Source organism: Alosa pseudoharengus, unplaced genomic scaffold (genome assembly GCF_046254945.1).
Source record: "Alosa pseudoharengus isolate Yale_2024_CS ecotype anadromous, Long Island Sound unplaced genomic scaffold, YU_APseudo_1.1 YU_APseudo_1.1_scf_7, whole genome shotgun sequence".
NCBI lineage: Eukaryota > Metazoa > Chordata > Actinopteri > Clupeiformes > Clupeidae > Alosa > Alosa pseudoharengus.
The window spans coordinates 38160772-38304950 of NW_027468859.1; the positions used below are offsets into that span (position 1 = coordinate 38160772).

General features: G+C 41.2%; 5 protein-coding genes across 5 annotated transcripts; 2 read left to right on the top strand and 3 right to left on the bottom strand.

Moving 5' to 3' along the window:
- Positions 1-20453: 20453 nt before the first annotated feature.
- Positions 20454-24818, bottom strand: pax1b (paired box 1b). The gene is made up of 5 exons (XM_076272386.1): positions 24583-24818; positions 23582-24205; positions 22651-22784; positions 21623-21827; positions 20454-21051 (listed from the first exon to the last, which is right to left on the bottom strand). Exons 1-5 carry the CDS (start codon positions 24584-24586, stop codon positions 20957-20959), a joined length of 1062 nt encoding a protein of 353 aa, XP_076128501.1. The 5' UTR covers positions 24587-24818; the 3' UTR covers positions 20454-20956.
- An 11313-nt stretch (positions 24819-36131) lies between these two features.
- On the top strand, positions 36132-37240 carry nkx2.2b (NK2 homeobox 2b). Its single transcript, XM_076271980.1, has 2 exons — positions 36132-36375; positions 36690-37240. The coding sequence occupies exons 1-2, from the start codon at positions 36132-36134 to the stop codon at positions 37238-37240; spliced, it is 795 nt and encodes a 264-aa protein (XP_076128095.1).
- Positions 37241-54497: 17257 nt separating this feature from the next.
- On the top strand, positions 54498-55981 carry nkx2.4b (NK2 homeobox 4b). The gene is made up of 3 exons (XM_076272492.1): positions 54498-54949; positions 55235-55665; positions 55729-55981. Exons 1-3 carry the CDS (start codon positions 54580-54582, stop codon positions 55894-55896), a joined length of 969 nt encoding a protein of 322 aa, XP_076128607.1. The 5' UTR covers positions 54498-54579; the 3' UTR covers positions 55897-55981.
- A 975-nt stretch (positions 55982-56956) lies between these two features.
- xrn2 (5'-3' exoribonuclease 2) lies at positions 56957-95543 on the bottom strand. The gene is made up of 31 exons (XM_076271725.1): positions 95346-95543; positions 94575-94702; positions 94377-94488; positions 94167-94278; positions 92618-92676; positions 92419-92508; positions 89772-89844; positions 89606-89656; positions 88569-88726; positions 88385-88459; positions 88138-88271; positions 87957-88014; positions 82448-82555; positions 81747-81791; positions 80928-81077; positions 79697-79741; positions 78133-78224; positions 74464-74599; positions 72239-72346; positions 71757-71846; positions 71539-71611; positions 71024-71107; positions 69974-70071; positions 67872-67951; positions 67690-67746; positions 67346-67414; positions 66616-66744; positions 65879-66045; positions 60360-60420; positions 58246-58423; positions 56957-57741 (listed from the first exon to the last, which is right to left on the bottom strand). The coding sequence occupies exons 1-31, from the start codon at positions 95418-95420 to the stop codon at positions 57679-57681; spliced, it is 2958 nt and encodes a 985-aa protein (XP_076127840.1). The 5' UTR covers positions 95421-95543; the 3' UTR covers positions 56957-57678.
- An 18836-nt stretch (positions 95544-114379) lies between these two features.
- Positions 114380-125439, bottom strand: LOC143109331 (bifunctional protein GlmU-like). Its single transcript, XM_076271985.1, has 3 exons — positions 125372-125439; positions 119943-120128; positions 114380-115610 (listed from the first exon to the last, which is right to left on the bottom strand). The coding sequence occupies exons 1-3, from the start codon at positions 125372-125374 to the stop codon at positions 115356-115358; spliced, it is 444 nt and encodes a 147-aa protein (XP_076128100.1). The 5' UTR covers positions 125375-125439; the 3' UTR covers positions 114380-115355.
- Positions 125440-144179: the final 18740 nt, after the last annotated feature.

Here is a 144179-nt window from a genome sequence, read left to right on the forward strand (position 1 = left end):
CTGATAAGAGTGTGCGTATGTCTGACGGGGAGCTCCGAGGACAGGAGCAGAGTGTGGGAACAAAAAGGGGGCAGCTTTGGGGCAGCCGTGGCCTACTGGTTAGCACTTCGGACTTGTAACCGGAGGGTTGCCGGTTCGAACCCGACCAGTGGGCCACGGCTGAAGTGCCCTTGAGCAAGGCACCTAACCCCTCACTGCTCCCTGAGCGCCGCTGTTGTTGCAGGCAGCTCACTGCGCTGGCATTAGTGTGTGCTTCACCTCACTGTGTGCACTGTGTGCAGTGTGTTTCACTAACTCACAGATAAATGCAGAGACCAAATTTTCCTCACGGGATCAAATGAGTATATATATACTTATACTTTCATAGCTCTCAGATTCAACTAGAGGGTCTTCTGTAAAAATACAGCATTGATCATTTCTATATTTACACAACATATGTGTTTTGATACCTGTTGACAGCACTTCAGAACTTTGCCATGTCAGTTTATTCATTACATTATGCACATTTTGAATTGCTAGTTGTGCTGTTCCCTAGGTAAATTTGACCATGGACACTACATAATTTAGTATGCGTATATGCATTAATGTACGGACCATGGATGAAATTAGCATAGCCTACCTCTGTTCAGCCACATACTATGCACTTGTCAGTTTCATACACCCTTTTATAGAGAGGCACAGAGCTGTGGTCCGACTCATATTTCAGTTGATGCCACCCTTATATGGAGCAGCAAGTCTCTGTCCCAGACTAAGAAAGTAAGCGTTGGTGTGACGCAGCACTGGTGTGTTTGAACAGTGTGACAGACAGGAGTGGCTCATCTGTCACTGAGCAGTAGCCTAGAGACAATGCGCCAGTGACAGCCTTCATCCTCCAGCACCTAATGCCATTGTTAGAGCCTTAAAGCAAACTCTTTTGTTTGAGTGGAGACACAAAGATATATGCACACAGAGGCAGACAGAGAGAGAGAAGGGGGTGAGAGAGAGAGAGAGAGGGAGAGATAGAAAGAGTGAGAGAAAGAGAGAGGGAGCAAGTGAGAGAAAAAAAATGAAGACTGGGTACCTGTGAGGATGATAGTGTTTTCTGGAAGGATTAGCCACACAAAGAATTAGGTGCAAGACAAACAGGTTTCTTTCAGGCCAATTCGGTCTAAAGTTGATAGCTCTATTGTCCACGGCGAAGAATAAAATATTCATCAAGATCCAAGGAATTCCTTTTTATTTTTACAGAGAAAAAATAAACACTCACCTTGACCTCAAACTGCACTGTTACAACAATCCAGTGTGACTAGTACTTAGAATGTAGGCACTCCTATTCTCTATTAGTGTTGACAGATGCAGTGGTAATTCCATAGTATTCTTTAGCTGTAAGTCACTTTGGATAAAGGTGTCTGCCAAATGAATACATGTTAATGAATAAATGTTATAACAAATATTGAAGGCACAGTGTGTTTGGAATGTTTCAGATAGCTGCCATTATGCCATGACAGTTATGTCAAAAAGGTGGCTTGAGTGAAACAAAAAAAACTCTACACGTCTCTCTGGCACTGTGATCTGCAGTTGAACTGTCATATCAATAATTAACCAGCCATGAAACATTAACCAGACATGAAACGTATTTGTCCCTGTATGTATACTAAATATTATGCACGCTGACCACACATCCACATGGGTCATGACGACTTCCGTGGCCGCATTCACAGTGATCATAATTAGCGTGTGAAATGATGAACAAAGTGGACGCTACTCTGCTGCTGAGGACGTGGTCAGTCAGACGTATTCTCCCAAGTGTGTGGGGCAGGAGAGAGTTTCTGCCAAATCCACCCACAGATTCCGATGAAGGAGAGGAGCCACCAAGTGATGTCCTGGAAGAGATCTCAATTTCCGGCCATAAGAGGGAACGCAGTGTCGGACGAAGTAATACTTTTAACCCTGTTGTTGAACTATTGCAGCATGACACATGTGAGTATTAATTAGATCATCTTCACGAGCTGTCAGCACTGGTGCGAATGCATGTATGTTCATATCGTGTTTGATGTCACGAGGAAAGCTACATCAAAGTGCATTGTTGCTGTGGGCTGGTTGGGGTGACCCACAGGGGTAACGTTATCCTTCTAGAAGCATCTTTGAAACACCCTGACATCAGGGTGTATGTGCTCACTCACAAACACCCTTTCCCACTGCTGTACTCGTGATGGAGGGTCCGGCGGGTGACGTGTTCTCTTGAAGGACGTCGTCCAAGGAAAATGAGGAGTGAGCTGTCCCCTCGGTGTGAGGCCAGGCTCTCTGGTCTCTCCCCGGCCGGCTGTGAATCACTGCCACCCCCCCCCTCCCCCACCCACACCCACACCCACATCCCCACCCACACCCCCTGCCCCTCAACCTCAAGCCCAAATCACAGAGCATCAGATCTGCTGACTGGTGCAACTCAAAGGCCGACTTGGCAGCCATGTTGTTATCACAGCTCTCTGGATCCACATTGGCCTCCGTGTAAGCTAGCAAGAAGACTGGCCAATAGGGACTGTAGTTCACCTTTATTCCAAGTGACCTGAGAATGCTCCACATTTCTAAAGGAAAGAGGGATCGCAATGTCAAGTAGTCTACATGGACACAATGGTTTTGACCCCTTCTCTGATTTAAGATATTTACTGTAATTTAATCAAAATAGTAAGAAAGACCAGAGTAATAGGCCTACCATTGTTTTCATAGTCTGCCCCTGTCTGATAACGTTTCTTCCCTCAGCTGTTGTAATTCTTCTCTTTTCTGAGTTTCCAAGAGTAGCCCGGCTTCATACTCTGCCTTGCATATATTAGCAAAATATCTCAAACTATTTGGCAAAGCTCCATCACAGATGACATAGGAATGAACCACAATAAAAAATACTTTGGAGATAAATATACAAAGCAGAAAAGACAAATCTGGCTTTTCTACTTTAGCACTGAGTGACGAGCCTTCATCACACACATGAGAACTGTCCACCCTGGTGTCCACGCATTGTGAACGTGTTCAGCTTCCCGCTCTTCTCATTCAGCGAGCGACCACGCGCTGCTGGTCTCTTGCGCAGACTGTGTGTATACAGCATATTCACCGAGATGACAGAATCATGGGAAAAACCTCGTTAACAACACACTCTACGATGCACTGTCTGATTCCGAAAACCGAATTTATGAATGCTTGCCCCATGCTCTTCGCTGACCGCCCAGTTTTCTGGGCCTGCGCCAGCGGGGGGAACCCTCAGCCCTTCAGCCGCCCCCCCAGTCCCCCCATCTCCCGCTTCTCGGCCTTTCCTCCCCCAAAATCCAGCTCTTTAACAAGCAGGACCCGAGTGACCCAGGGAAACTGCGTAATTGCCCCCTCTGGACCCTGTTCCAACATCACAGGGGTGGGTGGTCTCTCCCTGCTCGCTTTCTCTATACAATACATTTGTTTCCCCTAAAATGTGTGCAATGTGTATCGCAAGTGGGGAAAAGGAACAACATGCTTCACCTCATGTTAGTTGAACCTAAGAGGAATGTGTTCATTCCTGTTTGTTCAAATGCCGTTATTGAATGAGGTAGGAAATGTTATACTCTAGAAAAGGTTCTCATAATTGGTAGTAGTGTAACATAGGTTTTCATTTCACCTTTATATTCAGTAAACATGAAAAAAAAACACTAAGGGAAGCATGAATTATTGACAGTTATTGTTATTATTATTATTATTATTTTAACTAATAATATAAAATAATGAATCATTTAAAATAATAACTTTCGATAAATTGTTGATTCAAACACAACACAACTGAGCTTGGGTTGGCAGTTTGCCCCTGTTCCAATCCCATAGCCACCAAAATATGGGCTGTGACACAGGGCACACACAACCAGTGTCTAATCAATGGCCTGCTGTTTTATAAGCTCAATGGCGCCATTTCTCTGCCCCTCAGTCACCTACATAAAACCACTGACATGCAGCATCAGGTCTACTGTAAGTGTCACTTGTTTCACCTGTGCTTGATCAGTCCCTTCTTTTAATGTCGGGCGACTGCGTGTTTAACGGTCCCTCATCCCGCTGTGAACAGCCGAGGTCTTTTGAGGTGTGTTTTGGCTGTAAACCCCACTGGAAAGCACTGTGAAAATGCATATGGTTTGGCCAGGTCTTTGGTGTGCCACCTGACTCCTGTAAATATTCTTTCCATTACAAGTGTGCACACCTATGACTCAACCTTCGGACAGATGCAGATGTGTCTTTGTTTCAATATGGTTCCATGTTGAATTATATGGTTGTGTGTCTGTACAACAATTTAAGAATCAGCACATCATGGCGAGGAAGTCTTAGGTATTAATTGCAGTCTAATTACAAGTACTTTAAATCCTGTTTTAGAGACGGCCTTTGACTTACTCAACCTTCCCCACTTATTGCCTGGTTAAAGTCACCCATGCAAATTTAAATGGACAAGGAGGGAAATGTCTGTTTAAGCTTGATAGATGGTCAGGGAATGTTCAGTGTTTTTTTTCATTAATCCACTTTTAGTTTTGACTAATGAGTGCCACTGTGCCTTTTTACCGAAGTCCAGGAATTTTTATTACGGCCCTGCACCTTTTGATCAGGGAGAGGATAGACTGAGTGTGGAATAAAAACAGTGGGCATGACAGTGTCCGATTCCCAGTCTGTTTATTTAGATTTGAGACGGCGTTAATTGTGCGCGATGCTGTGGAAGTTACTAGTCTGGAATAAGCAGTAAAATGGCCCTCTAAAAGGTGAATGAAGTGCTGGATGGAAAGTGGATTTCATTTTCTTACCAACCAAAATATTCTCAGTGGCAGGAGATAGAGACTAACAACTACTAAAGCAACATTGTAGATGCTTTAGTAGCTTGTTCTTGTTACTGAGATTAAACCGTAGGCAAATAAAGGCAGCTGCTGGTCTTGCTAATGTTGAGAGTTCTTAGTTCTTAAGTTCTGCAAACGGAAACAACAAACCTAGGTTCTGTGGTAGGCACCTCCGGGTGACTCATAAACATCATCTCTGACAGGGCTTCCCCTTCCTATGATGACCCTTGAGAGGGCACCTCTGGGATTTGGACGTTCCATAGGTCACATGGCATAAATAATGTCACCATAAATAACGCTTAAACAGTGACCAGTAGTTGACCACCAGCAGTTAGAGGGTTCACCAAGGAGGCTAAAAGAACTAATGAACAGGCAGTACCAGCCAGCAGAGGCCTATAGACAACTTCACCCAATCTGTCAGTTGCCTAAATGCCACGCACTGCCTTAAAGGCTTTTCAGCCAGCACAAACATCTCCAATTGACCATCACCTGCATTGTTTTAACATACCTGTTAAGATAGACCTGGTTCGGTGTTGCACCTTGTGAATGAGCATGTTAAAATGCTGAAGGATTGATGCTTGTGTTGAAGTTGAATAAAGAGTTGTACTGTTGGCAGAGAAGATGTTTAGTGTTAGCCTGGGTTTCCCCATGCTGCCTTACGCGCACGATTTTATTCACGCTGCTCGGCAGCCTGGATTACATGGACTCGATTTTCACCTCATCGAAGGAACCAATCACAGAACGGAGGGGGGACAGCAAGACGATGACGACACACCGAAGCGGTTATGAGCTACGTACGTACGCATTTGATAGACATTCATAGCGTCCAATAAACGGCTCTGGGCATTCGTAAACCACATCTCAAATACGAGAAAATTAATGTGTAGTTCCCAGACCCCATCTCAATGAGATTAGATCTGGCGTTAACCAGGCTAGTTTAGTGTTGGAGTGAACACGAAAAGAGCAAAATATAACAGAAGATGCCGTTGCTGATGCTCCACCAGAAATAAATGTGCTGGCTGAAACAGCCTTCCGTGGAATATAGTCCATAGGCTGAAATGCACACAGTTGTTAGAAGACTAGACATTATACCCTCTCAGTCATCCACTGTAAAAGATTTAACACTTCACACAATTCACCACAAGACAGCTACAGTTACAAAGGAGGTTAACACAGCAGTCAAAACAGAGAGGTCTAAGAGGCTCCCATATGTTTGAATCTAAATCAAGCCTATGCACTTGCCAGCACATCACCGTGTTTATTTCATTTTTCTCTCTCATATAAGGTTCAGGGGACACTGTACATGTGGGTTCTCTTCTCTGCGAAACCTCCTCTCCAAACAGTCAGCCATGTTGTTTCAGCCCTTCTAAAAAATAAACATTTTACACTACAGGTTGAAAAGAGCTCTTAGCCCGACCCTGGTATTGTTTAATGGCACGCAGATAAGCATGGCAGTTCAAAGGGACCACCCATAGAGCTGAGGAGATGGCTGATCTTCATGTTGTGCGGTTCGTTTATTTGTTTGGCATGTATTTACATGTAAACCCTTGTCATGGCAACTGCATGGTCATCCAGTCCCTCTGTGCCAGTGAAAAACGCAGATTCGACATGAGATAGCTGACAAAATGGGTCCATTTTCTGATGGGAAAATATTCATAATCAAAACTAATGGCATGACCACCAACAAAAGTAATTTATTTGGGGAAGAACAACACGGTTGTAATTTTCCTCTGACTTTTTCGGCTCCTTTGCCATTCCGGTTACCTTAAACCCTGTGCAAAGATCTTACTGGAGAATGTAAACTGCAGATGTTTTTATTTGACTGTTGAGGAGTTGTTTTCTCATGCTCCTGGGGTCAGTATAACGAGAACTATTATCACTGTGCTGCACTGTGCGGCTCTGCAGTGACATTACAAGGACCCCCCACCCCCAGCTCTAGAACTTTTAATACAGCCCTAAGGTTCTCCCTGAGTTAGAACCGCGGGTCTGAGTATACATGGGCGACTGGTCTGAGTGCATGTCCGTCTGGATCCTCTGGGTCATGTGTGCTTATTGAGGACATCTGCCATGTGTTGTGGGGGGCGGGGGTTGGGGTTGGGGGGCACGGAGAGTACATGTACACATGGAAGTGTCCCCTGCAGTGAAATGGGTGGGGGCAGCTTGGATGCACTGGGGGGCTTGTTGTAGGCGAGTGTGAGTGTATTGTCTGGCTGTGCAGCTGCGTCCACCATGTTCTGGGGCGTGATCTTTCATTCTGAACCCTCTGATCCTTCTCATTGGACACCACCTAACACTCTAGGCCTCTGAGGATGTGTCCACTACAGGGCTTAGGTTTCTCTTTCCGTGATTTTTGGGCTTGTACTCAGATACTGTGATGTGGATACCACTTGATAGCAATTCAAATATACTCCTAAATATAAATTTACTCCTTCAGATTCTTTTTCTCATGGATTAAATATTTGGTTGCTTCCTGTACTGTATTCTAAAACAAATCAGTTTGTCATTATTCATCTGTGATAATTCACATTTATTTTGCATGTGACTGTGAAAGTACAGTGCAGGGTCAAGAGTTCAGTTGTATCTGTATTGTTTGCATAATAGAGCCTGTTTTTTTTCCACTATTGTCTAACGCTGTTCTCTTTTTACAGAGCAGGAGTGCTGCAGTAATGAAAGAAAATGAAATAAAATGAAAAGAAGACCAAGACCTCAGTTGTTCAATGCTGTCATATGTTATATTCCTAAACTTTAGTAGGCTACTTCAAGATTGTGTAACCTACCAGAAAGAGATTAAAAATGCAAAAATAGTAACATTAGGGAAAATCTGGTCTAATATGAAGCTAGGGTCTTTTTTTTTTTATGATAATGAGTGTACATTTTTGTTAAAGACCAAAACAATGTTTATTGATGCAATTTTATGAATTAAGTAAGTCAGACATTATCTTGCTTTTCTTCAGGCTGCTGTCATTTTGTGAGGAGAAAGTCTGTGCAAGTCGATTACTGAACTCGCCTCCTTTTGCGTCCATTGACAATAGCTTGTGCCATATTTGGTGATCGACTTGTACAGACTTTCTTCACAAAAGATGGAGGAGGCGACCGGAACAAGGGCATTGACTGCAGTTGTTACAAAGGTAAAAATTCTTACGTTTTTCTGCAGAGACGCTTAAACTATTAGAATAGGTAATGGCTTAAAAAAGCTAAACTCTTAAAATTAATGTGTTGAAAACAACACAACCTGCATCTTATTAGAAAATCACTGTGTCCAGATAGGGACAACACTGTTTGTGTTGTTTCCAAAACATTGTTTTTTTTTTAATTCGATACACAGTATGTGTTGAAAATAACACAACTTGCGTTGTTTTATACACATCTCTGTATCCATACAGATTTATATAATTTTGGTCCCAAACAAACATTTACACCCAATATCATCCACAAATAAACCCTAGGTTGATGTAAGACTGGAGCAGGGCCGTAGTCACCATAGACATTGAGGGGGACGTGTCCCCCCCAATATTCAAATATGACCAAAATGTCCCCCCCAATATACGTACATAGAAAAAGAAAGAAAGAATAAAGCGCTATACTAGGCCTACAGGAAACCAACATGCATCAGAAATGTAATCAAACGTAACTAACGCACAAATTAGTGACCTATGGTTCCAGAGTACCCTACATCCCTGAGTGGTTTGTCCTGGTGATTTTCCGTTTTTCGTTAGTGGCGTGCGCTATCAAAAGCTTCCATTTACTGCACCCTACTGCGGTGAGGTAGGGCTGTCAACAATATCGCAAAAGCTACCGGTACAATTTTCACAAAACTTATTGGAAAGGTGTAGCACAGGCTAAGGAAATCCCATACATGTTTGGAGCCGATCAGACTGAAAGGGAACATGTTCCATATTGTAGCCTATTCTTGTAATGATAGCGAAAGTGAAACGTTTTATTTTAAATGATGAATTTGTGCAATCCTGTGTCATTTCTTTCACGTCTTTCAACATAAATAATGCATTCATATGCTAGTAGTAATGCCAGAAATTACCGTTTATAGGCCTCTTAGAAAATGATTGTTGCATCTTGCATATTATTGAGATGCGCACTCAATCGCGCATCCATGCAGGCAAAACGTGATCAAATGTGGCGACAGCACACAAGTTGGAAAAAACGTTTACAATGTGATGATAGCCTACAGTTAATGTGAATCGCGGACAATAACCAAAGAAAGGAATTTGGACCTCCATTCACCAATTAAAGGCTGTAGTAGGCCTAGTGTTTCTACATGTTGGCACAAAACGTAATTTATGTCAGAAGCCAGTCTATAATGCATACAGGGGTAACATGAAGTGAGTCAGACAGAAGAGGGGCCTGTCTTAGTAGCCTATTCCTGAATCCTGTCCCTTTCAAACTGTTAAAATTGTGTGATTAGCCGCCAGCATAATAAAATCTAAATTAAAAGACAAAATCTTATTAGGCCAAACCTATGAGTCTTAGCCTTAGTTTAATCTTCAGGTGTAAGTAATAAGTCAAAGAACCACATTCTGTGTAATATAGAGGTTATCATAAGATACTCTAGTTTGTAATTTCTTTTAAAGTATACATTTTGAACACAAATGGAGTCACGGGTCCAGGGATGGATTACTGAATGGGCTTACTGGGCCCAAGAGCTCAGGGGGCCCTGAAGCCCAAGCCTCTGTGTGAAGTTGCTTCTTCTCCACCCTTCTCTTTTCACAAAACTCACCAGAAGTCATCTGGTGGGTCATTTTTTTAAAAATAAAAAAATCTTCCGTGGGAGAATGCCTCAGGACCCCTCTATCTGAAGGGGGGGCGGGGGGCATCTGTGCCCAGGGTTTCATAATCCATCCATCCCATGCCTATGTCCATCAAAAGTTTGGAATACCCTAATTGACTGACCTACCTAACGACTTGTTTGTGATTTTTAATAATATTTTTGCATGGTAGGAAATGTATTGAAATTCTGTTTGGGGGTCCCTCAGACCCCACCACAGATTTGGTCCCCCCCAATGTTGACATCATGACTACGGCCTTGGACTGGAGTGTAAGGTTAGATCACTCAAGAATTAAAAATATCTAAAATATTATTTGTACAAATGTTCTCTGTGGCTCTAGTCCATTTAATTTATTCAATCAGAAAAGTAGCCTAAACAATGCAAAACACGATCACCCAGTCTGTACGTGAGGCTGAAATGCTCCATGGTCAAATTATTTTTCTTTGCATGTATATTACATTTTTAACCTGGCTATGTATCTCAAAAAGAGGGGAATAAATTGGGAATAAAATTTCAGCTCCGATAACATTGCTTCTGTCATTCAACATCAACCAGGGGGGCTAGTTGTGACAGACAAAAAAGAAGAAAAACATTCCGGAGCTTTTGCACATCCTGAATATGCCCTCATTGAGATATATCTACCCACTGCCATTGTGTACATACAGCCTGCACAGAGGAAGAAATCACATCCTCCCCCACTTAGTGTTTGAGTGGCTATCATGGCTGTGAGCTGTTAGCCAGACATAACCAATAGAAGTGGTGCAAAGGGTAAGCTACTTCTAGATTAGCTAGGAGTTATGAAATACAATGACAAAAATATCCTGAAAGAATTTGGATGGCATTTGTGAAATATTGTCATGTGGCAAGAATTGTTATTTACTGTTGTTGAAATAACAATAAAATGGGGGGGACAGATTCCAGTGTTTACTGACTGAATTGTTTTCTATTGTTTGTTTAGGTTTGACCTCCTCGCCTGTCGTTCAGGTGTGACCACCTGCGCATTGCTGTGATGCTGTTGCCGTTGATCTCTTAATCCTTTGGATTAAAGCAGAAGCGCTTTTCAGCATCCAGGTAAATTTCCAAAAATATTTAGTTTAAGGATTAAGATATAAGATCTAGGGAGAGAGGGGATAGAGAGGGGACTGCTGAACCAAGGGAGTGGCTGTCTTCCGGTGGCCCTGGCCTATCGGGTTTCATGGTGATGAAATCCAAAGGGTTTTGTTGGTTGATATATGAGGTAACCTTAGCCCCCAGGTACCTGTCTGGCCATTTAACAGGTGACTGTGGGCAGTATTTCTAAACAACATACCTTTATCAGTGGCTATTCATGAAAATCTATGCAATGATTTCCAACTCCAATGTTTTCCATATTCAATGCCACAGTGAGATATTATTTCATATGGAAATATACTAGCCTACATCACATTATTAATTGTAATCTTACACTCGCAGCAATGATTAAAGATAGAATTGTAAGATACAATCAATTTCTTCATGTAATCTTGCCCTCCCGAATTTCAGTTTTCTTTAGTGTTTATCACTGAAAGTAATTGTGGTGGATAATAACTTAATATTAATCTTAGACTGGCAAACTTCAGGAAAACTCAGGAATCAGGTTTATTCTGTTACAAGCAGAGAGGGTACAAAATGGTCTATGGTCTATGTAGCCTAGGCCATGGCACAAAGGCCATAGCCTCTGGATCAACCTCTCCCTCTCTTCAGTTCTCCATCCTTCTAGTTCTTCTTAGTCTTACAATGCAAGTTAATCACTTTTGTATGGGTTAAACAAAGGAAGAAATTTGGCGCCAAAACAAGCCAATGGTTGGTTCTCCACTTGGCATCAGACACACCTACTCACACCTACTTCCCACCTATCTGAAGAACATGAGGAGAGATATCTTATATATCAGAAATATCACTTATAGAATGTTCCAAACATTCTCACAATCAAATCATTACAATCCTTGTACTGAGACTATTACAATGATTCCAAACATGAATATATTTACATTTCATGACACATGGATACATTATAGCAAAGTAACATCCTTTGTCTTGTGGATCTGATAGCCCTTGGAACCAGTACATTAGCATTTCATTGGGGGAGTGGAGGGTGCCTTTGCCAAGAAGGGGCCACATGACTAAAACTAGTCTTGAAACACAACTAAATTTATTGCCATCATCACTCTCATGCATGTACAACATATGCATTCACATTCACATGTGCATACACACAAACACATACACACATTCACATGTGCATACACACAAACACATACACACATTCACATTCACATGTGCATACACACAAACACATACACACATTCACATTCACATGTGCATACACACAAACATATACACACATTCACATGTGCATACACACAAACACATACTCTTTCAATGACCAATGATGTTCATGTTTTCATCTATGCACTTTTCCTTCTTCCTTCTCTCCCTTTTTTGTGCTGTCTGCCAGTAGAACACAAGCATATGCTGTGTGGCCCTATGGAGGGAGGGCGTGTGGTTGGTGGCTGTTAGCACCTGGCTTTGGGTAGGCCTGTTTTCATGCCCAATCATCAGCACATGCATTCAGATAGCATCAGAGGCACCCGCCTGATAACCGAGTTACCACCAACGAAGACCTCCCTCTGTCTCACTCTCACTCTCTCTCTCTCTCTCTCTCACACACACACACGCACACGCACACGCACGCACGCATGCACGCACACGCACACGCACATGCACGCACGCACGCACGCACGCACACACGCACGCACACGCACACGCACACGCACACACCTTTTTGCTCTGATCCAAATTACTGATGCATATTTCACCTCCCAAATTATGCTGCTTATGTTATAAATAATGCACTAAACTGTAGCATTATACCATCACAATAATCGACAGTGCCAGTCTGGTAATTGTGCATATTTTAGGCTCCTTGTGGGACAGCCAGAGGGAGGCATTGGGAGATATAAAAGGTCTCTGCTGCCTGCGTGTGATGCCGTGGAAGGCATCCAAGTCCGGCTGAGATGGAATTTGCGATTACCACCAAGAGCCTGAACTAGCTCCCTCCTTTTCTGCGTGATGCCTATCGGTCATCAGTCAGCAGTGTGGCGTGGCACTCAGCTATTCATTAAAGATGTTGTCGGCCAGCCAAGGCATCTGAGCGGCCCTTTCAGACGCAGCCTGCAACGAGGAACACCTCGGCTTGTGCGTATTTCCCGTGTTCCTCCCACACAAGTTGGTGGCAGGGCAGCCAAGTCAGCCTGTCCTCCACGACGTGATACGACTGACTGCATCAGTTTCAATGCCACCACACAGGAGAAACAGGTTTGGTACAGACAGCATTTGTTGTGCACAATCACGTACATTTGAAAAATATATGAAAATGTTGCTCCATGTTGGAACTTTAGTTAAACACTTGGTTAGACCAACCTTTTTTTTTTAAAACAAGAAAACCACCCCTTAAATGGTTTCCCTCAGATTTACAGAGACAATTGCTAAATATACTCAGTGTTGGTTTAGAAACCTATCCTGTGATTGTGAATGTAACTTTATATTAATACAGTTTATATTAATAAAATACTGCTTGTAACATGCAGGTACACTGATAACATTTCATGCTGATACATGCATGAGACTGGGGAGAGGAACTGATGGGTTAGTAAATGCATTATGCGTCTATTTGAGACGTATCTAGATAGATAGATAGATAGATAGACAGATAGATAGATAGATACTTTATTAAACCCCAAGGGGAAATTCAAGCATACAGTGCTTACAGGGGCTTCATACAATTCATGGGTTTCATCAGGTCCCTTTCCACAGGTGTATTAATCAAGCACCATGCCGTCTGCATTGATAATTAAGGTGCTTGATTTTATACACCTGTGAAAAGGGACCTGATGAAACCCATGAATACTAGCATTAACGGTGGTGGTCAGTGCCACCTTCATTCCAGTCACTGCCCTGCTCTCATCTGGACTGATCTTGCTAATTGGGAGCGCTCAGCTTTGTGTCTCTCTCAGTGACCACTTATTTTCACCTCAGTCTAATTCATATGCAAAATTGATATGTAGTCTCTGTGGCAGTATAATAGGACAGTAGGCAAAAAGAGAAACGTACCAGTGAGTAAATGTTCAGGGCTGAAACGGCTGCATTAATGGTCAGTGTGATATGAGGCCGTGCAGCAGCAGCAGCTGGGATGTGCAATAGAACCAGCCCAACGACAGGGGAACGGCATCAGAGGGTCCGACAGCACGGGGAAGGAAATTAAGTCATCATAGTCATGAAACCCAAGAGCAGATCAGAGAGGAGAAGTATAAGAGGAGAGAGAGAGAGAGAGAGAGAGAGAGAGAGAGAGAGAGAGAGAGAAAAGATAAAAGGAGAGAGAGAAAGCTAGAGAGAGCGAGAGAGAGAGAGAAAGCAAGATAATAAATTGAGAGGAAAACATGAAGCCGTGTCAGCTACGTTTCCCAATGCCCTTGTTGTGATTTTTCCCCCATACAGTGCATGTGCGACTTTTTTTCTCCAAAAAATTACAACACACCGAGACAAACAGTCATGGCACAACTAATCACCCGCCATTACTACCTGTTTGGGTAGGCAGGGTTAGCCACCAGAGAGCTGCACTTTGATGTGTATGTGTGTGTGCCACAGATACCGAACGCAGCACTCCCCTCTTAAGCCTGCTAATTACACCTGAGGTGAGACGTGAGGTGTGTGAGCTCAAGTCCGACCGGTGGGAGAGACTGGTGTGTGTGTGAAGCCCTGGACCTGCTGAGGCAGCAGAGCGTTCAGCCAGAACATCACAGCGTTTTGTCATGCATGGATCACGCCCTGCCCACATGTGAGCTCTGACACGCAAGCACACACACACACACACACACACACGCACACACACACACACACACCACACACAAGCACACGCACACTCACAAACAGACACACACACACACACACACACCACATACACTCACACTCACACACACACACACACACACACACACACACACACTCACACTCTCTCTCACACACACACACACACACCACACACAGACATACGCAAGCACACGCACACTCATACACACAAACAGACACACACACACACACACACCACACACACTCACACTCACACACACAAGAATCATTGATACTGTATTCTATAAAGATGACAATTTTCTAAGCAAGCCTCCTTTTGTTGATTTGATAAAACTGTCATGTATTTTAAATTGGTTGTCTAGGAAACTGATGAATTGATTTACTGAATCCAGAACATGTATCAAACTGTGACAAAAGAGGCATTTATAAGAGGAAATATAAAGAGCCTAGTCAAAGATCAAAATACTATATATGTTGTGGGGATTTAAAGCTCTCCTAATGGTGGCACTTTTAGCACACTTATTCATGGTTGTGATTTTGTCTCTTCTGAATATTCTTTCCCTCTTCAGTCACTGACATATTTGGTCCACTCCTTGCAGAGTGATACCAGCTCACTAAGACAAACAGAAAGCATTGTCTCTGTTTTTTAAGCGGGAGGCATGTCCGCTGTTTATTTGCTTTTAACTCATCAGGAAAGAAGGAGGGAAAGGAAGAAGGGGAGACAGAAAGAGAGAGAGAGAAAGAAAGAAAGAAAGACAGAGAGACAGAGAGAAAGAAAGAAAGAAAGAAAGAAAGAAAGAAAGAAAAGATGTCTATGCTCACTTTGAGCTGACTGATGAGGTGTCAGGAGTGGAGGAAAATATGGATGAGGAGGGCTTCTCCAATATAGGGTCTCTAACAAACAAACATGGCCGTCTCTCCCAACAGAACCACAACATAATCCCTCATTTGACACCACAATAGGTGGGATCCCCACTGACCCAGATTCACATCAGGGTCTGTGGAAGGAGGGTAATAAACATGTGCCAGTTTTTGTAGTGAACACATATTCCATCTTTCCCTCTTTACACACACACACACATTTCATCACTCACTCTTCATCCTATGAAGCTCAAACTCACAAAGTAAGGACGTCATTAGAATGTCCTGCAAAAATAATGAAAGTGCCTATAAAAATCCAAATATGGTGCATAACAATTCAAAGAAACGTACTGGAAAATCTCTCGTGTTATGAGCACAATGAAAAAAATGCTTAATTTTAGAAATGGCAGTGGCCTGCCTTTCCTTTAGCCTGACGAGCTGCCGCTAGGGGCGCGTCTAGATTTCTAGGCTACCTTTCCTTTTTAATTAGAGCTGAACAGCTATAACCAGGTGAGGTAAGAACTTAGTAGGCTACAACTACTGAAGCAGCTTTTGGGTGTGTAGAAGAATGACCATAATATGGCTGCCTCAGTATGCACTACATGTACTGATATATTCGAAATTTGGTGAGGCTCATACACCGGGTAGCTTATATCACAGCAGGAGATGTGTGCCAGAATGCTAAAATCACAGCCAAAATCAAACCAGGTTTGTTGTCTGGCTAGCATGTCAGTCTTCTTGCTCGAGCAGGTTTGTGATAGGAGCATTGTAGCCATTGTGTAGCTACTGTACTGTGGATGCACCAGCGGAGGAGGAGACGGCAGCCTGCGGTTTCACGCTCCGCTAGCTGTGTATCTTACGGCGCCGGGAGTCTGCACGGCCGAGAGTGAGATGTTCACCCCCGGGTCGGGCGCAGGGAGGAGGTGTGTACGTGGTGTCTAATCATGTTTGACTTGGCACAGCTGAGATACTCAAGACACACAGAGGGGTGTGGAGAACAATTAAAAAACATCACTTGAGTCAAAACAAGTTTAACTTCATCCAATTGTGTTGAAAGGAAACATGGTGTCTTGCAATTAATCTGTCAGACAAAATAGGCTATTTGATGCTATCAGTTTGTTTCATCCATTACAAGGATATTAATCACTATAATTGCACGATGACACAACACTGTGTATAACAATTCATAAAGGGCATTAAAAACACTGATATAGGCTAATAGGAATGTTTGCTTTCTGTCACATCATTATATCTAATAATGATTGTTTATCTTTATTTGAAATACTTCAGTTATGTTTTGATAGTGTCCAGTGATGTAGTCTAGTTTGCTGTAGTGGGTATACTGTGATATTGCTTAGGGTGACGGGTGGGAGAGTGCTACCTTATTGGATAAGAGTGTTTCTCCATATCCAGCGTTCAAATGACTGTCACATCTTGTTTGCGAAAAATATCTCATGTCAAAATTCCATCACATATGTATGATACATATCCTTGGATATTCAAGTGGTTATACGAAAATCTTAATGCTTTGTTAAGTGGGTATACTGAGTTGACCTGCGTATCATGTAGACTACAACACTGATAGTGTCTGAGTGTACTGTACTGTGTGTACATTTCAGTGTTTACATACATACTGTGTCTGTGGGCATTCACCACTGGGATCTACAGGTAGGTGCATGTTTTGTATGATTGTATCTGAACTCAATAGGGGCTGAATGAGTAGTCAGATTCTGTCCATGTCACAATTGACCACACAGTATGTTCCTTTGAGAGGAACTGGGGTCATCTCTGAGTCAACTCTTACCCCGACAGACAGACGTGGGCTGATGACACCGACACTGTAAAGATTGTTTTTGCTGGGAATGCTTTGGGGGGAATTTCTGTCATTGGCCCATCTGACTCACAACCTCAAACTGCAAATATAACCGTCCCCTATCCCATCATCCCACCAGTAACATAGACACTTGTAGACAATGGCAAAGGGCCTCATCTCCCAGTCTTTATTTGCTCTGTCAGGGCCTATCTCATTATGGGGGGCTGAGACTTGTCCTGCTAATGGCATGCCACCATTCAGGTGAAGGTGTTTGCCATTGGATCGCCTTACAGTTCCCATTACCTGGCCCGGGCTACCGGACTTGCCTCAGCAAACAAGAGGAGCTTTTAGAGGAAACTTCACTCATGCCCATGACATAGCTTGGGACAATGGGAGTTTCCATTCCAAAAGGAAGGGGAGACATTAGCAATGGCTTGTTCAGTCAGTTAATGTTGGCTTAAATGGATGATATTGCTTCTTGCCATCAATTTGACTAATTTTGAGAGCTGCCAAATAATGTAAAACCTGGTACTTGAAAAGCTATTTAGGTAATTTAGGAAAGTCATGGATTTTGTTGTTGTTTTATATCCTCTATTAAAAACATTAAATGTAGGTGGCCTAAAGGCTTGGCTGTTCAGATGCAAAACTAAAATGTAATGTCCTTATACTAAATGATTTCAACTTTCAAAATGCTCTCTCACAGCTTTATTTGCAGAATATTTATGAGATAAAAATAAAAAAATTAAATTAGACTGAGGTCACTATCTCTGAAGCACACTTTTCTTCACTTCCTCAGTCTCACGCTATGTGTTTGTCTATCTAGGTGACAACTTCAGGGTCAATTCTACACACTCCATGTTTACTCACCAGCACATGCAGGTATATAGCTTTTAAAAGTGTGTGTGTGTGTACGTGTGAATGTCTGAATGTCATTTGCTTTTATGTGCAAGTGTGCATTCCATTCCGAGACATACTAATGTAAATCTAATTAATTAAGTGTGTGCATGTATGGAAGAGAGAGAGTGTGTGCATGTGTGTGTGTAACACAAGATAGACATCCATAGTTTGAGTCTCCTTCTCCTTCCCTCTGTGTGTGTGTGTGTGTGTGTGTGTGTGCGTGCGCGCGTGTATGCGTGTGAGTGTTTGTTTTAATGTCTGTGTCTGGTTGTGTACATGACCAGTAAGCCACATACATCAGAATGATTGATGAAGTTCAACTTTGCGGGTCCTTTGCCTTTTGTGACAACGTCCGTCAAGGAGTTCCTATAGCAACCACACTGTAAATACCATCCAGGCAGTTTCAGCTCTGAAATACCCTGAACCTTAGCTGTACAAACATCTCCTAATGCTGACTTCGCATTGTCTTCAAAATAATCTTTCTCTTTCCAAGTATTACATGGTTGTAAAGTATACTGCACTCTAAGACAAGACAAGACTTACATTTATGGTTGATCAAACGGTTGGACAACAAACTAAAGCACGTTTGATCAAACACGACGTGGAAAACAAGTGGTGACATTATGTCATGGCTTATTTCTGTGCCATGGCTGTTATAGGCTACATAGTGTTCAGCAGCGCTAAGACCTGACAAACAGACAGTAGGCCTACTCTGTGCACCCTCTAAAGTTGCCTTTCAGTTCTTCAGCTCTTGACTAACATCACACTATAAGCCTATGGCCAAACAGGATTTTAAATGAAGCGCTTCAAGCTGTGAATTCAGTGAGCCAAATTCGTTCGAGCTTCCCTTGCAAACACAAAACATTCAGTTGAAACAACAAAGACAATATAAGTTTAGCATGGCTCATATAAATATCTATCTATCAAAATCATAATAGGCCTATTCATTTCATATTGCTTAAAATGTATTAATTACTGACTCCGTGTATTTGGACTATACATGAACCCATTCATTTCCTAATTATTGTGCCTGAGAAAATATCTCCCTGTGTGCAAAACAGCCTCTCAAACTAACCAATGAACCTAGGCCAGCACCACTTTATTGCTCAAGCATTCCACATTTAACATCACAACGCCTCAGATTGACTTTGGAGAAATGATTTCTAAATGGTCCCTGAGGCCTGATTCCATGCCATGCTTTGCACTGAGCAACTAATAGTGAGAAATTGAGTATTGTTCATAAAGAACATAAACTTGTTTAAGCATCAGGTAGGTTAGTCAACATTCTGATTCTCTAGAGTTACTAAGAATGATACATTATTTACAAGACAAAAGCCTTCTTACCCTTTCAATCCCTTAAAGACCATAGGCCAGATTTTAATTTTAAATTCTAATGCAGCAATTACCCATGTGCTGTATGATGCACAAAAACAAACCTACACAGTTGTAGTCAAAAACTGCTGCATTTGGGGGATAGTTTTACAGTGTAATTTCAAATATGTTGAGTCCACACAATGTGGCTAAAAAAGCATTAGTTAGATTCCATTACCTCAGTATTTAGCCTCCATTATAAACAGTTGTTCACAGAGATAGCCTGCTTTCCACATTTAAATTCAATTATGTAGTTGAAAAACTATGTTAACACCTACAACAAATTCTCTCTTTAAAAAAGAGGCTAAAAACAGCAGTCGCTGCGAAGTCTATAACGCACTCATCAACTGTATAGGAGCCTTATGCACTCCAGAAACAAACCTAAGAGGTAGAGCTGAACAGAACACAACCATAAATCAAAAGTAAATATGAAGAAAAATACTGATGCAAGGCAATGCTACACATCACACAAAAGTGCAGCTGAATTGTTGCAGATATGCAATGTGACTGTTACCTTCCCACTCCACGCCTGTGGACTGCCATCAGCTGAACTCAATCAAGTGCAAGCGTTATTGTTTGCGTCGTTTTCACATAAGCGTTTATTGGCCTGAACAAAATCTATGAAGAGTTCTTGCAAGGTATAAAATGTAATAAAATCGAAAACTGTAATGATTTGCTAATAGCTCCATAGCTTTATAGTTTTATAAAACACAGAAGAGGCAAAAACGAAAGTTCAGGCATTATAGCACACTGCTAAGATAGCATCTCCAGAGGCGCCGTTCAGTGCATAGCATCATTAACTCCAGTTAGCACAAACAAGAGGGGCAGCATGGTAAGATGAAAGTAGAAATAATTAACTTTGTATACAGGCTTTTGGCCAATTGAATTATCATTGCATACAATCAGCGAGGCAGCCTACTTTTGTGTGATGTAATCAACATTGAAGTTTCACATTTGGTTGGTATTTATAAATATTTCGCTGTAGAAAGTAAACAATGGCATATTAAACCAAGTAGCTGGACAATATTAGAGATGTCCTTTCTTTTTACATGCCTTTATTAATCATATTTACAAAGGAATTTATTTAGAAAATATATATAATAAACCTTTCAAAAATAGTTAACATTTACAGACATGCTCACTAACAATACATTCTGGCTCCTCCGCTTGACAATATTTTGTTTTGTTTTAATGTATGCATGCTCACAAACAAATAAGGTAACGTTTTCCACCGAGCCGCTACGAACATTAAGCTTGCCATAAACATTTGTGCCACCATGTGAATTCTTCCAGACAAGTATTAAGATGGGCGAGTCAAAAGACAAAGACCCCTGCAAATATTGCAGAAATGTACTGCATTCAATCTTGCAGTCCTGTCTTTCTTAAAGTTTGGGGGAGACTAATGTCATGTCCGTCTTCAGCAAATTGGCTTACTACAACCTCTTAACTTACTGAAAAGTCTTGAAAGTGCGTGTCCACAACCGTTTCCCTTTTCCTTGGTGTAGTCACTCTGCTCGGAACTACATGCATGTGTTCTGCAGTTAGGAGCCTGAGGTAGTGAGCGCGAGCCCGTGCACGCTACTCAGGGTCTCGTGCTGGTGCTTGCTCAGAGGACTCGGAGGTTTTCTGTTCCCAGCTGAAAACAAACAAGGGAGGTATTTATACAGCAAATCGGTCGTAACTCTCCCCTTCAAATATCATCACCTGAAATATCGTGCCGATTAAACTAAGTAGGCCTAAGGTCAGCCGTCAGGATGTGAGTTTGATGTTGACTTCCATTCGACAAATTGATATTTATCTGTATCAAAGTCCAGATGTGGCAAATAAGTCCTATGTCAATGTTCCAACGTCAACTATCAACACACAATAGGTAATGTAGGCCTAGTGTTGGCTACTGGACATAGATCCTTGAATATGAATTTGTATACATTGTGCAACATGTTACTATAGGCCTTGATAGGCCACGAAGGCCTAATGCACTTCCGATTGAGGTAAAACCTAGCGTGCACCGTGTTATATTAAATATTGTTTGAATAATCCTGTAAACAAGTTATATGGAAATTATGTTTATGTATAATTTGGTTTCAAATCAATGATTCTTCTTTCATCTAGATTCCACCCCTATTTCACATCACTGAATATACATGACACATGCTGCATGGTTCGATCAATCAAACCAGATGAGCCAAGCTAAATAAGCAGCTTACCTTCTCGTGAGTGTTTGAAGGCCATAGGGGAGTGCAGGTTTGACGCATGCATGGCTGTGGCGTTGTTGGGATGAGACAGCGTGGCTCCTTGGGACTGCCATGGATGTCCAGTCACATAACTACCAGCCGGGCCACTATATACCCCATATTGATTGGCTGGAGAGTACGCACAAGCTTGAACATAACTGGAGAGGCTCGACGAGGTCTGTGGCAGAAATGCACAAAGCATGTGCAAGTTATTGTACGAGTCAGCCAATTTGTATTATGTTTATTTTAATTGAAACAATGTTCTACATCAAGGGAAGGACAGGGTCTTCTAAATACTCTGTCATTTGTAAGTAGTATCTTAACCTGTATCTTATTTTTTTTGAGGTACATCACAGGACGTCTGTAGGTAGGGAATAAGCCAACCTTCGTTCTTTTGGTCTATACCACTATTACCATTAACAAAGTTTGTGTGTAACTCAAACGTTTTAGAGCCTTCAAAAATTGCATTAGTGTCTGAACTTATACGCTCACTGTAATATAAGATCAAAATATATGTGTTGCATTTGGCCATTGTGCGTCATGAAAAGCCCAATTAATAATATATATAAAAAAACATCGCAATAAAATAATTCATCAATATAACAATCCCTTGCAATAGTAAAACAAATTAAGTCGTTCTTATTTTTGAACCTTTACTTTGACTTTGACTTGCATTTCTTGTTGATGTGGTTTCTAAAATGATCACCTGCGCTCCAATCTGAATGATGCCCATTAATGACAATAATGGATTATAGGTTCAAGTTCTTACGATATACCTGGGGAGGTGTCTCTTTAGGTCAACTCAATAAAATTGGTTGGGGAAACAACTTTAGGCTACTCTTTAGTTTTATGGAATACTAAGTGACACCATTCCTGGGAAACCCACCCAAAACTAATAGCCAAGCTAAAACTGAATCCGACTCGACAACCCATACTCACGATAAACATTTAATTAGTATGCAATATATTTAAAATGAGATATGTAAAAAGCACTCTGTTACCTGTGGATATTTGATATCCGCTTCTATGGGAGTCTTGTCGATGCCATTGATGGCGTGTGCAGAGGGAAATGTGGCTCGGTTCACGCTAGTCCAATCCTCTAACTTCGGCTGGTAGCCCTCAGCTCCAGCAATAGCTATAACAACCAAATACAATATGCTTTCATTAAAATTAGTATATTAAACAACTATAAATTGCCTATTTATGTAGGCGAAATATACCGAATTAACGACAGAAATGTTTCAGGGACAGGGATTTATGAATAAGTCTGTATATAGTGTGTGTGTGTGTGAAAGAGTAATGTTCAGCCATACATAAGCTATACTGTGAATGTGCATATATTCTGAATTAGGTAAAATATAAGGCAAATATATTTGAATAAATGCCATATAGGCTACTGAACTATAATGATATGTATATGAAATGCATTACTGTACGCTTAGAATAAAATTATTTAAAACTATGGCCTAAAATATAACTGATCCAAGTGGCATTCCAGCAAACAGATATGCCATATGCCCAAAAAGGTATTGAATTAGTTAATGGGCAATTGCTGCAATTGAGAATTCTGTTCAAACGTTAAATATACTGAAGGTGAAATTGAAAATTAATGCGATTGTAGACTACAATACATTTAGCGGATTTGGTTAAGCCCACAAGTTCTATTGGCTATGTAGGTTATAGACAATATTACACGTTGCACGTGTAAATACTTTCATTACTTTCCATCATCTTTTCAGCCTGATTGTATGCCTCCTCGCAATTTGGAATTATGAGTTTTGAGAAGTGGAATAAAACAATGTCATATGGTCAACACTTCTCTGAACATGGTGTAAACTGCAAAGACCGAGATGGTGTGACTATTAAAGCAAAACAAAAAAAAACTAGATCTAGAACTATAGTAAAACAAAATATTGAGAAACGTAAACAAACCTGAAGGATCCATGAAGGCCCGTATACCTAAAAAATTGCCAACAGTGTGCATCGACGACCAGGCCCGCGACAGGCTGACGTGCCCTCCGTGCACCGGCACTCCAGGTGCGTTACCCAGCTTGTTCCCGGTAGGAGACATTGGATTGGAATAGGAGTATGGATACATGTGGTTGTATGGTATCTGTGGATGTTGTGGCTTGCTGTTTTCATACTGATTCGGTTGCGACAGATTTCCAATCTTGTTCCTAAGAATTCGGCTAATGGAGCTCACTGAAGGAACGTTGTACTTGTCGCAAACTCCATCCGCGAGAAGTCGGTCACGGATTTCCCAAGCAAATATCCCAGGGTCTCCTTGCTTGTACTCCCGAATGCTTTTTACTACATTTGGTGTTGTTACTCGTGGTTTACTTCCTCCAATTGCACCGGGTAAAATCGAACCCGTTTCGTTGTACCTTGCCAAGATCTTGCTTACACAACCATGCGAGACGCGCAATTGTCGACTGATGTCACAAGGTCTTATTCCGAGCTGGGCCAACTCTACGATTCTTGCTCGGATAGCATTGGGAAGAGGTCGGCCATTAACAAATACACCCCCGAGCTGGTTGACTTCTCCGTATGTTTGATCTGCAAAATAACAGATATGGTGGTCAGGCCACAGCACAAAATGTAGCCTAGATCTACCAAAACAAGGAATGTCGGCTACCACACTCATAATATGGACATTTCCCCCAGCCACACGTCTATCACACTCAGGTGATCTTTCAACCAAATGCACGCTATGGTAAAATGTTCGAAGACTTTCTATATAACATTTACACAAGCCAGTGTACAGTACATATAATGTTAGTAATAAACTGTAATAATTCAACAAACATTCAAAGCTAAAGCAATGACCCTGTGCACAAAAGTTTTGTTGTTGTGAAAATGAAGTTCGAGTGTTGATCTGCATATCAAATTCAACTGCACATGATTCAATGAATTTAATAAGGGTGAAAACGTACCCATTAGCGCATGCTTTCCTTGATCCACTTTTACAGCTAATCTCCAGTCGCAAAAAAACGCTGGTCCTTGCGCCTGAACATGGGGACTGGTGCTCCCGTCTGTAGTCCTCTCCTATATCCCTTTCAAACGAGTTGACAATCAGTGATTTAGGGTAAAGGATCCCCGTGATCTTTTCCCCAGAATAGGAAAAGTGTCCATCTCATGGACTGAAGTGAGTTCAGATTAATTTGACGCCTTATTCAAGTCAGTCTCTCCAGTTACATTTTTGTTCTTCAATTTCATTGGTCCTCTCCAGCATTCACGCAGTCATTTCCTGTATCTGGCTGCTCCCCTTTGAGTAGCACCATTGCGCTGAGAGGAAGTTTGCGTTATGTCAATCAATGTATGCTGACTACACATCACACATAATTCACACCTTTTACATTTATCAAGCGTTTATATAGGGTTATTTAAGAGAGAATCAATCCTTTAGTTTTTGAGAACTTAATAAAAATGAAATCAAACATCAACCATAACATGATGTCAAATGATGGGCTAAGAAGCAATTCGGTATAGCACCGATCTAAAGAACGCGCAAGGTCGAACCTGTCAAGATGAGAGGATAGATACATCGGTTTACAATTTCCCATTTTCATATAGCCTACTTTAATTCATTCATTTTCACAGGTGGCAGGTAACTGGAGACAGGTCACTGGACTCTTCGTCTGTTGACAACAATAGCCCGGGCATTACGTTAAGTAGGCCTATGCTGAATTAATTTGTTTGATAGAATCACCTTGGCACAGTGGTGACCTTGCATACACGCTATAGCCATTGCCGAGTGCAGGTAGTGACGTCCAACAGCCATGTTTTAATGTCTTTTTATTTTTATTTAATTTCATAATTTCAAACACGGAGCATTTCGATTTTGCAAAGGATACGTTAAACTAAACATACACATAGGCTATAAATTAGGCTACCTATTCTACATTTCTTGAATTTCCCCTATCTATCTATCTATCTGGTCTAGACATCCAGCTTAATTATATTACTATAAAGTGCATGCATTAGGCTCAGTCAAATGATAATGAGCATTGGATAGTTTATTTTACATGGCTTCCATATGGAAGAGTTTGGTCGTTTTATTCGACTAAATTATATGCTCATAAACATGCACAAAGAGCGTAATTTCAATCAGGGCAGGCTTTGAACTCGTATGAACCATGCACAATCTACCAACAACATGATGCACTTTAGTGTAAATTTAATTGTGTCAAACTTGCTCAACAGTTGCTTAAGTCGTGTTGCTCAATAGCATTTTCACTGACACGTCTTTGACAGTGTGTTGAGACAGAAATGTAATTTTAATGCAACACACCCCACCGCACCGCGTCTGAAACGTCTGGACTCGGGATTTGTTTTCTACTAGGCAGCAGCTAATAGCCAACTGGAGCGAATTCGGCTCCGATCCGGTGTTGATCTGTCAGATCAAGGCCTTATCACTACAGGTCTACATGTTTGGTGTGATAATTACGCTCAAGATTTGATTTTACTGGCCCAAAATGCCTTTGTTGATTATCGAAATAGATCTGGAATGACCTGCAGGTTATGCGTTAACTTATAGGCGATAATAAACGTATGTTAGGCTATAAACAAAAAACCTGCCATGCTTGAGTAACCCGCGATTAATCAAGATGATAATTAGGTTATCAGTAATGTTGTTGGACCTTTACTGTTTTATATTTCACAGTGGAATATTCTATGTCCACGAAGATTGCATGCAATGGTCAAGGGTACAATTCATGTCGCACTTCTCATGACAAATATTATTTTTAGATGAAATATTTGACAACAAACCTAAACTTAAAGTAGGCTATTTGATGGCGTAAGTGATGATATGCACAACTTGCACACCACGAACACGGCTGGGGGGACATTTTAGGATTTTTGCCTTAGCCTGTTAGGATTTTTTTTAACCACAATTCAGTAATTAGTGTGCTTCGGAAATAATTTCCCTTTGATTGCAGCTTTAAATTAAAAGGACTATTAGGTATTTTAATTGAGCGTTCATTAACACCTGGCAAAGAGAATGAGCTCTATACCTGTCTCATGGTTCATTGCTCTTACAGTGTTTGTTAAGAACAGATATTAGTTCATCGTTGTAGGATGCAATGGAAACAAATTATTAAATAGTCTACATTAGGCAACCCAGACTAATTTATTTAAAGTGTAATCATGCCTGGCATGCGCGTGCCAATTTCACGTGTGGCTGGGGTGACTCCTGACGGGAATTCTATAAATTTAAACCCTTTTTGAATTTACGGTCTGTATTGAATGTGTCTGCGTCATGTGCATAACTATGCAATTGGCCATGGTTTTACAAGAGCACCAAACGATCGCTAATTTAGGCGTGCAGGAGGAGTTTTTTTTTTTGACGAGGAGGGTAGCCTAGGTTGTGGGAGTTAGGGGAGAATAAATTGGGCTGCCTTCCGAATCTTAACAAAGTGAGGCAATCAATCTGTAGCCTATGCCAGAGATTTGCTTTGAATAGCCTAGGCTACCAGAGACAAGTTACTATCACTCCATAAAGAACGTCTCCGATGCCAAACGGCTAACTTGAACTCCGTGGTGGCCAGGTTGGGGTAGAGACTTAGAGAAAGGGGGCAATAGCACATACACATATTGTAAAAAGTTAAACATAGCCTAAATATATAAGCCCGGTATTCTATACTTAATTGTACACATTAAACAACCTAACTATTTATTGCATGTAAACAGGAATTCAAAATAAGCAACTTGACAGAATTTGCTATGAAGTATAGGCTATCTTTGTAGAACACCTAAACCAGATAACTTGGTACAGTAGGCAAATTATTTTTATACAGGCTAGATGTGAATGTGCAACTTTACCGAACGAGTGAACTGTCTCGGCCCAGTGACAAGAAACATGCATGGCATCGCAATTATAGCCATAAACTTAATACAAAAAAATAAATAAATAAATAAATAATAATAATAATAATAATAATAATAAAACATCTAAATGATAGATCTGTCACCGATTTACTGGAAAGCATAGGTACACAAACATAATGTTGCATGCATTCATGGAATGAAATATAGCCTAAATAAATGTTGGCTTAGTAATTGTACACATTTAATGCTGACAAGCGCAACCATCACATCTTTGTGATTGGGTTGACTGGTTGGGGTGAATGATTTGGGGGGTCCCATACCTCAGCACCCCTATGCCTCTTAGACAAGTTCAGAATTAGTGGATGCATGCTAGGCCTATTTCTACCACCTAACCATACCTTCTAAAATGAAAATCATTGCCCCTAATTTTGATGGTCAGGAAAGGAGAATATTGTACCTTGTGTATTATGATTAAACCATTGTTCCATGTAGATTTTAGTTCTTGTTACACACACTGTTCCAAACGTGGAAAAGCTTTGGTCAGAACATGGGTTGATCCCTCAGACAATCTGCACTGAATATTAACCTTCATTAAAGGAGGTTAAATTCATGAAAGCCAAATAAAATCCATGATTCCCAGGCCTTTCACTTTATTGGCCAGTGTGAGGCAGCTAAGCTGAGCCGTTTCTTGAAACCCTCAGGGTTCATATAAATGTGCTCCACTCCATGACTATAGATTTTGTTGATTCAAACCAGCTGTTACTGTTCTACCCTGTACATCTCCTATTGCTGTTTTCTGCATGTTAGATGAGACATCTCCAACAGCATTGTACTACAGGGTCCAGCTCCATCACAGATAATAGATGAATAGAGTTGGAAGCAAACTCTTTTATAGTCATTGTTAATACCTGATTCTCTAATTACGACGTTTCCCTGGTTTTCGGGACATTAAGGATGCTATATATAGGACAAGGCCCATGTGAGCTCTTTATTAGAATGTTACTGTGTAGCATTTCTGTGGCTTATGACAGTCACTGAACATCGAAGCAGTTGAAGAACAGCTATAATTTGGAGTTTGTGTCGAGGGTGACCAAACATTGCCATATGCTTTAGCAAGTATAGTCCTGGATGGAGCCATTGTGTGTCAACAGAAATTCAGCTAGTGAGGACACGGAGGGCCTAACATGTGCTCTATATGTGCACTAAATAAGAGAAACTTTCTGGACACTAAATAAGAGAAACTTTCTGGACACTAAATAAGAGAAACTTTCTGGACACTAAATAAGAGAAACTTTCTGTGCACTAAATAAGAGAAACTTTCTGGACACTAAATAAGAGAAACTTTTTGGGCAGTCGTTGCGTTGGCTTTAGTATTACTGAATGGTGATCCAATACTCAAAAGCACACAGAACTACACAACACAGAATTATAATTTTTTTTATCCTCAAATAGCTGTTTGTGGCCTACGTTGTCTGGTAAAACTGATAACCCACATTTATTTATGATTCATTTTTCTTTTACTGCAGTATATCTTTGATCACTCCCATTGCACTAACGCTGAAACAGAAGCCATGACCATCTCTCTGTGTAGAAATGGAGTAAGCAGAGAAACTGAATGCAGCCCTCAGACTGACTGTTCTCTGCTGGTCACCAGTGTAGTGTAGCCCACACTACCACATTAAGAGACTCCTGCATTTGAGGAACATTTACTGACTTCCCAAGTTTATTGGCAGTTGCTGAGCACTACAGTGTCGAGATGTGATGAGAATAGCCTACAGTGCACAGGGCCTACACTGGGCTTTGATGAAGACACCATAGACCTCTTTTAACTCTTTGCCAAATCATCTATTGATCATTTGAATGACAGACAGTATGAAACAGAAGACCTAGATATGATTTCATATTCCAGTGAAAATAAAGATTTGTCAATATAATCATTATTTAAAGATGCAAATCCACATAATAGCACAGCAATGAAATAGCTTAACACTAAACTACATATAATTATAATAATTAACAGTATTAGTAGTAATAGAAGAACAAATCAATCAAGAGATAATTATTTTTATCTTATTTTGTATTTAGTCTTGATATAGCCTTGTGTCTAAATCAGAGCACATGTAGGGCTTCATCTTACCTAATACTTTCATCACACTGCACCTAGATCCCTAAACATGCATGGGGGAGTGAAAACTGCTAATACCATAAGATTATGATTGAGATATCTTAATCTCTATTAAACATTATGCATACAGATGCAACAGATATAAATATATTTCAGTAGCTGACTATATTTAGCCTAAAGAGAACACTGTCTTTATTGGTTGCAATCGAGTTTTTACTGTATAGGCCTATTGTCCGTTGAAATGAAAATTATTTTATCTATTGCATTCAAATGAAAGGTAGGCTGTCAGTGCTTGACCAAAAGATAGGTTAGACAGTAAATGTAAAACCATTCTGCAATTATTGTAGTATGCCAAACTATGCCTCCCTAGCCTATAACTCTGCATAAATTGACTTATATTAAACAAAAAATGATAATCGGTTATTCGTAGCTGTTCCCTGAAATGAAAAAGTCACACAAATTTACGTTTTTTTTCAACTGCTCACACACTAAATCTTTGCTTGTCACACAATTGTCTAAACATGTCTTCCAAACATCATAACCCCACACCAAATCTGCAAAACCATACACTAATTCTCAGTGTTTGACTCATTTTTCAATTGACTAAAACACATTTTGCAAAACACCACACACAATTTTCTACCTAACACACAAAAATCTAACAGGAGGTAACTTGATTTCGTTTTTCAAACACAACCCATCAAAATGCCACACTAAATCACCAGTGCTTCAGTTTCTCTTCACATGTGTAAACACTCTTTACTTTACTGAACACCATCCAATCATTGCCTTAGTATAGGTCTATGAATAGATATACTCTCTATATAGGTATGGACCCTTTCAATCTGCTTCTAGAGGGTTGAAATATTCAGAACCAATGCAGATACTTTGAATAGAAAATTACAGTAATCGGACTTTAGCTCACAGTAATGTTCTACAAAAAGTCGACTTTACGTAACATTTGTCTTTTTACTCTATTTTTGTTCCATGTTACAGTACCGTAGCTCAATACATTTTTCTGTGCCTCCAGAAATGCCTTAGGAACGCTTAGGATTGTTTGTTTCTGCAGTTGAACGGGTCTATAGGCCTATGACACACACACACACACACACACACACACACACACACACACACACACACACACACACTTGTCTTTGGAAAAAGCAAAGCAATTTGATAGTATAGTCAGTCATTTCCGTCTTAGGCAAAATCAGTGTTTTCAAAACTCCATGTACATCTGGTGGTCACTGTATTCTGCTTTGCTTTTTTTCTTGTTAGGTGTAAAATACTGTATTTGCAACAGCAAATTATTTGGGAAAAATCATTATTTTTGGTTTATTGCTTGCATTTTTACTGTGTATTTCAACTTCTCTTTGTTGATACCGTAACTTTCACTATTGTATGGAAATACATATAGAAAGCCTAAGACAGAAGAGCTGTTTTGAGCAACAGTGTGTACATGATGTATCCAAAATGTCATATTATGAAAAAATTGTTTGTAATGTGAGGCGAATGTTTGGTTTTGTTGTGTGTCATTTTGCAGGAGATTTGAGGCATTTGGCATTTTGTGTGAGCAATTGTGGGTTTTGTGTGTGGAGTTTTGAAAAATAGACACAGAGTTTTGAAAACGTGTGTAAACAGTTGTAAAAAAACTGTAAGCAGTGTTTCTTCAAACCAGTAAAACTTTAAATTCATGGCAAACCTTATCCAACAGCACCCTCATCTGGCTGAAACAAATTCCGAAGTGATTTTGAATCTGAGCTGCTCCCAAGGCTTCAAGTCTTCAGAACGAGCAAGTAGTGCCACTGCTGGCCTTTTGTGTACCCAAAGCAGAATATACAGTGCACTGTCACTTTAAGAGCATTTTGACAAGACAGGTCTCATAAGATCCAGCTCCATTCAAATATAGCCTATGGCTAGCTAGTCCACAAACTCTAGCATTTTTTGTGACACATTTATAGCACAATATTAATGCATGCATACTATCGCATACTATTAAGTTGGTATAAACTCCATGCTATCCATGTGGGGTTACATGCCCACCAAGTTTCGTGTACCCCGGTCTTACAGTGTCCCGGGAATCCTTGACGGAAATTTGGACATGCGAAAAAGAAAAAAAAAAAAACCTATATCGCTGCGCGGCGCTGACTAAACCTATATCGCTGCGCGGCGGTCATAATAAATAAAGAGCCTGGTAGCCACCTAGCTACCTGAGTGGAATGCGTTTCAATCGGCATATGCTTCATGTAAATGCTTAGTTTAAGGGAACAAATTATTGAAGACTTTAAGACTCACCAATTCCATTGCACAAAGGCAGACCACTCTTCATATTCTTGTCCATTTTCCAAATCCCAGTGAGTGCAGCCTATGTCAAAGTGCCCTCTCACAGTTTATAAATGTTCAGCAGTGGAAACCAGACAACTCCGCAATCTCATATAACCTCGTCTTTGTTGCCTTTGTGATTTCCTTTTAAAAGGCTCTCTTGTTAAAAAGGAGATATCAATTAGGCCTATGTATAAGGGATAATGTATGTCTGGTCATTGTCGGGGAAATAAGCCCCGACAGGACGAGCAGGACCCCGATTCGCCAGCGGAGGGTTCTTGCTTCATCCCGAAGGGTAGGGACGTATTATTTTCCCGATAATGACCGGCATTCTATACATTATCCCGCTTATTACACGGTTACTTTCCAAAACGAAAAAATAATCTCCACGATATGACTCTTTACATTTATTTGTTACCCTTTCATCGTGGCTTTTGCTGAGAAACAAATGGTTCGCAACACACGCTGAACTTGAATCAAACATTCTTTAGAACACAACTGATCAACCACCTGCTTTCACTTTTTAATAAAGTTCAATTGCAAGAAAGGACTACTTGGGGAGTGATATGAAAGACAAATAAGAAGCACAAGCCCATTTACCTTGACCGAGTCTCTGTAGTCTAGGCTCTGAGATCTGTACACAAAAACAATTGCTACCAACAAGTGTTGCCAACCACTCAAAGGCAAAATAAAGTGTTCCACCCAAGAACCGACAAGATACACGTTCAGGAGAGTTTTAATTGTACGGGGAGGGAGTAGGAGCTAGCTTTCTGTTTTGTTTGAACGTCAACAGAAGTGACGTTACCCCACCATCACTGATACAACCTTTAAGTAGCATGCTGTTGGTGCATTTTGACATTGTAAACGTTATCTAAGAAGAGTGAAAAGCAGTTTGCAGTAGGCTAAAGCTACTCCTAATTATTGGCTAAATTTTGGTGCCCCCTCTTTCCCTTGGTGCCCTACACACAAGTGCGTATGCGTTATCCAATAGCACCCTTAGCTGGCTTGAGAAAAGTGTTTTTAAATTTAAGCTGCTCCCAAGGCTTCCGGTAGTCAGAACAAGCAAGCAAACGTCTTGGACACCCTTACTTATAAAGTTTATGAGAAATGCATTGCTATAGTTGGTATGTCCTTACAATGTAGCCTTATTGACGGGTCCTTGTTTTGGACACCCCTACTTCCAAATTGCTTTGCTGATGCGTCTCAGTCCTTCATGAATCCGTTTGAAATGCAATTCTCCCTTAAACTTTAAAGACATAATATGTCCATTAAGATTTACAATCTGTAAATGTATACATGTTTATTAACACCATGGGTTCGATATAGATATAGGCAATACAATCAGATCAGATTACCTAAATGACTATTAACGCATAAACGGTGTGAAGATTATCCACATGATGGCGCACTATCACAACATAACTGCTGCTGGACTGAACCCAGAGTAGCAGTGAAGTTCATCCAAACATGCAGCTGGCACTGGCAGTGCAGGGCACATCCAGTAGAACCTCTTCAATGACGTGGAAAGGGACGTTTGAGTAGGTGTACATTTGCTTGGAATCAGGAATTCCTGACGGGCTGGCTAATTCTGGGACCTGAAAAGGCATAATCTGCATTTTAAGGGGTGTTGTGTGGTTTCCATAAATAAAGATGAGTAGATATAGGCCTATTGTCTGAACATTATCAAGATTTAATAGACTGCAATTAATTGTCACGACTATGGATGTGATCAAACAGATCATTTATTTATATGTTATGGATAATGTAGAAGATGTGTTTGATAAAACGAACCACTTTTCGCAAAATTACTCACTGACTCAATTCAATTTCAGTAAAAAAAAGAAACCTAACCTTCTGCTAGGCCATGCATGGCGATTCGCTTTTGATTGAACTGACCTTTTTAAACAAAAAAATCGAAGTTGTTAGGCCTACATTTTCCACGAATAGTTAAGCCGACTTGATGTCTAAAGAATGTTCAGTTCGCATTTGAGTCAGCAGAGTTCGCCAAAGCATTGCAAGTCAGATTAGCAACTGAGAGGCATCTTGACACCAGGATGCGCGCGTCTACATGTTTACATGTCTATACAACAGAGCATGTTATGTTTTAACTGTCGTTCACAAACTTTGTTAATTGGTAAAAATGGGACTCCTCAAGAAAACAGATATGGGGTAACCTATATGGTTTAGGCGTAAGCTATTTTGGAATCAGATGAGGCAAAAAACGCCTATGTAGGCTACTCGAGTGTATAATTACGCATAATTAGGCTAAATGTAGACCATTAGTAGTCAATTATTATTTTATCAGAAGAGGGATTCAAACCTTCTGCAGTTATGTTGGCTCTGTTTATAGCCTATGTTTGCATTCCTCCATCTCTTTATAAAATATTCTCTTCTCTTCCCCATATCGGATTTTTTCTGTTATTTGTGGTGTGTGTGTGTGTGTGTGTGTGTGTGTGTGTGTGTGTGTGTGTGTGTGTGTGTGCGTGTGTGTAAGAGAAAGAGAGAGAGAGAGAGCGCGCCGAGGGGGAATCTCAAATGAATGAAGAGATAGCCGATTGAAAGCAGCTGAATACCATGACAACTAGGAACAACCTCAGATTTATTCCAATCAGTTAGGGTGCTTTGTGAGGGGGCGTCAATCATCTATTATGTCGTCCCCGAAATAAATGCAAAACTTGATCCTGCACAAAAACTTTCAACAGGAGCCGGACATTTGTCTACACTCCTGCCTTTGTTCGCAGCTTAGCAATCGGTTTGTATTTGTGTTTGCTCGGTCCGACCACCCAGGATGCAAAGGAGACTGGGTGAAAACGGGCTGCATTGTCACCCACGTCACATAGGCCTATAGCATGAGCGGTGAGAGGGAAGAGAAATAAAAAGCTGCGGAGGAAAACGACTGCATAAGTCTCTCTCTCTCACACACACATACACACACTCATGCATGCATGCACAGATAGAGTAAGTGATTGAATGAGAGAGAGAAAGGGAGAGAGAGAATGCACCTATCGTTCATACATTTAGAGAAGAGTGAATGAAGAGTGAAAAAATAGGTCTTTATCAGTTGTCCACCTTGTTCCCTTAGATTTGTCATACAAAAATGTGTTATGCATTAGGCCTATGAATTATTTACGCTCATATGCGCACTACAAGCCATTAAATAGAAGGTAATATGAAAACTAAATATAACTGCAGTAATAACATAAAGATCCTTATGACATCAAGAGACCATACCTCATTAAAAAACCTAACTAAGTCTGTCTAATTAAACATGCAGGCTATCGGCAGACGTGTCTTTAAAATGCCTCTCAATAGCATTAAAGTCTTCCATAGCCTTTTTATTTCGTCCAAGCCACATACAGACACTAGAAATTTCGTTTATATCATTAAGCGGGACCGACTTGTTTTTAATTGCTATGATAACAGCACCCAAAGCGAGAAAGGACAGACGGATTTGAGTGATAAGACACTTATTGTTCCTGTTCTCAAACAAGAGTCGATGGCGCGCTGTTTATACTCCTTGACTTAAGCCTGAATCAAAATATTGACCTAAAAGGGTGCCATGAATTGGCCACTTGTCACATTAAACAACTGAATTTTTAAAATGGTCAATCCATTAGTTAACTACGTATTTGCCTCAATGAAAACATTTTCTCAGTAAAAAACACATCCACTTGAAACTGCAGGCTTTTTCGTATTCGATGAGCACTTAAATTGCATGATGGAATCATTTCGCGCCATCTTTGCAATTAAATGTCACGTAATACCCCTCGTCGCATTCTGGATGCATCAATGATGGTGGCTCAAAACCCCCCAATTTCACATCCATAAACAGTCTTCATCCACTTGACTTTAAAGATCCGCCCACACGCAGCCGCACGTTTTGTTGTGTTTGGTGATGATGCTTCGCCGTAGCAGGTCCAGTACTGTTGACATCGACCTTATATGGACCAATCGGTCTAGGAGTGGCTGGTCTCAACCAAGGCAATGATGGTAGCCGTGCATCCATGAGTTGCGTCTTCATCAACTGCACTGTTACTGGTTCACGTTGGTCCTACGCGGCGCATCTATACGCTTCAGACCCTGCAGTCTGAGACAGCGTTTGGGAATTCCAGAGTGGACACTCGGTCGACTCTCTATGCAACGCTGTGGCGATTTCTATAGATTCAGTATCTCAAACAGCATACTTTCGAGTTCATATTAAGGAAAATGTCATTGCGCAACACAAAGACAGGGTTCTCCGTGAAGGACCTCCTGGACCTCCCCGACACGAATGATGAAGGATCTGGGGCTGAGGAGACTGATGAGGACACCACCGAGGAAACTACCGAGGCTAATGTACGAAGGCTCCCCGAAACTGGCCGGCAATTATCCCTCAGCACCTTGTGTATGACAAGTGGAAGTCAGTGCACAAGATGGCTTACATCTGGAAATGCTTCAGTTCATTACACATGTGAGTATATTTATTTGACTTATTCAAAAGTGATTATTATTTTTGGAAAGTTCACCCTTTGCGTAAAGAATAAAATGCGCGAAACTTGCCACGGAATTAATCGACATTACCATGTTTAGAAATCTGCAAACTTGATGAAGTTGCACAAATTGATCAAACTATGAGTTTACAAAGAAGTTATTATGGTTGTTTTATTATCCAAAATTGCTCTAAAAGGGCAAAGTTTAACTCATGTTAAAATTGCAATAAAAAAGTAAAATGTTTAACATTAGCATACATTACGATGCATTAACAGAAACATCTTCTCTCAACAGTGGATACCCTATCAGAAGACACACAACAGGATTTAAAATCTCCAGAGCTATCTACGGATGAGTCTCAAGACAATGATAAAGAGTCCTCTGGAGACAACAGCGATGCGACCAAAAGGAGAAAGCGAAGAGTTCTGTTCTCCAAGGCGCAAACCTATGAACTTGAGCGGCGCTTCAGGCAGCAGCGGTACCTCTCCGCGCCAGAGAGGGAACACCTCGCCAGTTTGTTGCGCCTCACCCCAACCCAGGTCAAAATCTGGTTCCAGAACCATCGCTATAAAATGAAGAGGGCGCGGGCAGAGAAGGGAGTGGACATGTGCCACCTAGCCTCTCCGCGGAGAGTGGCCATTCCTGTTTTGGTTCGGGATGGGAAGCCGTGCCATGCGCTCAAACACCAGGACCTTGCCACGTCTCTGCAGGCCGGAATATCATTCTCCCCCTTCAGTGCTCAGCCTCTCCACCAAATGCACATCAGCAGTCACCTCAGTCCGGAGGCCATTTCACAACTTTCAACGGTCCATCAGTTGGCACAGATGCAACGCTGGTCTTGGTGAGACACTATGATGGGCAACCAGTTAAAAAGCAAAGCACTGTAATATCTCCGTATTCGTACCTATACAAGGATTTTTCACTTGTGGTCGTTACCATTGCTGTTTTGGATGTAGATTATTTTGTCACATGAATGTAGACAAAAGTGAAATTTGTGTTGTTTGTATGTATATTGATCTTAAATATTTATTACTATAAATAAAACCCCAGTGATTGTATTTACATTGTTCTTTATGTCTGTTATTTAATGATTATCCAGTAATGTGTTCAATGAAATTTGAAACATAACGCTATTTGATGAATCCTGTTATAGCCTATGCTCACTAATATTTTCTTACCATTTTCAATGAACTCCTTTTTAATTTATGAATTTCAAAAACTGGGGTCGAATTGATAGCTGGTTTGAAGTCCGACTATAGGCTCTGTTACAGCCTCCGTCGTCTATTATTTTCCCTTAGGATTTCAAATGTAGGCCTACACATTAACAAACATAACTTTCAAATGAAGAATTCACAGGACACTACGTGGAGCTATACTGAGTTAGGCCGCTGGTGAGACAAAACTAAAATTCAGACTGCTGTCGTTATTATCGCCTTGTTCAGGATAAATTGGTCAATGGGCCTAGTAGAGAAAATTATTTGCTAAAAATATAGGCTAATATATAGCCCATTAAATGATTAAGAAAACTCTTGTTCGTTCGAGTCAACTACCACATTGACAGGCCTATTCCGGATGACTGTGCGAGAATATTACAGTCATTTCCTATGGCTGCAATAGTGCTTTATGATAAGCATTTCAGCGATATTATTCATGTTGTTAAACAGTGTTGTTTTAAAGGTTCCTCATGCGTTTGCCACGAAAGCCTACAAAGGTGTCTTATCATTGTGAGGATTAACAGGGATTTGAAAATGAGACAATTAGTCTCCACTTTAATTCAAACTTTTCTGGTTATGTGAACCTTCCTCTCCACAAAGAAAGTTGTTTTAAACCAAATTTAGCCATCCACCAATTGGCCACTTTCATACATCCGGACTTTCATTTACAAACAGTAGGCCTAGCCTGTACTTTATATCGTGCTTACTAATGTCAGATTAGGCAAATATTATTTTTGATGGATCCCAGTGAAAAGTTCTCACATGTCTTATATAATTTGGTCTAATTACAGAAAATGCAACGGTGCGAGTCTGCCGCCATTGCCAACGCCAATCCATATGATTGAGAAGTATATCCTTGTGTTTCGACTGTCTTGTATAAACGCAGGGTACTCAGTACACTACTGCATTGTCTGAAGAGACAATGTTAATTCCCACAAAACATCTGTGTCATCCTGTGAACTCAATGCCAAGACAAGCACACATCATGAACCAAGCAATTTTATGTGCCTCGCTGAAACGTAGCTCACTCATAAGGAGACAATAACCTGGCTGCATCGCATATATCATAATCAGAACTCAGATTTTTGTTATAAACAACTCCAACTCCCAACTCGATCAGGCCTACCAGAAAACTCCGCCTTTCAACATATCGCTATTCAGCAACTCACCACGTGGTGGTAGTATTAGACAACGATATGCAGAGCCGTATATACATATGACGATATGTTTCCCCAACATTGTTTACACGCTCTCCTCGAGAGATATGTTATTCTTTTCCAAATCTATCCTGTTAAAACGTTTGGATATATATATATATATATATATATATATATATATATATATATTAAATCACATACACATATTGTTCAGTCATTTGATTTTAATCAATTCAATGTTACAGCTGTAATATTGGATAGCCTAGCCCTAGCTTATACATTTCCCAAGTAATATCTCATGACATTAAATAGCCTTAACTGAGATAGACTAGGACTTAATAAAATCCTATGTTATTGAGCAAACCTTAGGAAAAACAAATTCAAAATCTAAAAAAATCTAAAGCTCAGATAGTCTGGCAGAATAAACAGGTAGGCACAGGCAGATCCGGATGCCTAAAGAAATCAGGCTATGGATGTTGACTCAGATTACCAGTGGTCCAGGTTACTGAGAAATTCAAGCCTTCTACCCATATACACTGTACATCCAAACTTCTATTAAATTTAAGACCACAGGAAAACTACATATTTACTGGGAGGAGAGGAGGATTGAGTACTACGAGTTGCTCATGACATAGAATGCTGCAATAGAAAGGAGTGACAGTGACAGCCTATGCAGGCAAACATATTTTAAGCCACATACTGCAACGACCCATACCCTCAGCACACATCCTCCCACATCAGCATGCAGACGGACTCGCTCACTCACTCAATTACTCACACTCACACTATGTACATACGTACAGGAGACCTTGGTGGTTGTAGATAAATTAAACAGCATCCCACTGCATTTATAGACTGTAATATGAAGGATATAGTGTGGATGTGAGTCTGATGTCATATAATGGGTGCAGAAACAGACTAGGAGGGAAAAACTTATGAGTCAATGTTGGGCCAGGTCTAGAGGAAGTTTCTTAAATTACTTGTATCGCTGCATTTTACAAGAAGTATTATGTGGTATTACAGTGATAAAACAGCAAGGTTGTTTTATATCCCAGAATTCTACACAAATAACTGGTAAATAATTGACTAGCAACATTTTATAACTAAGGTGCTTTGACATATCTTTAGAATTAGAATTATTTGAAATAGTGAATTGTTGTCTTAACAACATCACTATCATTCTAAATGACCAGCAGTTTTCAAATATGCAATATTAATTTTGATTTATTTTTCTGTTCTGGCTGAATATATGATATGAGAACCTCAACAAGAATAATCAGATTGTGTTATTCTTTTCTCTTTGATAACTAAATACCATTTCAGAAGGCAAACTGCACACAGTAGACAACCTCTCTGGGTGATGCAAAGCTTTTATCAGTTGACCATCATAGAAACACAAACAGAGCTTTAGACATAAATGCTATGAATGTGTTTCAAATAGCCACACAGATGCTTCAGTCTGAGGCAGCACTTGTCGGGGAAGGCTTTTTATAAGTATTCCATGAAATTGAATGTGTGGCCTTGACTTGGCTAACACCCTGCTGGAGCCCCGGAGCTCAGCTGCCTCTGCTGACGTCCTCTCACTGAGAGTGACCCTGACATGGGGACACACACGAAAGGACGTGTTTAGGATGATCAGAAGGGTGAAACCAGGCTTGTCTTTTCCCTCTGACATTTAAAAAAAAGAATATATCATTTTCTCATGATGTAACTGGGCATGATTGAGGCAAAGAGTCAATATACTACACGTTTATATCACTACGTCTGTTTCTTCAATAGCTTGCTGTCTTGATTTGAGGCTGAGGCGCTTAAATTGTGGACCCAGATTGTTAGTACACACCGTCATGTTGTTGTTTTTAATCTCTATGGTGTCAGACAGACAAGCATGACGTTCCCACATTGGGTACGACTTGATTGGGTTTTGGATAGCACAGCCACAATTTAAATGATGTCTATCAAAATGATATTTCACATTGGCTGGATCAACTCACACCACATTAATGACCGGCTCAGTCGCTCAATCAACCAACACCTTTACCTTCTCGGGGCAGGACTAGATGATGATATCCAATATAAGATAAGAATATAATAAGAGGTATTGTGTGGCAATCTCTGTCCACAGAATAAAAGGGAATGGGGGCCAATACTGAGGACCAATCCATCATCATTGACACAAAAGATGGCAAAAAGAACACAATTAGAAAAGCTATTGTAGACAGATGTGTCACTTTATTTTTCATTTATACCAGGATTAAAATGCAGGATTACAGTTTAACAGTCAAGGTCCAAGACACGTCATCCCTCTTATGTCACTGTAACACTACCATGGAACCTTAGTGGAACAGTATCTATCAATATGTTTTTAAAAAAGAATATAATTAAATAAAATCTATAATCACTTACGGTCATTATCCCTGCATGTTGAGCAGTGAGTCATTAAACTATGCACATTCTTCACCACTAGGGGCAGACATGCCTAAAGCATTACACTAGGACAGTGCTGACTGAGGACGCCATGGTTTGTTTTGTTGTTGCATTCCCACCTACTTCTTTATTTTGCTTAAACATATTTTCTGTTCCTAAAACAGAACACCATAGTTAAGCATTTTAGACCAACGCCCCCTCATTCAAATCCAAAGAAAAATCCAAGCATGGCTAAATTACATGAAGGTCTATCAACCACATTGGCCCCAGTTCGGCGGCGATAGTTAGCAGGAAGTTACGTCAAGTCGGGGACTCTGAAATGTGCAATTGAATAAATGAAAAAAACAATCACATACAACCAGTGTTAAATTCTGATCTATCTCTCTATCTTTTATTAATTAACTGTGGCCTGACTCTTCGCCACTTTGTGCCTCTGATTTCGCTCTGGCCACAATGCGCATGTCCTGTTGGCAAAACACGCTGTCAAACTTGTACCCTTTGTAAAAAAGAGGTGGCATATTTGTAATATGTGAAAATTCCTACACTGTCTAAAAACTGGAATTCACTGTACCATCTCACATGAGATAATGAGTCAGTGCTCTGATAAACCACAGAAAAGTTTAAAATATATCCTTTGAAATAGATTCAACAAAAAGATGCAGGTAAATGCAATTAAAGCTGCAGTTGGCAAGTCTGACAGATTGAGGGGACTTGGCCAACATTTTGAATGTTTACAACTCTCATGCCCCTCCCCCACTACCACCGAGCACCCTCTCATGCGCACCAGACTGCACCAAACTATGATTGACAGTCAGATCTCATACAGCCCTCCTCTGATTGGACCAAAAGAACTCTGTGCTGTGGATTTTTGCAAAACAAATAACAGGCTCTAGGTGGAGGTAGAAGTGCGTTTTCTTTTCTAAAACCGGCTGATTTATGTTGTTCTGTCGGAGCATATTGTCGGTTTCATTGAATATGATCAAAAAAATCTTGCCAACTGCAGTTTTAAGTAAATGAAACATATACGTTTCAGAAAAGTTGCCAATGATCCCATAGGGATGTGAATTGCAATTCATTTCTGTGACTTCTCTGCTTTCTCTGTCTTATTTTTACACCACAAGTGTTTTGATAAAAGAAAAAGGAAATACTACAGGGACAACTACCATAAGGGATGTATTCAGTCACATGGGCCAGAAATGTACAACTTCTCTCTGATCTTGAGAGTGTCCATGTGAGAGCATGACTGGGGCTCAGAATGGCATTGTTTCCTATTGATTTAGCTCTTATGTCTCATCTCGCCTTATAGTGACCCGCGTTCCTTTGAGGGCTCTTCAGGTGACGCCACGGGCCGAGAGAACTCGACAGTCCTTTGCAGTGCTTACCTCAGCATGTCATGCAGAGAGAGGGTCCATCACACTTGTTCTCTGGAGTGGAACTTTTGAGATGTGGACACAGGAAGTGGTCCTTCTGATGAAAGGTCACCTGTGCGGTCCCCAGGCTTGAGGATTCCATGAGGACAGGGGCCTTCAATTCTAAGGGAACCCTAACTTTAACCCTTAAAACATTTACAGGCAAATACATTTTCAAAGGCAAAGCAGGCTATTTGTCAGCTAGCATTACAATTCATTTAATTGCTTAATTAATTAAAAACGGAAGCATGCATAAGCATAACCTGTGCTTTTGAGTTCCAGATTAAGGCAGATGAGAAATTATTCTCAAAGGATGCAGAGGTTCCCCTTATTTGACCATAACCAATCTTAATTAGGCACTATGAATGCCAAACAGGAGATCTCCTTCAACCAGGCTGTGAAATAACAGAAGCGATGACTAAAGAGACAGTGTGATTTAAATGGGTGATTGAAAAGCTCATGTAAGGAAAAAGACTACAAGAAAATATCTGAGTGTTTTGCATCTAATTGAGCACCACTAGATCCTTACAAAGAAGGTGGAAGTTGGGTCACACCACCCAGATGCTTTGTGGTAAAGATTGTCCCATAAAGCATCCAAGGAAGATGTTGAATGAGCCTAGGTGAGGTAGGCTGGCTAAGCCATCATCCCTAAAATGATTGAAAATTCAGTGGCTGGAAAGAGTTCACAATCTTAAGTCTAGTCCATCAAACTCCCCTCTGTAGCAGAAAGAGGCCATTGTAGATGCACATTAAAGCATGGGGATTGCTTACAGTTTTCTCAGTCGCTTTGGTGCATTTCTCAATTCAGCATTAATGTTTGCACAGCAGTTAGTGCATTTCTCAAATCAGCATTAATGTTTGCACAGCAGTTAGTGCATTTCTCCAAACAATTAGTGCAAACTGCACCACATATTGGGTTACCTGCAGAAATGCGTATCTTGGTAAAAATGCTTAGTTTATGTCTCAAAGGCAAGTTTTTATGCTAAGGAAAATATCAGTGCAATCAGAATGACCAGTCCTTAAGCATTTGTTAATGAATAAGGTAGCCAAACTGCTTTGTCAATCTGTCAATATGACAGTTTACTTTGTAAATATTGTCTAATGAAAAATCCACAAGGATGTGCGCGGTATACAGCGGGGAAAATAAGTATTGAACACGTCAACATTTTCTTCAGTAAGTATACTTCCAGTGTGGCTACTCACATGGAATTTTCTCCAGACATTAGTATTAACTTAATCCACACATATTAAAAAAATCCAAACATTAATGTCCATAAGTAGAGTTATGAGTAAAAAAGTGGAACACCACAGGTAAAAAGTATTGAACACGCCTACTGAAATTTCTTAAATACTTTGTGGAAAAGCCATTATTTGTAATGAGAGCTTCAACGCATTTCCTGTATGATTAAACTAATCAGTTGCAGTATTCCGGTGTGATTTTGGCCCATTCTTTTAAACAGATAGTCTTTTAATATTGAAGATTCCAGGGGTCCCACTAGTAAATCCTGATCTTTAGGTAACTTCCAAAATTGTTCAATTGGATTAAAGTCAGGGCCTTGATTTCCTTTCTCTGAAACCAATTGAGAGTTTTTTTTTGCTGAATGCTTTAGATCATTGTCCTGCTGGAAGGTCTAGCCACGTCTCATACTCATCGTCCTGGTGGATGGCAAGATTCTCCCAGGAAAAATCGCTCCTTCAACTCTGTGAAGTCTGCCAGTACTATGACATGAAAAACAGCCCCACACCTTGATGCCTCCACCTCTAAACCTCACTGTTAGTATGGTATTTTTAGGGTGATGCACAGTGCCATTTCTCCTCCAAATATGGTGTGTAGTATGACATCCAAAAAGTTAACATTTTCTTTTTGCCTGACCAGAATACATTCTCTGTATTTAATAGGCTTGTCCAAATGTTGTGTTGCAAACTTTCAACGAGTTTCGACATGTTTTTCTTCAGTAATAGAGTCATGCGGGGTGAGCGTGCATAGAGGCCATGGCGGTGGAGTGCATTACCTATGATTTTCTCTGTAACAATTGAACCTGCTGCCTCCAAGTCTTTCTGGAGCTTTCTCCAAGTGGTCCTTGGCTCTTAGGCTACACTTCTGACTATCCTTCTGACTTCCTGGTCAGAAATCTTGTGAGGAGATCCTGTGCATGGCCGATTGATGATGCAGTGATGTTCCTTCCACTTGCAGATAATGGCTCCAATACTGCTTACTGGATGATTCTTAAGTTTTGAAATGCATCTGTAACCAGTTCCACTGATATGTTTTGCAACAATAATGTTGCAAAGGTCTTGGAAGAGCTCTTTGCTTTTACCCATTATGAAATGTTTCTTGTGTGACACCTTGGTAATGAAAAACCTTTTATAGCTCATTAATATGTACTAATCCATCTTATATTAATTTGCACAGATATGAGGGATAATTACTCTCTAACTGCGTATAGATTCCAGCTTGTTCCTGGCCATTCCTTGCCTTTGTGCACTGCTTTTTCTTAGCGTTCCCTGTGCCATTCCACTTTTTTGCTCATAACTCTACTTATGGACATTAATGTTTGGATTTTTTTATATGTGTGGATTACCTAAGTTAATACTAATGTCTGGTGAAAAGTTCATGCAAATAGCCTCACTGGAAGTATACTTACTGAAAAAAATGTTGACATGTTCAATACTTATTTTCCCCGCTGTAGCTATTTAGGTAAAAAACAGCAAAGTTACACATTATTGTGTGTTATTGATTGCAAGAGACTGGATATGTTTCACCATTTTCTCTATATTGTTTGTATTGCAGACATTGTTGACAGACATTGTTACAGTAAGAAAGTATTTTGCAGGATTGTGCAAAGGAAAATGTAAAAATGTATGGTAAAACATATGAAATACCCCTTATGTCAACTAGTTATGACAACTAGATTAACACTTTTGCATGTGATGAAATAAGGCCTATTATAAAGTGTAGGACTATTCAGCATGGACCAACATGATAGTATCAATTGAAAATGTAAAAAACAGCAGATATTTGTACATAATTAGTTGTATGGATATACTAAAGCATTTGCTGTTGTACAAGATTAGAAGAAATTGCTTTTATGAGATAAGATGATATGGAGTTGGAACGTGTATTAAGAATTTCAATTCTGATCTGAGAAATGCACCAAAGCAAGCATCTAAAGACTGTAGGCTGGTTTTGCAGAAAAGGGGTTCTCTGCCAAGCTAATGTTTACAATACAAAAACAAATTCTTTAGTTTTTTTTAGAAATATACTATAGCATACTATTGCAGGCCTGTACTGTATGTAATTTGCAATTGCACGTCTTATTCCTAAAACAAATGGTCTGTGTCAAAAATGTTGCTTTTAAAACATTAAAGTACATGCGGGTCATATTATTGTCATGGTCAGCATTAATTTGTTGTGTTGTCATTTCAGTGGAGAAGGCCCTTACCACTGAGTCCCTTGGCACTGTAGAGAATGATGATTATTCTCAGGGGTGTCAGAAAAACACACACTCCATAACATCCTGCCCAACAACATGTTCTGTAATACATCTCATTGCTTTAGTAAACCATCAGCTCTTCTACTCTGAAAAGAATGAGTTTATTTACAGTCAATTGGACAAACATATGTTTTTTTTTATTTTTTTAAAACATTTCATAACATTGGCAGCAATGTCTGATGGATCTGAAAACCAGATAATAGTCACCTCCTAACCCTAAGACTTAAAAACAGTCCCCTATCCCTAACAATTGCCTGATATTATTATTATATTATTATTATTAAGGTTTTCTGATACAAACCTCTATACTACATACTTGGCCATCTCTGACAGCCTCGGACCAGGTTTAAATTAAACACCTGGAGATCTTTGTCTCCCTACAATTAAAACTCCCCCACATGTCCATATTCTTATCCCCCTCTCATCCATTACTCTCTTTCGGCAGCAGATAAATAATTCCCAGCATCCCTTTCCTGTGATACAAATATAGTGCCTGTGGAGTCGGCTGACTCTCCGTCAATCCCTCCCCATGCTCCACTCACTGTAAATGGTCACTCATCCACTCGCCTCGCACACCCCACAAATGTGGGCTTCCCTCGGGCTGAGCTGACCTTCCACACAGGCCCTGGCTCTCCACGAGTCCACCTCCGGCAGGCAGAGATGAGCCGCTGGGCTGCCTGGGCATTCATCTAAATGGGGGGGGGGGGGGGGGGGGGGGTTGGGGTCCACTGCCCTTGGAGCCAGGTGGTCTGGACCCCTCCGGTGAGTGGAGGTTGAGTGGCCGCCTCTCTAAGTGCCACGGGACCACAGCTGCATGGCCCAGTGCTCTTCACAAGAACAGGGGATTAGAGGGGAACGCAGGGAGGGAGGAAGGGAGAGAGAGAGAGAAAAAGAGAGAGAGAAACAGAAAGAGAGAGTGGGGGGGGGGGTGTCAAGTCAAGTTTGAGGATGAGGGAAAGAGCATCATATGTGTGCACATCTGTGTGTTTGGGAGAGAGATAGATAGATAGATAGATAGATAGATAGATAGAGAGGAGGTTTAAAATCTAAAGAAGTGACATATTCTATAGAGGGACAGACTGTGTATTTGAAAAGAAGAGGATCTGAAAAGAATAAGGATGATATGTACTCCATCATTGTTGTACAGATTAGGGTATTTGATATGCACAAAAAAGATTAGAGCACTAACCATTTTTTGTCATGTATGTGTGAGTTGCTTCATTACAAATACAAAGAGAGAGAGCGTGAGGGAGAAAGGGAGAGGGAGGATAGCTTACAAACTAATGATTGCAATTCATGAGGACTAATTTTCTCGATGTTTCAAGATTGCACAGTGATGTTGTTATTCCTCTGATGTTTTCTACAATTTGACTTTCAGCCATATGATTTTTCGGCTTCTGTGGACTCATACAATAGCTGTATTGTTTCCAATCATAGCACAATCTTCGAAGTAGACATACTGACCAAAATTGATGTTGTAGTCATAGCAATGGATAGAACAAAGACAATATCATTTCACTCATGCTTGTCATTATTTTTCTGTTTTGAAACCTGATACCCCTGCTTCAGTTCTTTCAGATGCACTGAATGTAATCTTCTCAAGTTGAGCTCCACAGCAAAACGGGTGGTTTATATTAAAAAGGCTATAGACAGAGAGACTAGTGCTGGGTAAATGAATTCTGACTTAAAAGTAGGAGATGGAAAACCTCAATTTGATTGAGATATCCATATCAAAAATGACCACTACATATGTGCAGTATGACTAAAAAAGAAAACAAGTGTATCTTCAGATGGTATCACTTCCTTACACTTTCAAATCAGAATAAACAATAAACGAAGATCATCAAATTGAATTTGTTTTTTTGTTCAGTGGAAGTATACTTGCATCCTCTCTAGTCTTTCATGTATATTTTTGATTTCACAACAGGAGAAGTCTGTGATACCCATAATAAAGTGCAGTGTGCATTTACTAACGATTCAGTCATGCAGCGGTATAGTTCAAAAACGCTCCATCAGAATAACAATAAAAAGGTAATTTTAAGAAGGGGAGGCATGAAATGAATATGAGACAGGCAAAGAATGCTTCTCCTTAACGGGAAGGTAAGATCTTTGTTGATTCTGACAGGCATCTTCCTAAATATTCATGTTGTTCAAAGTGGTGCTTTGATTATCCACGTGTTGTTCATTGTTCCTCTCAGCCAATATGTCGTCCACAGAGGGGTTCCATTCGTCAGGCAATAGATTAACTGCTGGAGGCCTGAACCTTGATAATGAGAGAGCAGAATTTGAATGCCAATAAGGATGACAGATGAGCCATACCACTAAGGCAGATGTTATCTGCCTGTGTGCATTATGTGAATACACTCATATCTCTTGTTTTTGATTCTGGGTGATACACAAGGCTGTGGCATAGAAATGTGACTGATATTTATTATGAAAACAGTCATTTCAGTAGAGTATATGAATATTGTCAACTCTCAAAAATCTTGATCACAGTTAATAAAAAGACATATTTACATGTGCAGGGTAAATAATAGTCTGTAAATACAATAGTACTTCAGTGCAGAGGGATCACCTACCAAGTTTATAAAAAAAATGGCAAAACATTTTTAGTACATCAAATTTTATATAATTTGTCATTCTCAAATCCTTAAACATACCGTAGTTTGTATTTTGCATATTGACAACCACAAAGTAGTGCAGTGCTCTTGATTGAGTTTTCACCAATTAAGCAAGTGATCTGGAGTTCACAGTCTCGGATCTGAGTTTACGACTTACACAATGCTGACTTTTACAGGCAGAATGCATTCAAGTCTTTCACACAAAACAAGCTGTCTCAGGCATAGTAGACTGAACAGGTTAAACTGTGATCAGAGGAATATTTGGCCCATTTTGCAGGGGGATACTGTAATGTTTGTGCATGGTTACAATCTCCTGAATATTTCATTTATAGCTCAATTGGTATGGATAACAAAATGTGTTGCTGCCATTAAACTTTCCTTGAAAATGTGTGATATTGAGTGGTTTAGATATCTTTTCTGAAATAGGGTCTGCTTCCACAAGTTTATGAAACATCCAAGAGTCCACAGTGAAAATTGGAGTGTGTGTGCTGGCGGAGCTAATGTTGAGTGATCCACATTCACCCCTGGGCCCTGTAGCAGGGGCTTGAAGAAGGACTGCAGTTCGCTTGGTGGGCACTGGAGGCAGAGCCCAAACAAAACCCTGAGGGGAAAAAAGCTGTTCAATGATAAGGTATGCATTAAAAAAAGTAAAGAAATAGCGCACATAAAATATGTGGAAAATATTTAAAAGATTTGGATAAGCTGACATATATTCAGTTTTGATCCAAGTTTCTTTTCTATCTTAGACTGTAATGATGTCACACAGGTCACATTTGAATGAGATATAGCCTTATACCAGACTGAAATATTACCAAATGCAAACAAAACAATTTAGAAAGAAAACAAATCAATAATATCCACTTTAACATCAAACATACCACCATATGCCTCTCATAAACAACACAATAGAAAACTAAAGTTGCTGTCAAGGACTGAATGTGAATTTATGATAAACGAAGAGTAAATTAAATTCAGAAAAAATAGAGCAGGACATGCAAATATCTAACGCATGAAAATGTTAATTACAAATGTTGCTGTTAAATGTATTTACTATTCGAGGTCGTTAGCTGCAATAGGCTATAGCATCGCATACTCTTTCTTACATTTTGGTTTTCTGTCGGCATTCAGGTTTAAAACTTTAGAGTATTACTTACGTAATTGGAGGGTGTAAAGTGTAAATTCCAGCATATAATCATGATAAAATGTCGTGGCTGCTTTGTAAATGGCTACATTACAGTGTCCCATGACAACTTTCTCTTTTACATTCAGGATAAATTGAAAATGCAATAGCATATATTTTTAGATGCATTTTTTTTGGTTTGTTGTCTTTTGAAGAGGACATTTGCTGGCATTTCAGGATTGTGAATTCATAGTTAAGCAGGACGTTAGAAGTAAGTAGCCTGTCCAAACACTAACTATACCAAAGATCTATACACTGAAAAATCACATTTAGTTGTAGGTGACAACAGTTTAGAAAGTATTTTCAAATGAGTGTGCCTCTTATTCGAGATTAGTCAGCGCAGGGAATTACTAGGCTACCACTTGTGTTTAGTGACAATACGTAAACCACGCAAAGCTTGATTAACTGGCCCACGCGCTTTATCGAGAACGCAGCCTACCTGTGGAACAAAAGGGAAGAGAGGGTCAACAAAGCAACACGACTACATGAATTATTGTTCTCTTGCGCATGAGTCCATTTCAAAGAAAAACAAAGAAATAAGCAAAGTCCACAGAGTATTTCAGATTAATGGTGAAATGTTTTGCATACAAATAGTTTCATGGTTTTATGTTATTTATGTGATTTTTTTTTAACAAGATTATATAGGGCCTAAACAATATCACTGTATATCTTGAATTCCTATTAGGCGTGTTCCAATAAATGTGCAGCACATCAAACTAAACTTGCAGTATAGGTTACAACATTATGTCATCAAAAGGGATACGGCTATTTTCCATAAATAACATTCTTATTCAGTGTCAATGAACATAGCCTAAAGAATTTGGACTATTATGGCGTGGATTCTTTTTTATTAGCTCCCCTAAAGCATCTTGGGAAATGTAAATATATTTGGCCCTTCCAAGTTAACTGTATGGGCATATCATGTCTAAAATTGTTCAGTTTCCTTGAAGAGCGCAACACAATGTGCAACTGTCTGAACATTTCTAGCACATCTATTTTATAGACTTCACATCAGCGAATATTTTACGATAATGCTATGATCATTCAAGGGTAATCAGAAACAGATAAGCTTGATCCGTGGAGCAAGTGAAACGAACTTAACGCACGCCTGGGCGCGCGGACGAGCCAATGACCAGGAAAACAGGAAAATGAACACAAAACATATGCCAACTATTCTCTGCCGTTTCGGGGCTAAATTAGTCTGGAACTGGAACTGGAACAACATGCATATACAGCGAGTATAAACACGTGTCAAGAGAAAAAACACTCTGGCACCAAGAAAACATTTTCGGCCTGAGCTCACGGGTTTTACACTTAATATATAGATACACAGAAAATATTAGATGGAATCATAATCATTTAAACAAGTTTTGCTTTTAAAGTTTAAAAGTTTAAAATGAATTGATCTAATTTAATCCAAAAACTCCACGAACCCACACTACACTGGTTTCCCGCTATTAGCATCATTTCCATCCTTAAGAAACATTAATTGTGGGAGAATGAGACGGCCACAGAAGAAAGGAGACCTCAAGAGGCCTGTCATTTACGTGCTGCGCTGGGACGAACCTTTCACCTTTCCGCCGGAAGATATAGCGCTCTCAAGTAGCGCCACTGTACCGCAGGAGCCTACACCTGGCCACTGGCATCTCAAGTGCATTTCACATTAAAAAGGAGACGGACAATTTTAAGAACTGATGTGAATAGGCTACATCGAACCTGAAGTACACAATAAGGTAACATTTTGTAAAAAATGAAGAACGACATGGATTTGCTTTACATTGGTACTAATTTCCCCCTAAACAATTCTTCCAGAAAGAAATAATCAGCATCGGTTTAGCGGTTTCCTATGTATGCTATTTTTTTTTCTGCGCAAATTGAAAAAAATCGAATGCCCCGTGCAACTGACAGGGACATTTGTATTGTGGTTTCTTAAGAGCCATGATATCAGAAGGCCTTTATGAAGCTCGCTTGTCTGTAAATTGAAAGCCATGTATGCAGCTATCCGAAGTTCAGTTAATCCGAACTAGAAGTCTCAATGAGATCGATCTGTATTTCTGTGCTTAATTTAATACTCGGATAACCTAGTGAGGTTACCTATCCCACATTAGTTAGATTAGAGGGTAGGACTTTTGTCATAGTCATCGCTGCAGGTGTACCCACAGTCTGGTTTCTTACTACTTCGCACTCCTTTCTCCCGATTAGTATTTAATAACTCCCTGAAGAAAGTTTAGACAAAACATAAACTGATGCAGCTACGCCTGTGCAATGTTCCCGTTTGGATCCCTCGACTCGGAGCCCACTTGGGTTTGGCCTTTATTAACATATTCGAGTTTGAAGGTCAGCCTTTGAAGATGCGCTTTAGAGGTTTTGTAGACGAGCAACGACTGCATGGCACCTCATTTGCTTCACTTACATCCATGGTCCCGTGGAGGGGCTGGATCAGGACCCCGGCCCTCTCTCTCCAAGCGCGCAAATTCTTACTGACCTCTCCAAATCCTCCTCTCAAGTTACTGTGTCCCGATGTCCAGAATGAATCAAGTGGTCCATTGATCCATCGGCACTTTAAAAGCTTATTTTTCTACAGATTTTAATGGTATAGAAGTTCTCCCAAAGTTCCCAGTAAAACTGTTAACATCAAAGTAATTTACGAGAATATGCTAACAATCAAATATTGAATTAAACACACAATTCTGATCTACAGATTTCTTGAAATTTATTACATTTGATGGCACCACTTCATGCCTGACAAAACTGTCACATAGATAAATATCGACTTAAATGAAAGCATACTTACTTTTGCGCATTCAAGAATTATAATACATATTTCAACAAAAGACAATTCAGATCTTTAAAGAAAAAAAAAAAACACTTTGCAACCACACTCCACTATGATACAGTAGGGCTTTCTCTTCACAGACAGAGCGGCCAATCACTATTAATAGATGAAACATTGTCTAATACCTGGAGTATTACACAATGTTTCATCTGTTTACTAGTACATTATGAAAATTGCAATTAGTGGACAATGCAAAACAAATCTCTTTACCTGTTAATGCAAAGCTGCGGTGAACTCAGAGGATCTTGCTGATCTTCAGTTTTTTTTTTTAAATGCTCCAGATTATCTTATAAACATAGAACGTAGTTCCCCTTTGCTGGAACGCAATTTCCACAAAATGCTCATTGAAACCGAGAGATGATGAGGTGCTTTGAAGGCCTTCCATAAGGTCGCATTGGTGGCCCATCGGCAGCGCACTGGCGGAACTGGTGAGCTGGAGTTGCGTTTTGTGGCCCTCTGCCATGCCCTCTGACTCACTGGTCTGCGAGGTTGAGAGGCTTTGTATTTGCATACAGAGCTATGTCCCCTTAAAACCGTCAGTGATTGCCGATAAAGCCAATTTCAGAAAACAGGTCCCTACATTTCTTGACGAAAAGAGAGAAATTAACAAAAGAGGGTGCGCATAGGCTGTGCTATTTCAACTTTTTTCTTCAAATGCATCATAACGCCTATTTTGTGATCAAATATTTATTGTTTGAGGCTATGTAAATAAAAATAATAAATTAATCAGGCCTACCAAATACATCAATACTCGTTGGACAATAATATTCTCTTAAGGGCATAGTTTATGCCACACTTTATTACCTCGAATGCGCTACTGTAAATGTAAAAACCCGTATAAATATATTTTTGATTAATTATGTTATGGAGACGGCCCTTCGAAAATGATTTGCTTACACTGGACAAATCTATACCAGACTCCGACTTTTGATGCATATTCCTCAAAATATATAGTTTCTATAATACCCCATTTTGTCCAACCCAGCAGCAGACTAATAACTGTCAAATTGAAGAACAATTGACTGCTTCCCTTTGCAACTAAATATGACAATCCATGTTGATATGTCAACCTAGGTTAAAACATTAAGTCTGGAAGTAAACAAGCCATCAATCTAGCAACCAGGTTTAAGTGTCTTAAGCAATAATCCCCATAATCAACTCCTGTTGTAGCATACAAACAAACGTGATATGCATTATTGGACATGGTGTAAACAATACAGAGTATGCACGTTCAACTACATGCATCTTGCTTGTTTTGCATTAGTCAACACACTACATACAGTCTTTGCTGTAAGTTTTAAACAATGGTGTTCTTGATTAATGAGCTTGAAACTGGTTGAATCTCGTGCAGCATACATATGCTGAAAACGAGACAAAAAACAAGACTTGTCTACCAGTAGTATTACCCAACATAATAGGCTGAGTCCAAGTAATTTAATATTAAAGTCAAACTGTAACAAGCTAGTATAGTGCGTCAAACATTCGACGACTATCGTTACGCATTCGCGAAATTGCAGTTTTGTCTAACTCTCCCACAAATATTCTGATGGCATCTTTGTTTATCTTTTTTTTTAACCAAAAGTAGCATTTTCTTCAATTACCCCGCTAAAATGTCAATGGCCATTGTTGGCTAGTTTAGGACATTGCTCCGCCCCTTGTGTTTGTCGTAAACCTGGCGCCTGGCTAGAATAAACCCCAAGATAAGAGCGTACACTGCTTGCCTCCTCCAAGGCGATCAATTGGGTCTCAGGCAGAGTAGGAGAACTCACATATTCAGCAGTGGAGAGGCGCATCCTGCACCACACCACAGCTTGTGGCAGTCTCGGAAATTTTACCTGCGGGCTGAATCATGTCCTTGAGCCCTAAGCACTCAACTCCTTTCTCAGTGACAGACATTTTGAGCCCGATCGAGGAGACCTACAAAAAGTTTGGTGGCATGGATGGAACAGGGAACCTCGCGTCTCCGCTTGGCGCGTACCGACAGCCGCAGGTATCTCAGCCGAGCATGCAGCAGCACGCCATGGCGCACAACACCGCTGTTGCTACTACCTACCACATGCCTCACGGGGTGTCCCAGTTCACCCACACGGCCATGGGAGGATACTGTAACGGGAGCATTGGCAATATGGGGGATCTTCCATCTTACCAAGACACCATGAGGAACGGAGCAACGGCAACGGCTTGGTATGGCGCAAATACCGAAACCCGCTACCCAACCAGTAAGTGTCACCTTTTCTTTTGTTGGTTCGATTTTGCATATATGTTTACACGTTGATACGAATTCAAAAAACATTTTGACAGCCCAATACTTGGACCTAGACTTTGCAATAACTACAAAATGTAAAAAAAACAAAAAAGTACAAGGTGATGCTCTTGCAAGATGCTGAACTAGTACAAATGATGAATAATGAAACATTGATTGCGTTGCCTTATTTATCCTAGTTTTATTTTCCTTATTGAAATATTTGTGAAATCCTACTAATTGTGATTTCAATTGTATTCAGTTTCTAGATTTATGGGGAGCTCGACTGGCATGAACATGGCTGGAATGGGGACCCTGACCGGGATGGATGCCACAAAATCTATGGTGACTTTACACTCTGCTCCCCGACGGAAGCGCCGCGTCTTGTTCTCCCAGGCTCAGGTGTACGAGCTGGAAAGGCGCTTTAAACAGCAGAAGTATCTCTCGGCCCCTGAGAGAGAGCACCTGGCCAGTATGATCCACCTCACACCGACGCAGGTTAAGATTTGGTTTCAGAACCACAGGTACAAAATGAAACGCCAAGCCAAGGACAAAGCGACACAACAGCTACAGCAGGAGGGAAATTTGTGCCCACAGACGCAGTCGCCGAGACGGGTGGCAGTTCCCGTTCTCGTGAAGGACGGCAAGCCGTGCCAGAACGGCTCCAACACGCCAACATCAGGACACCAGCAGGTGCAACAACAAAGCGTTTCTAGTGAGGTGATTGCGGCAGGCAATACAATCCTTCAGCATCAGAGCCAGGCAGTAAACCCATTGGGTTCCCCCGAAGACCTGGACGACATGTCACCGAGCCCTCCGATTCTACATGGTCAGATGGGCAACATGTCGCAGACAGATGCTGCTCTGATCGAATACACCAGTAACATGGTCAACTCCAACCTGCTCTATGGCAGAACTTGGTAGACTGCTTGGGCAACTGCAATAATCCTTTGTTTTTGTAATTTTCCCTGCAACAACTGGATGTTTGGGTAATATTAACAAGGAACTCTTTTTTTGGACGCAAGACAGCGACTTGACAAAGTCTACATTTTTTAACATCTGAAAGGACAGTTTGCCAGTGTATACAAGATACCCGTCTCATTTCAATATATTTTGACACGTTGCGCAAAACACACAAGAAAGTGTTAAAATAATTGTTTTCTAATATATGGGACTGGGAAAAAGAACATTTTGTTAATTAAAAACGTACAACAAAGCCAATTTTCAACTAATTATTCTACCTGATAAGACTGAACAGTACTTTTTAGGGGCTTGGGGATGTACATATCTGGCACGACGGTCAGAATTGACGCATTGCCCTTACAAATGTACAGTGTGTTTTACTTCAAATATTTTGTAAGTTAATCATAATGCCATGGCTGCTGAAATACATATATATTGGGAAAACTCATTTAAATATGATAATAAATAATGTGACGAAAAACTCCTTATTCCATTTGTTTAAGTTTTTGATAACAATGACTTTTGTTTCAGGTTCTTTCGCAAACGGATATTGGTGAACGTGTAGCCCATCCTTTTAAAACTGTAGCCTACTCTATATGTATAAAAAACGGCAGACTATCATGTAAGCTACATTTCTGCTTCACAAAAATCTACATAATAGAAAATAACGCTTAAACGTTTTAATTATATTTGAGAATAAGAACATTTTCCTGTTAGACGACGTATTTAGCAAACAGCATTATTCATCTAGTAATTGTGATAAATAAAATGCTCACAAAAAAGCAATGAGATTTCTTGAACGACATCGAAACCGAAAAATAGTAGTACAACTTTACAGAATTCCGCCCTTTTCCTTTCGAACAAAAAACTCAAAATAGGCAATTTGCTCCTGCTGACTGCGGGCTTTATCATTAATATTCCAACCTTAACAATAACTCACTTTCAAATTCATTGGGAGAAAATACCCTCAAACTTATCGGTACATCTCCCGTTATCAATCAATTGTCCCAAAAAGAAAGACTTCCACACTACACACGAGTCAAAATGCTCTGCATTTCCGAACATAATAACGACGTGCATTTAATAGTCTACAAATATTTAATCACCTGTGTACATTGATACAGACCTACATAACTCAGCTAGGTTGGGCATGGATACTTACATAAAACAATGTTAATCAGGCCCCTATCTAATTTTTGATTAAACTAAAGGACAGAAATCACTATAGGAGCTACATCTCCTTAATTAGATTCACACCAATTTCACTGTAGTCTTTCAAATCGCCCATCTACATGTGTAATTGCTGATTAATGGAATTGAATTCATGATCTGAGCCAAATTCTTTAAATGTCACCATTTCGGACATTTCCTTTCTAATAAAATTAATAAGCAGTCAACTACCCAGGATTTCTAATGGCTAATGCAGAGAAAGTCTTATTAGATACATTAACATTTTATAGACCCCAATCTACAGAAATGTTAACATTCAATCTAATAGTCAAAATAAAGATCACTTACAAAAAAACAGTGTCTTTTGACTCACTTGTATTTCATGTTTTACAGGCATTATTCTTAAAAACAGGTAAGAACATTTTGAGTAAAACAATAAGAAATATACATTTTTTTTTACAAATGAATAGACCCCCCAAAGATAAAGTTACTCGAAGGAAAAAATAACACTTGAGAAACGTCAAAATGAAAAAATAAGCCTTTAGCTGGTCAAAAGACAAACACCTAGAAGATTCAACTCCATTGGTATCTTCTCGCAGGTGGTGGCAGGCCATAGTTCCGTCCCTGGTTGTAGCCCTACGAAAAGAGAAGCGTCAAAATATCACCAATCGACACTTGAAATGCAATAAAACATAAGAATAATGGTGAAAGGGACAAGAAGAGGAGTGAGATTTCTTGAAAAATTATGCCGTGTAAAGTTAACCAAGTTGGAATAGTACTCTATTTAAACTAGTCTGAACAAGTTTGAAGGCTCCTGCAGGAATCTAATTTTGTGAGAAAATTTGCCGTCAAGACTTCTCAGTTTGTGAGAAATGCATGCATGATGTGCTGTTTACACTGCTGTGTTGATTATAGTTTATGTATGTATTTCTTCATCATCACTACATACTGTATATTTGGTCCTTGGATGACCCATCATTAGTCAGACATAAATGCACCTGAACAAAGTCTCCATCACTTGCCCTTCCTTATTACAAATGGCTTTTTAAATCTTTACATATGGACACATTTCATTTATTTGAATGTGCACTTATAATATACTAAGCTCTTAGAAGTGGAATGTGAAAAAGAAGCACTGACCTGCTGCTGCCTGCGGTCATCGCGCTGATCATCCTGCCGGTTGTCTCGGCGGTCCTGTTGCTGGTACCCTCCGTGGCCGCCATGGTGGCCTCCGGAGCCTCGCTGTGCGTTGTGCTGGAAGGCGGCGCCCTGCGACTGCATTGCCCGGTCCCAGCCCTGGCCTCCGCTGTACGGTGGCCTGCACACAATGGGAGACGGTCAGTAAGGTTGTGCATCAAGAGCAAGCCTTCATAAAAATAGCAGCATCAAGCAAATTTAAAAATAAATAAATAATTAGAGGGATAAATGACAACAAAAACAAAAATCACCTCAAGTCGCTTCATAGTAACCGTTAGTTGGGTTTTTAGAGCAACGATGAAAAATCTGCACAGCTACAAGAGAACAGGCTAAAACTGGAGGCCTCTTGATGATTCCCCTCCTCCACTCTTTTTCTCATGTGTCAGGTGGTGTGTGTGTGTGTGTGTGTGTGTGTGTAAGGGGGGGGGGGGGGGGTCCTTATTGAGGCATCTTTCAATGGGCAGTGGTGACCTGGCAACATCTCTGCTAATTGGTACAGACCTGTACACTGTATTCAGCAACTCATAAATATTTCTCTTTTTCAAACATCTGCGTAAATCTATCTAGTCCTCAAAACAAAGACAAACTTGGGGAGCCCAAATTAACTCACAAGCACAACACAAAAGCATGCTAAAACTCTATAAATGCTATAAATGAAGATTGAATCTGCTGAAACTGTGTGCTGGACCTACCAAACCAAAAGGCTCATCTTCCCTTATCCACATCTCATCCCTCACCACACACTACTCTTACCCGATTTCTAACGAATGCACGCATTACAGGGCAGACGCACAACCCAAAACAACCGAGCTCTTCCGCCACTAATCTTCTACCAAACCCCACCGCACCATTCCTTCATTCATCTACACACCCGTCCCATCCATCCACCCATCCCTCATTACTGAATCCTGTCACATTTACCCACTTCGCTTCCTTTAACAGTGGTCTGGAATCCATAATCCCTCTTCCAAGTTCCTTATGCATTTCATTCAGGGCGGGGGAAGAGTGAAAGCGAGGCGAGGGGGTGTGTGTGTGTGTGTGTGTGTGTGTGTGTGGGGGGGGGGGGGGGGTAGGACTCGTAAAGTAGTTGAAGAAAAACTGTTTCAGTCGCCACTAATAACTACTGACCTAAGGTGACGGCAGACCACAATGGGACAGGTCGGACTGAGAAGCCCAAGCCAAAAGAAACTGATTAGTTCCTCAAGAGGGGTCTGGAGCCACCATGAATGGCCAGTCTGTGAGGAAGCCGCTGACCACGGCTCAGGAACGATAGGCGCTGGAACTGCGTTAGTGCTGCCTCATTAAGTCCTGTGAGGCTCTTGAGGGTAAATTTGTTTAGCCTTCCCCTGATAACTCATTCGGGATTGAGATGGGCAAGCAACCACCCACCCCCCATAGTGCCCTAAGAGCGACTCCTCCAAGACACCTGGCAGCTTTCTCAAGGCAGCTTCTAAGAATCATCATATCGACACTCCAGGCCAACCCAAACCTACATAAATAATATTGCTTCCCTACACATTGAAATGCATACATGTATAAAAACTCCTTTCAGAATTTTCCCAGCTTCAACATGGTGTCCCCCTTACTTAAATTAGACACCTGCACTCAAGCCAAGCTATTACCAGTCACAACTGAACATCCAGAGATGTTTAGCTTGAAGGCTGAATGGTCAACAGTGCCCACCTGCACATGCAGACATCTTAGAACTAATCCGACAAGAAATAGATATTGTCCTTCACTGGAGTTTATGTACATGCAACATCAGACTCAGATTACAGTCTTTTTACATTTAATATACGTTTAATCCAATAGTAGCTGTAACCGTTAATAAAAAAAAAAGCCATTTGTTCACCTAAGGGCTGTATCATTGAAGGTCAGCGCTTTAGCATTTCTTTTTTTTGTTGAGGGATGCTTACAAAAGTACATGCTAGAATGTGCATGTGTGTGCGTTCATGTGCAGAGCCCACAATGGTCTCTTCAAGGATCAACCCGGAAGTGAAGCAGGGTCATCTGAAAAAGAGGGAGAGTGTAAAAGGGGAACAAAGGCTGAGGCTTACCTTGGGAAAAGTGGTGGGTTGGATGGGGGAGGAGGCTGTGGGAACCCATGTTGCCTGGAATCTGAGGAGGACAAAGGGATTTTTTTTTCCATCCTGCTTTGACAGGGGCATCGAAACGAAACAGCTCAGGTAGAGGTCAGAGCAAAAATGACATTTCCTTAGGTGTTGGGAATAGAAAACGGTTCTTTTTTCAAGTTTAACAAATGCACACAAACACACACACACACGCAGACAGAAGACTCAACATCAGAGTACCAGGTAAACACATAAAATAAAAAATTGTTTTAGAGCCTTTTAAAGTATGTTTACAAAGCAAACATGTTATACACAGACCTATGATTGGGAAAGGGACCACTAGAATAATAAATAATGAAAGCCCTTGAGATACTAGGGAGGCCGTTGATGACAAACCTACAACTGCTCTCTACAAATCTTTTTTCAGTGAAATTTTATGAATGACTTGACCATCTGGTTAGCAATTTCGACCATACCAATGAATGAGAGGCTGTACAGTAAGTAGAAGTTGGCCTTTGGCAACATTGGCAATGTTTTGGTGGATAATGCCATTTTCAGGCCGGACATTATTAAACCACCTTGAGGCATTTAGTAGCTAGACTATTTTAAGTTATGGCTGTAGCTACATTTTCTTATAGCATGTCTTATAGCATCACTGCGTCAAACTACAAGATGATTTATGTGGACTTAAACAAATGGGGAGAATAGGACTGAAGCCCAAAAGAAGAAAGTACTGCTGCATTTGCATGTGTTGCGCTGGAAATGAAATAAGCATTCAACTGGCGGCATTGTGACAGGCTCAAGTGCCCTGGTTTCATCGCGCTGAGTCCTTCAGAAAGCCACACTTAGGGGAAAAAAAAAAAAAAAGTAGCCAACGCAGCTTCTTCCCAATCTGCTGTTGCCAAGGTGATGACCAGCTGCGAGACACAGGCTTGGTTTGTTTATAGGGGCAGGTTGGATGAGTGGCTGGAGGAGGGGGGGGAGGGATGGTGGAGGTGAGGACCGAAAAAAAAAAAAAAAAAAAAAACTTCAGAATTAATGGAGGAAAAAAAAAAAAAATCACAAACCATGACAGACTGGCGTATAAAAAGCGTAGTGAACCAATAGCAATGCGGGGTAGTTAACCTGACAATGCAACTGATTCTCGTCGCTGACAGCAATCATTCTCCAAATAACAGGGTGAAATTAAGAGTGGGAAAAAAAATGTCTGATTGCTTCAATGTATAACATAATGCATCAGATGAAAGTTAAAAATGGCTTCCATTTCCAGTGGGGTGAAATTGTCTTTGTGGACATCCTGCAGCAATAGCGCCACAGAATCACATTCATTAAGTACAGCTAAAGACGTGCTAATCTGGTGTATAATAATCTCCTCAATCAACAACCGCGGTTTGTGGAGACATCGTCCTAATGACCAGGAGGCCAAAAAACAAGCAGACCACCCACTTTCACTCCAATTATCATCCTACTGTATTCGACAGACCTCATCTCTCTTCAGCTCAGTGTGCACGCACACACAAACACACTCGAAAGAAGCCATTACAAAGCCACACATTCACTCCCTTTAATAAACCCCCAGACTATAGTTGACAAACATCTGATAGTACAGCAGGCAGGCAATACCTAGATGATACAAAGACCAAACAGGATTACAACCACAACAACAAAAAAAAAAAACACAGCCATGGCAAACTGTCTCATCATTAACTTAACACGGGGATTACAACAGAAGCAGATAATGGGGGGCACAGCGGCACAAACTTGTCATCCATCCTTTTCACTGAGGAGGCCGTCTGGATGGAATAAGCAAGCGATACAAGAGAAAGCGCAGACAGTGAAAGTGGTCTGATCCAATCTTAAATCCCAAACACCTTTGTAGATGCTGGTGCTGACGTTAACTTCATTAGGCTAGGAATAATGAAGCGGACTGTTTGGTCATCTGATTACCAGGGGGAAAGTTTCCAACAAAGCTCTTGTCCTCCACACAGACACACACACACACTCTGCCTGCATCATCATTAATATAGACATAATTTCCAAAGGGAAAGCAAAACTGTTGTGCAACTTTTCAGAAATTAATATTTGCAGCTCAAATGATCTGAAAGGTGTGGTCTCTAGACACAGGATCACGTTTCTACCATAGACCACAACCGTGAGTTGCAACACCCAAATTTAAGTTCCACTGAGGAACACAGTCAGCCCTGAGAATGCCCCACTGCCTGTTTTAGGCAGCTCCTTCACCACCAGCTGGTCTGATTAACCCCAACAAAAGACCCCGATGGGAGTGTGGGGCCATGTGTTGACACGGCCCCACAGGGGGCAGTGGCTGGAAGAAAAGGGGGAAGTTCACTTTGGTTACATCCCCTCTCCAGCGCACAGCAGACAGTCCCATCACACACATACACATACATACACACTCTGGAGGGCCGTGCCAGAGGCCAGCGCATCAAAGGGCATCTCTCTCTTAACAGAGAACACCCATGAGGCTTGAACCCGCACTCCCGAGTTGATAACCTCCAGCTCAGTCATGCAGTCATGAAATGGGTAGGAAAAGATCGAAGTGACTTGCAAACTAACAAAACTGATATTATAGCAACTAACAACCTGGCCATGGTACATATTAACATATTTAGGTCCCACCTAGTGGAGCCCTCCTACTATTGGCAGCCCATCACTGTTATGTCGATAAGTTCCAAAGCAGGTTACCTAGACATGGTCACAAGGCAACATGTTACGGTGTGGTCACTATTCTACGAATATCTAAAACAAACATGGTTTAGGAAGGGGATTTGTGTCAATGGAATGTACATCATAGTTTGGGTAAATATCTCAAGGCTGGGAAAACAGATAACGCTAATGAGCCTAAAAAGCCTTGTCAGTTTGTTTCTACACAAGACATTTTTCCACACAGGCCTTAAACGTGGCAAAATATATGCAAACAGTCATCACACTTATGTGACATGAGACAAAGAGAGGGAAAAAAAGGAGAGACAGAGGAAAGAGCGCAATCGTGTCATTTCACCCACCACAGCAGTAGCCGTCAGCCCTCACAAAGCCAACTCAAATTTCAATACCAAAGTAGCGCAGGGTAATTACAGCACTTTCCAGGACCCTACCGCCGCTGTATTAAATTCTCCAACTTCGAGAGATAACTAATAATAAAAAAAAGGTGGATGCACGACTCTCAGGCAGTACGAAGGGCCTCCTCGTCTGATTGCCTTCATCAGAAATCACTTCCTTCAAAAAGGAGGCAAAAAAGGAGGGATAAAAAAGAAAAGTTAATTAGCGAGTTTACCATCTGAAATGAACAGCAAAGGCCAAGGAAGGGTGACCTACTCTGCCGTTCAGAGAACACCCCCCCCCCCCCCCCCCATTCCACATCCCTCTCGCTCCCCCTCCAAAAAAACCCTCCTTCATTTGCATCAAGTACCACCAGAGCGGCGCTGGCCCAGCCCTGCACTCCCCCATAGGCCACCAGATGCCACATGAGATCGTTCATCAACTTGCAAATTGGCACATCAAAGTCAGGCCGGGAGCGGAACACAGCCACAGGAGGGCACCGGGGGCTGAGGGCTCCGTGGAGCTGGCACACGGGACACCGGGGGATGGAGGGATGAGGGATCGGAGGAGGAGAAAAGGAGCGTTTCGGAAAAAGGGGATCTGCCCGTCCAGATGGGCAATGCTATGCAAAAATTATTGGGCATTCCAGGTCGTCCCATGAGTGACTGCTCAGGTGTGTGTCGGCGCCTTTTGCGGAAAAAAAAAGGTATTAAAGAAATGAGTGAGAAAGTGTGTGAAGATGGAGTGATAAAAACTAACGTATGTGAAAAATATGTTTTTATTTGATGGGATACCTCGTGTTTAGTTAACTATTAGATCCATGCTTGGCAGATTCTGGTGCTTTGTTTCTTGATTTTGTTATCTAGCAGAAGACAGCTCCATAGGACAGAGATCTGCCAATTGCATGACTATCAGCACATGTTTTATTTTACCAATTGCAAACCATTTCTGGGGGAAAATAATGAAATCAATTGCTTTTCGGAGGGGCGTTAAATTCATTGTGCTATAGGTACCAGATTTCCCAAAGTGGCAAATCAACAATCAAGCCTGTATAACATATTACACAACATGACGCAGGATACGACGACTGCAGAGTTGACTGGAACACGCTACACGTTGTAAGCAGGATCGGTAAAGACCCTACTTCACAGTATCCTACGCGCTGCCAGTAGCCTGAATGCAAAACCAAAGAACAAATGAAAAATTTGCTATCAAAATTCTGATTCCAAACTGACTAAATGTCAAGTATTAAAAAAAAAAGAGACCTATGTTGATAATCAATTAATTGTTGCAACCGGATGTTGAAACCTGTATCTGTCACTTTATTGGAATTGGTTTCTAGTTCACATCCTGTGCAGCATGCTGCAGGTATATGCTCACAATAACAATTTAAGTAGTAGAGGTATTCAATGTTGGTACTTTGGTACAATATTTTTGCTGTAAATTCTGGAGCTGGCAAGGAATGTCAAATTCTTGCCACAAATCATAACTACAGGTCTGTAAAAAATTAAGAGACCATTGCAAATTTGAATATGACCGTCAACTCATTCGAATGTCACTCAGCAACCGTAGGATTACATCGGAAAAATGTGCATTGGTCTCTTAAATTTTTCCAGAGTTGTATATTGAGCATACCGATTGAAGCGTTGACATGGAGAAAAAAACTCCATAAAGACAAGAAAAACCTACCCCCTGGAGACCAAGTAACATAAACGACAATCTTCCTTTATGGCTCACAGTTCAAGTGCGAGTATTCACTAGTTGGCTTCCATTGATCATGAGGATCATTTAAGGTAATTTTATGTAAAAACATTTGAACATCTGTAAGTGGTTGTGATCACTTTGAGACCAAGACTTTTATTGGTAATCTGTTTGAGAATTTAAACACTTTTCAAGCCACGGAGCAAATAGCGTTGTAGCTACAACGCTGGCTAAGGAAACTTTGAAATAACAAACTGTTGAGTTCTGTTTAGAATGAGGTGATGGCTAGTAGTTATAGCTGACATGATATAGTAATGATAATAATGATAATGATATAGCTGACACCTGCTCCGAAAAAGAAACACTGACAAACTCAGGGTGTCTGGGCAGCTTCTTCATTTGCCTTCCACATGGCAATGTTGCAGATTTCATGTCAAAAAGACAATCTGTCCATGTCAAATATTTTGAAGTTCAGACATTGTATCTAACAGGATCCCACAAGAGGAGATCCCTGAGAGATCGGGAAACTGGTAAGACACATGATGGTGGGTGGGTGCTGTGGCACAACTGGCTACAGCACCCGTACCATATACGGGTCCAAGTGGCCCCGGGGGCCCGGGTTCAAGTTTGACCTGGGTAATTTCACGACCCTACCCAGTCTCTCTCTCCCAGTCATTTCCTGCCAGTCTCTTACTGTCAAAGGCATGTCTTTTTTTTTTGTGACATTACGGCAAAAGACTCACGTTGGGGTGGGAAAGACTGACGCGAATCTCTATGGTGTGAGCGGAAGTTGCCCTGGTGATAACTTCCTGGGGGAGGGGCATTGCTGTACTGGCCACCCCTGTGGTGTCCTCCAGGAGGGCCCTGACTGTACTGGCCGCCACCGCCTTGGTTCCTGTTCGCATGATGTCTGGAAAAGGGGAAGGAAAATGCCAGAACTTTAATCATAAGAGTAGTACATATGGACCTCATGAATGGACAGGAACAATAACACAAGTAAAAATATTGTCTGAAAACAATGAAACAATGACCTCTTTCACATGCCAAAACATGATTTATTTGTGGACATACACTAGTTGGCTAAATAGGAGCTACTGTTTCTCTAAACCAAGTGGTGATGGTGTTGACAGTTTCTGGGATGGAGACCAATCCCTGAACATGTGCTAGTGTGATGCAATCTAGACAAAATAAATGACTTAATTAGGAAAATGGTGTCAGAAAAAAAACAGCAGACAATATCAGAACCTAATTCTTGTGTGAAAACTGTGTGGGGGCATCCAGATGTTTAATCACTAAAATGTTCCTCAGAAACACATTTAAAACACGAGAGGACCAGCAATTAGGATGCTCGTCTTCACAGATGATCACTGTGCTGAGCTGGAGAGAATGAGGAGGGGGGGGGGGGACAACTACATGCTTGAAGGACACAAATAAAAGATGACAACTAACAGTTGAGTACATCTCAAGGGTCAAAACCTACCCCAAGGCTCTGAAAGCAGATTGGTCCAGGTGGACCTGCTGGCGATTGGGGTTGAAGCCAAGCTGAGGTCTCCATGGTCCATTGCTAGACCTCTCCCAGTCTCCAGGTTTCAACACTTTAGCTGCAAGTCTGCATAAAAAGGGGGGATAAACCTGCATTCACAACTGTGTGCAAACAGTCTAAAGGAAAAAATCTGAATTCAGCTAGATCTAGATGACTCTTTTAATCAAGGGAATAGTTATAAATAGCTGGGTAGGGCAACTATCTAAAACACATAATATAATCTCAACAAATGTGATTTCATACAAATAAACCCATTTCTGTCAAGTGCTTCAAAGAACCTTAGTAAATGTCATGCAAATTTCAAGCTTTTCATATGTCCAATTCGAATGGCCAATACTTTCACTAAAATCCTAAATGGAAACTCCGCTGATGGTAGCCTTGATTAGTTGAACACTCAATTTAGCTGATCAAGTAATTATAATTAGACCAACTATAATCAGGTGTGCTTAGAGAAGAGATGGACGGAACATTTTCTGTACTGGATTAAGAAGGACTGGACCAGAGAAATTGACATTTTGACACACATTGGTTTACTGTTACCCAGAGAAAACTCTGACTCAGTGCACATTTCTTTTATACAATAATGTAAAATGTATTGCTTATTATATAATGCAATACATTTTTTGTAAGTATTGCATAAACTATATAATTTGGAAAGATTACTTACTTGGCCCCAGCGAGTAAAACTGCCTTGAACACAAAATCGTCATCAAATTGTGGGTCCTGGAATTTAATTCTGTGAAGACAAGACAAAGATACATTCAGTGCTAAAATGCCTTCATTGTTCCACCTTGCAACTCATGGCAAAACGCCTCAGCGCCGCAGAAATGACCTTTAACCTTACCTGACTTGACTTTCTAGAATTTACAGATTTTGAAATGAGTCTACATCTGTTTCAAGGGAAATTACTAGCATGCTTTGGTTGTTAATAGGACAGTCTCTTTGGACCCGTCTCATTCAACACTAGATGAAGTACACACGTAATAGTGGCTGTTGAGAGTTCTCACTCACCCAATAGCACTGTTCTGTGCCAGGTCTCTCAACAAGGGAATAGGAGACTCAACTGGTCTGAGGAGGAAGAGCAAAACTTCAAACAACAACATTGGCAATCATGCCAAGCCTTCAGTGTAGGCCATTTAAATTCCAGTAAGACTTTTAAAGTAATGGGAGAAGAAAAAAACGCTGTTCCTTACTTATCTGGTAGAATAGGCTCTTCGTCAAGATTTAATGTACCTTGGATTCCATGGCATAATTCCACTGGGATCTGAGTGCCCTGTACAGATGAAAATAAAAAAAAACATTGAGCTTCTTCATTGAGATTTTGTTAGATACAGGGTAAAAAAAAGGAACAATGTACTGACTGAAGACCTATTTTAAGACCCATAGCACTTCTTCCTAGCCTAGAAATCTAGACTAGAATTACATTTGCTGCCAGGGCTAGTCTAGCAACTCTCCGTTGGCTTGTGAGCTCCAGAAATCCAAACTCAATCAGGCCAATGAAATCGTGTATAGAGTCGTTAGGTGGGCTTAACGTAATGATTGATGGCAGAGTTGCAACGGTTTGGCTTGAATTCCCTGCTACTTGAAAACAAATAAGATGGATGTTGCCATTTTTCTTGACGAAGCTGGCCTATCTTAGCGATACATTTGAGTTAAATGTCCAGTTACAAGGCAAAGACAAGCACCTACCTCACCTAGCAAATAAGATTACTGCATTCACCAAAAAAACTTGAGTATGGGACAGGCGCCTCGATCGCGACAGTAATATGCCTTTGAGATTTCTGAGCGAAATCGCTGAAACGTCTGATTGGGAGCCACTCTTGTGATTCCATGTATTAAACAGTAGGCCTAAATCACATCCCTGCAAAGTTTATTTCAAAAATATTTCCCAACCAGCAGTGCTCAGTATGACTGGATTATGGATCCATTTAATGCAGCATGTTGGTATTTCATTGAATATATTGTACAATGCTGTAAAATGGCCTATGCTTCCTAATATGTTGCTGAAAACAGAAATGTGTGTTTTATGTATTTATTTATTATTATATCTGCAGCACCAGCTGATTTTAACTCAGTTGAAGAGGATCTATTTAGAACTTGTCATTATTTCAATAAATTTGACAATTTTAAGCTTGACCTACCACTTTCTTAGAGCGATGAGGGACAGGTGGGGCTCGAGAATGCCCCCTTGATCAAAGTGGGGAATGAAAGAAAAAGTTTGAGAACCACTGATCTAGTTTGTTAACTACCACAGTCACGAGTTGGGTTGCGATAGTCTGTCACTTTTAAAAAGTGGGTCCCCAGAAAAAAAGTTTGAGAAACACTGCCATTCATGCTGAATGAAGAGGGGGGTACGAGAGCTTAACAATGCTGGTGTTGACTTGTGGCATTGGGCAACACATTCGATCATCTCAGCTTGCTAATATTTTTCTATACGAAGACAAGAGGAACTAATCTTGCACTGTGATTGGTTGAACTCTTTTCAGCAGCCTCAAAGCTCATTGGCAAACTAACTGTGCACTAGGAGCCAGTCTAAAAAATAATGGCAATAGAGTACCGAAGCCGTGATGTAGCGTTGCTAAGGCAGCAATTTCACTGGATCTAAACAAATCAATCTACCATTGGAAATCACCATAGCGGTGGCTTTCTTAATCTATTTCAATAATTTTACAACGTTTCTAAGACGTTAGTATATTTTTTTTACACTGTAGGAATCACATAGTACTTCATACCAACATGATCAAATTCGTGACTACAGAGTTTTATTTTAGCATGGATTTCCTCCGTAAAAGAGACCTGCATGTAACTTCACAGCATGCGGTTAAAATCCTTAAATTCACAGACATGTTTTGGCTTTATTTTTTTGGCAAAAAACGTCACTCTTAACAGCCGCCAGTCTTTGAGAAGACGTGAAATATCCACTGGAATTTTGTTTCTTTCTATTACACCTGCCAGGGAATCCGTGTTATGTGGCTAAGCTGCTGCCTAGCAGGTAAAACACGTTTAAATGGATATATTTATTTTATTAGCTAGAAATTATGCCACATGTCTACATTCAATGCTATTTATGCCACTTTGAAAGTTTGTTTAGATCCAGTGATTCCGCAGTCATGGAAACGCTACGTCACACTTCAGGACTCTATTAATTCTGGCCAGGGATTACAACTTCACAATACAGCCTAAAAATCACACATACAGTTTCTAATAAACTGCTGCATTAACACTGAAATGGTAAAATGGTGTTTGGGGGCAGCAGTCTTGGCAGGGTGTAGCCATATTCAGCACTCCAACTCACCTCGTGAGATTCTGAGCGGTACAGCTCATGGATGAAGTCACATAGGGGGTGGGACTTCTCCACAAACATGATGTCACTTCCCAAGCTGTTCCTTTTAACTGAAAACAAAAACAGACAATTTAGTTCATTCTCAGTTCATTGCATTGTAATGAGTTTTGAACATAGAAACGTATACATAGCATTCGTCTTAAGTACAGGGGTCAAATTTCCCCCTAAAACCCCCCCTTGCCCACCAGACCCCTCAAGTTCATTTTCAGTTCTGATGCAGTTTTTGGGGTGACCATTCCTGTACTGGGGGGACCATTCCATACAGGCCCTGAAATCATGTCTCGACAGAGTACGGAAAAACAGAATATAAAGAGAACAGAAACACCAAACATGATTAAATCAGGCAAATTATGGTTATCTGCTGCGCACCTTATACTTCTGACATCCAAGTGCAATGCGTGTCTCCACTACATTAAAAGCTATTTTTAAGGCTCAGTCAACATTTAAACTCAGAGAATAAATTAGGATTGAATGAATGAAAAAACTGGATGAAAGCAAATGCGCTCAAGATGAACACATCTTGTGATGTTGCTCGTTCAGCTCTGTTCAGAGAAGTAAAATCAGCTAGTTAATCAGCTAGAGTGTGGGGATCAGATGGAGTGTGGGCAGGGCTTGATTATGGTCGACATGTTGGCCCATTTGATTGCATTTACTTTGCGGTGGTAAAAACAATGTTACATTTTTTACTGGGTGATAAATACCCACATTTATCATGCCATTGCTGATTAATGCTCTTGATAATTGATGTGGTCATGACTACTGAAAATGGCAGTATTTGGAGATATCATTTGGTTTAAATGACTGATTTTTCTGTAGCTACAAAATGCGGGCAGAAAAATATAGTGCATGTTAACTAAAAAAACAAAAAAAACAATGTTGATTAGTAACTACTGTCTCAATTTCCCAACTAGACAGCAATTTTCTCAGCGGGAGGGTGCTCATTTTTTAAAACCTTTACAGTACCATGACAGCTGCTGTTTAAACACCAGTGGGCGTACTTACTCTCCTCTGCTGTGAGGTTGGGGTACACCTCTGCCAAGGCAGCCCGCAGCCTGCGCTCATCCACGAAGGGAAGCAGGGCCACACCTACACACACACAAAATAATCAAACTTGTTGCTAAACGCTTTATATTCTGGCAGTCTTAAGCCATTAGGTCTGATTCTCTAGCACATCTGGTTATTAAATGAAAAATTATTTGTATTGACAAATGATCAAAATTTAGCTATATGCATTTACCATATCTTCCGATGAAACTAATTTAAAAAAACAAATGTGCAAGATGTGGTATGATCCAGTATATGATCTGACTAGCTCTAGCATTTTGAACTACCTGATAAGGTTTGTAACCGGCTTACAAAAGCAGTGTTTCTTATATTTTAATCATAAGAAAACAACTTTCCTTACATATGTCACTTATGCATCACTTCATACTTCACCCAAGTATGTGGCTTGAAGTTCAAATACACATCACTTATCATTCATTATTGCACTACTTATTGAGAAAAGATGAGTTTACCCTGCCAAGCGTATTTCTTCCCATTGAGATCAATTGCAAAGTCATCTGGGTAGAAGTCAATGATCTGAGAGTCCTGCGGCAAATGGCAAAATAAGAATGTATCCTTCACAACATAACCACAAGAACACAAACAAAAACCTAAACAATCGTTTCATTTTCTGGCCATTAACAACACTTCACGGTTTTGTTAGTAAACCCGATTTAATGAACCAACTCACTGGGTCGGTCATCAAGGCCCTCCAAGTCTCCGGCAGGAAGTTTCCACTGGCTGCCGGAAACACACTCATCAGCTGCTCCAGAGGCTTGAACTAGGAAAATGAATACATAATATTTGTATACATGCACAACGCTTATATGTTTATTTATATGTTTGTTTGTATATGAAGAATTTGGCTCCGAAACACTATATCTCCATTTTTAAAAACATTAAAAAGTCATGTTATTTAATTGCGTATTTCAGGTAATATCAATAAAATTGCAGTTGTGTTGTTTTGATTGAGTAAAGATAAATCAAACAACAATACCCCAATTAAAGTTCCACTGAAATTACTTGGAAAACAAAAATGTAAAAATATTTTATGAATATTCACCAAAATGGAGAATAAAGTTTTGGAACCAAACTCTTCATATATATGTTATGATGGGAACCAGAGGCTTGAATGCCTAACGAATGAAATGCCTGTGTGTCTGTTTTCCTTACCGGCTTGGTTTCCTTCTCAAAGTCTTTGCACAGATCTTTGATGTCTTTGAAGTCCGATGCAAACGGGGCGTAGTGGAAGGGAAAGTACCACTTCCAGGAGGCACAGCCCTGTTGGGATACCCAATCATTTAATGTCTCCAGAGAGATTACCCACAACACTACCCTTCAACTGGACCACTCTTTAACATTTTAACAGTGCTTCTGCAAAGACTGCACGTAGACTCAGTGAAATATCAGTATTGCTACACGCACACTTGGAAAATGTCAAAGTTCTATAATATAAGGACTCAACTCTTCCTTTAACATGTATTGACTCAGTCATGCTAATTCTGTTAACGTAAACAAATTCAACACAGTAATTCTCATGGTTCCTTAAGATACTAAAAATTGTCATTTGTTTCCGATACGGTGCAAATTATTTTAACCCAGCAAATCTCCCTATGCGTCTCAGATCCTCCCGCTGGTGAATTACCATTTCCCATATCGAGCACTGACCTTCACTGAGGATTTAATGTGCTCTGTAGGACTTCTTCGCAAAGCAGCACTGCAAATCTACAGACATTCTCTAGCTGTTCAGGCTCATATGTATGGATAACAACCTAAACTTCAACAAAATGCTCTTAATCCCCCGAGCTGGCAATTTGGGTAGGCAACAGGGGCTTGTGCACAGAAATGTCCTGTGTTCTGTCAGTAATACATTTCTTCCAAAACAAAATGATTTGTACATCTGATAACAAAGACCACTAAATCCAGGTGTGCATGTTCATTCATTTTCACTGGGTGTGGTGGCTGAATGCATATATATATATATATATATATGCGTCCTTGTCCTGAACCATTTAGCTGCGCATCATGTGCAGATTTGCGGTGCATATGGTGCCAGAGATGCATACACCATTTCTCCAGCATACGGTGTACATGTGGGCGGCATGCGGCACATGTGGGCACGTGTGCGTGTGAAGAGCGCACACAGCTCGTGCGATCACCAGGCCCCGGGCGCTAAATCTGAGAACGCGAGCCGGAGGCGAACAGACACGTTCCCAGGCAGCTGTGCGGACTCCATAATGAATCCATTCAGCCACTCCCAGGGGAGCAACTCTCTACAAGCTCGACTAGGATAGCAGACTACACCGCACGCCGCCCCTCAAACACCCCCTCCTCCCCCCTCACCATCATCACCTCTGTACACGCACACAGCTCACAATTACAGGCAGCAAATCCCTTTGCCAATCCCTAATCAGACAGGGATCTAGTGGAGAGAGCCCGCTGGCTAATTATTGAATTTAAAGCTAAAAGATCGAGACCTGCATTTACAAGATGCCGGAGGGAGATGTATGTTGCAGGCACTCGTCAGGCGACAGAGCAAACAAAATAGGAGAGGCCTGGCTTGATCCCCAGACGATGTCAAACAAATGTGGTCAAGGGTGAAACGCCACAGGTGTGTGTGTGTGTGTGTTTTGAGGCAGCTGTGGAGCCTTTTTTTCCAAATCCATTTAAAAAAAATAAACCCATTTAAAAAATAAAATAAATTGCACAATAGGCCAGAGGACTGCAGAGCTTCGGTGAAAAGGAACACAGAGTTACCTCTCTTTTTGAAGGTCAGAAGCACAGACTGTGAATATGGGTCAGAAGTGCCAACAAGCACCTTAACAAAGTGGCCAAGGAGCCAAGTTGGTTTGACTCCGAGGAAGACTGTGTGCGTTGAAACGTTAGTCGCTTACACCATTACAGTCTGACAAAGCTATGTGTGCTCTGGTCCTTCCCTGGGTGCAGTCTGAAGTGGTCCAGGCCCCGCTGCTTGATTCTGTGGTCCTGCTCCGTGAGCACCGAGGATGCAAGTGACTCCCGTTTCATTGGCTTTATTCACGCGGTCCACATCTCTGGTGCACAGATCTGTTTGTGATGAGGCCTGTGACTACACAGCTGCAGTAGCACAGGGTGCCCAGGAGCGGGAGGCAAAGGCTGGGTAAGAGCTACAAGACCAACTGGCTTAGTTATGAAGGGCACTTAACGCAGGTAAGGGATACCTGTTTAACAGCTGGGGAAGAGCCAGTCCAAGAGATTGGGCTTCTGATTTGACCAGATACTTGCCTGGACAGCCAAGTGTGCCCATCCATTTCATAGTAGGAGCAAAGTCCCCAACATTGACAGGCATGTTAAGACCATTATCTTTAACCTGAAAGAAAAAAAAATAAAAAAATAAACAAATCCAATGTGAGGCCTACCTGGTAGTAGTAGCGCAGCACCCAGCACAGGCCTTCCACATAGGACTTCACCACTTTTCTGCGGAAGGATTCGTCACTCACATCCACGTCGAATTTTGTTTTGTAATAGCGCTGTTTCCAGCCATCCTCCCACAACCTGGAAAACACCAACCCCATAAATGCATTAACATCTCAACAAAGCCATTAACACCACAGAGTTAAAAAAAAACAAAAAAAACACAGACCACAAAAAAGTGCCCAAGTTCACCGAACCGAGCCCCCTTTAAAATCATCTGTATTCACTCCCATGGCGCAAATGCCTATTTCCACGCTTCTCAGTTCTGTGCAAATGCAATATGAAAATTACTGCTGTAACAATTTCCTTGCATCGACTTGTGCGGCACGACGAGAAAAAAAAAAAAAAAAAAAAAAAAAAAACACACCACATTTTTCTGCTTCTGTAGCGGCCTGAGTGGTGACTCGGTTGGTGTGACGAGGATCCATTCCGCGCATACAATCAGGGCTGAGCGGCATCTGTCTAACCAATCCCTCCCCTGTCCCGTGGGGAGCAAGAGAAGGCTCCATGAATACCAATTTATCCAGATGGATTTAACCAGCTTTGCCAAGCGCATCGCAGAGGAATTTGCAAGGACCCAGCGCTCCTTTCCATATTAATCACAGGCGGAGGAGAAAGACTCCACTACAGAGCACTCAGGAGAGGGTGTGTGTGTGTGTGTGTGTGTGTGTGTGTGTGCGCGCGCGTGTGCATATACCCATGCGCAAGAAAGGCTATGTGAGTGTGACAAAAATAGGGGGTGGGGTGTATGGGGCTGGAGCTGGGGGCAGAGCAAAAAAAAAAATTCCACATTGAATTATCCTAAACAGTATAATATGCCAAAAATGCATTACCATTTCAAACATTTCTTAATGACATCACAAAACAAGCAAAATAAAAACGACGAATTGAAATTGATTAAACATCTTATTCATCACTAAAATGTATAATAGGTGCAAGACGCTGATGCAAGAGGTCTTGCATCTACTCACTTGAAGGCCTTGAACAATTGACATTGCAAGTACACAAAAGAGATTACGCGGTGGCCATTGTCTTAGTACTCATGCAAGTGGTCCATCGGGCATGAATCTACAGGTGACTCCCTGGGATTCAGCCTTAATGCATAACAGCTAGGACTTCCACGGTTTTGAACAAGAGCATCTAATATTAATGACAGAATGGACGCAACTTGCGAGCGCACTTCACTCAAAGCAGTTACATTTTACATTTTTTAAATAAAGCAATTGAATTTGCACAATTTATAATAGCAGCACTGAGGTGCCGTGTTTGTAAACTTGAATGCAGCTTTCAGCAAGACAAAGCATTAATCAGCTATCTGTAAGAAATGCCTGGTGGGCCTACAGCGCAACCTAGTTTGGACTAAATTATGCTACCTAATGTATCACACAACATCATTAATTCAATAATAAAGGGGGACGATATCGATAACAGCGTCCATAGAAACATTTCAACGCAGTAACGCAAAAGAAACGCAACACATTACTTTCCATAAAGAGTAAAGTATTAATGTAAGGGATTACATTTTTTACAGTAGTGAGTAATGTGTAATAGATTACTTTTTTTGAGTAAGGACCCCAACACTGGTCATCACATAACCTAACAAAGAAGTGACTTAACAAAATTTCACTTTTGCTTTGAGGTGTGTTTATAAAGAGTCAAGACGTGCTTGAGGTGAGTAGATTAATCATTTAAAAAAAAAAAAAAAAAAAAAAAAAAAAAAAAAAAAAACTCACTGTTCAGAAAGAAAGGTTTAATGGCAGCTGATTCTACTAATATCAATTTATCTATGCTAATGAAGCTGTAGACTGACACCTGCAGTTTCGAATACAGCAGAGAGACTGGCATAATAGTACCAGCCTCCATTACATACAAATCAAGAGACAGGAGAATATAAACTACGCTGCTCGACAATAGTGCAGACATCTGTGTAAATGTATGGATGACTTCGGTCAAGTTGGAAAGAAATGGACAAATTCGAACTAAGTAGGCTATGGGATTATGACTTCACGTCAAGTTAAAACTGAAGATGCAGTCGGTAAGCTCCAATATCCAAAGTGGGTGATGACAGGTTTTTCCCTATTGAACAATGTATCCTCATGGATAAGGTAATGTCGGGAAATATGCCACCTGTGACACTAATGGGGAAAAACAAATCCATATCAGCATATGACGGACCAAATTTGATACTGTAATATTCATTTGTTAACGTCCTGTGTAACCCACATACCATTTATAACTAGGCCTACTGCCGACATCCAGCAATATGCCGTTTCACCTTGTAGTGGCACTCGACCTTAATACAGCCCTCGGGAGCGCGTAGCTGAAAAGGTGCTTAAGTCAGTGGAAAATGCGCGCAGGAGTTGTATACATAAGAAACGCCCAGATTTTGGGGCTGCTCCTCCCAAAACTATGAAGGAGAGAATTTGTGCTTTTTTTTTTTTTTAACTTATGCACCCTTACACACATGGGAGAATTTGCCCCTTAGAGACTGATGGACAGTTGTTTAGAACATCCAAATGCCTAATTGGAAAAACTAATCAACCTGCACTTTGTCTTTAAAATGATGCATCTACTGTGCAGCCTAAATCTATAATTTGAAGTCTTAAAGGGGCCTATATTACTCCTGCTTGTAGCTTAATACATAATAGTGGGACGAGTTACTCATCAGTGGGGAAAGTCTTTTTGTTATATGTATTCCTGTATGGCTCCTTGTTTAAACGAGAGGCAAAGGGTACGGTCTTCAGTCTTACTAAAGCCAATGAAATAACTATAACAAAAAAAAATCTATATCCAAATCTAATACCACACTCAAAAGCCAAAGCATTAACATCAGTGGGTCAGCTCAATGCTCTCCACACGCTTCACATCATGCTTCATGTTGCACCTTACTGTTTAAATACAGGCCCCCCCATTTCCTTTTCTACACATTGCATCCCACTGCATTATGCCCCACTACAGTTTTTACTTCTACAAAACACTACAGGACAGAGCCTAATGACAAGTAAGGGATAATATATAGAACGCCGGTCATTACTGGGAAAATAAGTCCCGACAGGGCGAACCGGACCCCGACGCGCAGCGGAGGGGTCTTGTTCCGCCCTGAAGGGACTTATTTTCACAGTAATGACCGGCGTTCTATACATTATCCCGCTTATTATACGGCTACTTGCCAAAACGAAATAATAAACTCCCCACGATATCACTTTAGCCTACATAACCTAGCCTATTTGTTACCGTTCATCGTGGCATTTGCTGAGAAACAAATAGTTCGCAACAACACACGCTGCTGAACTTGAATCAAACATTCTTTAGAACACAGCTGATCAACCGTTTGCTTTCACGTTTGAATGAAGTTCCAGTCCTTGCGTAGTGATATGAATGACGTATCAGAAGCACAAAACCCGTTGCCATTGACAGCGGTAATTATATGTTTGCAGCGGTAATTACATGAATATATCTTACCGCTAGAACTTTGGGAAATCCCATTCAAGTCAATGGAGCGTTCTACTAGCATTGTGAAGAGCCGTATAATAATGTTCAATACATATAACATCAACACATCCAGATATCAAGGAGAATCAGATCACCAGCCACTAAAGCACAGGAGCATTTACCTGACGTTGTCCTCGGGTTCTGGCTCGTCATCGCTGTCCTCAGCTTTCCGCTTCACTCCGCGGCCATCCACACCATCGTTGCCCCCTGAAGACTACACAAAAAGAGACAAGAAGTGTCACTATCCAAGCACTGTGACTGATACTAAACAGTGACGGGGAAAATAAGCGCATATATACGGAATATTGTGACCTTCATTACTCCTTGCTCAAGGGGTTAAGGCAAAAAAGTTCCATTGAGAGCTTGTCCTTTAATCATGTTAAAATAGACTGAGCATTAAGAGAGCAAGCTGCAACTGTTAGATTTTTACTGTGTGAAGTAGATAGAGATAGTCCTACAACTCCCCAAATCATTTAGCTACGAATGTGCCCTTAAGGGATGAGATTCCACTCAGAAAAGTCTGTGTACAGTCATGAAACAACATCAACCCCAAACTCATGGATTTTGCATTACCTTGAACACATCTTTAGATGCATTCAAAGTTAGACTCAAAAGCAGATTCCGTGTTTTCAGCCAGTCACACCTCAATAAGCGAAAAAGTCCTGACACAAGTGAAACGGCACAAGATTGAAAAGGAAACATGGCGTGATAAAAGGGAGAAATGGTGGAAAGTAAGAAAGGCATGTAGGCAAGAGAGGGAGAGAGAAAAAAAAAACAGAGCCCAGACCTTGCTCCGTTAACCCCCTGGCTTTGTCGGCACCCCATTCATATGTTAATGTTAACTTCTGCCATTGTCCTCCTCTGACATGCGGCGGCTTAAAGAATGAGAGCATTGCGCCAGCTCACAATTTCGAGGTGCAAAAGGAAACCAGTTTCAGAACTGTGTCTAAATTAAAAATGGAAATGACCGTGGCCCATATGGACCATTCTGGGCATGTAAATGTGTACCATTCAATTCCAAATCAACTGCTGTTTAAACAAGAGCCACCTCATTCACCATGTACGTAGAACACAGGGGAAAGGAGTGACCGAGGGCACGCGCGACGCAGAGAGTGAGAGCACGACACAGACAGAGTGACAGAGTGCTACAGAAAGAGAACTCGCACAAAAGACGGGAGAGGGAGAATGTTACACAGGTGCGGAGCTGCTGCTGCTGCCAGCCTGACTTATAAACATCTAAACAACTAGAACATCTTTTCACTGGGTCTTTTGGCTGGAAACGCTTCCAATACATGCGGTTGCAGCGCGGCTGAGACGCATGTGCCTTGCAGGCAGCGTGCACGCTCTAACCTGTTAACACGTGCACCGAAATGAGAACAGCCAGGCAGCGTGCACGCTCTAACCTGTTAACACGTGCACCGAAATGAGAACAGCCAGGCAGCGTGCACGCTCTAACCTGTTAACACGGGCACCGAAATGAGAACAGCCAGGTAGCACGGCTGCCATGCACTTGCCACGCATACTCCGGTATGCGTCGGATGGGAGAGTGTGACAGAGTGAGCGACAGACACTGAGAGACAGAGCAAGAGAGTATGAAAGAGAGAACTCAACTCGCACACGATACAGAGAGTGCGAGCTCACATGTGACACAGGAAGAGTGACAGAACTGATGAACTGAAGACCTACCTTGTTCCCATTTTTTATCGAGGCTTTCAAGGACTGGGCAGCATCCTGGAATCACAAATGAAAAGAAAATGGGCTGATGATGAGTGCGGGGCACCACATATTCAACCATACAACTATACATCTGTGCTTGTCAAAGTAGGCCTTTGTAACCATGTAGTCACAATCAATCCTTTTTCAAACCATGGAATTAGACTTTTCATGCAAGGCTCCTTAGTGTTATTTAGCAGTCATTGTACAATATTCTAAAATGGTAGTTCTCAATCTTTTCCACCTCAGGAAGCAATTGGCTCTCTAAGTACCACCATTATGACCAGCATTAAAATCAGTAGAGTAGGCCAATTTAACATATTTTACATTGTACATACTGTTTGCGTACCACAATTTGAGACCCACTGTTTATACCTACAACCAATTCATAACTATTACTGGAACTACATCAAGCTGGGTACCAAGTTAAGCAAGTTATGTATTGTATATGTATGTAAGAAATGTACGATTTCTGTGTGATTTCACAGTCGGACAGAAATCATGCACGTTGTACTGGAGTTGTGGCGCGCCCCTGTCAACTAGACCGTTTAGTGTAAGGTGCCAATCTTAGCGGTTTAAGTCAGTCGGAGTAAGTCTTTTTCTAGTTTTCCTGTTACGACAATATCAAACATGTTAGTGACGTGAACAATATAAAAAACGATAGTGACCTCGCTCCAACACCAAATAGGAAGGGGCAAAGTAGGCGATATTGTAGCATATTTTATCAGGTCCCTTGCCAAAGGTGCCTTAATCAAGCACCATGCAGTCTACATTCATAATCTAGGTGTTTGATTTTATACACCTATGGTAAGAGACCTGATGAAACCCATGAAAATGAAAATTGATAAACAAAACAACAAGTTATTAGTCGGCTATTCCACGTGACAGAACAACTCTATATCAGATAGTCACGCATGAAACAATGCTGCAGAAACACGAAAATATGACTGATATGAGTAGGCGATCATTTGAGCTCCTGTTGATATCTATTGCACGATGGAAAATAATTTAAAGAAATCTAGTTGCAGTCGTGTAAATAGTGACCCTGCAAGATCCCTAATCTTTGCAAAATCATGCAAAGTCTGTGACTTAAAACTCTATTACTTGTCTTCAGACTTTTCAAATCTTTGCAAAGTCTGTCAGTTGTAAGGAGGGCTTTAGCAGACACAACAATCAAACAATGTTATGAAGAGCACATCCTAACCATATTGTGCTGGTTCGTGGCCTGCATCCTCATGTCATAGGCCGTGTGACGGGCGTTCTGCACGGCACCTGGTCGGTCTCGACCCCCCAGAGCCTGGGGAGCAAACTGGCCGGAGAGCATGAAGGATGGCTGCTGATGCTGCTGCTGCATCTGTGTGGGACAACAAGGCAGGAATGAGAATTATGGACCCTTTCAAGAGAGTTCCATTATCAGCATCATAGTTGGCCCCACAAGACTTCCTTTTTAACATTCCATATGTTATCTTAATGCGGAGGAAGTAGATTGGGGCCCAAATAGAACGTTCAAGCATTGTTTTTGTTTACCTTGTTGAAAGGGTCTATAGCTACAGTTCTGTACATTAACTGGATATTACCATAGTAACAGAACACTTCCGGTGGTGGTACTATGGCCAAAGGGCACAGCATGACCAAAAATAGTAGCCACGTTTACTTGGACAGTTTTTTTTTTGTCATTCCGATTAAACTATTCCAATCTGCCGTCTGTTTACTTGAGGTACGTTCTATTCCGATTAGGTGCTTTAGAATCTTTGATCGGAATAGCCGTTGTTGCCTACTTTTCCTTGAGAAGATGCATCAGGCAATCGGATTGACCGTATGGCTGTTCAATCGGAATAGGAACAGAATACACCACCTCTTTCTTTGAGATCAAAATTCTAATCGGATCAGGCTTTTTTTTCCAGATTGAGGTGTTTAGATGAATATTTTTATTTCGACTGAGTCGTTATTCCGTTTCTAATCGAATTAAAAAAAAGTGTCCATGTAAATGTGGCTAGTGATCATTAAAGAAAACATGACTTACTTTCATTCGCTTCTTCTTGTCCTTCATCCTCCTTTTGAAACTCTCCTGCAAGATCAGAGGCACATTTCAGAATACAGAACCATACGATTAGCATTATCCCAACTGCCCTATGATCAAATCCATTGCCCAAACAACCTTACCCAGAAGAATGTATTTTACAGATGTTTTTTTATTTTTATATACCAAAATAAGAATTTAGAATAAAATCAGACTTTCCAGTTAAGCAATAGTTCAAGGATAACTACATGGTGACCTTAACTGCATAAAGCATTTTCTTTTGTAGACCATTTCTTTACACTTACAAAGATAAAAATACATCAGTGTATCTGCAGAGACAGATGTCCAACTTCCCATAGTAGCATAGATGTGTGATTTTTTGAGCCTAGTTAATGGCTTAAAAAAGTGATGTAGCATAGTGAAGTTGACATAGTGAAGCTGACTCCATGCTATATGCCATTTAGTTGTAAATGAATATTCCAAATGTACTCAAAACTACCCAGATTAATGTTGTTTTAGTCCTTCATGAAAGTGCATCATCATCATCAAACACTAGATCCATTCTACTATATTCTAATCAGTATAAATATTAAAATGGAAAAGATCATAAAATATACAAATATAGAAACATCTAGCACAGGTAGAGTTGTTCATCTGGCAAAGACTGCTATAAAGCAACTAGGGGCAACAGAATGTTCTCTTACATCATCATCTTTGCGCTTCTTGAAGATGTTGTCTTCGGCCACTCCCACAGCCTGCATGATCAGCTCAACTCGCTCCAGGTTGACAAAACCACTTTCTGTGAGGTAACCCTGTACACACAAACACATACACAATGAAGATCCAACAGCAAGCGAACTTGCAGGAAACCTATTCAACAGGGCTCAATAGGTCTAACTCTGTGCCTGTGTCAAGTAGGCAGGGATGGATTACTGCACGGGCCTACCGGGCCCAGGCCCAGGGGCCCAAGGGGTGAGGGGGCCCTGAAGCCCAAGCCTATGCATGGAATCATTGCCTCAAAATCAACAAATCAGGATGTAGGCTATGAATCTGATTGAATTTATTATTGGCCATCCCCAAAATGCACCAGAATACAGGAAATCACATCAGACAAATTAAAAATGTTCTGGGGGAGGACCCTCAAACTCCCCCTCCCACATATGTGACAATTAGTGGGGGGCCCTTAATACATCTGGGCCCAGGGGCCCGAAAGTCCATAATCTGCCATGCTTCACAACGTCATTGACGATTCACTATACGTTGGATTGAATCCATCAGTGTACACAGAGTGGATGGATATGCCACAAAAAACATGTAATCGTAGCCTAATAACTGACATCTGCAAAATGTTCTCTTTTTTTGTGTGCCGTTTTTCTTCTGACACTAGTAATGTTTCTTCAGTTGTCATGATAAAAGCAATCTATAAACATTTCATGTTCCATCACAGTCCTAGAGACACTCCTGTTCCTCGAAGACTACTCTGCATCTAGTAGCTCTGACCCTGATCTATTACTGGAGTGCAGTAAACAAAATTAGAAGCTAGGGCTGGGATGGTATGGATTTTTTCTTACCACGGTTGGAAAGCAAGAAATTACCGTGATTTCACGGTATATCGCTTTCGGGTTTGCTTCATCTTTTGATAATCAGGGTATCTGCACATTTCCAAATGTAAAGACCTTTTTAAGACATCTAAATGGAAAAATTAAGACTATACCACGGCAAAAAAGATACATACAACAACTTAAAACTGTTTTATGCAATAGTTTTTTTCTACTAATTTCAACACCCACCCCATTTTAGATGTCTACAGAAGTTACCAAATATATTTTGGCAAAAGACAATAACTGTGTGTGAATTACCTTCACAGCTATAAATACCCAATTTTAGGGTCTGGGCTGCTTGCTTTTGAAGCTGGCTGTACATATCTGGTTGTGCTACTGGCTGAGACTGACTGTTCTACACCTGTATCTGTAGTAGCCTAGGCTACTTACCAAACATGTGTACTGGACTAGATTCCATTCAATATTTTTTTCTAAGGTAGAATAAGCTATTTAAATACTTTAATAGGCCTACTTTATATAATTTACTATGTGCATCTTTTGTCCCATATGCAGCACAGCAAATCAAAGTTGATCCACTACTTTAAATTTTGCACACCAGTTGTATTTAAAACAACCAAAGCTTGACTGAAACATTGTAAAACCACCACAACGACAAAGTGAAACCACCCCATTAATTAAGAGACAGGTCCTCCTCTGCATGTTGCTGCTGAAAAACTGCTGGTTTCATCTCAAGCACGCATGTATTATGCGTTTTTTTTTTATGTAGCCAAAATTGTATGTAGTCGCAGACATAAAAAAAAATGCGGTTATATTTCACAACTTTTTCGAAGTACTGGGAAAGGCTGGCAAGCAAGCTGCAGACAGATATTACCATACCTGTCAACATTTAGCTTTCCAAAAACGGGAGATTTTTTTTCGGGGGGGGTTCAGTGTTTATATCGGATCTGTGTTTGCATATTTAATACGTTTCACGTATACACGTGTTTCAACGCTGCATTTCGGTCGTTGCTTTAACCTTACTATTACCTTACGCATGCCAGTTATGTATCCACCAGCTGCCTGCATGCAGCCTACTTACAAAACAACAAAGCTGCTTGCTGACAGATTTGGTTCCGAGGGCACAAGTTCAGTGTATCAACAACTCAATAACAGTTTATGTGATGTGTTAATCAATTAAATTGCCAACAACTTCACAGCTAGTTCTGGAGTAGGCCATTCAACTAGCCCGCTTGCTTACGACGAGACTCAGGCTGCGCAGTCGGCACCTAAGTGATCGTGTATGTGTAGGGTGAAACTAAGTGATCGTGTATGTGTAGGGTGTATTTCATACACAATCTGGCAACCTGAATGGATTAATGATTTTAAAATTAAGTTTGATGGCCATGCAAATTACGGGAGTTTTCCGGGAGAAATAACAAAACGGGAGGGTGCTGGGAGATGACCTTGAAATACGGGAGAAACCCGGGAAAAACGGGAGTGTTGACAGGTATGCAGGGTTTCCCGCAGCACTTTGCAGTCAAGGCGGCCGCCTTGGCAAAAGAAGCATGCCGCCTTAACTACGTCGTCAAAAAACAGGACGTTACTTTGTCCTGTTTTCTACCTTTCATTCCAAACCGTGACCAACGCCAATCTCCCTTCTCCGCAGAACGCATTAAAAAATAACGTGTCATGAATCGAAAAATAATCATATTTTATAATCTTTACATATGTGATATGCCTCCGAATCAGACCTAGTGAGCGGAGCTGGGCGGTGCAAATATATCGCTCCTCGTTCTCAAGAATCAGTCAAATCGCTAACAGCCACAACTCCGTTTAATTGTCAGGTGTGATGAAATGCGTTCATATTCCACTTTTTATTAAACGTTGCAGGCCTATGGAAAGGTTTAGTGGTAGGGTTGTCCAATGATCAAGTTGTTGCTTCAATTTGTGTTTTAATTTATGCGACGCACCGATGCTGGGTTCATCCGTTTGGCGCAAGTTTAAAATATTTAGCCGACTGCGTGATTAGTAATTTTCGTTCTTTTGGCAATTAATCCCGACTGATCCCTTTAGTTAACGTTGCCAAGCTTGTTTGTTGTTGCACTATCAGTGTTGCAGTCTTTTAAAATAAATGTTCTGAGTGAAATATATTGCCGTTGCTCTTAGTTCTTTGGGACCGGGGAGCTAAATTGACCTGACGCGAATTTGACCTGAGAAGCAGCCGAGTAAACAGACACCTGCTCTCAGCACAGTGTTGACTTGCACGTCTAATCGGACGCGCAAGACCGAGTTTCAGGTCCCTAACAACCGTCGTTAAGGACGAACTCGGAGGACAAGCAAACCCAGAGCCGTATAGCTTGTATTCTATGCGCTGTCAGTGTAAACAACTAATGCTTGTCCTCCAAGTTCGTTCTTGACTACGGTTGTTAGGGACCTGAAACCGGTCTATAGACGGGCCTAGGCCCGTCCAGGCCCATCCGTGCCTACGCGTATGCTTTCTAAATTACTAGATGTACCGCAGAGCGGTACAAAATATGACCGCCATATATATCTATGACAAATGACAATATGCAGGGTAGCCTAAAGTTAAAGTTGACACTCCATTTGAGTTGTTTGTTTTAAGAAAGAAGACATGGGCTTGCAAGTAACGTTATTGCATAGGCCTACTATAAGGTAGCCTAGCTTATAGCTAATCCGTCATAGGCTCCTGTCCTGTCAGTTAACATCCAGCACAATGCATTTTGTGCATTGTAACGTTATTTCAGTCAATCGTTCAATGTGTGGCCAGCATAGGCTACTTTATCAAAGTAATTATCCTCTGACCTCAGGGGGAAATTATTGTCCACCCCTGTCATTATGTACCCTTTGAGTAGGTAATGTTCTCACTAAATCTAAACTAATTGTTTGTGCAGTCGAAGCCCTAGTTCTAACGTTAACATTAGCTTAAGCCTAACCTAACTTTACAGTGACTGGCCACATGTTTAGCCTACCTTCCGTAAAATCCGTTGCTTTTTCATAGGTAAATCCGCTACACCTCTAGATGAAAACAATCCAGACTCGGCTACACCGCCGCCCAGTCCAGCACATTTTTTCCACAAAAAGAAATCACGCTGAAAGGCCTATATGATTCTAACTCTCACTAAATTGCATTATCCACACTCAATTCTCACTGGTATCTGCTAGACAACAAGTCCCAAAACATGATTAGTTCATAGATTTCACATGTAAAATTAATTTTATACAACCCCACCTCCATCTTGCCTGTTCATAATTCTGAGAAATTCTTGATTGTTTGTGTTATGTTTATGTTATGTGTGTGTGTGTGTGAGAGTGTGTGTGTGTGTGTGTGTGTGTGTGTGTGTGTGCCTGCGTATGTGCCTGTGCATGGAAGCGTACATATGTCTACTGTGTGAGTATATGTCATACGTATGATTACTGTGAATGTGTGTGTGTGCGTGTGTATCTGTTTGTGCACATGTGTGCACATGAAATGGGTTAACATGACCCCTGGAGGCAAATATACGGAAAAAAATGGTCATCCTAGGCCCTACAGTTCTCAAGATATTCACAGAGAACTGTGTCTGGCCTACCCTCCTTTCGGGGGGTCCAGTCCAGCGGGGGGGCTACAGATCAAAACGAAAAATGACGGTTCCATGCTATCCATGTGGGGGTACATGCCCACCAAGTTTTGTGTACCCCGGTCTTTCAGTGTCCCGGGAATCCTTGTTGGTGTACGTCACTAAATGTACACATAAATTATTTTATTGTAAGGCCCCCCCATGAACAAAAGTACACAAAACTTGGCATGCGTCCGAGCAGAGATTCTAAGCCAAATGCAACTCCAAAAGGAGGACAAATGAGCGTCCAGCTTGAGGCTGCGCCGGACAGGGCTTTTAAAATCCGTATGTCCGGCCTAAATCCGAACGTATGGCCACCCTATCGCTAACTGGCCTCTAACTCCCTACTTTCTCCCTCTCACTCTACCGTTCACGGCTACCTGCGTATCTCTCAGGCCTCGGCTACACCACGAAAACGTCAGGCATATTTTTACATATTCTTACCGTTTTCACACCTTTAATGACACCCGTGAAAAACATCTTCACGCTGCAACCACTACACTTTCTCCAGTAGCCTTATAGTCACTTACAGTTGCGTTTAAAAAATACACGAAACCGGGTGGAGACATTTCACTCGCTCTCTTGCACTCGCTGGCGGTCCCATAGCCTACACAAATTGAATACCTCCTTTTCGAAAATTCAAGACATTCCAGACAATTTAATACTTTTTTAGGCCTTAAAAACCTAAAGTTGTATTTAAGACTTTAAGACTTTTTAATGATCCGCGGGAACCATGATAAGTTTTGAAGTTTTGTTTTGAAAGCCTTGAATCCATGTTATGAGATGGTTCCTCACATTACACATCACAACGTTACACACTATGTGCAGGCCAATGTTTCACAGATTTCCTTATTATTTGTGACGAGCTCAGACCCGTGGTAGGAGTCACATGACAGCGGTATTACGTTAATGCGATTACAGTCCCAGCCCTATTGGAGGCACCTAAATGATGTGTGGTGCACCTTAATGAAAAGGTTGGGTGCACCAGTGCAACCACTGCCTAGTTAGTCTGAAGCCCTGTAGTCAAGACGCGATGAAGTAGGATGCATACTCACCCCCGTCTTGTGCACGACGTCTTTATAGATTCCAACTAGTCGATCGATAGCGCCTTCTCTACAAGTCAAAGATAAAATCCACACAATACCAATGAGTCAAATCGGGTCAGCAAGACGACCAAGCCAACTAAGGGCTTAATTTAAAACATCTGACTGGTATACAGTAGCTTTGTGGCTTCACCTGATTTCTAGGGACGGTAGATGAGGCAGGAAATCATTTCCCACAAAGAAGCACATGAAGACCCAGTCATCCACACTCCGCTCAAAGTCAAACGGAAACGGCAGGCTAGCCATGGTCAACTCTCGCTCCAAGTACTGGGAAGAAATGGCAGAAAATGCGTAATTTCATGAGGCAACTACAAAAACAAAGCTGAAAATCAAAAAGGTTTACAACTCCCCCCCCCCCCCCTTTAAAAAAAAGGACGTACCTCTCGCAAAACTGACAATCGAATAAAGATGAACTCCTGTTCAGAAACTGGTATATTGTCTGCAAATTCATCATGCTGGCATCAAACACAAAGAGCACAGTGAGCACAGGAGAACGACCATCAGAGCATGTTCAGAGCAAGAGCACTGGGTGTCCGCTGCTGTAGGTGTCGGATCGCATCTCACCTGGCCTTGCTTCTCCCTGGGCATTCCCTGGCAGTCCTTGATCTCGTGGCCGATCTGGCCGCACAGGGCACAGGGTCTCGGCTTGTTGGGCTTGAATTCTTCACGGATGATGGTGAAGTTGGGCTCATGTGTGGCCAGCCCCAACATGATCAAGTCAGCTAATCAGAGGAACAGGAGGAGCACACCAGGAAGTGGAAAGAGAGAGAATATATGTTCAACCATTTGAGAAATTCGAAAAGAAAGGCATCATAACATGGCGCATGATGCATGTGACCATATGGACATTAAAGAAAAATTCCAGTATTTAGCACTTTTTTGTCCCTTTTCTGGTTTGTTTTGGATGAACTAGAGTGGTGGACACCGAAATTTTGACGATTGGTCCCGTCTCGACTTTTCTGACTTGTTTTGAATCGCCTTTGACTACTTCAAAACTGTGCAACTCACCGAGTGGTTAGTGGTGTTTTTTCTAAATACCGGAATTTTTCTTTAAATCAAGTGCCCATGAAAGGTAGCCTTCATGAATGCCCTTTTCCCATACATGCTAATTACTCAGACAAGGCCAACCTTCAGCAAAATGAATACTTTGATCCACTAAAAAAAAAAATAAAAGAAAACAAATAGCAGAAAGCACCAAGGTCCTCTACACATAATGAGATGCAATATTTGTCCCCTTTTGTCCACTAAGTGCATGGTACACTACTGAATGCAGCTGCTTTTATGTTGAGCGTCCGCCTGTAATTGCCTTCATTTAAAAACAGTTTATCTAGACCGTACTTCCCCATTTAATATGCCAGTTTGATGCAGCCAACCTCCTCAGTGCTCATATCAGTGTTTTCATAGGGAACAATGATCCTCTCTCCAGCAGCAAGATCATCTAAAACAAGCTACACAATACTGCAATTTATGGGTCCTCCACCCTCGCACCACCCTCCACCCCCTCGGACTGGCCGCTAAGCATTAATCAGTTCAGTGCAAATGCTTGAGACTTTTCAAACTACTTTTTAAAATGACTTCTGCATGAGGGGCTGCAAACTTACCGTCTGCACCGCAAAGGCAGTGATGCGTGTTTGGGTCATGATGTGGCTGAGCTGTTTGAGAAATAAATAAGATGATTTATTAAGCACTAGATCCATTTTCCTTCATAAAAGGAACTGGGAATTTGGGAAAATGACTTGAGGGAATTAGCAGAGTAGTGATTTTTACCCCTTTGCCTTCGGATGAAATCCATAATTTTATGTTCACCCTCCCCAGGAACACTGGCATCTGACAGGAAAACCTGTTATGGAACACAGAACAGAGATGGATGACCACCCAACTTTTAGAATGTAAGAAATATTACTTAAGCCATGCATAGATATCAACCTGAATAAGTAACAAACTGGCAATTACTTGCAGACTTTATTTCATGTTAAAAACTAATTTCAGGTCTTTTGCTGAATGGTGCATGTAACGGTGCCAACAAGCACAGGGCAATTATACATTTATAACTACCAATTTTTACATATAATTATTTGACAGCCTTGAACACTTCTATGTATATTTTTATATTATTTATACCTGTGCACTACTCTATGTGGTTGTGCGGATTGTCCCCTGGGGATAAATAAAGTGTTTTGAATTGAAATTTGCCAGCCTGCTGCAAATAGGGGTGCGATACTACAATGTCACAATATTTCTCGTCAAGGTAAAAATCTGTCCCGTGGAGTAGTATCCAGCTCTAGCCAGCATGACTGAGGAGTTTGACGAAATGATTTGAAAAAATGTGCCGGATTGTGGCCAAACTTATACCTTTACTTAATGCTTTATAATCAATACTTGTATAATGGCTGCAACCCTTTTACATTTCTTGTGTAGTAACATTTTGGGTATCTGCTGGAAACAACTAGATATACTTCATTGTGGTACAAAATATGACCAGCGCTCAGTCCTGTACATCCTCTCTGCGAAAATAAATCACACTTGTCAATTTGGCTCCATCTCCTATAGAGCCTGACGATATGGGATTTCGAAGGCCGATACCCATTTTAGTATTTGAGTTTTACAAAAAACGGACAACCGATATATCAGCCGATAGTCATTTCTAACAAACACAATGTAAAAATGTTCTCCCAGAACAGTGTTCTGATCAAGGTGGGGCATTATGTATTTGAATAGGCTTAACTATCTAGTTTCATAATGAAAGGCTCTTCATATACAGTATTTTTTTTGTTCTGTGATAACCACATTGCCACAATCTACATTTGTGAACAGTTTATACTTAATGACTATCCCTTTATGCAAGCAAAACATTTTACAAGTATGATGACATGTTTGCGCATGCCCATAGCCAGCCACTCTGAAACAGTGAAAGGCGATTCAAAATGAGTCTGAGACAGACATGAGTTTTGACACAGTAAACCACCGCATCCTACTATTCATACTCTCAAACATGGGCATCAAAGGAAAAGCATACTCCTGGTTGGAATCCTACCTCACTGGGCGATCGTTCAATGTATTTCTTAGCTAGGACAAACGTCCTTATCTCACCGCCTTGCCACAGGGGTACCCCAAGGCTCGGTGCTAGGGCCCCTTCTCTAACCTTTACCCAACTCTATCCGTTATTCCTGCCTGATGACCCCACAATCTCAGATACTAGTCTCTCTGACATGCACATTGACGAAGGAACATCACCTCCAACCTAACTGCTCGTCTTCCCAGCCAAACAAACATACACCACAATATCATCTTAACTCTTCCTCCTACCAAGGTTGCGAGAAACTTGGCCACCATGATTAATTACCAACAGACCTTCTCTGACCATTCCGTTGTTGCCTCCATTGACTGGTCATGCCGCTTCGCACTATTCAATCACTAAAATAAATCAGGGCGTAGTACGTACCCATTACCCAACCTAAAACAAGTCTATTTACAGACCATGGTCATCTCTCGCATTGACTCTTATAACGCTCTCCGAGCTCGCCTTCTAGCTTGCATCATGGAACAACTACAGATGGTCCAGAACTCACTGGCGCATCTGATTTTAAAATCAACCAAAAAGGGTGCATGTCACCCCACTGGTCATTGAGCTCCATTGGCTACTTAGTCACTTGCATCAAATTCAAGTCACTAAAGCTTGCCTACAGTAAAGTGATTGCTGGGTTTGCTCCTTCTTATTTAAGTGCCCTCATAAAGGCTTGTGTTACCTCTCGGCGACTACATTACTCCAAGGAATTTCCTCTGCCACTGCCGCTGATACACACGACAATCCAGACTATTTTCATTTCTTCCCCGTTGGTGGATCGACCTACCAAGTGTTACCAGAGCTGGGGCCTCCCCCTCCATCTCCAAGCTCTTGAAGACCCAAATCTTCCGAGAGTACCTCCTCTTCTAACACACACAACCTAAAAGGCACTTCCCTTTTTTCATCCTTTTAACTAACTTACTTCCATTCTACCACCATGTCCTTTGGCCACACTCTGACTAGTACTTAAACTTCTGCACTCCTCCCTCTGGTACCTGTATTTATTGTTGTAGCATTTATTGTTACCCAAGGTCTGCTTTGCAACGTAGCTAGAATGTTAGTCACTTTCTATAAAAACACTGAATAAATATAAATACAATTCAATAATAAATGAAGATGTAAATCTTGCTCTGATGGGTGATTCTAGGACAATAGAATGCTGTTGTGTCTGAACAAAAGGTGTAATCAATGGTCTGATTGTTTTGTTTACAAATATTTGCTGGAGTCTGTTGTAAAACCACACACAGACACACACCATGTTGCTGGGTATTTATATGACTGCACCAAACCTAGTGACAACTTATTATCAAGATAATGCACATCACCACCCATCCACACTTTAACACTTACTGTAATGTTTCGCCATCCTGGATCATTGCTCAATCTGTCGGCTACATAATATCGGAGGCATTTCGCCAGGTTGTCCATAAACTCTGTTCCCTAGGAAAGAAGATTCAGCAGCATCATTAACAACTTATTCTAAATTGTAAATGGTCCCCCCCCCCCCCCCGTCCCCATTATGCACATGCCAAAACCTGGAGACACTTACTGGAGTGATGCAGTTGCTGTCAAACCTCTCCTTGATTTCATCTGGCGGAAGGTATCCTCCTAAAATAAAAAAAGTCAAATCCATTAAATTAAAAATGCATTATGATTGTGTCAGAGAGAAACCTTCTCTCACTTTAGTGCTTGTTGCAGAGCTTCCAAATGTATGCAAGACATGTCTGATATGAACACCTGGATGGAGAGGACCTCAAGGCGGCTACACGGCATGCGCTACACCCGCCGCTAGGTTGAGCTAAGGGACCCAAAGATTTTTGTTGTGCTTGCTGCCAGGTTCAGCGTAAAAAGCTATGATTTACAGCGTGCTGTGGTCAAAGTTCAACATGGTTGAACGTCACTCTTGTGCACCGCAGTCGGCAAAATGCCGCTTGAGCTGCGGTTTGCTCGGCGCAGTGGAAGACCAGTTCTTGCTCGTGGAAGCCATCAAAAACAATGGGTTTTATAGCGCATTTGTGGCTTCATATGAACAGCTGGATGGAGAGGACCTGACATTTGACCAAGGGGGTCAAATACAACAGATGAATGAATCATTTTGACAAAATCTTTTAGTCCTTTTGCTGATGTTTATGATACCATTAGACCTTTAAAGATGTGCAAAGCCTCATTCTGATAAATAAAGGTCCATAAACCAATATACCAAGCACCCATGAATACTGCTCCATCTATTCACTTACGGCAATGAAGTAGGGGTGTAAAGGTACACATATTCGTACCGACCCGTTCAAGGGACAGGTTCAATACAGATGTGTACCGAATGGAAGCAGTCTTAATCTCTAATCAACAATAGGCTTTTTTGCATGCGGACCATGTTTCAAATTCAAGTTCCCACACAAATATATAAGTGGCGGACCATATGCCAGTCTACTCAGCTAATGTCAAAAAGCATGACACCTTTTCAATATCCGTTGAGCATCAGCAATATTGTCAGTGAATTTTAGGCTGGAGTACCTAGAGGTTTACTGTACTGAAAAATCAACCGAAAAGTGACTTGAAAATCGAGATGAGTAAAAGTATATATACACTCTTTTGATCCTGTGAGGGAAATTTGGTCTCTGCATTTATCCCAATCCGTGAATTAGTGAAACACACTCAGCACACAGTGAACACACCGTGAGGTAAAGCACACACTAATCCCGGCGCAGTGAGCTGCCTACAACAACAGCGGTGCTCGGGGAGCAATGAGGGGTTAGGTGCTCAAGGGCACTTCAGCCGTGCCTACTGGTCGGGGTTCGAACCGGCAACCCTCCGGTAACAAGTCTGAAGCGCTAACCAGTAGGCCACGGCTGCCCCAATGCACACCAAAGCGTGATTTTTGTGTACTGTTACACTACTACAATGAAACATCAATAACAAACTTGACAAAAGCCAGTATTCTTGATGCACCCTGTTCACCTCTGATTTGCCTTCACAACATCGAAATAAGATAAGTCAAATGTGCCCCCCTTTCAGTAGAGATGCAGGACAGCCACATTATAACAGTTCAAAAAAATTGAACAGCGCAACTTCTCTGACACTCAAAATGTGTGTGTCTATACCTCTCTGGATAATCTCTTCCCGCATTTTCTGCTTCTCCTCCACAAGTTCCGCCCCTTCTTTAGAGGCCCGGAATCGCCTTGATCGCTGCTGATTCATTTTGGCACGAGGGGCCTGGGAAGGACAGGTATGAGCATATGACAGATCAGAATGAAGTGATGTAATCGGACACACTAGCATGGCTATGGGTGATATGAATCCAATGTACTCACGACTCCATCTATAGCCATGTACAGAACTCTGCGAGGTCTAATGATGTTGAAGAGTCGATCGATGTATTCGAAAATGGCCACCATCATCTCATCCTCGTTTTTGGGCGCTGGCCTGTTGGATATTCAATTAAGTTTAACTGGCTAAAAAGACACCCAGATAGACTTCTGAGAAGGGCTGTAGAACCAAGTGACACTTACTTGTCCTCAGGATGTGTGCACGGATGGATAATTCCATTCATATCCAGATACAAGTTGTCAAACTCCACTTCATTGGGATTGGGTTTGCTAGTGTCAACAGGTATACGTACACCATTGCATTCCTTTGACTGCAAGAGAGAATTTTCGAATAAACACCTTGCAAACACTTTCTTCATTCATTCAGTCATTTATATAACACGGTATGTTACAATAAAGGATGACTGAGTTGCTGACAGTAGCGTAGCGTCTGCTACTGTGCAGGTACCCATCCTGAACACCACAGGTGAACGAACGGCAGCGTTGTCTGAACTGTTTCTGCAGTTTGACAGTCACCATTAACCATAATGTTACAATATTATAATCACTAACCTACCCTACCTTAATAAAACAAACATGGCCGAGAGAATTGAAATAACTTCTGAGCTTATAATAAAATATTTGCCTAGTGTGCTCACTTAGGTTGGCAATATTAGGCAGCTCACAATTGTATTCGAATCATGTAACATTAACGTTACTGAATAGCTCTACACAAGCTAGCCAACTAGCGTTTGGCTAACTCGCAAGCCATTTATAACATTTGCGTGGTAGCACCTCATTGCGACGAACGGCAAAATAGCATTTAAGTTATCGTAAAAGGGCATGGGCAAAAGTGCACAGCATTACAGACGCGTAACTTTCTGCAACAAAAGCCCAGTCAATGTGCGTAGTTTGGCTATGTATTTAGCCAAATAGCTAATAGCTACAGCATCTCACAGGAAAACAAACGCTTACCTTCTCCTCAAGGCAATGCACTATTATGGATGGATATTTCCTACTTAACCAACGGAAAAATGCAGGGACTCCCATATTGTATAAAAGTCGAATTCCAAAGTAGTAGTTGCTTTAAAAAATTCTCAGTTAAAAACAACGGGGTTTTAGGCTAGGTAATCTAGCCAGTCAATACAACACACAACGCGTTCTAGCTAGCTAACTTGTAGCGTGTTTGTAGAGTGCACTTCCGGGCTACCGGAAATACACCGTAGAAGTATGTGTCAAGAAATCACAGCGCCCCCACTCTTCTCATTTGTCGTCTACTCTGTAGATCAGATTCCCAAAACAAAACAAAACCGATCAGCACTTTTAGCAAATGTGTTCTACCAAATGAGAAGAAGGCACAAAAAGGTTATAGTATTATAGTATATATACTCTTTTGATCCCGTGAGGGAAATTTGGTCTCTGCATTTAACCCAATCCGTGAATTAGTGAAACATACACAGCACACAGTGAACACACAGTGAGGTGAAGCACACACTAATCCCGGCGCAGTGAGCTGCCTGTAACAACAGCGGTGAGGGAGGGGTTAGGTGCCTTGCTCAAGGGCAGTTCAGCCGTGGCCCACTGGTCCGGGCTCGAACCGGCAACCCTTGGGCCAAAATTGGCCACGGCTGCCCCATTATAATTATTCTAATTATATATATAGGTTCGTGTTGTTTGTTACAAATCTGTGGCCTATTGTCATTTAAACAGGTTCACTACTGCTGCCTTATAACTTGCACAGTAAGAAAATGAGGTTGAAAGTGAAAAATAACTGGTAGGTCTAGCTGTGTCCATAAAATTCCTCATCCTCTCTGGGTAGTCTTTGCTAGAAGGAAACCAGAGAATTGCTAATAGGAGGAAACTTGCTCTGTGTCTGTAGCCTGATGTGTCTCATCCCTGCTTGCATGTTGATTGTTCAATCAGTCTTTGAAACATTTATGGTTAAAATCAATCAGAATTATCACAAAAGCATTGTGAGAGAAACATATAACAAGAGAAGAAAAGAAATGTCACTTGACAATTTGTATAAGCAGTAGACCAAGTGGCATGCCGCTGTTTGCATAAAAAGTTAATTGCATGCTGTGAGAGAAAAAAAAAATATTTTACTGAAAAAAGGCCTTGTGATGAACAATGATTATTAAGCAATGGAAATCATGAGGGTTGTTTTCACTTAGCCGACTACTCGGGGCAAAAAAACAGCATAGGAATGTAATATTAGGCTTAGTGCAACATTGATCTCTGTATCAGGCATAACCATGTCATAGCTTAGGTTTTTGGCGGTGTGAGTGGAATCAGATTCATTGGTTCTTCTGACTGAAATTGTTGATAGGCCCTGACCTCCGTCCCTTCTCTGAAGCACTTCACTGCTGTCTGTGAGCAGTCATGCTCAACAAGTTTGTTCCTCAAACTTTGACTGGCCCCTAGTGGTACTATGCAGCGGCTTTTTCTAATATCTAGCCAGTGTTATTCAGGACTGGTCATCTGTTTGGCTTTTTGCACCATACCAGATGTGATCTGGACACGAGACAGAAGTAATTACAAAACTGTACAAATTTCCTGTCCAGTTCCTCAACAAATTTCCTATTTTTGATGGTAATTCTGTGTTTACAAATTACGTAGAACCTTGTGTATATCAAAATAAAGTAATAATTAGAAAATAAGTTTTCCAGATTTGATAAGATCTGTGATCTTGTTCATTCAAATATTTTTGTAGCAAATGAGGGTGACATGCTTAGCTTGTGTTGCCCATTTTTAAGGATAATTATTGACCCAGGCTTAGAGAATGCAGATTGTAGAGGGCCCTCTACTGGTCTTTCTGTCACATTCTGTCCATCTGGTGGAATTCACCAATCACCGAATCTTCATCCCATGTTATTTACATTAGAAGGGCATCTTTGTTTATCATTGCACAATTTCTTGTGCAAACTGGTTGTATAAATGTATTTGAAGAATGCTCAAATATGTCAACAAAATATGTGTGAGGGAGCCACAATCACGTCCTAAAATTGATAAATCTCTCCATCAAAAGGCAAATGGACATTATTGAGACACATTAAAATATATGTTAATTGATTGGTTTTTTTCCAGTTATAAATATGTAAGCTTAAATGTATTTTTGTCCTGACCTAAACCATATTTTGTCTTAACGACAACTACGCAATATAATGAAGTAGACATTCTATTATTAAAACACTGTATGCATATAGATCATATTTAGAGATCCTTTAATTCAGTCCTTATATCCGTAGCCATAGAATTGAAATAAGCATACACAAAAAATGTGCAGAGAGTGCCTCTTTAGTATCAAAAGCGTGCATTTAATCTGCATAGCCTATTTAACACTGGAGTCATTGCTATGCAGTGTGGCACCCAATGCCTTGCCCCCGGCCATTCAGTGGAGTGCAGTGGCAGACCAATAAGGATTCACCCGCTCCAACCTCATTCTGTATTCATAACATGAAACATTCAGACAATGCCTCTCTCAAAGGCCCCCTGAATGGAACGCCTTAATACTCATGTAAACAACTGGAGACCAATTACTTAATGAATTGGCCTCACACGTAATGAGGTGCCTCACAAAGGACTTTAAATGCATTCTGTTGGCACTACATCCTGTGCTGCTGAACCACAACCAGACAGATGCAGAAATTTTTTGAAGGGGCTGTAAGTGTCATAGCTAAATTTCATAGACCGGCAAAGGGACTTTGTATACTGGTATACATTTGAAGAGTTTTCCCAACGATCATCTGATTTTAGTTCCATCTTAGAGGCACACTGATTCTCCTTGAACTGCTTGTGAGAGAGGTGGGAGTGATGCTCACTTATAGTTTAGAAAATGTGTAAAATGATGGGTATTTGGCAGACGCTATAGATGCAAAACAACATAGATGACTTGTCATCTGCTAACACATCTTTGCTGTCTGGTGCTCTACTACATTAAAGTGTCTTTGTTTGTTAATAAGATTATGTTCATTTGTAATACACCTCATAATTAATACCCTTACCCAATATTTGAAGCTTATTAAGCTGCCTGGCAAATACAACAGCTTCAAAGAAATGTTACTGGCATGATAATTTCACTGCTCTGACCTTCTTCTTTAAGGAAAATTGCTATTGCTTTCAGCTTACCCATATTTGTCTTCAAAAAGGGTGTAAGAAGTCATTTTAAAAGACTCCTCTTTCTGTCCCTTTGATTAACAAGTCTCTCTTTCTCTCCCTCTCTCTCTCTCTCTCTCACACCATCAGTTAAGATGCCTCTACATGAAAAGCTCAGGGTAAATTCCCATATGAAATATAAATGTGAATTTCCAAGGCCTCAGGCATTGTGCAACAGTTCTCTTTGAGCGTGTGCTCAGCACTGCACCTCTTCAAATCAGCTCTCACTACTTATTCTGGCAGGATAATGAGAACCAGTTGCCATTTCACACCTCATGACACGTTTGTATTTCTTTATAATTAGCTTTGTTATGTCTCTGTCCAGAAAATAACAGATAACATTCACAACTGCCTGTGATCTTTTCAAAACAAATTAAACTGGCTGGCTTTGATGGTGTAGGAACAAAGACAGAATGTAAAGAAAAGCCAAATGATGTAGACATGTAGGTGTCAGCGATGGCACAGTAAGGGAGTGCTAATAGCATACATGTTACTTGGTCAACATACTGTAGATATGCATCTGCTCCATGTGGGAACTGAAAAATCATAATAATTATATTTTATTAAGCACACTTGTACTGAATGCTTTTGAAAATCATAGCCTTGTAACCATTCAACTTCTAATGTGTCTTTTTTGAAGTTATAGACCCTTTCAACTGCATAAACAAATGTGCACTCCTGAGGTATTTCTGGTGGCACAGAAAACATCATTGAGCCAATGGTAATTTAGGGCCAAAACAAGTTGAGCATTACGCTAAAGTCCAATTCATATTTATTTCAAAGTGTCTGCGTTGGTTTTCAACAGCTCCAACCGTAAACGTTGGCGTATGAATTGCAACACTAAACATGCCAAAAGGGAAAACGCCCTCAGTGATGTGAAGATAAATCAGAACATCAGAATTTGTGAAAGAAAAACGACAGCAGGAGTGGGTTATGGACCATGTGTTTTTTTTTACTAACCACTCTGATTTCCTTCTTAAAATGCTGTCTGTTTGAATTCCATCTCCCGTTCCCAGGACTTCCATGCCCATGCTCATCCTCATGCAGACATTAATGGAGAAATGAACAGAACACTTCACATCAGAAGGGCCAGATGGGCAATGTAGTCAGACAGCACACCCTGTCATTATCATCTGATTAAAATGCATTGGTTTATTCGGCAGGAAGTTACATGAAATGGCACTCGGTATCCACTTCTCCCGTAAAGAGTGAGTGCACCAAAATCTACATTACGAGGCCGTCGCTGACACTGATAGTGTAAACACTGAGTTAAAGGTTTCGTTTGTGCTGAGCAAAAGGTCTCTTGGGGGGGTACATGGCTGATTTGCCAGATTATAGCTATCACAAAAATAACAGCCAGTGGATGAGGCCAACACTAAAAAAATGTACCTTGTCCAGTAGAATGTTTTTCAATCCAGCGTAATCAGGCTAAATCTTGTAATAATATGTGCTAATGATTTACATATTCCAATAGCTTTACTTCTAGAGAACCAATGAATTCACATATTGTCAGCATCTCTCAGGAGACTCCCAGTATAATTTGTACTGGGACAGATACCCTGACGTTGTCTTTTCTGTAGATATTATAAACTATGTACTATGACATGAGGCCCTCTGGGGATGGCATGATACCCATGCCAAGTAACATTAGGTTATAATTCTCACTTTAATTTAATTTAATTTAATTTTAATTTATTGTGCTTATAGAGCGCCAAAACATAACGCATGTATCATGGCGCTTTACAGAATGTAGGCAATCAGAGAAAGAAGGAAGAAAGGAAGAAAAGAAAAGCAAGAGAGAGGCCCATGGGTAACAGGGGCGAGGAAAAACTCCCTAGAATTGGAGATATATATAGGAAAAAACCTCGAGCAGATCCACGACTCAAGGGCCTGACCCATCTGCCTAGGGTCAGTACATGGCAGTAGGTCTGTATACATGACAAATGCATATGATAGTCAGGTGTAGAGAATAAGACATGGTGTCAAGCACTTCTCTCTCTTTGCATTGATGGGTTGGCATAAGTGTATTGAATATAATGTGTATTGAATTGAATTTGATAAATACACCAGAGGAGAGTCGATGTCATCGTTCAGAGATGAGTAGAGGTTGTCATTAGTCAAATCTAACTTTGGTGAAAAATACTTCTGAGGACTTAAAACATAGTTCCTTGCCTTTGAATAGATGGTGGTATTCTTTAGAGATATCCCATGTTTTCCCCCCAACTTCAATGTTTAGCCTCCTGCAATGTTGAATTGTGAAAAATAGTTGGATTTTATAGAGGATGGTTAAATGTTTTCATGTAGACTAACTCTGTTCCATTGAAAGGAATACCTTGAGTTTTTATGGAATTCATTTCAAAGGCAGACAGTGCAAGAAGCTTTTGCAACATGTTTGCTATTGAGTCATTGATGGCAACTAACCAAGGACCTTCCAGATCATGTCATGGGTTTTCTTGGGGGAAAATAATGCAAAAAGGTATGAGACCTTGCAAAATTGTATGCTCTAATAATAAAAGAAATGCACCCTCATATGTAATCGCGCCAGTTGGTGTGTCCGCTCACATACTTGAGTTTCTCTCTCAAATATTTTCACTGGATTTTCAAATGTTGTTTCTATTTAGTATTACTAGCATACCCATACATACTCCAATACACTGTATGATTAGGAATGTGGCAACATACAAAATGAACCAAATGAAGTTTTTCTTTATTTCAAGTGAGGATACGCTTCAGCACAATGACCACCTGAAATCTCAGGTATCTCAATGCAAAAACAGGGCTCAGTGATCTCACTATCACATCAAAATGCCTAATGATGAAATAAATGATGACAAAATAGCATAACAGTGTTTCTTAGACTTCTGGGTGTTACAATCCATTTGACAATAATATGTTCAAACCTGATTCATGTGGGAGTAGATTTAATTAAATTGTTTTGTTGAAAAAATAGTTCAGAAAAGGTTGAAATTGCTTAATAATAGGAACTCAAAATGTGTTATCCAGACACATGGTTTAGGACATAAGCATAAAGTCATGCATCAAGCCAAGCTGTTTCCAGAACTCAAGGAAAACAGGCAGTGTATCACACATAGATCAAAAACCTTGAGCAACATACGAACCTTGAACACATAACTAAAAGGTCCTCTGACTTTAACAGAAGTTTCTAGAAAATCAATAACATGAACTGGGAAAAGCTCTGTACAACCCTTTCAGCATTAATGTGCATGCAACCAGCATAAGGTGCCAAAGCACAGTATCAAAAAAAAATAACTAAACGAGGTCAGCATCTTCAGTGGGGATGAAGTCGTAGGCCCATATACAGTATTTGGCTAGTAACCCAGCAAACCCTTAACCCAGCTGATGAAGTAGTGTTCCACCCACTCTGTTCACATCCTGCTCCTGAGCACAAGCCCTGCAAACAGTCAGCTTGCAGCTGCCGCCTAGAAGGCTCTCTGTGTTCTGGCCAAATCCAAAAGACACCAGTGTGTGTCTAGGGAATTGTAGCCTTCGTCAAGGAAATGTTTGCAATGCCGTGTCCTTAGCCTAGCTTTATACATTCACAATCATTCTGTGGAGAAGCATCAGGAAAACTGATTAAAAAAATACCTGATTTATTTTAGAACTACAGAGGACCTTACTTTAACCTTGAAACAAAAACATCCCAATAATGGTTTATAATTCAATAGAAATTTGGAAATACATTTTAGTGGTGATTTCAACAGAGTGATGATGAGTGCGTACTGCATAAGCTATTTATGTCATGTAAGCCATGAAGGTCCTCTGTTGTGCAAAGAAATGGAAATCTTTGTGTCCCCTACCCTCATATCAGGTACTGGGAGATGGGACATTTTGTCTAAAACACTATGTAGCATCACTTCCAGTTTGCAAAATCGAACAATGAGATCCGTCACTGATCTCTTCCCGCAGCCTAATTGAAAAGGGTGGTCTGTAAAGCAGCGCTGGAACACTCTCTGCAGATGCAAAGCAGTTTAATTGGGCTAAATTGGTGTGAATTGAAAGCACTCAGTTAAAAGCAAGAAACCTGACTGGCAGCCGGCCTTGCCGTGGCCCGGTAACTCGTCGGCGTGAGAGTCCTCACCTGCCCATTAGTATGGAAATACTGAAGATGAGCGTCAGAGATAAAGGATTTTAATAACAAACACATTTCCCCCTGTTAGCCTCCCACTGGAGTGGGATTCAATTATCCCTCCCGCCCACCCCACCCCCTGTTGGCTCGCCATGGTATTTGTGCGCTAGACGTAGACCGTGTACATAACCTCAGAGCATCGCAAGTTCTGTCATGGCATCGCCGGCAGCCTCCAAGCCTCCCAGTCTCTGGGCAATGGATGTGAGAGCTGCACAGAGCTCTATTACGTGCCCCTCAAGAGGGCATGATTTGGGCTTTTTGGGGAGCTCTTATGGGTCTGGCTAAAATTAACTCGCCACATAGAATTCCATTGGGTAAAATTGGGAGGACCCCAAAAAAAAAAATGAAAACAAAATTGAGGTTGTGGTGGCGTGCCCGTGGTCTGTTGCATCAGACAGGCAGTAAGACATAGAGCACGTTCATCTGTCAAACAGCAAGGTTATTGTTGTCTGTGACGCACTGTGAGATTCATGTCTGGGTTACAGTCTGAATGTAGGGGACTGTTTCTCCTACACATGTCATAACTCAAAGTATCACTGTAAGGCCTCCGGCGTACTGTCCTGCAGTTTAATTCTCAGACGTACTCCTTGCCACTTCTTCGTAGCTCTCAATGTAACTTGGCTATGGTTTGAAATGGAAGTATACCCATTGTGGAATGTTGTTATTTTTTGCATTGGGCATATTCATCTTGACACTGCCTCAGAGAAAAACATGATCTAAATAAATATTCTGTCATCTAATTAAATGACCAGTGTCACAGTACTGTAGTCTAGTTCAAGTGTTATGTCACATCAGTGTTGGTTAGCTCTTAGCCTTTTGTTGTGTATTTGATAACATTTATGCGTAGTATGAAAAGGGGACAAAATATGCTAAAAAATATGAATGGCCTTCAGTTCTATTTACTCCTGTGCTATAGATGTAGTCCCTCTGAACGGAGATCCATTCAGCCGGCTAAAATGTGTTAACCTTGGCTCTAACACGCACAACAATGAAAAAAAGACTCTTGATCATCCTCTCTGATTTCAGTGAGAGCATGTGAAATGAAAGATCCAGCCGAAGTACTGTATGAGTTTGCCTCACCACCGAAAAGGGTGTTATTAACCACTTCGTCAAGTAAAGACAAAAACAAAGACAAAAATAGTCAAAAAGTATGTAAAATTAGGTTTCCATCTTGTGAAAAGGTAACCTGTGCTCCTTGTTCTGAGATGCTTGTGATGTGTCTGATACGATTGTGTCATTTCTGTCAGTAATTGGTGAGTTGTTGATTTAGTTAGCATTATTCACTCTTACAGCCACAAGCAGTTCCACAATCCATTAAGCTCTTTATGCAGAGGGATGCCCTCATCTAATTTGACACATAAACTCATTTCAATCATACAATATATTCATACAATATATTATGACCAGGTGCAGAGTTCCATTTGTTTTATCTGACATTAAAGGATAATGGTGGGTGACTAACACCACTGAAGAACTAGAATAGGTGGCGCAAAAGGTTTAAAATGTTTTTAAAAGAGTTCAAAAGATTTTGAATGGAACTAATGAGCTTTCTCTTGAGATTCTTAAATAAACACACAGTCATGATATCAGTAGATATTGTTAATCTTGATCAAGACTGACCCCTACTGGTTGAAAGAAGAACATGCCTTGTCCATTCAGGGAATAGAGAGCAATATTTAAATCTCATTTCTCAATCTCATCACATTTTAAAGTCATTGAAAATGCATATATGTATCACTAAATGTTACATTTATTCTGTGACTCTCCCATGACTTGAGGTAAATCACAGTTTTGTTTTCTCAAAGCCATCAGTACGCAGCAGCAGACTGAGCCAGTTAATGGACAGCTGTAAGTCAATAAGTGACCGGGTTCACCAGCTGTCCTCAAGCCTCTGATGATGTTTGTGGAGGAGCTTAAAGTCCAGGCCAAACTATGAAACCACATGCAAGGGGGATTACATTACACACTCTCAAGTTGAGTACACATTTGTAAGTGGATAGAGCCTGGTTAGTGTCTATTAGCTCATGTCTCATGTGTATCAGCTTTAGGATTTGGGCTTGGACATTCTAAGCCAGTTTGTTAGAATATGATTATATGCCCGTCACATTGTTTTTGGAATGTCTGACATCCTTGGCATCAGAAATCACCGTTGGACACATCATCAACATTGTTTTCCTCTCTCTTCTTGTTGTTGATGGTCTGCATGGACCTGCATTGTGTTATGAAGACACACATACAATATCTGTTATCATGGCTCCGCCATCCATGCTCCCTCGAGGTCATGCATTTTGTTAACAATGCCCCATTTTAGTGATGCTTCTTTTCTAGCCTTAGCCTCCTTTCAAAGCACACGTATCCACTGTTCCCTCATTGCAGGAATAGCCTTGAATGGCAGCCCTTTTTGATACAGGAGCAGTGCTTTATGCACTTGCCAGAATGTGCCTTCTCTTTTATATCAATACTATATATCTCGACAGAATTTGAGGCCAGTTCAAGTCCAGGAAGAAGTTACAGCATGGAAAGACTGAAAAAACTTGCAGTTGGAACTGTTGATGGTCTTTTTTTTCATGGACATGTGGACATGCAGGATGCATAACAGCGAGGGGATTCTGTCCCCGGGTGAGTTCAAATCGTCTGCAATCCCTCTTAATCACCAATTTTTGATGGAATCGGTTAAAGGGTTCCATGTTGCGGGTTCAGAGGTTTTCGACACACAGAGAGCAGCAATTAGACGGGCTACCTTAAACAGCGGGGGGAGTTTGCATGCTCCGGCTGTAACATGAAAGCTGTGGCGTCCGCTCTTTTGGGCCTCTGCCCGTTCAGAACTCCAGCTCCCAGGAGTCCCGGCTCCCCGCTGTGAGGAAGTGTGTTTGGCCGCAGCGGCCGAATCGGAGGCTGATTAGTGGCAGGCCTGGCTAATGAGAGAATGTCCGATCAGCAGGGGTTTTCTCATCTCATCTCACCCACACACTCTCTCTCTCTCTCTTTCTCTCTCTCTCACTCTCTCTTTCTCTCTTTCTCTCACTCACCTCCCCCTTTCTTTCTGCATCCAAGCTGGAGCTTTACCCTACATGAGGTCCTGCATTATGTCTGCATGGGTTTTTATCTGTCATAGATGTAGAGTGATTGATCTCTTTAGCCAAGTTGTCAGAAACGAAGGGAAATGGACCGATTAATGATGAAAATAGCCTTTCAGGTCTGTACATGGAGAGAGCAGGCAATGCAAGTGGACAGAGTGAGAAAACTACATCAACAGTACAGCGCAGTGTAAATGGTGTGACTTAAAGCCATGGCTAGTGGCAATTAGTCTGTGCAATAATTCAGTGGACACAGTGAGCATATGGATTCCTGTAAGGCTTGTCAAAGCCAATTTGATTGTGCCTGTTTCAGTTTCAGCACCATAGGAGGTTCTCACGATGATAGGCTAATGCATATATTCCTTTGTCTAGTAAAGTTATTTTGTTTTCATGTCAGTGTAGCACTGATGATAATTATTACACTGGTATTGCACATTAGTATTTTCTGCATGCAGAAACAACCAATATCAATGTAAAAAGTAGTCTTGACAAATGTATTGGCTTATTCTGAATTAATAATTCACACTTGTGTCTGTGCTGTATTGGGACTTGGGCACAAATGACATGGCATCAATTGAGCAATGGGAATGTAAAGAAACAAATATGAACCTGACCAAACAAACAAAACAAGGCAGCAGCATTTGTAGAAAAAAAGCAGAGTGAAGGGTACACAAACACGCTCAACTATTTTTACAGGTGCTTGATCAAAACTTAACTGAAGATAAAAATTAAAAGAAGGATCTGCACCCTGTCACGTGCTCCCAGAAACTTTAATTTGGCAACAAAAATTTGTAGACAATGACTATATATCTGAAAGGCTTCAACTTTAGTTGTGCAGTCACATTACACACCACTGCTTAAACCAACACTCCTCCTGCATACTAGTGGGTGGCTGCTCTGCTGCTGTTATTATGACCCTAGACAAAGAATAACCAAATCATACGGTCCTGGCCTATTATAAAGTGTTCTCCAGCACTGTTAGAGGTGTTACTCTATTTGTATTTAAGATTAAGCGCACAAAATCAAATATGTAGCTTGTATTGTAACAGCTACATTGGCCTTTTGTATAACTGAATGTATGGAAGAATAGCTGAAATTTAAAGGCATACATTCTATTACTTTTGGAAAAGGAAATTCATAAAGGCGATTTAAAATGATAATGCTCTGTACAAATTCTACATATGCATCATCACTTAATTCAATTCCCTTATGTTTAAAAGGTAACAAGTAGGCTACAACACAATTATATTGAGGGGGATCATCATATAATGGACTGACTACTTGTATTTTTCTCCCTCTCCGCCTTCTTTTATTGTGACCACAGCAGAAGCCTTTATGAACTCCCAATTTATTCCCTAAATGACATATTTAACAGATACAATGGTCCTGAATTGAGCTCATTAATGGCTGATGGATGCGGTGGCTGTGGCTAGGGATGGGGTGGGGGGTGTGGGGTGGCAGGAGCTGGCGAGTAATGGAGAGATTCCTCTCCTCAAAACACTCTCCAAAGCATTTAGTTTAGTGCTCCGGCTGCCGCGCTCCAGGCCGTGCAGGTCAAGTTCTATCTGCTTCATGCTCACAACACTGTACCGGTGGACAATAGCTTTGCCACTGATGCATCAACATATGCAAGGAATGTGTGTGTGTGTGTGTGTGAAAGTGTGTACATATATGTGTGTGTGTGTGTGTGTGTGTGAAAGTGTGTACATATATGTGTGTGTGTGTGTGTGTGTGTGTGTGAAGGTGTGAACGAAAGTGCATACATATGTGTGTGTGTGTGTGCATGTGAAAGTGTGTACATATATGTGTGTGTGTGTGTGTGTGTGAAGGTGTGAACGAAAGTGCGTACATATGTGTGTGTGTGTTTGTGTGAAAGTGCGTATGTGGCTGTGTATGTAGGCATTGTATGTGTGAAAGGACATGTGAGAGCGAGAGCGAGAGACATCCAAGCCAGACCTTGAACTGGTTGCTGAGTGAATATAAACAGCTCTCTCATAAACGTGTCTTGTTTTGTAGTTTCAGAGCAAAGCAAAGAATCTAAACTCTGTCAAAATGGCCCTGTGTATATTTGGCCCCCATATTCATTGGGCAAATGATGACGCGGCATTTTCTCTTGCAAATCTATAGCCCATCCTATGGAGGTTGGTATACCTGCTTGAAAGTAGATAAAACAAGAAAGATGACATATTATCTTGGCACTAAATGATTTGTCTCAGCAGACAGGGCTTTTTGCATTCAAAAGAATTTGTCAGTGCTGTCCCCTTTCCGCAGGCATCACTTTTTCCTATTAAATTTGCCCATTGTTGTCAACCATAGAGACAGATTTAATTTGCCACGTCGCCACACGTTTTGACAGGTCATTCAGTGGCCTCAAATCTGCAGCCTAGAGTAGGAAGATTAGTCGAGCGCGGATATGATTATGTTCACCTATCAGTGTCGGAACAGGCAGTCGGGGCTCATTTGTGGAGCTATCCACTGTTAAAGAGCAGAAGAATCTTGGGGGGCAGAGAGAGAGAGAAAGCGAGAGAGAGAGATGGAGAGAGAGGGAGAGGGGAGGGAAAGAGAAATGCAGAAGCAAGAGCTGTCACAGAGGTGACCTCAAAAATGCCACACTGACTGGCTGCATATCTGCACTAATGGAGTTTAAATACCACATGAAGATATGTAGAGAGGAAGGTACAGCTTGATACAAAACTACCTGAATAGCCCCCTTTCTGTTACCCGATTTTGTGTGTGTGTGTGTGTGTGTGTGTGTGTATTTTCAGATGTGCCCCTTTCTTTTTTCCTTTCCTTTTTCCTTTCTTCTCCTTTTCCTCATCCTGCCCTCTATCTCTCTTCTTTACTCTCTCACTCTGAGATTGTGTAATTACCTGTGTCTGTTGTTCTTGATGCTTCTAATAAAAATAAAGTGTTTTTTTTTTCTCCCTTCCCTGTGTGTAGATCAGAGTGTTGGCCGGTGAGGTGCGATGTGTAGTGTCTGTGCTCTGTGTGTGCCCTCTCACATTTGTTACAATGCGTGTCTTTGAGCGGCTTAGCCGCATGTGATGAACAAGCGGTCCCTGGGGGAGGTTGGGCAGTTGCAGGACGGACCACCAACGCACTCGGGCCACCAGGCTGTGCAAACAGAGCCCAAACAAAAGCACAAAGATGCCTGGAGAAAAAAAAAAAACCCTCTTTGTGCCACCAGCTCCAGGGATTGCCATTTAGCACACATTAGAGGGGTGCTTCCTATTGGCCCCCACCCATAAATTCATTGGTGCCTGTCTTAAAGAGCGCGGTGCCACTGTCTGGAGATGGATGCTCTCTCCGCAATGTCTTTCCCTCTCCTCCTCTCTCCCAGGCCCTGTTGTTTGCTGTGGCAGTGCATCTGAAAGCATATGTTGTGGTAATGAGACCACAAGGAAGCAGGTGCTCCTGCTTTGTTCCTGATGTGGAGTGTGTTGTGCTCCCAGCTCCAGCATTACAGTGGTGAAGGAAGGCGTCGGCGAATGTGTGGCTCTCGTCTTGTGCACTTCCATTCAAGATTCCGTTGCAAGGTCAGCTAACGGGTTGTAATGCAGTTACTCAAGACAAATGGTGCTGTTTGTGTGGGTAACGTTCCTGTGTGTTTATTGTAACAACTCTCTGTTACCTCCCTGGAGCATTTCTCATATCTCAGGTAGCTGCTATGGGTGAAGCTTTAAAGATATTCTTAAGCTACATCATACTTTAAATGTATATATTTTATACATGTGCACAGTCTTCCCTAAGCATCAAACAAGTACCAGTACAAAATAATACAAAAATACAACGATTATAAATACCATGGAATGGAATTACTAGGTATATTAATGTGCCAATCAAATTAATGTAAGGACAAAGGAGTAATCATTCCAAAATCTGCCTAGCAACCTACTAAGTTCAGTTGTTTAACACTTCCAAATCCCAAACATCCACAACCTCATTCAGCTCTTTTAAATAATTTTCCATCTGCAACAACGTAAACTGTGTCCTTGTTTAAAAAAAAAAAAAATGGAGGTAGGGAGCGGAGGGAGCGTAAACAGGAAGAAGGCACAAGCTTGCATGGTGTCCACAGTCTGGTCTTTTGAGAGCAGAAAGCTACAGATCATTTCAATGACCACTTAAAGCCCCAGTCTCTCCTCCACACTCAGGCTAAAATGGATCTGGAGTGTGTGAGTGTGTGACTGTCCATGTTTGTGTATGTGTGTGAGAGTAGGGATGTGTTGGTTGTGTACAGTTTTTGAAGAGCTTGGTTGTGCACATTAATATATGCCTTCTATACTTAAATGCCTTTGTCATCTGCCTGTAGTCAGGTAGACGCTATATCTGGTGTATTGTACTGCATAATAGGAAATAATACTATAATAATATAATATACGGTAATATAATATAATATAATATAATATAATAATGATATAATAGGAAATGTTTAAAGCTAGTCTGGTGGTCTAATAGCTTAAACTTTTCCCTACATTTCAAGGATTCAAGGATCCTTATTGTCATTCCAACATTTACATATATGAGCGAAATGTAGCACTCAGGTGATTAAACAATGCCCACCATAACCCCATAAATAAAAAAAACTTCATGAGAGTAGTACCCAATAAAAAAAATGTCATTGAAGTATGCAAGGTGATTAGCTGGGAGCAGCATGTTTTGATTGCATGAATATGGGTAAATAATGTAATGAATATGATTGCATGAATATGGGTAAATAATGTAATGGCAATTAACATTTTCAGTGTTCCATTAGTGATCCATATCGGTTAATCAGTGCTTTTTGTAATGCATGTGTGCAGAACGTGTTTTCCCTGCTAAGACACCATCATTAATAGATGTGAACTTATTTTTGCACACTTACACTGCCATTCAAAAGTTTGGGGTCACTTAGAAATATCTATTCCACTCCATTATACCAGCTGAAATCATTGTTTTTTTAATCAGGGCAGCAGTTTTCAGATTACATCATTGCAAAAGTGTTCTCCAATGTTTTCTCAGTTAGCCTTTTAAAATGATATCAGATTAATAAACAGAATGTGCCTTTAGAATGTGCCTTAGAATGCAGATATTGCATTAAAGGAGGATTCCAGTCCATGCATTTCCACTGAATTATTTTTGGAATCTGATCTCATACCTGTTCATTCTTACTCGTCGCTCGACTTATCGTGACTAAATTCAAGATGGCTGCAAACGCTAAACTTCGTGAAGATACTGTCTGTATAAATCGTCTTGTAAGTAAACTACCAGTGCTTTTTCAAAGTTCTCAATGTCTCGTTTTAAATGTCAGGGCCCTCGGAAGTCTACCAATGAAGTGTGGAGATACATTGAGCCTCGTAAATGGTGTAAAACAGTGATTTATTTGCATGGCTAGCCCGATGCCGAAGCACCACCATTGAAAAAGCTGTTGGTAGCATCGGCTAACTAGCGCCAGATTTTGGAGTGCAGGGGACAAGCCGAGATGGGCTATGAGACATACGTTCACACTCGGTATCATGTTTCAACACACTTTAGGTCAATATCACACCGGAATTCTCCTTTAAAGATTTTGTTTTTCTACAACAGTCATTTACAACATTAATGATGGAAACAAGGACATTTCTAAGTGGCCCCAAACTTTTGAACGGTAGTATAAGTTATTTTGAATGAGTACGAGACAACTACGAGAGAAGAATGCTATTTCAGAATCATAGGTAAAATGAAATGTTTAATTTAAGTGCTGTCATTAACGTTGTAGGTCCTTCATGGCATGGCATCCTGTAACCATGGGGCCCGCGGGTGGGGCGGGGCTGGCCTGGGTCTTTGATTGGCCAACCATTTTAACATTTTTACATGACAAAGAGATGGCATGGGTCAGACGCTTAGCAGGAGGGAGAGAGCTGCCCCAATGCCTCAGCACCCCAGCCCAGAGAGGGGCAGAGTCAGACACAGCACCCATTACGCACGGGAGCCATGAGTATCTCCTCCCACATGATTAGCAAGTGCCCATCCCTCTAGCACCCCTATATCTGTACTGCACAGCATGCTGTTAGCACAGCAATACTTTCAGGAAAGGAAAAGCGCTATAATGTAACCGTCAAGATCTAAAGTTCTGTCACTCCCAATCTGTATAGACCCTTTCAACTGCATTAACAACCATGCGTGTAGTGCATAGTGGCACAGAAAACAACAATGAGCTGATGGTAACTTGGAGACAAACAAAACAATTAAAGACAAGTTTTAAAGTCAACATTTTTGTAGAGCATTACGATTCATTTTCATTTCAAAGTATCGTGGTGCATTGGTGTTTAGTGTTTTAATCGGAAACCCTCGAGGGGCAGGTTGAAAGGGTCTATAGGTACAGTAAATGTCTGTATATGTTGTATAATGTGCTCCATCTCGGCTGTGAGGCGCTACCAGCAATATGCCTATGACAGTGAGGACAACATGCAGTTGTGATGTCTCTCTGTTTCTGTATTATCCAACCAGATGAGAAAACAGCTGTCCTCAAATCCCCTTCATTCTCAATCGATGGCTAGTACCGGCACTAAGCAGAGCAGCGAAGTAAAGGCAGCAAAGCGGCAGAGCAGCAGAGCAGCAAAGCAGCAGCTGACCAACTTCCTGTGCCGATGCGTTTTGAGCCCACAACCCGGAAGTGCTATGATCCTCCAACGGGACACCCTTTACCACGGGAGGGTGAAACAAATCACCCAGCCGAGTTCCCATTATTGGGGGTTCTTGACGAACTTCCCCAAAAGACGGCCAGACGTCTGCCACAAACATGAGCTGCAGCCCCTGTTCAAGCCCACAACACTGCTGCTTTTAAACGACATTTAAACGGTTTCTGAATGGTGAACACCTGATGGATAAATTGGTGCCCAAACCCCAATTTTGTCTCAATTTGGTCTTGTCCTATCACACATAGTTTTCTAGAACAGGACTGAATAATCACTCATTGCATCACACCAAGAGGGAAAACAAGATATGGAAGGAAAATGTTCAGTTTCCCTTAACATTCCCACACTTCCTTAACATAATTTTGAAAACAATATGTGTAATCTAAGAGCAGATGTACATTCTAAGTTACACACACACACACACACACACACACACACACACACACACACACACACGAAGTGAAAGCTCCTATGCCAAACCCCAGTGGTGTAGATACAGTATTTCAAAGTGGTTGCAGATTTAGGAAGGAACGTCAATCTAATAATTATCAATTTCTACACATTTCCACTCTCTGCCTCTTAAGCTGTCAGGAAGTTCCATTCGCATCACAGCAGGAGGGGTAACTAAAGAATAAAAAATGAAACTCCACCATTAATCACTGAGCCATATATTTCTTCAAGGCATTTGATACTGTCAGTGAATGTTGCCTTAGCACAGCACCTTCAAATACAATGATTCAATACAGGCATCAGGGTCGATATACTGTAAGGACTGCCGCTGCCCTGACAACAGGGGATCATACAGCTACTACAATGATCCATGATCTTCCATGGTCTTCACCCACAACCAAACATCAAAGCCACAAAGCACAGAAGCCTTTCAGAAAGGTAAAAAAAAGATCTATGGATCTCTATCTCCCCTGCCTGTGCACAAAGAACTCGATTTGTCTTTTCTATTATCCTCTCCTCTTGGCACACAAGTAAACACCCAATGACAACAACTTGACCCAATCAATTCTGTCTAAGGCTGCGGCATCCTTCAGGCAGGTCGGCTGTCTGAGTGTGTATGTGTGTGTGTGAGTGAGAGAGAAAAAGACAAAGCCAATTATAAAGCACACCCAAGTGAGCAACGAAAGTTCCATCAAGGCACTGTTATCCCCCCCCCCCAACACACACACACACACATCACCCTGCCCCACCCACCATCCCCCGGCCATTTTTCAGGCCTTCAGACGGAGCTGCCAGAGTCAGGCCTCCACTCTTTCTTCAGGCCTGCTGCCCCCATCCCCAGCGCAGGTCAGCCCTAATCCAGGGGGAGGTGTCCTCCCATTGTGCTGTGCTCTGCCCTCGTCAAAGGGAGAGGTTTAGTTAAACATCTATTAGGAGGGGCCTGCCGCCCAACACCCCCCCCCCCCCCCCCCACACACACACCCCCTGACTGCAGCAACGACTCGCCGGCTCCTCTGATGCCGGGCTACAGTAGGGTTGGAGGAGGTCACAACAAATGGGGCCTCCCAGCTGTTCCACAGACCCGCCAGACTTTCATCATTTATCATCGTCAAAAGCCAATTGGTGGTCAGAGGGAAGGAGTCCCACTGGCACTAGTGTGATGGGAGGACACCGAGATCACTTAAAAACAAGACGTAGGTGTCACAGACATGTTTCCAGAAAAGTGTTTCCCTGGTGTTGATCTCTTCACAAAAAAATGCCTGCAGTTCCATCTCAGGAATACAACAATACTACAGTATTGTGTGTTAAATAAAACTATACATTATCAAACAGTGTATCATATTCTTATAGAATCTAATTAAGCAATAAGCCCCGAGAGGCCGTAGGTTACATTGATTTTACAACAGCTAAGGGGCGTTAGCCTACCGACTTGAGTGCCTTATTGCTTTTTCTAAAACTGTTACTGTAAATACCTGGCAAAGTTTCATAAAGTAAAGACACTGCAACAAGACATGTAACAATTTATTCATAGATAATCATTGTTCCGCCAAGAAATATATTTCCTCTATCTGAATGGTTGCCAAGCAACGTCAACATTGTTTCAAGTTATAGTAGCGCAGTAATATAGAACGAAATGCGTATGCGTCAAGGTGTATGTTTATGCTGGATTTTACGGCATCGAACGCGATTCAGTCCATCACAATCAAGGACCGGAACTATCAGTTACTATTACATCCTTCACCCATTTACATACTCATGAAAAAACATACTTATAATATATTTTCAAATACTTTAAAATCACTGTTGTTTAGTGTATTGTCAATCACTCTCACAGATTCAGTCTATTCAGGAGAAATGAAACAAACAGACTTACAGTAACTATCCCTATTACGGTATGTATTGAAAACAACAGAAAAAAGAGAACATGCTTTAATTCTGCAGTAATTTCCTGTGTATTAGCCGCATGACAGTGTTTTATGCAAATTAAAAGACAAAACCATATTAACTGCCCCCGTGTATTAACCTCATAGCTGAATACATTTTGCTAAATCAATATATAAGCCACAGCTAATAGTTGAGAAAATGACGGTATTTAAGTGGATCTTACTGACTGTTTTGGAGCTAAATATCCTCATCCATACTCAAACAGATCTGAGAAATATTTGGGATGTTAGTTTGGTCTTAGTACGTTAGCCCTTCACCACACAGCATCTCCTTGTGTTTGAGGAATGGACAGACTGATGGAGTACATTCATATATACTGTGCATGTATAGTATTTTAACATGAACATTTCTTAGAGATACCCATCTCCTGACAGCCTAATATGAAATGTCTGTCCAATAAAAACTCATTTTAAAGGGTTTTCAGCTGTGAAGAAATTGCTGAACACTGATAAATGTTCAATTTTATGAAGAGCAGAAACACAGGAATTCACCCAGTTTGTAGTTAGTTTATAAACACCAACAAAACAAGGATACTGGTAATTGTCACCTGCCACAGCAGTTAAACTGCTTTCTCATAGCGAGGATGAATGACCAGCTCAGGGAAGCCAGTGTGTGCATCCATCTCTCTGCTGAACTGGAGGTCGGTCGCTTCTCCGATGACCACCTCGGCCGTAGTGAACACCTCCAGGTCTCCGAGGACGTGACCGCCGACAGTCTTCCCGTCTTTATCAGCGAGGCAGATGTGCAGATGAGCCTCCTTGTTCAGTGTTCCCACCAAAGACACAATCTCAAAGCGCTCGTTCAGCTGAATCACCTGACATAACGCAGGAAACACAGACTCATACACACAAAACATTTACAATGACAAAGCAGACAATCATCAACAAGGCATCATCCCAGAATGTAAAATAAGGGTTTTGGAGGCACTTGAGACTTAGCAAAGCTGAATATATCCTGCTGAGCAGTTTCTATTGAAATGCTGGCAATGTTACGTTTGATTTTGACCCCATGCCAAATACCATCCCCCACTTTTCACCAGTACACCAGCAATTACCAATACCCCATTTCTTTTTTTCTACAAGATTCAAGATTCAAGAATTTATTTGTCACATGCATAATTTGTGGAACAAAAAGCAGTGAAATGGGGATTGCGACTGCTGTGCAAAGTTTAATAAAAAATAGAAAAGTAAGAAGATAGAAAACAGAATGGGGGTGGGGAATAAATAAAATAAAATGTAAAAAGTTTATGAAGAGGGGGGAATTATGCATTCATTGTCCGTATGGCTTGGGGGAAAAAATACATAGAGTACAATACACCAATACCCCATTTCTTTTTTTCTACATAGAGTACAGGGCAATTCCACGGAAAATTTACTTTTTGTCACATCCATAACGCCAGTGAAATGCCTTGGCATTTGTATGATGTGAATGATAACATTATTTTTTTGTGCATTTTTTCTCATGTACATTCTTAAGACAAACAAAAAGCAAATGCTCAAAATTAATGTGATCATTCACATCATACCATACCATCACATTTTATTGGCATTATGGATGTTACAAAAAACATACGCTAGCGGCGGTCATATAGGGATTGTCAAAGTTTTTTTTTTTTTTTTCCCCCGTCATCTACTTCCTGAAATTTTGGTCAACGATACCCGGGGCACCGAAACACCGGGGCACATGAAATTTGGTGGGTATGTAGCCCCACTAGACTTTTATGGAAAAATTTCGTTTGGTCCCCGGGGGCCACTCCCCCTCCGCGCTGGGCCCCCCGAATTTCATCCATGGGGGGGTCTAAAAAATTAAGTTATGTGTACATTTAGTGACTGTACACTCATTGGCCTTTAGATGGTGGTGCACACATATACACATGCACACACACACACAGGCACCCACATACTATCGGTATTAGAACGGCCGATACATAATTACAAATTCAGTAGGATTAAAAGAAAGCCAAAATAAATATTCATCATCATCATCATGGCTGCATTTCCAGTATTGGCGACAAGTAGTCGTTTGTCCACTAGATGGCGCATCGTTGCAGTGAGACATAATTTTGTTGGAAGTTAATCTAAAGTGGGTTGGAAAGACACTACGCTTCCTACAAGGACAAGACCTACAGTAGTTTACCGCAGAGAACGTCTAAGGGTAGGATGGTTTCTGCATGACATGTAATTCCCATTTCCTCTTGAAGCCGAAATAAATCTGAGAATGTTTATCGGACATGCTTGTTTTTTACTGCAGGTAGGCTACGTTAATCCTATCAATAGCAGAACGTAGGTAAAATAATGTTACCGTTAGCATGGTTGAGTGATGGAGGCCAATTTGATTATTGATGTATTTGTAGAAAACCATATGCGTTTATAGGCTACCAAGCAAATCGATAACAGCACTAATTGTATCTTTCGACTGTCATCTCATTTGCTTATGACCATAACCTAGGCTACTAACAGGAGCTAAATGAGTTAGCCACAACACGTTCGCTATGTGATGGTTTTTTAATGGAAAATATATAGGCTACCTGAAAGATAACCTGTCTATGATGCACCCTAAACACCGGGCTGGGACATTTCTGCTCAAGGTCTCAAAAAGCATCTGAGTCAACGTTCATTCCCAAACACCCATATAGGCTACTTCAATCCTCTATTTTCAATGGTGATTCAAGTAAGGAAGAGCATGGCTCAAAGTAAAGTAACTGAAACTACATAAATTCGTCAAAGTGAATAATTTGTGTCAACTCGCCGCAATGTAGATTTATTAACGCACCCGTGATGATCTACATCTCCATTTAAACCAGATGTTTTAGAGCGCACGTTGAGATGTATTCAGGGCAGGGCTGTACCTACACATATTTGTTGCACGTGCTACAAAAATCATTCTTTGCGATGGATGATTTAGTACCAACGTTACACGGGTCAGATACAGTTTTTCCGTGAGACTGAGGCGCTTTTTGTTTGTTCGAAGTGCGTGTTTAGGGTGTGAGAGGGGAGTCGATGTGCTTTGATTCCAGCTTAGTTGTAGTCTATGCGATTAAAAAACACGTGTGTGTGAAGTATCCAAACAATGATAACGCTTTCATTATGGCTGCTTTAGCCACAGACCTTGAGCTACTGTACAGTGGGTTGGGTTCCATTTAGAAGTGTCCACTTCATTCGCCCTTTCCGTGATTCACAGCTACGTGAAATGTATTACTAGCCTACTGATATGCAAAACGATTAACTTTTCGCCATGAGGTGGCAGCTTGATACTGTAAGGTGTAAGCCATTGGTTCCAAAGGAGATTTTATTTGGGTCGCCAGCATAGCCTAGTGACAATTTGTGTTGTGTAATAGGCCTAGCATAGGGCCTACCTTATATAGCTTATAGTTTGTTAACAGTCACGGTTTTGTCATAACTCCCTCTATGCATTTTTGCATTTAGAATAGCTCTAAAACCGGGGGGCGAACACGTCGCAGGGGGGGCGCCAGTGCGTGGATATCTCAATCGCAAAATTAAACAATATTTCTATCGGGCGCCTATGGACTAGGCTGGGTGAAAATCAAAAGATTGCGTCAAAAGATTGAGCTTAACCATGGACCTCATGGTTGCAAAATGCAAGGGAACATGAATCAGCATATTATTTGCACAAACAATAACGGACAGTAGCTCTTCAAATTTGCCCGTTAAAATGTGTATGAACAGTCTCGCAACGCATTTCATGAAGGCCCTTTTGGACATGTCAGTTATTTGCACCACTGGGTAAAACGGCATTTTGTTTTAGACTACTGGTATTTAATTTGTGCATTGACAATAAAGCTGAATATCATTTGAACTAGATGACTAAACTTATGCATATGTAGAAGAAGAAACATTCATAAAAATCCATGACATGACCTCTTCTTGATAGCTGTTGAAAACTGCATGGAACTGACAGGGATTGTTTTGTTTAATAATAAATAAATAAATACATTATGCTGCTACCTTCTGCTTTTCCCAAATACAATGTAGCCTACAGGTGTACCTTTCATCAGTCCAGTTGCAATGATGAACTGCCCTACTTGTGATTGTTTAGAGATTTTATAACAATGTTACAGATTTTTTGGCCCAGAAACAAATCTATTCACCTTTGCAGCGCCAGTAGGCTACTTTGTGTGCGGAATGTGTGCAAACACACATTCCAAACAAGCATACACAAAAGTTCCAAGAGTGGGGGATGGTGTAGAAGATGGAGACAAATTCATTAATATGATTTATTTTCGCGGAATGGATGTGCAGGACTGAGCGGCGGTCATATTTTGTACCGCTACGCGGTCAAGTTTTCCATGGAATTGCCCTACAGTTACAGAAGCCAGTGGCACATGTGGCACTGCCCAAGTAAACCACTAACTCAGGGGTGGGCAAACTGCGGCCCACGGCCGGATCCGGCCCGCCAAGCACTTTCATCCGGCCTGCGCATTTCATTTGGTTATCAGGCTGCTCGCTATTTTTTTCCTGCGATAGAGACGACGTTGGTTAGCTTTACTGCAAACTGCTTTTCACTCTCCTTAGAGAACTTTTACAATGTCAATGTCAAAACATCATGTTAAATAGAGATCATGTTAAACTAAGTTAACTCTTAGTTATCTCCTTTGCAGCAGATCTAACGTGAACATTATGCGATCCATTTAATTGGGAACGCGTCTGCACTCACGAGAGGGAGAGAGAGCCGCAGGTTCCAGCTGGCTTGTCAATGTTGATAATTGATATCTCTTCTTATAAGAAACTTTTAAAAGGAAATCATGAAGGCAACAGTAGTTCCCACTACTGACCTTTTTAAAACTGTGATGGCCCAGCCGTAGGTACAGCACTAGCCATAGCGGAGCAGTCAGAAGATCATTGAGAAATAAACGTGAATTAAAGCGACTGTCTTAAAGCGACAGTGCACAATTTATACATTTGTTAAACAGCATAAAATTAGCAGTATGTTTAAGCAATTAATATTTTAAAAGAAATACTTTTCATACTAAATTATAGGCTATAAAAAATGTATTTTTTTTATGTGTGTGTGTGTGTGTGTGGGGGGGGGGGTGTTGTTGTGCGGCCCGCCGCCCAATTTTCAAAACCCAATGTGGCCCTTGAGCCAAAAAGTTTGCCCACCCCTGCACTAACTGTTGCAAATTCACCTCATTGGTATTCCCTGCGGTGGCGTTTGCCAGCCGGAGCGTTGCCTTGGTGACGCTCCCCACACAGGTGATGATGAACGGGGCCCGGAGTTTCCTCTCCTCCACAAACGAGAGCAGAGAGGAGAGCAGCTCCTCACCAGGGGCCAGGCGCAGAGCGAAGACCTGCAGGGATGAACCTCCATCGGCCTGAGACATGGAGGACAGGATAGGGGGATAGAGAGGCCACAGGGAGGGGGGTGAGAGGGAGAGAGAAAGGGAGAGAGAGAGAAGGAAATAGGATGAGAATTAGAGGGGTAAGGATGGAAATTAAGTGAAAGAAGGCCGTGATAAGTTTTTTTCAGTAATGTCAAAATCAAGAAGAAACTAGCTGAACAAGAATACACTAAAATTACTGTGTTACCACAGCCATGATTTTTTTTGCCAACATACATCTGTGTGGCGAGGCATGTAATACATATGTTCTAAAGTTGAAAGGAGTATAATAAACCACTTGAAGTGTGTTATAGGTGCATTGTGAGGTGTCGGACATGTTTGATTTCATAGACTAGTTTGCAGTCACATGTTGTATTTCAATGAAAGGGTATTTTAAACTGAAAGTTAATGTTAATGATATATGGGGTATGTTTTTAAAATATGTTGGTGGGGATTGGGAATCACATGATTCTTTTTTGATAATTTGTTCTAATTGGATGGTTGTTACACTTTGTAAGGTGATGACTAAATGTGTATATGTTATTGGGATATATAAGTAGCCATATAAGTCTAATTGATTTGAGTCAGCTGTGTGTCACCTGACCTATACAATTTAACTGGTTGATCTTTTAGTCCGAGTGAATGTTCATACCAAATTTAAGAACGTGCCTCAAGGTATTCTTGAGATATCGGGAGCATGGGACATACATGTGATCATGGACCCACCATCCAATCAGTCCAGGTAAACATTTGTACTAAATTTGAAACACGTGCCTCAAGGCATTCTTGAGACATAGTATTCACAAGAATGAGTCTTTCAAGGTCACAGTGACCTTGAACTTTGACTTTTGGCCACCAAAATCCAATCAGTTAGTCTTAGGGTTGCAAAGGGGCCGAACATTTTCGGTAAATTTCCGGAAACTCACCGGAAACTTTCCATGGGAAATTACGCTGGGGAATTTTGGAAATATTCCAAATTGGAAACTTTCATGGAATTAAAGGAAATGATGGGATTTTTTGGTAATTCCTACTGTTTCATATACAAACATTAACATTTTGTTTCGTAATAAGCAATATGAGTTGTTTGTTCGTATTTTCGCTTAGCTTAGCATACAAAGCTAGCTACCATTCTAGCGGGAATCCCATTCTCTGCCTATGGTTTACTAGCGTGCTAAGCTAGCAACACTGAAACCACTGAACTGCCCAAGATACACCACGCCACTCAACAACAAAATCCAATAAACCTCTGAAGTTCGCCTACAAAAAAGCTGCCATCTTTGACATCAGGTATCTGCCGGGAAAATAACACGGGGATTTTGAATTATCGCACCTGTTAAACTCTCGCGGGGATGAAAAAGTCTGAAATGCAGATGTTTTCCTGAACACACTTTTGTCCTCTGCCTTCGAGTGGATACTGTGATCTCCAGTATGTGAAGGTGGCACACTTAGATTTTTGCTACCCCAGAGCTAACTTGCAATGCAACTTGCCATAGGTAGTTAGCTTCAATTAACAACCGGAACTCCTTATATAGGCAAAGATGACCGTTTTGGTTCTTTATTGTAGGCGAACTTCAGAGGTCTATTGGTTGGAACATTGACTGACTATCAGTTTGTTCAGTTAGAATCCCAGAAAATGGTAAAATAAATAAAACTAATATAATGACACAACATACCACCCTAACCAAACCTTATAGATTATGTAAGTTATATATAAATTGTCAAGCTTAATCAGACAGATTAATCGTCCCATTACAGTTTATGCAAAATGACGTACACACATTTGAATGAGGACAAACGTGACGACAAGCCCATAACTGGGCAACTCTGTTTGCAAACTTCCCCCAGTTTCACACCAGTTATTCCCACATGAGATGACATTTTCACTGGGAATTTATTTTCCCCATGCACATGAACGCACCATAGGTTTCCTTTATGTCTAGTAGCCTATGCTGATTGCTGTGTGCATGGGATTGACGTATGTGCAGGGTAGAAATTTGATTGAAATTGCATTAAATCAGGTTGTTTTAACTAATATTATACTGCAAGATGGGGTTTTGTCCACTACATTTAAGTTCCCTGTTATAGACTAACTTGCCATATTAAAAATTCACAGTTTTTTCCCATTAATTCCCGTATATTCCCGTTAATTCCCATGGAAAGTTTCCAACTTTGAAAATTCCTGGAATTTTGCAACCCTAGTTAGTCTTAGAGTCCAAGTTAGTCTTAGGGTCCAGGTAAACATTTGTACTACATTTGAAGCATGTGCCTCAATGCATTCTTGAGATAACACATTAACAAGTGGGAGAAAGATAGTAACCTTCTACTCTGACCTCCAGAATCGAATCAGTTCATCTTAGAGTCCAAGTAAACATCAGTACTAAATTTGAAGAATGTGCCACAAGTCTTTCTGGAGACATAGCTTTCTTTATTTTACAAATTTAATCATTCAATCTTGGAGTCCAAATAAATATTCCTAATCAATTTGAAGCACATGACTCCAGACATTCTGGGGATACTGCATTTACAAGAATGGGACATACATGTGGTCACGATGACCTTGAACTTTTGAGATATAGCATTCACAAGCTCATAAGACTTTCAAGGTCACAGTGACCTTGACTTTTGACCTCCAAAATATAATCGGTTCATCTTTGAGTCCAATTGAACATCCATACCAAATTTGAAGCGCATGCCTTGTGCTGTTCTTGAGATATAGCATTCTCAAGATCGGGACGGACAGATGTACCTGGATGGATATACGTACAGTATGTATGGATAACATAGAAGGGGTGATCCATTGTCTGGCCCCTCTAATATTTAATGGGATTTTAAATTGAGTAAGGAGTACAATCCTATCAATTTATGGCATCAGATGGCTCAGTGTATTTGCTGTGTTCCTCAATAACATGAGGGAATGAGTTCTCAAGAGCATTTGTCAAATAATGTTAAATAAACACAATTTTCAATAGCTGGATGTAATTCTATATTTAGCAAACAGGTTTCATTTGAAGAGTGTATTTTCAACACACAAGGTTTTCAAAAGTGTACTCAGAAGGGCATGTTTAAGGACGAGTGTTGAGTATGTGAAAGAAAGACTGTGTGTGTGTGTTTATGAGTGTATGTGTGTGCGAGTGACCAGCGGTGGCCGTCTGGTGAAAAAGGGGGCCTGTTTGCGTTTGTTGGGTGCCGGGTCACTGGTTCCATTCAGGGCGTCTCTCTTATCCGCTCATCTTTTTTATCAGGCTCTCATTCTCTCCCTTGTCCCTCCTCAATGGGCCCTCTCTCCCAGTCCCAACCCCCCCAAACACAACTCCAGCCTTATCTGCCTCAGTTCTCCCTCCGAAGCACTCCTGACACTGAAAGGGCCCGGCACAGGCCACCTGGATTGGGACGGAGACGGCAGCAGCCCGTCCGCCTTTTCAGAGCCACTCTCTGGGCTGCGGGCCAGCTGCGGCATTGTCAGGACGACCGTATACCCATCCACCCATTCAAACTCCAATTGAACGACCCCCACCCCCCATCCCCACACGCACCACCCCAAACCCATGGAGACTGTGGTAATTATAACCGGTCAGCTAGTTAGGACTGTGCTCTCCCTTTCTTTTCCTCTCTCTCTCTCTCTCTCTCACACACACACACACACACACACACACACACACACACACACACACACACTGTTTACACATTTAGGTTGCCCCTCTGTGCCCCTCGAAGTCCACTGGTCACTGTTGGTCTGCTGTGTTGGGCCTGCCTGGCAAGCAAATGGGCAAAGGGGTGAGCACAGAGAGGCACACTTGCTTAGACGGTGGTCCATTCATACCGCTAACAAGATCATCACGGTCAAATACCCGCGAACACGACCAGTCAACACAGCAGGGGTGTCGGGTTCATTTTTGCATGGCTACAATTATTTTGTCCATTCTCTGTTCTCACAAAGCTGCCCACATGCATGCATGGCAGCAGAGTCCACCACAACATACTTAATCCTCACATCCTGTAGTTACTAGATACCAACAGCAGATTCAGCAACTGCTGACAGCCAGTTTAACACAGATTATTCCAAACACATAAATGGCAACACTAATGACATGTCTGTGAGGGCAGTTTAGTTGCAGTGACATGATGTGACCACTTCCAGCGAGTCCCCAGCCATTTCTTCAGTGGAAATGTCGATATTTGGTCTCAGTCTTTGGGACCACCTGGCTTGTAGTTTATTATAATACATGGGCTCAGCCCCCTTCTCCCCTGATTGCTTCCTCAAAGCTTCCTCCCACCCTGGAGAAGGAATAATCTACTGACCCAGTGGGGGGAATCCTGGATTAGAGATCAATGGCCATGAAGTTAGGGGAGCAGGCTTTGGCGACATGCTGGCCAACATGTACGGACGAACAGTGGATGCCCTACTGAATGAGAAATGGACACACAGCATACATGTCCTCATGAAGTTCTCATAAAGCACCATTTCACTTTTACTGGGTTTGTTGATGTGTAATCCACGATAACATCATGCACAAAACGCTTACTGTTTTATTGAGTCAAAACAAAGTGACTATTAACCCTCTGACAAAGAGGACACACACACGCACACACAATTCCATTCACTGTGAATAAACAAAGTGATTTTAACCTGCCTCTCGACAGCAACCACACAGGCCAACACAGGCATGGCTGCATGCTTTAAATCACATCAATTAATAATTTCCGCGTAAGTAGACTACTTGTCTTTCATCGTTTCCAGCTCAACCACCTCAAAACGCCTCTCACAGCGACAAACAAACACTTATGTTAACAGGAGATTGAAGCAATGTGACATTTAGTGCGTGGCAAAACAGAAGAGAACGGTTTAAGTGTACTTCTCCACACGAAAATATAATTGACCGTGACCACAATAAAAGGCGAAGGCAAACCGCCCACTGTTGAGGTTGATGATGAGGTGAAAAGTCGTGATTCTGAATCATTTCAAAAGCGCGGAACTTACTTCAGGCTTGAAAAGATATTTTTACAAATGTCGCCCCAAAAACCAAAACTTCTCGGCGAACGATAAAAGCCAGTGACAGGACGCAGAGGATACGAATCTGTGTAGTGTCTATCTGAAATCTTTCCATGATATTGGGCACACTTTTGCAGTGGTCTCGTTTTCACCCTAGAATAAGCCTACAGCTCAACAGTAGGCTTGTATTTACATTGCCCAGTGCAATGAACTATAGCCGAATCATATCTAACAAGAAGTCACCTACCATGTTTCAAAGTTTGTTCCAGTGCTTCTTGAAGGCCAACTTCTTGCCACGTGAGAAGCACGTGGTACCACCACGTTTATTTATTTATTTATGTCCCATATATTTCAAAACCGGATGGTTTCGCTTAGCTTATAGAAGTTTTTGGTGTTAAAGGAGGTCATATCGTCTGTCACGTTTCCGCGTTCACATTATCAACCACAGACGATTTCTGACAGAAATAGGTCTAATTTATTATTCTAGTCTAATTATTCTCCTTAATGTAGTCTTACCATGTCATTGTTTTTATATTATTGATTGAATGGACATTATTGTTTTATTATTGCTTTTCCCCTCATTTCCATTGCTTATTTTATTAGGCTATTGATTGAATTGATATTGTTGTTTATTATTACTATTTCACCTTATTATATTTGACCAACATTCTAATCTGTTCCCTGTTCAATTTTAAATATTATGTTGTTTTGTATTTGTGTGTCGCTTTGGACAAAGGCGTCTGCCAAATCCATAACCATTATTGTTTGCAGGAAATGTGGCCCAAGTCTCCAGATTTCCCCATATCATGACATTAGATGACACGATCGCAGCACCTCATAACCATTTGTTGGCCTCTTCCACCACCTAGTGGTAGCTTTCCTACTGAGCAAACAACACGTAGTCCAATGTCCCACCACCTGTGAGGTTTAGGTGGGCTTATATCAACTAATAAAGTGTAGGGTTTTATAGCTGCTCAGGACTATTTATGTTAAAATCTTATATTGGCTGTGATAGTCTGTTAGGAAAAACGAAAAAGGGTGTAGGCTATTAGAAATTACGAGATAAAAGAAACTGAGACTAGCAATAATGTATCAAATAATTAGGCTATGGTTTCACATTTAGCCTAATTCATTGATTGCCCAATGGAATAGTTGGGTCATTAGGCTTAAATAGTTGCCCAAGGCTCCAACCAGCTGTGTTCAAAGGAACAAAATATCGCCATGGGAATTTGGATGATTGTATGACTAGTATTTTGGGGCAGCCGTGGCCTACTGGTTAGCGCTTCGGACTCGTAACCGGAGGGTTGCCGGTTCTTACCCCGTCCAGTAGGCACCTAACCCACCCCCCCACCCCCCACCGCTCTCCGAGAGTCGTTGCAGGCAGCTCACTGCGCCATGATTAGTGTGTGCTTCACCTCACTGTGTGTTCACTGTGTGCTGAGTGTGTTTCACTAATTCACGGATTGGGATAAATGCAGAGACCAAATTACAAAGAGTAGCCTATATATACTTAGACCTACGTATACTTGTAGAGCCTGGGCTATGCCCACATAATTCTTCACCATTAACTATTGATTATTAACCATGAACAAATTTGAATATGTCATGGTTAATAATCAGTAGGTTGCATTGGTTAATAATCAATAGCTGGGTTTCTTTGTAAATGTTTTTGTTTGCGAACATTCCAGTAAGATATCGTGCCATTTCCTCACTGTCGGCATATCGACAGTAGATGGCGTCATCAGATATCTTTACAAATTGACGTTGTAAGTAAGATTTAGGAGCGGGCAATATTAGGGCTATTTTATGTTCACGTTATTACCATTGACTGCAGGTTATTAGCCTACATGGAAGATTCTCAGAAGTTGATTTTTAGAGCAGCTTACAGTGTTAAGAAGAATTACATGGAGACGTATAGCACTCCAATTACGTGGCATTTTCAGCAGTTGGACAGCGCCAGTTAGACTAGACTACTGTGGACGTTCAAATATAAAATGCGCAAGCTCTCTCTTTCTCTCTCTGTCCCTCTGTTAATTTACAGTTGGCTATCAATGGGTCAACTAATTTAAATGAGTTGACAGAAAAATCGAATTGATGAACTGAGGTGTTTAGTATTATTTGTCAGGTAGAAACCGAAGACCCTTAGGAATGTTCCCACCACAGATTAACAGGGCATATAAGATTTTAAAGACCATCCTATGCTTACTAAAATGACTTTGTGCTTAACAGTAATACTGTAGTTGTAGTTCCATAGCTTTCTACCTGCAGGCAGGAAATTAGTGACATGGGGAGTGTTTAACCCTTAAAGGTGTGGGTTTATCAACATTCTAACATAAGATTTTGTTCCGCAACACTTGAAGGTTCTAAAATTCTATGTTGAATTCAATAGACCTCTCCGGAATAAGTCCCGCCTCCGAAACATCCGGATCAATCAACAAATCCAGTGGAAACTAGATGGCAGAAGTGTGTAGGCCAATCGGCCCACCATTTTTTTCTACTTCGCCACCTACAGATGTTTGACAGGTATGATATTTCGAAACGCCATGTTATTTCCCATAGACATTTGACGCCCGGAAGTTGGGTGGATCCGGATGTTTCGGAGGCGGGACTTATTCCGGAGAGGTCTATGAACCCAGATATTCTTTAGAATGTTAATTTTCCAACATTCCCATCACTCCGGTGTGACGGTACACCTTTAAGTGTTGTGTCATCTGGAAAAAAGGAAAAGGTTGAAACTCGTTCAAGATTCAAGGTTACAGATGGTCATGGCCCCTTCTTGTCATCTCCAAGTTACAATGGACAGTTGGCCACTATGACCGTCTACCATAACAGTCATTGTTAAAGCACAAAATCCTTGCCATTCATCTGGATCCCAAAGGTGCACATGTTATCGACCCTCTTTTATGTGTCTTGTCTGAATTGATAAGGACAGGAAATTATAACACAAACTGCTCAGGGAAATGTTGCTTGTCCACAAATCAGGATGCCACTGGAGAAGGTCACGACAATATGGCTCTCCTGGCTCAAGGGAACATCCCTCAGGTGTCCGATCCATGGCACAACATTGAGACACCGTCCAGACCTAGACTGGCCACACTGAAGGGCTGGGAAAATAACCCAGCTGCAGCAGTACCAACCAAACATGTAGGCTATATTTCAACAGGGAGTAATCATGTTCCTAAAATGCTCTTGTCTTGTATGAAGGCATAATGAATTGATATTCAATAGCACGACTCCATATTGGATTCACTTGTACTGGCATATCAACTTCTTGCTTATGTTAAAAAACATTGGCAAATGGCTTTTTTCTATAATCATTGTCTTCAGGACCTCGTCTCATGGTAATGTAGACCAACTTTGTGAAAATGTTGTGTGCCACCCCCTCCAGCAAACAGGCAAAGGGTTTAAAATGTTCTTAACCTTAATCAAGCAACTGAGCTGGTTAAATAACTTTAGCTATGTTGTTCAATTAGAAATAGCCTACTATATTGAAACTGACAGGCTATAATCTGTCATTTTCTGACAGGCTATAAGGGCTATAATCTGTCATTTTCTGTGTACAGTGTAGAAGTTGATTGCCCAGTAGGAAGCAAATCCAAAATGGAGTCCTGCTTAGAGTCCATTAACAAGTGCTTTTAGAACAGAACAGAAATGGTGTGTGTGTGTGTGTGTGTGTGCCCCTAGTATCCCTATAGCTGCATACAATTGTACTTGAGCTAGAAGTGCTCCTTTTGCCTGCGTGTGAACCTGCACAGCCAGTGACTAAAGGAGAGCAGGTGACGCCAATTCATTAGCCATTAGCACTATGCATCCAGGGGGAGCCATCTGGCCCTGCCAACAGCAACCTGCGCCACACTAATCCTTTAATGCATCTCAGAGAAATAGCTTTCCCCTCTGCTCTCCCTTATTTGTCTACTGACTTTCAGACTATAGCTCTCTCTCTTCCTACTTCTGGTGTCACTATCAGTCTATGTTACCTCTTTCTCAGGTTTTCCTTGTTCCATTATTGGTATTAACCAACTTACTTTAATTCTTTTTTTCTTTTCTTTCCTTCTTTCTTTTCAGTTATAGAAAATAGTAAAACAAAAGCAGTGTTTCAGATATCAAAGAAAGAGACTTTCAAATGATGTGATTTGTGTGTGTTTGTCTGAGAATTGGCATCAAAAAGGAACATCCAGCAAATGGACTCGTTGCACTCCTCCCAGGCCATTAGATATACCTCTGTTCTCCCGATGCAACAAACTTCTCTCGGGGTGGAATAATGACACATGAAACCCCCCAGCTGGTCTAAGGTCTCTACAGTGTCAAGAAGAGCAGTAAACCATGTGGGTGAGTCATCCTCACAAGTGTCTGTCTTTGCGGTCCTTTTTTTCTGCCCATTCCTGCCTCCTTTTGAGCCTTTTGAATTCTCTGGCAGATGCTAGGTTTTTATAGCCTGACGAGCAAGACCCACATTAAAATGTAGGGTCTGGGCACTTACCGTTCGCAGTGCTCAGTCTGAGGGGCGGGATAATCGGTTGTCTTTCAAATTCCCTCTGCACGCAATAGGACAGCGCTATGAGTCCCATGCGTTTTCCCACCAGCGGAGCTAGTTGGCTAGTTCAAACTTTTGCCAACTTAAAAAAAACTTAACTTGTTACACTGTTCGCAAACAGCAACATCTTTTTTGTTTTCAAGTAGCAGGGAATTCAAGCCAAACTGTTGCAACTCTGCCATCAATCATTATGTTAAGCCCACCTCTATACACAACGACTCTATACACAATTTTATTGGCCTGATAGAAGTTTAATTATTCGAGCTCACAAGCCAACGGAGAGTTGCTAGACTAGCACTGGCAGCAAATGTAATTTGTTGCCGCTAGGGTGCGTCTAGATTTCTAGGCTTTTACTAAGGTTTTTACACTCTCCTCCTCAATCTCCCTACATGACCTTAGTCTTTCTCCATTTGCTCACTGCCCACGCATGTACATACACACAGATATGCACACACACACACGCACACACACACCTACCCTACCTCTTAACTGTTTCCCAGAAAGAAAGAAAAAAACAGTGCAAACACAGTGGATTGGTTTTCCAGGTGTGGAGCAGCTAAGCGTGGCAGGTATTTGCAGAGGAGGGCCGTAAAAGCGGCCGGCTGTTTGACTTGCCTGATTCGCTCAGACAGGCTGTGGCCGGGGCAGATGTGGCCAGCGCCTGGCCAGAGGGGCAGAGCACACACCGAGCCTGATAAGAGTCGCTCTTTACTGCCCCAGGGCCACCCCACCCCCCGAGTCACAGCGCAAGGTAAGGCCATGAGCGCAAATGAGGGTGGCTGAGGCCACTCTCTGAAGCCCTGCGGTCATTCCACTTGTTGTATGATGATTACACCTCATGTTGTATGACAAACCCTTAATGGGCTCTAAGCAGTTTCTAATACTTTTATGACGTTTTTTTTTTAATCCCCCTTCTGGCGATATGATGGTTTTTATATGAAAAAAAGAATGAAAGAGTAGGACTTTTTTTCTCAAAATTAATGATGAAACATTCATTAAAATGTATTCAACCCATTTAAATTCCCATTTATTCCCATCCCATGTCTTAAGGATAACGTAATGACAGGCCAAATCAGCGCAAATCATAATTGTTTTTCACAATTGTAATGACATGCTTTATGAATCTGGTCAAACTATCAGATTATAAATAATCCTGACATATTTCAATATACATACATTTACATAATGTCTCCCTACTGTTTTTGTCAGGACGGGGGAACTCTGTTAATTGTTGGAGATGGTGCATTGTTGGATGTGTGTCATTGATCTGGGGAATATGCTGGGCTACGCCTACTAAACCTGGGATTTAGTGGAAATCCTCCCTTGAGTGGGGTGGATCTGTAGGGCTTTGGGGGACTGCATAAAGACCTGGATCTAGAGGTGATGTGATTTGACTAAATCTCACTCAGTAGAGCCATAAGTAAAATTATATTATGAAAGAGTAGGACTACATCTGTAATATCAGATGTATCAGGTGACAAAATAAACAAGCTCTAATCATATCAATTTTGTAGCAAATATATTATTGTTATGATTAAATTGAATATTATTTGTCATTGTCACTGTCTGTGGAATATTTTCCCTTCCCTTAATAGTCAGTATTGAATTAAAACAAATGACCAAAGCACTGTTGCTGCCATTCCCTCCCCTTTACAAAACACAGACGTTCACTGAAAAAGCAGATGTAATGAGCAACGTGCATTTCTGTAGATTTACATTGCCGAAGTGACTTCAAAGCTCTCACTGTCCATAATGCAGGTCCTTTATGTGTGTGTGTGTGTGTGTGTGTGTGTGTGTGTGTGTCTGTGTCTGTGTATGTGTCCTGTCTTTGATGTCATATTGGGTGGCCTGCACTGCTTTATTGAGGGCTTTCCTTTTGAGTGGATGATCAAGACTGTACCTGGCATCACAGAGATGAGCCTGATTAACGAGAGCATGCACAAGAGAGAGTGTGTGTGAGAGAGAGTGTGTGTGTGTGTGTGTGTGCGAGAGAGAGAGCATGAGAGAGAGAGCAAGAGAGAAAACAGAGAGAGAGCATGAGAGAGAGAGAGAGAGAGACAGAGAGAGAGAGGTGAAGGCTCAAGAAGAAAGGCAGCAGCTCCTCTCTGTTCAACAGAGCCAAGGCCAAACACTTAGCATGCAGCGCCTTGCCTCTCTGTTAAGTGAACGTGACAGACAATGGGGAAAATGAGATAAAACAGGAATTATGATGCCACACGGCACCTTTGATCAGTGATGTAAGGATGCATTAGCGGGCAGCCTGAGACTGCAACAACAACAAACAGTCTTCTGTGAGTCACCGCAGCGGCCGAATGAAGTAATGAAGACATTTAAGTGACGGATGAGTGTAGCCCGAGATGTGCCGCTTGGCATGGGCGGTGCCATCTTTGCCACCCTCCACCACGCACAACCTGCACAAATCTCTGTAGCGCTAACAGTGTCTGGAAGGGTCAGGAGGATCAAAACATTTCAGTATCATTAATGGAGATGTTATTACCACCAATCTGATGTCATATGTAGATACATCAACATCATACATTAAGTGTTTGGAAGTATTTGGCATTAAAGGTATCCAATGTAGTTTTGGGTATTTTTGGCAACTCTAGAGTTTACCTTGTCCTTGTAAATACTTCTCATGGCTTGAGTCCTTCGCCCTGTACACGCTGCATGTGCTTCTGTTTTGGAGCCGAAGTACTAGCAACAGGCTAAGACTATTTCCAAAGAGCTATATTTACTAACCAGGTAATGTTTCACTTCACAATTCTCATGAGATGTATTCGATCTTGATGACACTTGAAGTTGCAAGGCTGGTTTTCCGCTGCTTGTCACTAATCAGCTATGCTCTATTAGCCTAGAAATCATTTACATTTGCTGCCAGGGCTAGTCTAGCAACTCTCCGTTGACTTGTGAGCTCCAGAAATCGAAACTTAATCAGGCATTGAAATCGTGTATAGAGTCGTTTGTTGGGCTTAACATAATGATTAAGGGCAGAGTTGCAACGGTTTGGATTGAATTCCCTGCTACTTGAAAACAAATATCCTATTGCGTCCTATTGCGTGCAGAGGGAATTTGAAAGACAACTGATTATCCCGCCCCTCGGACTGAGCACTGCGAACAGTGAGTGCCCAGACCCTACATTTTAATGTGGGTCTGGCTCGCCAGGCTAATGCTCCATGGCTATGCTAGGTGAACGATTCCCCTATTTCAAGTTCATTTTAGCCTGGTTAGCACGCAGACCTTCTCAATTAGAATTAAAAATGGGTCTGAAAAAGTTTTGTTGACTTCCAGCAGGGGCGTAGTGAAATGAAACCTAAATTGGTGCATTAAACTCTTACCAAATCGTTTCAGAAGTGCAGCAATCTTGTAAACAAAGGTTTTAAATGCAGTTGTTTACTTAATTCCAAAGAAATACATGTTCATGCCAGATTAGCAATTGTATTTGCGTGCCTGGGTTTTAGGGACATTGAAAATGACCTTTAATGGCCTCTTGGTCAGATGGACCTGCAGAGCAAAGGTATTCCCAGGCTAAGGTCGTCTACCATCAAATTGGCTTTGAAGCTGTTATATTAAGGTAACAAACTTGCATATTACTGCTTTAACATGGTAGACATATCCTGAAACCCCTACTTAAGGTTTGAATAAGTGGGCTGGTTGAAGGCGCCAGAGCAACATCTTGAGGAGTGCAAAAAGGGAATGCATTTGGACTGATGAAAGCTAATGCCTCTCCCTTAATCCATAGTCTTATTAGCCTAGAACCCTAGCGGCATGTAATTTGCAGCCAGAGTAGTCTAGCAACTCTCTGTTGGCTTGCGAGCTGGAAAAACCTAACTTCGGTCAGGCTAATCACATTGTGTATATAGTCGGTGGACGGGCTTAATATTATGATGGCAGAGTTGCGATGGTTCTGCGTGAATTCCCTGCTACTTGAAACCAAAGAAGATGGATGCTGTTGCTAGCGAACAGCGTGACTCAAGTTAAAGGCATACTATGCAGGTTTATGTTTTTTTGGCGAGTTTAAAGCTCCCTCTAGAGTCGCGATGTATTTATATGTTACTCTGCTATTGTAAATAGCAAACTTCTCACGACTTATCCCCCTGTACACAATGCAAATGCTTTTGTTGTGGAGGTGAAGGATTAAGGACAGGCAAAAAATCAGATTGTTTCAGATTCTCGTGAGTTTTGGCGGGGCGCCACTTTTGGAAGTTGCATGGTTGGTTTTCTCGGTAGGAACTCGCTATGTCTATGCTGTATAGCTATGCTAGGTAAACAATTTGCCTATTACAAGTTCGTTTACCATCAAATTGGCTTCATAAAGGTGAAAATCTTGCATAGTGTGCCTTTAAGATTTTTTTACGTTGATCAACTATCCAATTTAAGTTGATCAACTATCCAACTAGCTCCTACTACCTCTACCTAACGACCTCCATCAATAATAGATGTACCGCATACCGCACCGTACAAAAATATGAGTGAGACATGAAAAATGGTCTGGTCCTCCTTGAGACATACAACAAAAATGTTATAATCTTAGGGCACAGCGGTTCTCGAGTTATTCCAAAATCTTAAATAACTCCACTTTTCCAAAAACTATTCCTTATCAGCCTAGTGGGGCTACGTGCCCACCAAGTTTCATGATCCTCGTGTTCTAGTGTCCGAAAATCGGCCGAAAATTGCTGAAAAAAATAGAGAGAGCTGAGTACAATGTGTTTTTCTGCAGGTGTTCCAGTTGTCTTGTGATTTCCCTCCCCTTGCAGCCACACCCTCAGGTGGACAGTGAAAAGGATGGAGGCTGAGGCATCTCCACTGAAGAAGAAGCCTTTTTTGTGTCATTTTCTCGCCCGTGTTCCATGTCGTTTGGTATTGTGTTCATCCTCCGTTTGATGCACCAAATCCAATAACAGGAATTCTTTCACACGTGAATGACAAGTGTCGTTGGGAGCCTCCGTGGCTCTTTCCATGGCTTGCTCTGCTGCTCAGCATGTCATAAGAGTTGCATTATTCATGTTCCTCCCTCACTCAGGCACCAAAAAGTCATTTGGCTTCCAACTTTTTGATTTTGGAGGGGGTATGAGTGTTTGAATAGGGGAAATAGTTTTACGAAAATACATTTTACATTGCTTTCAACTTTCATTTTACGTTGCTTTACGTTGCTTTCAACTTTGTCTTGCTCCACCCCTCTTTTGCTTTATGCTTTCCTCAATCCTCTCTTTCTCTCTCTCTTTCTTGTTTCTCTCTTTCCATCCCCCTCACTGCCAGTCTCTCTGACCTCCTCCTCCCCTTCCTTGGGGTTTTCCTTCTTAGTTGATGGGGTGTGCAGTATTGGCATGCTGCTTTTACGTTGTGAGTGTGTGAGAGTCTGGCTTTAATCTCGGCTGGCTGTGTACTGCGCTGAGAGGCACCTGAGTGCTCTGATCTGGGCGAGCCTCCACTCTCAGCCCACGCCGCCAAGCAGATGGCCATCTCTATCTCTAACCCCACCCTCACCCCAACACCTGCACGGCAGGGGGCGTCTGTCCGTCCGTCTGTCTGTCTGTTGGTCAGTATGCCTGTGTCTGTCACTTGTTCTGTTGATTCGCTTTTTACGACGGTCTGTTTGTTGGCCTGGCTGTGTATTCAGAGTCACTCTGACCCTGACAGAAATTTCCTGGCAATATTTTCTCTCAAAGATGTTATTGAAATTCTTTATAAGGTATCTTTCCCCTTTCAAAAGATATGGTGAAAAGTATTCCATAATCCACACTCAAAAATTGTGTTGTGTCAGGGGTGACTATGAGAAGCTGTAGAGTTTTATGTTGAAAATTAGTCTTTTCAGATTGACAAAAAGGTGAGCATCGCCACTCTTTGCAATCACAACAGATGCTGGCATTTTATTCTCTGTAGAAGGTCATCCTCTGGATTTGTGAATGTGTGCTTGAGAAGGACAGAGAAAAATGAAAGAGGATGAAAAGGAGAGAGAGAGGGGGAATGAAAGAAAAGAGGTGAAAGAGGGTAAAAAAGAGAAGAAAGGGACATATCTTTCAAAAACGCCCTCAAAAAAGAGCAGCAATCATTTGGGCTGGGAGATGTTGTTTTCTGTCCCTGACATTTACCCACGATGCATTTCTCACCTCCGAATGATTGCTCTGTGACATTGTGTGGCGGAGGCTCTAATCTCGGGCCTAGGTGGCTGTGATAACAACATGGCTCCCGGGGGAGAGGAGGCGAGGCCAAGCGTCCGTGATTAGGCCAGGTGGAACAGGCAGGGCGCATTCCCACGGCGATGTCGGAGCTGACTACCACGCCGATCAGGTTACAGGATCCATGGCAACATATGACTCTTCAGTCTTTACTGCCTCTTGTTGTTTTGAGATTTCGGACCCCCCACCTCCACTCCAAATACACACCATCATGCACAGACAGACACACACACACACACACACAGCCGTTGCCAAACTGTAAATGGATGATTTTCAGGCCCCCCTGCATTTTGAATGCTGCTCCTCCTATAATCTGGTGTTCATTGAGACATGAGATGGTGTTTAATTAAAAACCAATTGCATCTGTGTGTGTAGGACACGAGGAGAGAGAGAGAGAAAGAGAGAGAGAGAGGGTGTGTGTGTGTGTGTGTGTGTGTGTGTGTGTGTGTGCACGCCTCCCTCAACTAATTAGGAACAGCAATTACCCCAAACTGTGGCTGCGTCCTTTCTCGGCTGGGGGACAATAGGATGTCTGTCAGTGCCAATGTTGCCCATGCATGACAGATGTGTGTGGACACCCCAGACAATGGCACGGATGGCCAAGTGGGCGCCTAAGTGCGATGCGGGTTTTAGGGCGGGGAGCTTGGGCTGGGGGTCCTCGTTGGATGGGCACTGGGGCACAGCAGTGGGGAGGGGTCTGGACCGGGGTGGACTGGGCTGGGCTGGGGTGGGGTACCCGTGTGGACAGCAGCTTGTGGCCGGGGAGCAGACAGGGGGAGCAAGGGGAGATCTGCTGGGTGGGTCTCTTAGGGCGAGGGCTCTTCTTTTTCCTCCTCCTCCTCCTGATCCTCCTGAGCCCCAGTGGGTCCAGACACAGTCCGACCCCTGCCGACTGCTCTCTGGTGCCCACATGCGGACCTGATGAAGCCCCTGTGGAGGCGGACCCAGCCTGCTAATGGATGTCTGCCACAAGAACCCACAGCGGCTGGGTCCGCTCTCAGCAGCTCATCAGCTTTCATCTTATGGATGTCGAATGGGCTGCTTTTTACGAGTTTTACAACCCAAAAATGCAATGCCCATTCAGTTTTATTCAACGATTTAGCCCAAGTCCTGAGTATACCTGTTGATCTTGAGGAGATTGGGGGAAGGAATAAGGATGCAAATGTGACTAATTGTATTGATTCAGGCATAGTTTCTGGTGCTCTCATCCATTCCCACTCCAGAGCCATGTTTGTTATAGATTGCTTACATTTGGTCAGGAAGGCTCCTCCCTCACTGATTACATACACTTTTAGGTGATAAGATAAGATTTTTTGCATGCTGGAGTAGTATGTTTTTTGTTGATTGTTTAGTTTTCAGTACAGGGTTTTGGGGTTTGCTCTGTAGGTCAGTCTGGCCAAGGCACCATTGAAGCCCATTTCCAATGTCCCTGAAACCCGGGCACACAAATACAATCACTAATCCGACACAAACGCGTATTACTTTGGAATTGAGTAAACAAGTGCATTTAAAAACTTCCTGATTATTTAAAGTTTTTGTGTGGGAATGCAGCCATTAGAACATTTCCCCACTAGCTTCTGTTATGTTTAGAATGGTAAGCGAAAGCTTGAAACCAACAAGGGACCTGCCGAGGCAGAAGCGCATGAAATTCATGTTCCCTGGGAACTGAACCCATTACACCAGATAACCTTGAGTAACCTTGGGTGTGCTGCTCCACCAGAGAAGCAGCCAGTGCACCGGCGCTGATTCCAGTCAGTGATTGATTCCATTCATCCTATTCATTATGCACCGATTCAGTGATTTCATGTCTACGTTCAGATGACAGAATATGGCACTCAACCGCCTGGAAAATCCCTAGTAATCTGGTGTGGCTGCCTGGGGGGGAGGGGAGGGGGTGTTGGGGTATGAAGTCCCACTGAAGGAGCCTCCTCGGCTAGAAGTGACTCCTTTCTTCAGGACTCTTTTTCTGTTCGACTAAAGCCACCTTGAACAAAAGCCAAACAGCAAATTAGCAGAGATGCTCAGTATTAACAGACTCTGCTCTGGGTTCTGGGATGCATTAATTAATCCCCTGGCTCCTAGTCAGGCTCCTCCACAACCCCCCCCCCCCCCCATGTCACCACCGGTGTGCGTTCAAACCAGTGTCACGGCGAGACTTCTGGGTGTGCTGTGCTGTGGGTGTGCTATGGTGTGCTGTGGGTGTGTTATGGTGTGGTGTGCTCTGCTGTGGCGTGGTGTGTGTTTGCGGGAGAATGCGCCACTGCGTTCTCATTGTGCGAGCTGTCAGGAGCAGCGCTGCAGGCCTCCGCTGGGGAGCGCGCTGGAATGGAATGGCATGTGCGGACATGTCGCCACGAGTGGCAGCTGCCACCGTCAGGTGTTGGCCTGCTCTGCGTGGGAGAGGGGGTTGGTGTGTGTGTGTGTTTGTGTTTTAAGGGTTGCTACTAGAGAGAGAGAGAGTGTGTGTGTGTGTGTGTGTGTTCCTGTATGTGTGTGTTCATGTATGTGTATTGTTTAACGATTGCTACTGGTGTGTGTGTGTGTGTGTGTGTGTGTGTGTGTGTGTGTGTGTGTGTGTGTGTGTGTAACTCTGTTGCTGTAAGGAGCTCATCTCTGTCTACACACACTGCTGGAGTAGTGATAAAAACCCAGAGAGGAGCTGTGCTGTAACCTCAAGGCTTTCTTCTACCTCTCTCTTCTCTCCTCTCCTCCTCTCTCTCCTCTATCTTTCTCCTCCTCTCTCTCCTCTACCTCTCTCCTCTCCTCCTCTCTCTCCTCTACCTTTCTCCTCCTCTCCTCTACCTCTCTCCTCCTCTCCTCTACCTTTCTCCTCCTCTCCTCTACCTCTCTCCTCCTCTCTCCTCTTCTCTTCTCTCTGAAATAAATGTAAAGATACATATCGTGGAGTTTATTTTTTCGTTTTGGCAAGTAGCCGTATAATAAGCGGGAGAATGTATAGAACGCCAGTCATTGTTGGTAAAACTAGATGTACCGCAGAGCGGTACAAAATATGACCGCCGCCCAGTCCAGCACATTTTTTCCACAAAAATAAATCACGCTGAAAGGCCTATATGATTCTAACTGTCTCACTAAATTGCATTATCCACACTCAATTCTCACTGGTATCTGCTAGACAACAAGTACCAAAACATGATTAGTGCATAGATTTCACATGTAAAATTAATTTTATACAACCCCACCTCCATCTTGCCTGTTCATAATTCTGAGAAATTCTTTAATTGTGTGCATGTGTGCATGCATGTTTATGTTATGTGTGTGGGTGTGTGTGTATGTGTGTGTGTGTGTGTGTGTGTGTGTGTGTGTGTAAGGCGGCTAATCCTGCCTTGTACTGACCGTAGTTTGAGAAACAGTCAGTCTCGAAATGATTGTTGCCAGTTTCTTGCCAACTGTAGCATGGATATTGCCATCAAAAATAAATTCAATCCATGCCGCTCTTCTGTCCTCTTCGACTGGGACACAATGAAGTGTTTTGTGCTCTTTTGTACAGCCAACAACAGAGCATTTTGCGTGGTACTTCGACATAGTGTCTTCTAATCTGAACCAGTGCTTCCAAATCGGTAACAAAATGGCTGCTATCCGAGAAGTTACTGCTGTGCCTGGTGGGTGGAGACACTGTACGTATGCTCTGAGGGGGTGAGAATATTCAAATATTTCGGCTTGTGACGTATAAACCCTTGGCGATTTTGAACAGCTCACCCAGAGGCTGAAGGCGGTATCAATTCTGAAACCCGTATCTCACTCAAAACAGCATGGATGGTTTTTCTTCCAAGTTTGTATGCGTGTGGAAGCACCAGAGACACACAATAACACCCCAAATCCCAGAAAAAGTGATTTTTGCATAATATGGGCACTTTAAATGTATTATTCATAGGAGCAATGAGATATTGATAGTAAATTGAATATAACAGTCCATTTCATGTTAAAATGTGTCTTATCAATAAAAAAATAACAGTTCATGCTTTAGACCATTTTAATTTAAAACATTTTAAAAACAAAGTACCGGTTCAGGCACCGTTTCGACACCGGCACCGTTTTAAAAGTATCAATTTAGCACCGGTATCGGATAAAACCCAAACGATACCCAACCCTAAGTATAATGTAGACAAGGTAATATAAAAAACTATGTCAGTGCAAGAACAGGTTGAGGTAATAGGGTTATTCATTCATTCAGTATTGTAGCAGAAGCCTGACCGCAGCCATTGATCATGTGTGCAAATATAGCATGAAAAACAGTGTAGCAGTAAAACAGTAGTGAAAACATTAGGCTGTGGACATTAGTAAAACAGTATTAAAACAGTAGTAAAGCAGTAGTGGGCAGTCAGTACTCAAACATGGAGAGGGTGGAGAGGCAGACAGACTAAGCAGAGAAGTCTATCTCTCCTCTTCCCTTTAGTGAGGCATTGAACAGTTCAATGGCCCTGGGGACAAATGACTTCCTCAGCCTTTCAGTTGTGCATGGCAGTGAGCGAAGTCTCCAGCTGATCAAGCTCTTTTGCTTTTTAATAGTGCTGTAGAGTGGATGACATTCATTGTCCAAGATGTTGATCAGTTTGTTCAGGGTAGGGCAGACACAGTTTTCTGTGAATATCTCGAGAACCGTAGGGTTTAGGAGGACCACCTTTTTTTTGTATGTTGATCTTAAGGGGCCATGTCATCCCACTCTATAACCACTCATTTCATGTATAGCGCCACCTAGTTAAAAACAAAAAAGTAAAAATGAGGTGTTGTAATCGCAGGTATCTGTGACCTAACATTGTTAAAACTGCACGAAATTGTAAGTCTAGGATCATTATGAAACCCTCTGAATGCATGCCAAGTTTCGTGGAATTCCGTTCATGGGGGGCCATACAATAAATTAATTTATCTTACTGTACACCAACGGGCCTGTAGGTGGCCGGACACAGTTTTCTGTGAATATCTCGAGAACCGTAGGGCCTAGGAGGACCACCTTTTTTTTTGTATGTTGGTCTTAAGGGGCCATGTCAACCCATCCCACTTATTTCATGTATAGCGCCACCTAGTTAAAAAATAAAAAGCAAAAAATTAGGTGTTGTAATCACAATATCTCTGGCTGTCATGATCAAAACTGCACGAAATTGATCATTATGACACCCTCCGAATGCATGCCAAGTTTCGTGGACTTTCGTTCATGGGGGGGGGCATACAACAAACGGTAACACTTTATAATAACTACACACAGTTCATCATTTATTAAGCCTTTGTTACTTATTAGTTAATGGTTTGTTCATTATTAGTAATTTCTAATTTATCATCAGTAAAACATTTGTTCACACAGTTATAAATAGTTTGTTCATAGTAAATAAGCATATATATATAATATGTTCATACATTATTGTTAATACTTAATAAATGATGCAATAATATGTTTTGGATTAAATAATATTTCCATTATTTAACAGTTGTTACATACACATGCACTAATGATGAGTTAAGGTGAGGATACATATTTTATAAACCACTTCCTAATACTATAATTCATAATTAACTCAGGAGTTACAAGTGGTTAGTTAATGATATTTTGTGAGCTCATCTAAAGTGAGGACGTTTTATGCCTTGCAACACATTTACAAATGAGTTATAAAGTTTACACTTGGATTTATTAATTTAGCCAACACTTTCACCCAAAGCGACTTACACATGTCAATGAAATTAAAGGGCAAGGTGGACGCCGGGTTTTGAACCCCCAACTTTATGGGTTACTGCATGTTAACCCAGCTCCCTATCCACTACACTACCTCTGCCCAGTGGTATTACAACAGTCAATTTAAAAATATAATATAGATATGCATGTTTACTATGAGAAACCATTTTTAACTGTGTGTAAACATGATTTACAAATGAGAATTAATGTAGGAAAAATGCTTTACAAATGAAGAATACAGCATTTAATAATAGTTTACAGATGTTTAATAACAGTGTGTAGTAGAAGAAAACAGAAACTCTTGCATAGTTGTAGGGGTTTATATCTGGGCCAAGGTAGTGTAGTGGATAAGGAGCAGGTCTAACATGTAGTAGCCTGAAAAGTTGGGGGTTCGATTCCCGGCGGTCACTGTTATGTCAATGGCCTTCAATTTAATTGACATGTGTACGTCGCTTGTCTGCTAAGTGAATGTAATCTTTACAACTCATTTGAAAATGTGTTGCAAGGCATAAAAAGTCCTCACTTTAGATAAGCTCACAACATATCATTAACTAACCACTTGTAACTCCTGAGTTAATCATGAATTATAGTATTAGGAAGTGGTTTATAAAATATGTATCCTCACCCTAACTAATCATTAGTGCATGTGTAACAACTGTTAAATAATGGAAATATTACTTAATCAACAAAATATTATTGCAACATTTATTAAGTATTAACAATAATTCATAAACATATTTTAGATATAGGCTTATTTACTATGAACAAACCATTTATAACTGTGTGTACAAATACTTTATTTATAAGAATTAGAATTTACAAATGATGAACAAAGCATTTTGTAATAGTTTGCAACTGGTTTATAATAAGAAAATGATTTCATTTTAAGTGGTTGTTTCATTACTTATTAAGTATAAATCATGTACTTACAAACATTTTTTGGATAGGCTTATAAACCATTTATAATTGTGTGAACAAATGCTTTACTGATGATAAATTATGTATGAACAAGAAATTACTAATGATGAAGAAACCATTAACTAATAAGTAACATAGGCTTAATAAATGATGAATTGTGTGTAGTTATTATAAAGTGTTACCCAATAAATTAATTTATGTGTACATTTAGTGACCGTACACCAACAGAGTTTTCTGCAGAAGTGGGAGTAAGTCACACATGTGCAAGTACAAGCAAGTCTCAAGTCTTAACCTTCAAGTCTCAAGCAAGTCCAAGTCATTTTTTGTGACAGTCAAGCAAGTTAAGTCAAGTCATAGCTTGGGTCAAGCAAGTCAAGTCAAGTCATAGCCAAATCATTGAAATTCATGATGATTTACCCATGTTTTCATTTTAAAATGAGCTACAATCAGTGTTGGGAGTAATGCATTAAAAAAGTAATGTAATTACAGTAATGCATTGCTTTTTGCTGTAATGTAGTAATGTAAGGCATTACCAATACAATTTCAGTAATATTTTACTCGGTACAATTCTTAGTAACTGAAGTTACTTTGCTTTTTAATCCAAAATTGAGAAATGCTGCTTTTACAGACAAAGATCGTAGCCATTATTCTCAAACTATTTGCATTAAGTCTACACCACTGTAAGTGCAAGGAAAGGCAACCAGCAATGATGAGAACCATTTAAAGTCAACATACAATTTCACTATGGCTATATTTTACTATATTAAGTTGTGAGTGACCTTTGGCCTTTGGGGCCTACATTGTCCCTTGAGCCATAACTGCAACCATTATATTGTTCTTTTGTTAGCCTTAAGCCTAGCTCAGTCATTATGCCATATCACATCACCTCCTGCCGTGTAATGAGCTGCATTGAACACATGAAGATCTATTGAGAACACCAAATCCATATTTCCTGTTATTTTGGTGAAAGTAAGGGACCGTTCGTTATTTATAAACGGGGTCACCGGAGGAAAATAGGGGAGGGTCATGTCTTTTTATTCTTTGTTGAGGGGAGGGTCACCTAACTTTTTTTTGTCTAGGAGGGAGGGTCACCCATCTTCTGTATTAATGAAAACAGCAAAAAATCAAAGTGGCTTGTTTGATTGTTGATTTCTGTCGCCATATAATGTTATCTTTCGTTCCATAGCTCTGTCAACATTGAACAATAAAAATAAGGGAGATTTCCCGGGTTTCTCACGCAAAATACGGAAAATGTCAACATTCGTCCCCATTAATGTTGGAAGGGTTGGAGCAACAAAGTAGCCTACTTTATTCATGCCTAACAGCCTATATCCATTTGGTCAACTTTATCCAGCCCTAAAAAAGCTAAATTTAACTTTGGTTTACTTGTAGTTTACTGTGTAGCCTAACTTTAAACAGTGTGCATGCTTAACATAAAGCATACTTGTGCTTCATTCATCCACACATCCAGCTCCTAACGTTTTGACAAGCCTTTCTACCAATTGACCTTGTTCCTGCCCATCTCTAGCTTTGCTGTCTCCATCCTTTCTGTTTTTGTTGTTTGCAAAAAAATATATAGTATTTATTGGTAACCAGCAACAAGTGCAATTTGTTAATCGCTGTCATTCTCTCTCCTGCCAACAAAAATGTGTTACGTTCCAAGTAGCAGTGCGTAATTCTGCTTCATAAAGTTGAACAAATACATTTGGTCATATAAATATCCAGTTTATGGTCTACAGTGTAG

Coding starts and splice junctions, on each gene's coding strand:
- LOC143109331 (XM_076271985.1), bottom strand. Junction 115,611..119,942: donor CCGCAGGGAATACCAATGAG/GTGAATTTGCAA, acceptor GCGTTATGTCAG/GTGATTCAGCTGAACGAGCG.
- nkx2.2b (XM_076271980.1), top strand. CDS start 36,132: ATGTCATTGCGCAACACAAAGACAGGGTTCTCCGTGAAGGACCTCCTG. Junction 36,376..36,689: donor TGCTTCAGTTCATTACACAT/GTGAGTATATTT, acceptor TTCTCTCAACAG/TGGATACCCTATCAGAAGAC.
- xrn2 (XM_076271725.1), bottom strand. CDS start 95,420: ATGGGAGTCCCTGCATTTTTCCGTTGGTTAAGTAGGAAATATCCATCC. Junction 94,279..94,376: donor ACATGGCTATAGATGGAGTC/GTGAGTACATTG, acceptor TGTCCTTCCCAG/GCCCCTCGTGCCAAAATGAA. Junction 66,745..67,345: donor GTTTTACTCGCTGGGGCCAA/GTAAGTAATCTT, acceptor CTTTTTATGCAG/ACTTGCAGCTAAAGTGTTGA.
- nkx2.4b (XM_076272492.1), top strand. CDS start 54,580: ATGTCCTTGAGCCCTAAGCACTCAACTCCTTTCTCAGTGACAGACATT. Junction 54,950..55,234: donor CGAAACCCGCTACCCAACCA/GTAAGTGTCACC, acceptor AATTGTATTCAG/TTTCTAGATTTATGGGGAGC. Junction 55,666..55,728: donor CAACATCAGGACACCAGCAG/GTGCAACAACAA, acceptor CTTCAGCATCAG/AGCCAGGCAGTAAACCCATT.
- pax1b (XM_076272386.1), bottom strand. Junction 22,785..23,581: donor GGCCTTCATGGATCCTTCAG/GTTTGTTTACGT, acceptor TGGTTGTTATAG/CTATTGCTGGAGCTGAGGGC. Junction 21,828..22,650: donor CGGATATCAAATATCCACAG/GTAACAGAGTGC, acceptor TTTCTGCCACAG/ACCTCGTCGAGCCTCTCCAG.